This window comes from Pinus tabuliformis, chromosome 9, assembly GCF_031772625.1.
Source record: "Pinus tabuliformis cultivar Carrire ecotype Pingquan chromosome 9, CPIR1, whole genome shotgun sequence".
Taxonomy (NCBI): Eukaryota; Viridiplantae; Streptophyta; class Pinopsida; order Pinales; family Pinaceae; genus Pinus; species Pinus tabuliformis.
Genome location: NC_142307.1, coordinates 86,057,419 through 86,201,597, shown reverse-complemented (window position 1 = coordinate 86,201,597; position 144,179 = coordinate 86,057,419). Strand labels below are relative to the sequence as shown.

Sequence of the window (144,179 nt, the reverse complement as noted above, 5' to 3'; positions counted from 1 at the left end):
AAAATACCAAAGTCTGAAGTTCCTTGCACATACCTCCCACTCCTTTCACTGCAATCCAATGGTTCTCATGAGGTTGAGTCATGAACTGACTCAAAAAACTCACTGCATAAGCTAGATTTGGTCTCGTTGTAGTCAAATAGATAAGGCTACCAACTAACTATCTATACAATGTTGCATCTACATATTTCGAACCATCATTCACCTAAAGTTTGTTGTTCTATTGTAAAGGCATAAATGCAGCCTTGCAGTCATCCATTTTGAATTTAGTCAACAAACTCTTAGCATAGTTACCCTGGGACAAGAAAGTTTGGGTTTAATCTCTACAAACTTCTAGACCCAAACAGTAATGCATTTCTCCAAGGTCCTTCATCTCAAATTTATGTGATAACTGCTGCTTGATTTCTTCAATGAGATTGTCTACACTCCCTGCCATGATCAGATCATCTACATATAAAGAAATCAACACTATCTACCCCTCATCATTAAACACAGTATATAAATTAGGATCATTTTTGCTCCGTTTATAAACATGCATGAGGAAAAATGAATCAATTTTGTTGTACCAAGATCTAGGAGCCCGCTTTAAACCATATAAAGCTTTCTTTAATCTACATACTAAATTCTCTTCTCCCTTCTTAAAAAACCCCTCAAGCTGCACTAAGTATACTTCTTCTTTTAAATCACCATTTAAGAAAGCATATTTAACATCTAATTGATGTATTTTCCAATGATGCTTAGTGGCTAAAGCAATAATCAGCCTAATGGTATTTAATTTTGCAATAGGGGCAAATGTTTCCTCAAAATCAATACCTTCTTTCTGGGAATACCCCTTTGCAACCAACCTTGTTTTATGCTTATCAATAGACCCATCTTCTTTAAATTTAAACTTAAATAACCATCTGCAACCTATGGGTTGTTTATCATGAAGAAGCTTTACTAGATCCCAAGTATTATTATTATTTATAGATTCATATTACTCCTTCATTGCTTCCTTCCATTCAGAACTCTTACCAGTCATAAAAATTAGAAGCTTTTGCAATTTTTAACATACCAGTCATGAGCGCACAATCCCTATACCAAGCTGGTAAAGTCTGTTTCATCCTGCTAGATCTCCTGAGTGGTGGGGTGTCAGCTTTTCTTCTCTGTTATTCTCTTTGTGGACTAAACTTAATTTCCTCCTCTTTATCCTATTGCTGCTGCTACTGCTATTTTTGACTGATCCCTATTTCAACATCATCATCTGAAAGTAATGGTACATGCCATTCTTCATTATCTTGAACAGGATTTCCATCATCAACCTGTTCATGGAATACTACGTCTCTACTAACAAACACCCTGTGAGTAGAAGGATCAAACAATTTATAAGCCTTATACTCACTGCAGTATCCAATGAAAGTACATTTAATGGCCTTTGAATCTAACTTCTTCATGTTCTCTTTGGGAACACACGCAAAAGCTTTACAACTAAATACTCTCAGGTGACTTACTAAAGGCTTTAAGCCAAACAATGCTTCAAAAAGATTTAGTGGGACTCCTATGCTTCAAATACACTACAGTATTAACAACTTCTACCCAAAAACCATTAGTTATATTCTTACCTTTCAACATACTGCAAGCACACTCCACCAATGTTCTGTTTTTCCTCTCAACTACTCCATTCTGCCAAGGAGTATAAGGTGTTGTAAATTGTTGATGTATCCAATGCTCTTTACAGCATTTGTTGAAATCCCCTTTCTTGAATTCTCCTCCTTGATCTGATTGAAGAATCGTGATGAACTTTCCTGTCTGCTTCTCGATCTTTTTCTTGAAATACTTTAAATACTAAAAGGCATGACTCTTCTGTCTAAGAAAATACACCCATGTGAATATTGTACAATCATCAACAAAGATAGAAAATAGTAAGCCCCACCTAATGATCTTGTCTGCATAGGGCCACATAAATCAATGTGTACAAGTTCGAGTGTATCCCTCCGTTTCCTATCCTTAACAACAGGAAATTCATCTCTATGTTGTTTACCGCATGCACATACTCCACAATCAATATGCAACTTTTTCAAAACAGGAAGACCACTACCATACATTTGTTCTTCAACAGAAGAAGTTCACTAAAATTGATGTGCCCATGTCATTCATGCCACAATTTTTCAGCGGACTTATCTGATAACATCAATGCTTGTTGTGGCGTACTCTTCACATCCAGTTTGTAAGGTCCTCCTATATGAATACCTGTAGCAAAAGGCTTCATATGGTCCAACAAATCTTTAATAATACAATAATATTTAAAGAATTCTACCTTGAGATCTTGATCTGTAATTTTTGATACAGAAATCAGGTTCTTCTTAATACCAGGAACATACCACACATTAGATATTATCCTGATCTTTCCATCAGGCAAAGTAACAAGAACATCTCCATGTCCCTTGATCTCGTACCCTCTATTATCTCCAAGGTATACTTTTACTCCATTGTTGGATTCTCTAAAAATTTTGAACCATTGCTTTTTACCTGTCATATGTGAGGAGGCTCCAGAATCTACGAACCAAATATCTGATTCATCCTCCTCAGTGGCTAGTGTAGTCTCAACCATAAATAATCTGACATCCTGGTTCTAATCTGCATCAGCCAGATGACCTGCATGTCTTCTCTGCTTGTACCTCTCCCCATCTACCTTTTTCTTATGGAAAAATTTAGCAATATGGCCTATCTTACCAAAATAAAATTATTTAGGATCAGAGTCATGTTTATGCGATGTCATACCTTGTGGTGTCCTTTTTCATGATACATTGCCTTTCCTGTGATCAACCACTGCTTTCCCCTTTGGCTTGAATTTTGTCATCAATGCAAGATCTGGATTTTGAGGTTTGACAGACAACCTCCTTTCCTCTTCTTGTAGCAAGATCCCAGTGAACTCTTCAAATCCTAGAGGCTTTTCTCTTGCATTAAATCCTGTTATAAACATCTGATAATCATTCGTCATGTCATTCATGGTAATTGTCACTAGATCATCATTCGCCATTGTTTGACCGATATCGGTTAGTTTATCTTTAACCTCCTTTACCCCGGATATGAATGAAGAAACAGCCTCATTCTCTGACATCTTGATGGAGAGAATCTTCTTCCTGAGGTACAAGGTTCGACTCATGTTCTTGATCTCGTACATCTCTTTGAGAATCGTCCATATGTCATTCGTCGTTTTGCAATCCCTAATGTGAGGGATGATGCAATCTTTGACTGATAACTTGAGGAGAACCTTTGCCTTCATCTCCCTTTTATCCTAGTCTTTAATTGTTGTATTCGATCCACATGTTGTAGTAGTCAGCTTGACCTCATCACCAGTGGCAATGCCATAAGCATTTTATCCCTCAAGCAGTATCTAGAGCTTAAACTTCCAATTGGTGTAATTGGAACCATCAAGATTATTACTGTCATTGAGATAATCTTCAACAATTTGATTATTCATCTTAAATGAAAAAATATTCAATAATTTAAACAAACCCTAGATCTCCTTTACAAAAAAAAATGCCGACCCCAAATTCCTTTTTTTTTTTCAAAAATTCCCCTTTAATATCAGATAATAATCCCTTCAATCAAAAAAGAACTCCAATTTTTTTTTGATTAAAGCTTAGAGAGAAAAACTTTAATTAAAAAAAACTTAATTATCTGAGCGATGATTACTTCTGCACCACCGTGGGGAGGAGGAGAAACAACAAACCAAATGTTGAGAGCTTTGATATGAGGCAGCAAACTAGCATCAAGCTTTGATACAAGGTAGCAAACTGTAGAAATTTTGAATAATATGACACATATTCACAGAGATTATCCTGATTATACACTTATAAGCGGAACATGCATAATACATAACCTCCTCTACGTTGATCATCAATTTACAGAATCAGAAACATTCACAGGCACACATAGAAGCATCAATCAAACTCATAAACACAGTATGTATCCCGGGGAAAGCATCTCACTAAAAACCCCACACTATCTGTATATTATATTGATTGAATAATGTAACATTACAAAGTACAATGCTTATCACAAGCAATCCAGTACCAGCCCCACCTGTTACACACAATACAGCTCAGATCTGATCTCCAAATCTATTCCACTGCTTGTCTGCCTCTCCAGCTCAATACCTGCTCAAGAATCTATGAGAATGGCTTACTAAACTCGTATTTGACCTCAAAATAATCACTCACACTTTGTTGGACGTGAGCAAAGGCTACAATACTGGGAAAATACGTGAGCAAACTCATTGGCATCCTCAATCCCTTGATTGTGCAAGATCTGGTGCACAACTATAGTCACAACTGATAGCAATCTGATTCTCTACCACCTGTCCCTGTTGAACTGAACATGCACTGACATGCAACTGAGTTAACTGATGTATTCTATAGTTGCATTATGAGTTAATAACTTGTGAATTAATTAATAACTAATTCACCCAACTCATCTCTAGTCTATTGATCAGTTAGACTAAATACAACTAGTTTAACAAAGCTAAACTGAACACAACTCCATCAACTGCACCTCCAGTCCACTAAACTCAACTCACTTGAGTTCTAACTGAAGTCCTGCATGCAAATATTAGTCATCCCATAGGTAACCACGTATTTCCCTCTAGGATCTGCGTGTACCACATCCGTAGCTCATCCTGAAGTGCTCCAAGAGAATAAGACAAAGTTTATAGTCCAAATATTATTATGAGACAATAATATTTGACTTTTCTATTTTTGACAACCAGTCTAAAAATAGACTTTGATCACTCACACTGTGATCACTCACACTTTGATCAAAAATAGAAGTCCATCTATTTTTCCCAACTTGACCAATCATCCATAAACAGCAACCTGCAATCGATAGACATGATCCATATGTCTAAAAATAGACTTGTGCCAAAAATAGCCTGCGGGCCCACTTAGTGAAGGCGACTCTTTTCACTAAGCTCCATCATCTTGTTGCACTCTCAACAAGCATTTCTTGTTGCATACTTTTCAACACTCCCTCTCAACAAGAAAGGCTTCCTCTCAAACCCGATCCTGTAACTCTGGAATGTTCTCCATGCAACACATCTGGCCGATCCACTTGCTCTGTCATCAAAGTCTCTGACTACTATTGCCTCTGTCGACTGAAACTCTGCATCTCTGTGCTCTTCAGTATCTGACTCCTCTAGCCTCTGTCACTTTCATCTCTGACTGCATCCGTGCTGCTGCTGGTTGTATCTCCCACTATTGCATCCGCACTGCACCTCCCAACTGACCTCCCTGTTGGGATAGAAACATCCTCTGATGCTGAAGCTCTACCTGCTGCTGACAAGTGCTCCCTCTCTGACATCTGCGCTACTGCAACATCTCCATGCATCTCGCACCAGTGCACACCTCTCTGTGCCACCTAGCACTGTGCAAAACACTTGTGCCTCTCACATTGCTACAGCCTGCTAGCTATGCGATGTCCGGGGATTCCCTGCACTGTCGCTCAAACTGCGCTCCATCCGCATCTGTCTCTACCCAATCAGTCAGTTCCTGCTACTACACATTTGGGGCTCCCGTAGCAAGGTCTCATCCAAGAGGTTGGGTACCTCAAGGATCCTGCCCCTCCTCCTTGGGACAATCAATCCACATCACCCCACCTCCTACCTGGAGGTATGGCTGCATGCGATCCCTCAGCCCACCTAGATCGAAGTTTCCCCCTATTGGAGGTCTCTGCATGAGTAGATGTCTCTACACGATCTCCACTCAGCTTCTCCTGTTGTGGCTCCTCCACAACCTCCTGAAGCTACTGCACCAATCGTGGCTCCTCCACAATCGTCTGAGACTTCTTCTGGCTCTGCATGTTGAGAGGTAATATACGCTCCCTCTCAACCACCAAGTCTCCATCAGTTGCCTCGCTGCTCAAGGCTTTGCATGCATCTTGAACCTCAAGAGCATACAGGTTCTTGACCCATGAACCAATCTGCTTCACCTGTCTAGTGATGATGTGTCTAAGGAAAACCTTTCCCTTACTAAAGACCACATCATAGCCTCTGTCTTCCAACATCGCGATCGACACCAAGTTTCTCTTCAGTCCTGGTACATACTTGATATCGGTCAAGGTAAGGCGAGCTCCATGCTCCCTCTGAAAAATAACCGTGCCTACACCTGAGACACTATACTTCTCATCATTACCCATCCCTATGAGTATCTGGAGATCTTTCTCCTCCAAAGTACTGAACAAACTTTTGTCACCGGTCATGTGGAAAGAAGCTCCACTATCAAGAAACCAACCACTTCCCACCATGGATGAAACCATGCATGAGAAGAGTGTGAAGTCCAACTCAAACTGTGAATCAAGTGAGGCTGCCTCACCTTCAGATCCTTCCCCGGATCCCTTCTTGGACTTCTTCTTTGGGCAATTAGTAGCATAATGACCCAACTCATGACAACTAAAGCATCTCACCTTCGCCTTGTCAACCTTCTTCCCATCATTGGAAGAACTAGATTCGGAAAGAGAAACCTTCTCCTTCCCCTTCCTCACCTTACTCGCTAAGGCACAGTTCTCCTCATCCTGCATGGATGAAGAACCATATCTGGTGCTCTGTCTAATCTCCTCCTGCACAAGATCCGACCAAAGTCTCTCCCATCCTGGCAGTATCTCCCTTCCATTCACCGAGTCCTGGTAGCTATGCCAACTCTTAGGAAGGTCAAGGAGTGCTAGAATCACCATCCTCATTCGACAGTCACCCCACACTTCCCACTGAATGTTTTTGAGTTTATCTCTTGCTTTGGAATAAACGAATTCCACCAGCTCAAAACTCAACCGCTTCCGATCTAGAATTCGTGAGAACACAATATTTCTCGTACAGAGATTGACTGTATAGGCATTCATCAGATATCTCACCTACCAAAGGAAGGATGAATCCAGAGGCTACCTGGCCTGATTACAGACTCTGCTTGAAGAAATAGAATGTAAACACTTCCTGAATAGTAGATCTGATGATCAATCCTCGCTTGATATCCTGTAAAAATCTCTTCTACAAATCAAGCAGCTCTGATACCATGTAGAAATTTTGAATAATATGACACATATTCACAGAGATTATCCTGATTATACACTTATAAGCGGAACATGCATAATACATAACCTCCTCTACGTTGATCATCAATTTACAGAAGCAGAAACATTCACAGGCACACATAGAAGCATCAATCAAACTCATAAACACAGTATGTATCCCGGGGAAAGCATCTCGCTAAAAACCCCACACTATCTGTATATTATATTGATTGAATCATGTAACATTACAAAGTAAAATTATTATCACAAGAAATCCAGTACCAACTCCACCTGTTACACACAATACAGCTCAGATCTGATCTCCAAATCTATTCCACTGCTTGCCTGCCTCTCCAGCTCAATACCTGCTCAAGAATCTATGAGAATGGCTTACCAAACTCGTATTTGACCTCAAAATAATCACTCCACTTTGTTGGACGTGAGTAAAGGCTACAATACTGGGAAAATACGTGAGAAAACTCATTGGCATCCTCAATCCCTTGATTGTGCAAGATCTGGTGCACAACTATAGTCACAACTGATAGCAATCTGATTCTCTACCACCTGTCCCTGTTGAAATGAACATGCACTGACATGCAACTGAGTTAACTGATGTATTCTATAGTTGCATTATGAGTTAATAACTTGTGAATTAATTAATAACTATTTCACCCAACTCATCTCTAGTCTATTGATCAGTTAGACTAAATACAACTAGTTTAACAAAGCTAAACTGAACACAACTCCATCAACTACACCTCCAGTCCACTAAACTCAACTCACTTGAGTTCTAACTAAAGTCCTGCATGCAAATATTAGTCATCCCATAGGTAACCATGTATTTCCCTCTAGGATCTGCATGTACCACATCCGTAGCTCATCCTGAAGTGCTCCAAGAGAATAAGACAAAGTTTATAGTCCAAATATTATTATGAGACAATAATATTTGACTTTTCTATTTTTGACAGCCAGTCTAAAAATAGACTTTAATCACTCACACTGTGATCACTCACACTTTGATCAAAAATAGAAGTCCATCTATTTTTCCCAACTTGACCAATCATCCATAAACAGCAACCTGCAATCCATAGACATGATCCATATGTCTAAAAATAGACATAGTCTAAAAATAGACTTACGCCAAAAATAGCCTGCGGGCCCACTTAGTGAAGGCGACTCTTTTCACTAAGCTCCATCATCTTGTTGCACTCTCAACAAGCATTTCTTGTTGCACACTTTTCAACACAAACCAACATCGAGCTTTGATACAAGGCAGTAAACGAACATCACCTCGCGGAGGCAGCAAACAAACACCACTTTTGTAAGCAATCTTTATTCAATATGTCCAGTGATTAATGGCACCATGCTTCTTCATACTATCGACAAATTATCGAGCCCATCGTTGGTCTAGAGAAGCGACCTCAGCCACTCTGCGCGCGCTCCAGACAGACCAAATATTTGATTCATTCGTTGTCTTGCACTTCCTTGCTGACTTTGCTGGTAGCCTCCTCAACAAGCAACCTTTCAAACTGTTGGACAGGCAACGACCTCTTGTCACGAAACCCCTCCATGCGGCCTCTGTGGAAAGTCCTACCTCATTTCTGCGATTTTAATTGCTTTAGCGATCTTGCCTTCTAAAAAATTAGCTGCAGATCTTCACTCCAGCCTCCTTGCGACATTTAGCTCTCATGCTACAAATCTTTACTCCAGATCTCCATGCTCAAGTTTGAATCCTCACGTACACTCTACTCCTTCAGCCAAACAGTGGGTGATTCCTCCACACGGCCTCCTGAATGAGGATCACGCTGCTCCAAACTCTAGCATGCTTTGAAAGGAGAAAACAAATGCACAACTTCAACCACCACATAGCCCTCATAGCCGAATTTCTCTTCTCATCCACTCAGCGCTTTTATACACCACGAGATCACGAAGATCTTCGCCGAAAAACAAAACTTATCTGCGACGATCTATCCACCACTCGCACCGATTTTCTAAATGTGTGATGAGGAGAATGATCACAGGGTGGTCATCGTACTTTTCCACACAAGACTCGCGACGATTTCACTACAATCGCTCCCTTCACTCAACCTATACGATTAGCAGTCCTGCAACTCCGATACCATGTCAAGAGTTGCACACAGAAGACGTGAAATGACAAACCAACAGAAGAGGAGCTCACACGTGCATATCACTAGGAGCTCCTACAAGCGAAACACGCTTCACATTAATCTCCAATAATAAATAGATACAATTTGTTAGGGACAAGAAATCATATCCCTGAATAAATGAAACTAAATGACTAAAAAAAGTAGAATGCATAGCTACGTAACAAGAATAACCTATTCTCCATTAATTCTAACAACCATTTTTTAGTAGTCTAGTTCCACCATTCTCGCATTTAGAAGGATCATGTATTCCTATATATATATAATGTCTAAATGTATTTGGTGCCCTGTGTAATCTCTAATTCTCTTCAAATTTCTAATAAATTCATTCCATTTTACCATATATATTTTTAAATTATATACCATATACATAAAATCTTATTATTCACAAAATATTTGTGATTACCAAAAACAAAATATGATTTTAACTCGAAATTAAAATAAAATATTATTTTACTTAAATTTAAAATAAAATATCTTTTTAATTAAAATACATTATATATAATGAGTTATATATATATATTATAGATACATTATACATCAATAATGTATTATAATATACATTTATCTTTTTTAATTAGTGGGCAAATTTTATATGTATAATTTATTTTAAATTAAAATTAAATTATTTACTAGCAATTGTCCTAAAAGGTACAAAGAGAGGCCGATAGGATTATTAAATTGGAATTGTTGAATTTTTCTAGAAGAGATATTGGTTCAAGCCTAATGTATGAGCAATTTGAGCTCGCTAAAGGCTTTTTAATTGTTTTTTTATTATGGTAAAATTATATTGATAATTCATTGGTTTTACTTTCTTGAAGGAATTTGAAGAGCAGGTATAGAATTGTTTTGTGGGATTTGATCCCAAAATCATTGATTTGTAAATACATAATCATTGAAAGGTTAATCGGTTGAAACCCTGCACAAATGTTTGATATAGGGAAATACGTTGAAAAGGTTGAAAGGCTTAGCCCTACTTGGGACAAGTATAATCCTTACTCCACTCCAAATAAGAGTTGCAGTATACGGATTAGGATACTATGCAGGAAAGCATGCCTTATGAATAGAAAAGGCAAAAGATAACAGTGTTTTAATTGCCATATGCAAGGCCTTCACAGATTGCCCCATGACAGCATAAAAGGAACTAACAATATAAAACATGCATCCATAACAACAAAGGTAAAAGAGCAACAAACATGGATTCATCCAAAAAATTGCAACAGGGAAATAGCCAAACAATATATATCTTCTTCCATTAATCATAGAATTTAATAATAGTATGGTGACATTTAAATGGGGGTTATAGTGGTGGGTATTGCTAAATTCTGTCACCACACTATTAGTATTGCTAATTGCAATGGGGGTTATAACTCCGAAATCACACTATTAGTATTGCAAATTGCAATGGGTTATATTTCTGAAATTATTGTATAATAAATTTTAAAAAATAATAATAATAAAAAAATCAAAAATATATTATTTTTATGTTTTATTTAAAAAAATCACGAAAAAAAACTAAAAAGAATGAAATTGATATTTGACTTAAAAACTCTAAACACTCCTATGGAGATGACTAGTTGTTAATTAAACTCACATTTGAAATTCAAGAGAGTGTTGAGCTTGGCTTCCGCGGGCAATGCTATCCTCTGCTTCTTGATGCCAATTTCGCCAAATTTCTTGGTTTATTTGATACTCTGTCTATTCTTTGACGACATATTTGAAACGAGGGCAATGCCCATCTTCTTGATGCTCATCGAGATTCTCGGTTCGAATCCAATAGAAAACTGGGGAGCAGGAGTGAGCCGAGAAGTTGAGTGGTGTGAAGCTAGCATGTATTCTCGTGAGACCTTTTTATACTTTAAAAATTTACAACAATAATAAACTAAACTGACATATTATTTTGTTTACACCTCATAAAATAGTTACATAATAAACTGTGACATTGAATTCATCTCGATCCATAGTGATATTTACCAAATCAATGTAAAACCACAATTGCCACAAACTTTTTGTTTTTAGTAAATGAACACTTGTGATTAATGTTTATTTAAGCAATGTATAAATATATTCTATTTACTTATCATAAAAGAGTTAATTACATAAATTAGTTATTTTTAAAATTATTATAAATTATTATAAACTGACATATTATTTCGTTTACACCTTATAAAATAGTTACATAATAAACTGTGACATTGAATTCATCTCGATCCATAATGATATTTACCAAATCAATGTAAAACGACAATTGGCACAAACTTTTTGTTTCTAGTAAATAAACACTTGTGATTAATGTTTATTTAAACAATGTATAAATATATTCTATTTACTTATCATAAAAGAATTAATTACATAAATTAGTTATTTTTAAAATTATTATAAATTATTATAAATATTTAAAATAGTTTTTAGATTATATATATGAATTCAATACTAAAAAAATCAAATTATTTAAATAATATTTATCACAATTAAAACAAATCTCTAACCGATTTCAACATATAAAAAAAAAATTGCAAACATATGAGAGTTACTTGCATATGAGACTACGAAAAACAAATTCTAAAAACATAACATATGAGACTTACTTGCATATGAGACTACGAAAAACACATTAACAGAAAAAGGAAATTCAAAAAACATTTAATGTGATGATCAATGTCCACTTCAATTTCCTTTTCTGGTCCCACTGATCTTCGGCACGAAAGGAAAATATAATAAGTTCAAGTTAAACAATAAAACTGCGATATAGATTCCCAAACAACATAATCTAATTCCTCCCTAATACACACATATATGATCTTGGCTTAGAGCAAGGTTTTCTTCTTTAAAATAGGATCGCTATCTTGCAGATAGACATTTAAGTAAATATCTCCATGACCACCATGAACGCCATTTCTTTTATAACGATGAGTTGCAGGTTTGTGAGATCGATTATATGCAGCTGAAATTTACAAGGTTTATAGTGGATCTATTATATGCAGCTGAAAGTTACAAGGTTTATAGTGGAGATTAAATTCTAAATTTAAGTGTGATGGCTAATCCATTGATTGTTAAAATTATAAATTGGTGATCAAATCTTGGGATCGTTGTGATGATTAGATCTTCAGATTTAAAAATGGCAGATCTAATTTTTAACAAAACTAAAGAATCATTGTGATGATTAGATCTTCAGATCTAAAAATGGCAGATCTAATTTTTAACAAAACTAAAGAAACCACTCAAAGCCAAATGTCTAAAGTCTATAGAAATAAGAAATAGCTTAAGCTGCAGAGCAGCACAGTAATTAACATGCCATGAACAATACAAACCATACTGCAAACCCCAAGTCTGTAAAAACTATAACCTTTATTTAGGAGTACCACATACAGTAGTCTCTATGACACTACAGGACCATACATTGGGTCTGATGAAATATACATATCATATAATATACTGGACTTATCAGACACTAGTTGGAGAGACTCGTACTGTTGAATAAACTAAATCAGGTGTGGCAGGTACATGTACCACACTGGGAGTTGGGCCCGCACTTGCAATCATTTTCCAGAGATACATATGCACCCTATATGTTTACATTGAATTCAAATATATGGAAAAAATTTCGCTCTAAAACCATGAAATAAAATTAATACCAACTACTCTGAACAAAACGGTACCCCATCTCATAGCTTGTCTTCACAATACCATCCATCTGGAATCATTTCTTATTGTGAAACAAAACAATCCAAACATGAAACAAACTTATGTTGGAATGTTAATTCCAACTGCAGGCTGCAGGCAGACGTGGGCAGCGACGGATGCTGACTCAGCAAGCACAACGACGGGAGCACAAAACCATTCAGCAAACCTGCCTGAAATTTCTCGGACCACTTTCTGGAAAAGGCATTTTCCGGCTAATTGAACCCGATGCAATAAAATTTGGGCACGCGTCCCACCCGATACGTCAGCATACGTAATATCTCGGGACATAAAGTTCAGTCAAGTGATGGCTCCCGATATCTCCGTCCATCGTCCGATCTGCTTCTTCATCCTCCGCCGTCCATCAACCAAACCTGCATACGGGCCAAGAATTAAATGCTTTACGTGGAGTGAAAACTAAGTTTGGTTGACCGCCACTCCTGTCTGCAAAAGGTTTAAATGCATAGTTAGGTGGTTCGTAAGTGTTTGGTAAAAACATTGAATATTAACCACACGGAGGTATGGGCACATATATTATATGTGTTATGTTTTATAAAAGCGTTGACCATATATATTATAAAACCCCACGATTGTAAATAATGTTTTGTGGTAAGTTTTTTATAACGAGCCAAGTGAAATATGTTTTTTGTTGTAATATTATATATATTCGCACATGGGATAAAAAAATGTGAGGCAGCAAAGAACAGAGGTGGAGTGAAAGAAAACGAAGTATTTTTTGCACAACAGTGCAAGTTAAGAAAATGGGGGAGCGCATGTATATTTTGAGTTGACTGGTGGTGAAGCTCGCAGCAGGGAAAAACCAAGAAGTTTGCACAGCAGTGCAATGTGTGAAATGAGCTCGCGGCAGCAGGAAAGAACAGGGGAAGCAACATTGAATTATTATTATGTATTGATCATTTGAAGAAGGAGGAGCAGCGAAGAACTATGTATTTTTGCACAGCAGTGCATAAATGAAAAGCTAAGTGGAGCGCATAATATTTCTGAGGAATCATATGTAATTTTTTTTTGTTTTACAACTGTGTGTAAAAACAGTGTTACACCAGTAAATGTAAAAGGGGTTTTATAGCAGTAAACCCAGCTCAGTAAATTCTCAGGTGGAGACAGAGTTTTTTTGAATGTATTTTTGGGCGAATCCCTCTCAGCAAAGAGGATGAATATGTATTTGGCATTTTGTTTTAATGAATAGAAATGTTTTTTGTGGTGGTGTAATACTCTGTTCTTCAGTCATTTTTTTTAAAAGCTTCCCTGTGCAAAAAGATCCTAGAGTAAAGGTTGAAACAGAGCATTGCCTCTGTGTGTTGAGTTTCAGTTTTATTTGTGTGTTTTTGGGATTTTATCAGAAAAATCCCCAACAGTGGTATCAGAGCTAATCCAGGCTCTTTAAAAGTGTCAAAGAAGCTGAAGGAAAGATTCTTGTTGCAGCAGCAGTAAAACTTCTCCAGCAGAGAGAAGACTCAGCAAAAGAACCCAGGTATTCCTCAATGTTTTTTTTTGTAGCTGTTGGAAACAATCAGTGATTTTAGATACACAGTCAAGTGTTTTGAAAAGTGCAAGAATGGCAAGGTCAAAGAAAAAGGTCTCCAAACCTTCTAAGGTTGTGTCTCCCTCTTCTACTAAAATAGAAAACAATCTATTTGAAAGCATTCTATTTGAGGCTTCAAGGTTTAATGGAAATTTTGATATGTGGGAAATAAAAATGAGGGTTGTCTTACAGTCTCAAGGGATTGAGATCTGGGAATCAGTGATTGATGATAGCAAGATGGATAAAGAATCCATGGAGTATGATGCACAAGCAACAAAGACTATCTTGGATGGACTGCCTGATTCTGTGAAGAAGAATCTAGGGAAATATTCATCAGCAAAGGATATATGGGACAGACTGCATGACCTTCATGCAAAGAGAGCACTGACCATGACAATCAGTGAAGAAGAAAATTCTGAACCCATCATAGAAGTTGAAAATGAGGAGGTTGACCTCATCAAACTTCAAGTGAAAGAAAGGGATGAAGAGCTTGCCAAGCTTAAGAAGGAACTTGATGAAAGCAAGATGAAGCATCATGAAGAAGTCATGTCCATGACAAATCAGCTGAATAAAGCAAAGAAGTAGGAAGACGCCTTGTCAAGTCAACTTGAACAAAGGCACAAAAGAGTGAACAAGCTTGTAGAAGAGATTGGACAGTACAAGGTAGAGGTCTCCTCCCTTAAGTCTAAACTACAAGAAGCCAGGAAGCAGGCACAAGAAGCTGAAAAGAAAATGGAGAGCAGTCAAGAAGAAATCTCCAAAATGAAGTCAGATATTATCTCCCTTAAAATAGCAGCAGCTGAAGCTACTCGTAGCAAAGAAGAAACTGATGAACAACTTGTAAAGAAAAATAATGAGTGTGAAAGATTGGAAGAAGAGATTGCTCTCCTCAGGAAAAAGGTTGAAGGAATGAACAAAATCATGAAGGGCTCTCAAGCCTTGGATGACATGCTCAGCTATCATAGATCTCCATCTGATAAATCAGGACTTGGGTATGTAGGTGAACCCTCAAACAAGAATGAAGATGCTTGAAGCAAAGGAGATGTGAAGAAGGCAGAAAGAGATTGTGATGCTCCTAGTTCCAGCAAAGGCAAGGAGAAATATCATGGATACAATAGAAGAAATCCTACTCCAAGTAGAAAACCAGCTCCAAGAATAAATGTAGCTAATGTCAAAGAGGCAAGATGCAATGGTTATCATCAAAGGATCTCAAGGCAGCAAGGCTTCAGAAGTGCATCAAGAAAACCTCCATCTCCCAGGTACCAAAGTTCATTTTTTGGTTATTGTTATGCTTGCTCAAACTTTGGTCATATGGCAAAAGACTGTAGAGCATTTCATAGAGATAGATGTTGTAGTCTCCAACAATCTCCAAGAAACAATTTTACAAGAAGAAATCGTGAATTTTTATTCATGAATAATGTAGAATGTTTTAAGTGTCATAACATTGGGCATATGGCACGTGACTGTAACTTAATATAGGCCTTTACACAAGCGAGACCCATGCAAAAGAAGAAAGTTACACAAGTATGGAGAAGGAAGGAAATACAGCCTGAAAGTCCCTTGAGCTTTTCAGCTGATCTAAGTTTCTTTTGAGAAAACTTTGCTGAAAGAAGACAATGTATACAGTTAAGGGGAGCTTGTAATTTTTTATCATAATTGTTGAACTGTTTTAACAGTCATTCTTTGATGAAGATATTCTTATAGGGGAGAGATATGAAATTAAATATGCCATAAAAGCAGAGAAGAAAAGTCTGCAGGGCATGGAGATTGAGTGGAGGATGTATTGCAGCGCAACAGAGCGAAAATGAAATCTTTTTGTTAATCCCTCTGAAATGTAATATGCAGCGATGATGAAAACTGTAATGTTTTTGCTTTGTTTTTTGTCACATATGCAATGCAATGTGCACAGAAGTGCGGAGAAGAAAAAGGGGCAGCGTTGAAATGTGAAGTGCAGCAGCGCGATAAAAAAAATGCAAAGCAAGGAGACCCGCACAACAGTGCGAAGGCAGAACATAAAATAGGGACAGCGTGGAAACTTTTGTGTGTGGAGCACATGGATTAGAATGCACAGCAGCTTGGAAATTTTTTTTGTGGAGCACATGCATTGAAATGCATAGCAATGGAATTTTTTATGTAATGTGAGAGAATATACTCAAAGCAGAGTGAGTGTAATACGCAGCAGATGGAAATGTTTTGTATTGGCAATGAAAACGCAAAGCAGTGAGAAGAAAATGAGAAGAGGGAAAAACGCAACAAAGCGTAAATGCCTAGTGTTTGAGAATGCAATGAATTTTTTCACACAGCAGTGAAAAGGGTAATGTAAGTTTTGTTTTTGTTGTTGGAGAATATGTAGTAAAAACACAAAGCAGTGTAAATATGAAAAATGCAGCAGCATGAAGTTTTTTTTGTTGAAGAAATGAAATGTAATGGGCAGCAGCACATGTAAAAGAAATTTTTCTTTACAGCAATAAATGTAAGTGCAGTGAGTGTTGTTTGCATCTGAAATGCAAGTGAGACACAACAGAAGTACGATTGTAATCAATGAAGGGGAGCACGCAGCAGTGTGAAGAAAAGTTTTCCCATTGTGAAGAAGGGAAGCACGCATAAGTGCACAAGTAAAGAATTCTCACACAACAGTGTGAATGTGAGAAAGGAAAGGCGCAGCAACGCATATGTAAGAATTTTTTTTATTAATGCACAGCAGTGCAGGTGTAGACGCAGTAGCGTGCAGCAAACACAGCAGTGTGGGATAGACGCAGCAAAGAAGATGGCACAACAGTGCAGCAGAGAATATGCAACAACATAAAAGAACAATGTAATGGGTATGCACAACAGCGCAATGAATGTTTTGTTTTGGAACTGCACTTGAAGCAGTCATTTGTTGAATCCCTCTGTTAAAGAGGAAGGTGCTATTCAGCACAATGTCATGGTGAATCCCTCAGTCAAGAGGAAGATGTTTTTCAGCATAATGTGGTAAATCCCTCTGTCAAGAGGAAGATGTTTTTTAGCATACACTGGTGAATCCCTCTATCATGAGGAAGGTGTTCTTCAGCACAGTCTCAGGTGAATCCCTCTATTAAGAGGAAGACAATTTTGTTGTTTGTGGAACTGCATCAGAAGCAGTTGGTGAATCCCTCTATGCGAGGAAGGTTGGTGAATCCCTCTATGTGAGGAAGATATTTTTGTAACAGCAGTTGGTGAATCCCTCTATGTGAGGAAGTGTTTGGGTATGATTGAATGCCCAGCAGTTGAGTGTTTGGGTATAACTAAATGCCCAGCAGTTGAAATTAAAGGGGAGTGTTGGAATGTTAATTCCAACTGCAGGCTGCAGGCGGACGTGGGAAGCGACGGATGCCAACTCAGCAAGCACAACGACGGGAGCACAAAACTGTTCAGCAAACCTGCCTGAAATTTCTCGGACCACTTTCTGGCAAAGGCATTTTCCGACTAATTGAACCCGATGCAATAAAATTTGGGCACGCGTCCCACCCCATACGTCAGCATACGTAATATATTGGGACGTAAAGTTCAGTCAAGTGATGGCTCCCGATATCTCCGTCCACCGTCCAATCTGCTTCTTCATCCTCCGTCGTCCATCAACCAAACCTGCATACGGGCCAAGAATTAAATGCTTTGCGTGGAGTGAAAACTAAGTTTGGTTGACCGCCACTCCTGTCTGCAAAAGGTTTAAATGCATAGTTAGGTGGTTCGTAAGTGTTTGGTAAAAACATTGAATATTAACCACACGGAGGTATGGGCACATATATTATATGTGTTATGTTTTATAAAAGCGTTGACCATATATATTATAAAACCCACGATTGTAAATAATGTTTTGTGGTAAGTTTTTTATAACGAGCCAAGTGAAATATGTTTGTTGTTGTAATATTATATATATTCGCACATGGGATAAAAAAATGTGAGGCAGCAAAGAACAGAGGTGCAGCGAAAGAAAACGAAGTATTTTTGCACAGCAGTGCAAGTTAAGAAAATGGGGGAGCGCATGTATATTTTGAGTTGACTGGTGGTGAAGCTCGCAGCAGCGAAAAACCAAGAAGTTTGCACAGCAGTGCAATGTGTGAAATGAGCTCGCGGCAGCAGGAAAGAACAGGGGAAGCAACATTGAATTATTATTATGTATTGATCATTTGAAGAAGGAGGAGGAGCGAAGAACTATGTATTTTTGCACAACAGTGCATAAATGAAAAACTAAGTGGAGCGCATAATATTTCTGAGGAAGCATATGTAAATTTTTTTTGTTTTACAGCTGTGTGTAAAAACAGTGTTACACCAGTAAATGTAAAAGGGGTTTTACTGCAGTAAACCCAGCTCAGTAAATTCTCAGGTGGAGACAGAGTTTTGTTGAATGTATTTTTGGGTGAATCCCTCTCAGCAAAGAGGATGAATATGTATTTGGCATTTTGTTTTAATGAATAGAAATGTTTTTTGTGGTGGTGTAATACTCTGTTCTTCAGTCATTTTTTTTAAAAGCTTCCCTGTGCAAAAAGATCCTAGAGTAAAGGTTGAAACAGAGCATTGCCTCTGTGTGTTGAGTTTCAGTTTTATTTGTGTGTTTTTGGGATTTTATCAGAAAAATCCCCAACAGTGGTATCAGAGCTAATCCAGGCTCTTTAAAAGTGTCAAAGAAGCTGAAGGAAAGATTCTTGTTGCAGCAGCAGTAAAACTTATCCAGCAGAGAGAAGACTCAGCAAAAGAACCCAGGTATTCCTCAAAGTTTTTTTTTGTAGCTGTTGGAAGCAATCAGTTATTTTAGATACACATTCAAGTGTTTTGAAAAGTGCAAGAATGGCAAGGTCAAAGAAAAAGGTCTCCAAACCTTCTAAGGTTGTGTCTCCCTCTTCTACTAAAATAGAAAACAATCTATTTGAAAGCATTCTATTTGAGGCTTCAAGGTTTAATGGAAATTCTGATATGTGGGAAATAAAAATGAGGGCTGTCTTACAGTCTCAAGGGATTGAGATCTGGGAATCAGTGATTGATGATATCAAGATGGATAAAGAATCCATGGAGTATGATGCACAAGCAGCAAAGACTATCTTGGATGGACTGCCTGATTCTGTGAAGAAGAATCTAGGGAAGTATTCATCAGCAAAGGATATATGGGATGGACTGCATGACCTTCATGCAAAGAGAGCACTGACCATGACAATCAATGAAGAAGAAAATTCTGAACCCATCATAGAAGTTGAAAATGAGGAGGTTGACCTCATCAAACTTCAAGTGAAAGAAAGGGATGAAGAGCTTGCCAAGCTTAAGAAGGAACTTGATGAAAGCAAGATGAAGCATCATGAAGAAGTCATGTCCATGACAAATCAGCTGAATAAAGCAAAGAAGCAGGAAGACGCCTTGTCAAGTCAACTTGAACAAAGGCACAAAAGAGTGAACAAGCTTGTAGAAGAGATTGGACAGTACAAGGTAGAGGTCTCCTCCCTTAAGTCTAAACTACAAGAAGCCAGGAAGCAGGCACAAGAAGCTGAAAAGAAAATGGAGAGCAGTCAAGTAGAAATCTCCAAAATGAAGTCAGATATTATCTCCCTTAAAATAGCAGCAGCTGAAGCTACTCGTAGCAAAGAAGAAACTGATGAACAACTTGTAAAGAAAAATAATGAGTGTGAAAGATTGGAAGAAGAGATTGTTCTCCTCAGGAAAAAGGTTGAAGGAATGAACAAAATCATGAAGAGCACTCAAGCCTTGGATGACATGCTCAGTTATCATAGATCTCCATCTGATAAATCAGGACTTGGGTATGTAGGTGAACCCTCAAACAAGAATGAAGATGCTTTAAGCAAAGGAGATGTGAAGAAGGCAGAAAGAGATTGTGATGCTCCTAGTTCCAGCAAAGGCAAGGAGAAAGATCATGGATACAATAGAAGAAATCCTACTCCAAGTAGAAAACCAGCTCCAAGAATAAATGTAGCTAATGTCAAAGAGGCAAGATGCAATGGTTATCATCAAAGGATCTCAAGGCAGCAAGGCTTCAGAAGTGCATCAAGAAAACCTCCATCTCCCAGGTACCAAAGTTCATTTTTTGGTTATTGTTATGCTTGCTCAAACTTTGGTCATATAGCAAAAGACTGTTTTTTCTTGATTTCTATTTTGATCATTTCAACAACAAAATTTATATATGTAAGTATTGAATATATTTTATATTAAAAGCGTAATTTAAATAATTAAAAATTATGAAGTTATAATTTAAGCAAAAATTATATCACCAGATGCAAAAGCCCGAAATGTAAAATAGTTATATTTAACCTATACAACGAACTAGTAAGGCTGATTATTCCCAAGAACTATATTAAGCTTGATTATTCGCAAGAAAACCCGAAAATTAAGTTTTAAGAAAAAGAAACCATGGTCGATAACCATCAGAAATTCTTCAAAACGGGCCAAGATAATCGAAAAGTGTTAGCATTCTTAAAATGAAGCTCTAAACAACGTTAATAAAAATATGGAAATTTAGCTAATGTAAAGTTGCATAGTACTTTAATGGTTCAATTTTTTTTTGTTATCCTGTACATTAATGGGACAAATTTTCGATGGAAAGCCCAGAATAACTTAATCCAAAATTGCCACACATTAAATACCTTCTTTGTAGGAATACCTTATTGTTTAAGTAATGACTACCAGACACTGAAGATGAAGAGGCAGCACCGTCAGCTGAGTAAAAATATAGGAAAAATATTATGCAGGGTAAAAATAAATATTAAAAGTCATGTGAAAGGCTATTTAAAAATAAAACCGTCATAAAAAATTTCTCTGGGTAGGGTTACCCGTCAAATTTAACCCTGCTCGCAGCCTTCCTATCTTGGAAATCCGATTTGTGGGATGGGAAGTGCAGAGCATCTTCTGAACTCGATAAAGCCGAGCGCGCACGTCATGTTTAGGCCCACAAGCTTGACTTGGATGAACCAGGACAGGAATCTATCATTATTGGTGTGGGTTCCACTGTAGATTTTCCATGGCGTGCTTACAATAACTTTGAATTGTGTGTAATACACGGAAAGGAACTGGATTCCTATTCCTTAAGTAAGTCGGCAAAACAAAATACTGGTCTTAATACTCAAACCCTAGGAGAATAAATATCAATGGGCCAAGAAAAAAGGGCTCAAAACCCATTATAGTATCGAACATGCATTACCCTCACACCTTGTAAGGATTTCCAGCAAGAAATCATTACCCAAAAACCCTCGCAAGATCACCAAGAGGAGAGACACCTTCACCGCTATGCTCTTCTTTGGCGTTGAATCGTTGTTCTGCGTAAATTCTGCAGAACTCGCTTCTGCTTCTTTGCTTTGCAATCAAAAACACTTGTCCAGGTATATATGCCCATATAATAGTGCATGCCTCCAGCATACTACGTCGAAAACCTAACCAAAGTCGGTGACTCGTGGTTTCATGTCTCTAGGTTTAAATAAGCGCGTTGTCAAACGATCCTGGAATTTTAAGAATGCATTGAACCCATACAAGAAATTGTAGGGGTTGTATGAGCTGTGCACATGCAGGTTCATTAGTGTTTGCGTTTAAAATCTTTGCTTTTTCTGAGATTTTTTTTTAAACCTTGTTTTTTTATGAGTTTTTTCGTGCTTTCTTGATTTTCTATATATAAAAACTTTTCTTGTGAGCTTTTGTGCTTTCTTGACTTTCCTTGCTTTTTCGATTTTCTGTTCTTTCTTTTCTGGTTCAAATCAACGGTTGAAAGTGTCTCACCTGATCCAACGGATCAAGGTAAAAGTGTTGACGAAAAAGTTGATGCATAGGAAGGCCTTTCGGCCTAAAAATGTCAATTAATATTAATGATGATATCAAAATTTTAATATTTAATACATAGTTAAGACATATCAGATTATGTGGGAGGGAATTTTATATAACAAAAGAATGGGAATTTCATTATAAAGGAGATTAACATATCAAAGTCAAAATTTTAATATTTAATACATAGTTAAGACATATCAAATTATGTGGGAGGGAATTTTATATAACAAAACAATGGGAATTTCTTTATAAAGGAGATTAACACATCAAAGTTATAAAGTTAAAGTTAAAATAAGATTTAAAATAAAAATAAAATTAATTAGATTATTAATAATTAATAATTATATGAAAGTTAGGGGTGATTAAAATATATAATTACTTAGTTGATTGAATCTTTAAGAAGATGGAGGACTTGGCTGATATAGGGTTAGGTTTCTCTCCTATATGCTTGGCATCACCACTTTTCTCACACTAGCCAAATGTCCCAAATACAAGCAATGGAGAGAAGATGAAGTCATCCACACCCTTCAGGGTGATGATCGAAGAGAGACACTGGTTCATTATCCCTTAAATAGGCCCAACCTTTATTATTTTATGCAAACATTTCAACCATCATTATTTTGCACATTTTCACCATGGTAAGCACTTCCTCTACTTTGTTAAATTATTTGGAGATAAACCCTATGGAAGTTAGGGTTTGTGATTATTCATGAAAATCTCAAATGAGTGATCTTGAAATTTTAGCTGCAATTATTTTTCTTGGAATATTGAGACTATGAATTTTTTCTCTAATTGAGGAGAAATCCAAATATACATCTAGACAAGATTTCAAATTCTATTTCATCATAATTTTGGAGATATACCATATGGAGGTTGGGGTTTGTGAATGTTATTTAAATAAGTTTTGAATAATGGATTTTGAAATTTTTGTAATAACCTTTTTTTGGGACACTTTAGACTTTTTGTGCTATACAACAAACCCCCATTTCATAAAAATTTTACACAAAATCTTAATATGATGTGGGTCCCTTTTAAATAAACTTAGTTAGATGTGTGAATAAAATGGCATTTACCTCATCACAAGAAAAGTCCTTATTAAAAGGCCCTATGTAAATGAATAATTTTATAAAGCCTTTTCAAGAAGAGACTCAAAATTGAAATAGTAGGTAATCCATGTAAGTTTTAACCTTTTACAAAAATTACTTGCAAAAAAATTCTTAAAATAAAAAAATATACAATGGCAAGAACATAAAACAATATACACATTTTTTTTGCTAGAAACCAAAACTAGGAAAACCAAATTTGTTTTTTCTTATATTCATTTCAATTTAAGGTTACAGTACATTATATACATGTCGAACCATTCATAAACATCAATCCGTTAACCATGGATTAGAACATAATTGCAGTTCTTTTTAACCAGATCTACAAAATAATATGGGAAAAAACCATCATGCCCAAAACCATGCACAAAAACCATGTACAAAACCATGGGTAGGTTTTCCCACCATCCTTGGTTCAACACCCCATCCTTGGGTCTACCCAACAATTATTGGGTGTGCATAAACAAGGCTCCAGATGGAGACCCCATGTAAGGGGGCTCGGACCCTACTACAACTCCCCCATTGCACCAAGTACTAGTTGTAGAAAGAATATCACATCCAAAAATACACTCCTTATGGCCATTGAACTAAAAGAAAACTATTCTAGCAAGAAAAAGCACATTCCTAGAGGCAATCCAATCCCTAGCACACACAAAGAAAAAAATGAGATATTCTTAAAAACCACATCATGTAGATCCATATTAATCTCCCTAGCATACACAAAGAAAAACATGAGATATTCTTAAAAACCACATCATGTAGATCCATACTAATCTAGTTTAAGGACAAGGACTCAATGGAAAGTCTCAAAACCACCATTCCCCAACATGAGGGGTTCCCAATAACATAAAAGACACTTATATCACAAGGCACACTGTTACAATATTATAAGCTAAGGCCAAAGATTATAGGATAAGCTAAGGCTCCAATGGGACATCTTCAAAATAACTACTCTCTAACTAAAAAAACTGACTGCCAAATATGAGGAAATGGCCATAAACTAAAACAAAGATCTAGTAACCTTACAAGCCCTCTTTTTCAAATAATGAAGTGGAGGATCAAAATGACCTTCCCCACTCCCAACAAAGATAATGAGAAACTGACATGAACTAACACACAATTTGAAATCTCTCCCCAAAGCATGAATCCCAATCAAAACATGGAGATGACAATCAAACAGTCATCCAAGTAGCAGCAACAAATAACAAAACAATGTAAGTAACTAAAAGATCCCATGAAACATAGAGCTCTAAACCTGAAAAGGAGCTCCCAAGTACCATAAACTCACTGAATGCAACATTGGTTGTTATCAAAAGTGCAATAAAAGTAAAAGTAACAAACACTTCATGGTGACGGTTGTGGAGCAAGTGGCTCGCTCCTGCATGTGGGACAGGAGATTTTGTGAGTAAACCACTGGAGAATGCAATGCGAATGATAAACATGATTGCATCTCAATTGTTTGGCGCTCTCACCGCTTGCAAAATCGTCGTGACAAATTGGGCACATCAGGTCATCTCCTTTTGCACTGTCGTTGTGCCCAATTATAACGTCCGGCAACCTATCCACGACTTCTGCAGGACTAATAATATCAACAAACTCCTCTCTAGAATAAATCATGGCAATACTGATCAATTCATGTTCAAAATTGAAATGATATGTATTCTCCTCTAGATGTTGCATGATCTGACGTCGACTGAACCTGGAATTCCATATAATTTGGGTGGAGAACTGGACTACCCCATTGTCCGGGTTGCGAAAATCCAGAATGTATCGAATTATAATCAAATTTTCAGCCAATCTAAATGTTGTGACATAGTCGTCATTCACGTTTTCATTACCTAATATAATTCTCTGACGCCGTACGATCTCTCCTGGCCATCGATTACCTAATTCACGTACGTTAATATTCTCTGCTAAATTCTCTAATTCCCGAGGGCCCACCTGAATTGACTGATAAAATGAAGCTCTAGTCAGATTCCTCACAGTAACACTGGACACCAAGTGCTGCAGAACGTTTTCCTCCTCAATTCTGTTGGTTAGGGTTGTTGTCATGTCCTCCGTTGAATTTTGTAAAGCATTGGAAACAATACCCGCGTTTAGCTCGGCTTCCACGTACCTCATAATACTGAGAACAAATTCTGTGTCCTGTACCATATATATTCTGTGTTGTTGCGCGTACATTTGGGCATCTCCGACCCTTTCATACGCTTCTTCCATTATTTCTAAATAACCAAATTCAAATCTCCCTCTAAAATTTCTCGCATTCAATGAAAAATATCAAGATCCAACCTTCGGCGTTGAGAAATCTTGATTTAAGGTGGCCTTATATACGCTATTTTAAGGTGGTTCCAAAGCCGACATTGATCTTCTACCATAAATACACTGACAAGTTTTTATTATTCATTTAAAATGGATTTGAAAATTGTGCCGCGGCAGAATTCATGGGCTTTTACTCTTTTCCAAAGATATGAGAAGATATTTTTTTGAAAATTTAAAAGCAATTTATTATTCATTTGAAATGGATTTGAATATTGTGTAAATGGAGTATTCATGAACTTTTACTCTTTTTCAAAAATATGGGAAGATATTTTTAGTCTTTTTCAAAGATATGGACGGATTTTTTTTTGAAATATTATTTTTCAAAGATATGGGCTGATTTTTTTGAAATTTTAACATTAATAAAATTTATTTTTGTTTAAAAGAAATTATACATTATTTAAATTTTAAAATTTAAATGAATTATTTTAAAAAGTTATAATATTTTATTGTGTATGGGTACAAAAAAAAAAGTGATGGGGTATATTGATCTGAAAGTTAGTTATGATTGTGATCCCAAGTGATTGTTTAAACTTTAGATGTTTTGAGTTTTCTCAAAAACTTAAACAATTTGACAAACAAACAAACGAAAAATTATAATATTTTGTTAATTTAATTGTTAAATTATTTTTTTTTAGGAAAAATAGATAGAATTTTTATCATATATTTTTAAAAAGTGATATAACAATTCATTCATTTTAAAATGTGTTTCTCAATTGTATTAAAAATTTGATATTTTTTTATTATTTATTTATTCTGAAAGTGATTTTAGAGATTTATATAGAAATAGAGATGAAGTTTAAAAGAAAGCTTTATATTTTAATTTTAATGGTTAATTTCATTTTATTTTTTCAATATAGGATTCATTAATAAAATGTCCTAAAAAATTAATTTAACTTATTAATAAAACATCTTACAAGGAAAATCAAATGAGGATGATATTGGAGCCAAGCAAAATGATCTTCTTACCCAAATTTCTTGTCAATTGCAGAAAAACCATTCAACACTCACACATGTTCACTATGTAGCTTTCACACTCATTCTCTCATAATAAATTGAAGAAACCAACTTCCTCACACTCTCATTCTCTCATATAAATTGAAGAAACCAACTTCCTCTAAGAAACTCCTCCACCTAGGAAGGTCAATCATGGGTTTGATCACTATAGCTTGTTAGAAATTTTCATAAAAAAAGCTATATACCTTTAAAGACAATTTTTGAATGTTTTCTACTATATACTATTATAATTTTATTTTTATAAATAAAATTACAAATATATATATATATCATATTTTGTAAATAAGTTGTTTTTACAATCCAATGTGAAAAAATTGTACCAAGCATATTTACTTGAAGCACCCCAAGAGTGAACCAATGACATTTTAATAACAAATTTGCTTTAACTAGAACCTCCATCAATTAAATTAACCCTTGCAAACTATTACAAATATACTATATATAAATATATTTAATAATTTGTAAGATCCCAAAAAATACAATTATTTAAACATTTATATCAATAATTTGATAATGTCTTTCTTTTCTCTTGAATTTTTCTTATAAACTCATTTTGTGACTATACATTTAAATGCTAGATTAATGTAAAATAAACAGACATTTTGATATAATATTACATATGGTATATAGATTAAAAAACTCATATTTGTAAATGATGAAACAAATTTATCATAATAATTTTTTTTTTAATTTATTACTAAAAAAATATAAAAATATTTAAATTCATTAACATCATAAAAATTTTAATTATAAAAAAATTAAAGTATTAAGTGAAAGTAATATCCATGAACTATTGGGAGGGCGGATGTTACTAGGAGGACGGAGCTCTGGAGACGACTGCTAGGGTTCTGCACCACGCTCAGACGGCGCAGACTGATCTGCGCAGACAATCATCAAGGACCTGACCATACGACCAGGCATCTCTCAACTGCGTTGTAAGAGGTCGCAGGGCAAATGGGCGACCCCCGGGGGGGCTTCGGCAACCTCCCCCAAAGCACACAAATCGCAGCACCAAAACGAGAGAACAATACTCTTTGGATCGATCAATGAGAATGTCATCAATCAAGAAATCCCGCGCCAGAATGAGCGCAAGGGAAAAGAAAACCTGGAAACTAAGGTGGATGGAGAAAATGGGAGGCATAACCAACCAGACGGAACCCCGAAGGTCTCTTCGACCACCTGCAAACCAATAGCAACAGATCGACCCAGAATCGAACTGCCGGGGGAAAAAATAGAAGCAAGAATCCAATATATGATGGATCATGCGCTCATTGGAAAATTCATAGGGTTTTGGCCGACGGAAAAAGCCCTGCACAGTTGGATCGCAGCGAAATGGAAGCCTAAGGGCGATGTGACTCTGCAGCTAGGCCCAAAAGGATTCTTCACAGCGATCTTCTTTTGCCTGGAAGACAAATACAGAATCCTGGTTGAGGGACCTTACTTCTTCAACTCAGCTGGCCTATACTTACGGGACTGGGCTCCCAGATTCAACCCGGATCAGGAGGATCTCACATGGGCTCCAGTCTGGATAAGACTATACTCACTGCCAGATGAATACTGGGATGAGGATATTCTGAGAAACATTGGAAATGGTTTGGGGGAATACATAAAGGTTGCTGAAGAAACGAAACTGCGAAGATATACATCTTACGCCCGCATCTGCGTCTTCATGCGCCTAGACAAAGCCCTGCCAGAATCGGTAAGTCTCTCTCACCGTGACTATGAATGGATCCAACCTTTAGACTATGAACATGTCCCGTTTCGCTGCCGTAAATGCCATGCCATAGGGCATCTTTTTAGAGATTGCCCCCTAAATGTTCAAGCTAAAGCCCCCTCCCCCACCGACTCTCAGACCCATGATGGCTTCACCAAAGCCCCTACCCGCAAGCGAGCTCATAAAAAACCATCAACAGGGAAGAAACCCAAACAGAACAACGCCTCTGACCATGCAGTCAGAAACAGCTTTGAAATCCTGGCTCATGCCACGGACGAGCATACCACATCCTCTCCCCCAAACACTGATCTCCCCTCCTCCTCTTCCCAGCCACCTCCCTCAGCCCCTTCCTACCAAAGATGCCCCAGACCACAATACGGAAAGCAAAGAAAAGCAGCGGGAAAAAGACAATGAAATGGAGGTTGATGGATCCTCAGGCCCCTTCCAGGGTCCAGACATACCCACGGAAGAAGATAACCAGGTGCAACGAATGGAGGAAGAACCGGAAAGTATAGATCTAAATGGATTAGACATACTCGAACTAGAAGCAGCATGCAAGAAGAAAGCGTATGAAAGCATCCCAGAGCTACAGCTTGACAAACTGGAAATGGTCATCTCCAGAGCCTACCATCAAAGTCAGCTTGGCATCCAGCCAGGAAGTCAATGGGATTTAAGCCAAACCCCAAAAGACTCCAAAAAAAGGGGAAGAAGAACTGACCTCCAAAGAACAATAGCGGTCGGGAAGATCCTGGTAGACTCCGGTAGGTATGCTAAGCTTACGAAGTACTACAAGCCCTCCACCAATAGTGACTCATGAAGCTCATTTCATGGAACCTAAGGGGGCTCAACAGCCCAGGAAAACTCAGAATGCTAAAAAATATGGTGAAAATGGAAAAGCCGCAAATATGCTTTCTCCAAGAGACAAAATGTAACAGTACAACTCTAGAAATGATCCTCTCTAAAGCCTGGCCAGGATGTCAATCAGTTGCTGTAGATGCATCCGGCGCATCTGGGGGATTAGCCATTGCGTGGAACTCTCAAGCACTCACTCTGTCGGACTTTCATGCTTCACACAATCTAATTCAGGCTACTTTCCACATAGTTGGCACAAATATTCATGGGAATCTCTCGAATGTATACTTCCCTCAGGAAGCCAGGGAAAAAGTTGCTCTCCTCCATACCCTAGAAGCTCTTAACTCCAATAGAAGGCACCCACTCTGGATTGCTGGAGGGGATTATAACATGATAACAAAATTAGAGGAGAAGATTGGTGGCAGAAACAGGTTGGAACAGGAAAACACCCACTTCAAAAACTTTATTCAGAACGCATCCCTGATAGACGTACAGTTTTGCAATGGCACTTTTACGTGGAGCAATCGCAGAGCAGGCAAACATCAAATAGCCTCCAAGCTGGACCGCTTTCTAATCTCAGACAACTCGGTCCACCTAGGGGGAGATTTCTCGGCGGCCATTCTTCCACACTCTGGATCTGATCACTGGCCGGTTGCCCTTCAATGGCAACGTCCAGGCAACAACATAAGAAGACCTTTTCGCTTTGAGGAGTTTTGGTTCACCCATCCCTCACTCAAAGACTTCGTCCACTCTACGTGGATATCCTTCAGCCCTCCAGAAGGATCCAAGATGTTCCAGTTTCAACAGAAACTCAAACATCTAAAGCTTAGCCTCAAGAGATGGAATAGAGAGACCTTCGGAAACATCTTCAAGGCGCAAAATGATCTTCAAAAAGCCCTGGAGGATCTGCAGAGAGAAATAAGTACAGGAGGCCACACAGAGAGAACCCTTGAACAGGAGCAGCGCATCCACAATCAGCTTGAGGAAAGAAGAAAGCAGGAGGAGATATACTGGAAGCAGAAATCCAGAATCAGATGGTTGAAAGAGGGAGAAAGAAACACCAAATTCTTCCATAGAACCACAGTGCAACGCAGAATGGGCAACAATATCCCTTACATTCAAAAATCAGGAGGAGAAAGGGTGGAACAACACGAGGAAATTGAGAAGGAACTCCTCAAACACTTTAAGCAGGTCCATCAAGAGCCTGACATCAACAGACATCCTGCAATTGAAAGAATCACTCACAATGTACCAAAATTAATCACAGCGGAGCACAATGAACTCCTCCTCAGCCCAATTCAAATTCAGGAAGTGGACACAGCAATGGCTCAGCTTAAAGAAGGAAAAGCTCCCGGCCCGGATGGATTTACCACTACTTTCTTTCACAAGTTCTGGGAACTAATAAAGTTGGAAGTCTGGGATGTGGTGGAGGAGTCGCGAGTTTCTCACTGGCTGCTTCCCTCGCTCAACTCCACCTTCATAGCCCTAATCCCAAAAGAGGAGGACTCGCTCAAACCGGACAAATTCAGGCCAATTGCACTTTGCAATGTAATATACAAAGTCATCTCTAAAGTCATTGCAAACAGGCTAAAGCCCCTCTTGCCAATGCTCATCTCTCCGGAACAGTCAGGATATGTGGAAGGAAGACAGATTTTGGACGGCATCATCCACACGCATGAGATCACACACACTCTCAAGCATTCAAGGCAGGCAGGTATGCTCCTAAAACTTGATCTTTCCAAGGCTTTTGACAAACTCAGCTGGGATTATATACAGCAAATGCTAACTGCTTTCGGATTCAGCCCCACCTGGATTCGATGGATTATGAGCCTTATCTCCTCCACCAGCTTCTCCATTCTAGTGAATGGGATCCCCTCTCGCCCCTTCTCCCCCTCCCGTGGTATCAGGCAAGGTGACCCTCTTTCCCCCTTCCTCTTTGTATTAATGGCTGAGGGCCTGGGACGTCACATTAAAAACGCCCTCCACTCACACCAGCTTAAAGGTATCTCCATCCACCAATTGCCTGCCATTTCCCATCAGCAATTTGTTGATGACACTATGCTCTTTGGTTATCCCTCTGTTCAAGAAGCCTCCAAATTTAAAGCAGTGCTAAATGATTTTACCGAAGCTTCTGGAACTAGCATCAACTGTTCCAAATCGCAGATCTTCTTCTTCAATACCCCCCCGGTCGTCAAGTCTGCCATAGTCCGCATTCTGGGGTTCCCCATAGCCACCCTTCCTTCTAAGTATCTCGGAGCTCCCCTCACTGACTCTGCCATCAAACATTCCTCTTGGCGCAATTTAATTGAAAAGCTTGAATCACGTCTCAACCAATGGACTCACAGAGCTTTGAATTTAGTCAGCCGCGTTGTACTCATAAAAGCCGTTCTTCAAGCAATGCCGCTGTACCTTTTCTCCATCCTGGCAGCGCCAAAGTGGGTCCTAAAAAGACTAAGGAATATTCAGAGAGGTTTCCTTTGGGGAAGCAATGCAACTAATCACAAATGGGCTCTGGTAAAATGGAGCACAGTATGCAAACCGAAGGAAAAAGGAGGAATTGGTCTAAGAGATCCGGAGCACAGCAATGCCATCATGGGAGCCAAGATCTGGTGGCAGTGGCTTACCAATCCAGGTAAGCCATGGGTCACATTATGGACAGCAAAGTATGCCAATCATCGACCCCAGGAAGAGCTCATTAGATTAAAGCCCAGCGATAAAGGATCGCTAATTTGGAATGCAGCCAAAGAACATTATCAAATGATCCAGCAGCATAGTTTCTGGGAGGTAAGAAATGGCTATAATACTAGATTCTGGACAGACGCATGGAATCAAATGCCTACTCTCAGCAATGTTCTGAACCTGCCCCTAAACATCATTGAGGAGGAGACACAGCAAGTTAAGATCAGGCAATACTGGACCCAGGAAACTGAGAAGGGCTTCAGAATCTGGAAACCGGGTAACCAAATCCTCACAAATGAAAACCACCAAATTTCCATAGCGTTGGAAATGGAACTCAGCAAAAGGAAAATCAGGTGTGACGAAAGGGGAGATATCCTAAGGTGGGGGTATCAACCAAAAGGAGCTTTCACCACGTCCGAGGCATACAAAATCATCTGCAATGACTCTGCTCCCCAGGATCCAATCTGGAGCCAAATATGGAACTCTGGCTCCTGGCCCAAAATCTGTCACTTTCTCTGGTTGGTAGGGCATCAGAGAATCCTAACTTGGGACAAGCTCAGAAGAAGAAACTTTCATGGTCCATCCATCTGTTTCAACTGCAATGCCCATGAGGAAACGCTCCAACATCTGCTGGACTCTTGCCCCCTAGCCAATCAGCTATGGGAAAAGGCAAGCTTTCGATGTCAAAGAAGATGCAGACTTGAAAATGAAATCACGAATTCCATGCGTCAGTGGCAACAGGACCCGTACAAGAGCAAAATCCTCAATCATCTATGGAGATTGATTCCCGGGCTAATTCTATGGAGCATATGGAAGGAGCGAAATAAGCGCATTTTTAAAAATCAGCGCTCTTCGCTGGACAATATTTGGAACATGCTGTGCAAAAATATTCAAGAGACTCTGATGCTAAGACCCTGGAAGGAGGAGGACTGGCCTACACTAGCCAACGAGAAAACTATCATGGATAATTGGCAAATACGTTGCATTGAAAGCTCACACCAGCAGGACCACTCTGAAACCAGCACTGAAAATCAGGTCGCATGGAAGCCCCCGCCAAAGCACACATTCAAACTCAACTTTGATGGTGCCTCAAAAGGGAATCCCGGTCTAGCAGGCTTTGGCGGAATAATTAGGAATCATGAAGGTGCTCCCCTGATACTATATTTCGGAAACATCGGTTGGGACACCAACAACTCAGCTGAATTAGAAGGGTTATGGCAGGGACTTCAACTTGCTGGGGGACTCAACTTCCACCCTCTGGAAGTGGAAGGAGATTCTCAAATCCTCATCAACATGGCCAAAAAAATCCTAAATGGATCTCAGGCTAAAAAATAGCCACCAGCTGGAGGCTTGAAGCAAGACTGGAAGCCATAGAACATGAGCTTCACAGCAATAGAGCCATCACCTTCACTCACACAAGACGGGAGGGCAACAGGGTTGCGGACTTCATGGCCAATGTGGGGGTGGGGAATAATCACTCTCTAATCACAGGGCAGCTGAATACTATATTAACTCATGTTGAAGCTCAAGAATGTTCTCGACTGGTCCAAAAAGATGCAACTCCCCCGGATGCGGGTGATATGTGAGACGGGACAGGCGTGGGTGGCTGGACACATGCCGACCTTCGGCCATCACGTGGCACCCATGGCAAACACCAGGAAAGGACGCAGGCGGTTTAAGGCAAAGCGGCATGGGATAGTAAATGCCTGGAGAGGTTATTCGGCCCAGAGGATGGCAACAGTTATGGCGGATGTGATCCCGAGCAGGGTAGGTGAGGACGATGGGGATAAAACAGGGTATGAACAGGGAATGTTGGTGGTTATGCAGACGACTGGCCTCTCTGTCTTCGTAGAGATACCTTCTCAGATGGACGGGCTCATCACTCGTTCGACTCTGGTAGCAGAGAGTCTGGTTTATCCCGCGGCTTGTTGGAATTCTTGTCCCTCAATGGTGAGACCTCGACAGCGTATGCTTAGCCGTCGAGGCACTTCCAGAGGGGGAGTCTCACGCAGGCATGAAGGGGACAATGTTGGCCATTGCTGCCACTGCAATCTTGCTAGCTCTACTGGAGCTAACCCCCTACACTCCAGTCAATTCTTGGATGCAGGGGCTTCGGGCTCGGCTACCTTGCCAGCCTTTGGCTCCACCATCTTCAATTTCACCAGCTCCACAAATAATCCACGGATCAACGCGCATGTCTCTATCCTGTTTATTGAAAATGCACAAGACGATGACGACTCCATGGATGAACAAAGGCAACGGATGAATGTCAACCCAGGGCAAGCCGCGCAGGCTCCGGAAGCTGATAAGGAGCAGGAGGCAAAGGGACCGGCTTCAGACCCGGAAAATGCTAAGCAAACTCAGAACGTTCAAAAGACGGAAACTGGGGAAGAGGCAGCGACATTTCCTACTGATGCTGAAAGAGAAGCCTATGGGTGGTGCCGAATTGAGGAAGAGCAAATGGACGAATGAAGACGCCCGCACTCAAGGTTCTTTTGGCTTTTCGCCTGGTCTACTGGTCTTATTTGCTATTTGTCTTTGGTTCAGTTATGGTCTCTTTCGCTTTCTGTTTTGTCATCTCTGTATTGGAATTTTTGTTAATGGATTGGGTAAGAACAGTCTCCCCTGCGAGGGAGGAAATGGATGGTGCCCCTGTGGGGGCTTGCTCTGGTGGTCAATCTCCTTTTTGTCTGATGCCCCTGCGTGGGCTTGCTCCTATGGTCAGCCTCAGTTTTTAGTCTGTTGCCCATGCGTGGGCTTGCTACTGTGGTCAGTTTCGGTCTTAGTCTGGTGCCCCTGCGTGGGCGAGCTCTTGCTTTTGTGTTTGGTGCATTATCGGCTCTCGGGTGTCATGCCCAGAGCCTGTTTCTCACTGGTTTCACCATGATGTATTTTCGACCTCTGTACATATTTTAATAGATTAGTTTTTTACCGAGAAAAAAAAAATATCCATGAACTATTAAACTGTAGCTCATATGAACTCAACAACATTTGTAATTCAAACATGTGGTGTGAAACTATAACTATACATGGACTCATCAACCTTTGTTGTTCAAACATGTGCCTGTATAAACAATTATATATGTTCAAAAGCCATAAAAAGAAAAAAAGAAAAATTAAAAAAATTAAACACAAGATCCATGAAATTTGTACGCAAGGATCAAGTCATGTACAAAAATAATTAATAATGCATAATCATGCCAACGGTTAATAGTACACTCTCATGCCAATGACTAGATGATCCCTTTGTAATAGGGCTAGGCTAATAGCCATAAAGTTTAATTTACAATTTTAAATATTAAACATTATCATTAAATTATTAATAATTTAAAATTTTGAACTAAAAATCATATTATTGTAAGTATATCTTTTTATGCTTTCTACACATTACAATGAAGGCTTGGAATCATATACTTAATATCTAACATTGCATAATCTAATGGAATTTATGGCATCACAATACATATTCATAACAAAAATAAAAAAAATAAAGATAATTATCTCTTTTAACTAATCCCTAAAAAATACTTTAAATGATTGTTCAAAAGTGACGCCCAAGCTACATGTTCCGCAAATAGTATAATCATCAATCTTGCAAGCTAAATGATTCTCACTATCCCATCTAAGCAGAAAACACACCTAGTCTATATATGTGAACATAATTACATAATAATATCAAAATTGCCAACAACATATTATTTAGAGGACATTACTCGGTAGATGTCTTGCCAAACCCATTAAAAAATAATTGCCTATGAGTTAGACAACCTCCATTGATGTGATCCCACAAGCCATTTAGGAAAGAGCTATAAAAAAAAATAGATATTTTTTTTTTTCACAGAATTACAGTAAAGTTACTGCTATGAATTGCAGGTTTAACTGGCCATCTTCCACCATTAAATTTCCATTTTATCTTCCACCATTAAATAAACTTAACCAGTTATATTTATCTCGTATTTCACTCTATTTATCCTCATTGCTCACATTGTTTTAGCATTAATAGTTTTAAATATACCAGTCATATTTGTTAATGCTAAAACAATATGGACGATGAGGATAAATATAATTGGTTAAATTTATTTAATGGTTAAAGATAAAATATAAAGATATTGCAGTATCAAACACCAAAATATCTATAAAACCGATCAGACAAGCAGCTCATAGCAATAGTTAAGTGTTTAAATTTATCCTTTAAATATGTATATATTTTTCTCATGGTTCCTTTGCACACAAGTTTGTTCATTTAAAATCCAATTGAAATAATTCATAAAACTGCGTAGCCTATAGGGTTATCAATATTCACAGGAATGGTCCCTGTCAATTTGTTACCTAACCTAGCACGTTACTACATAACGGAGAGATCAAAATAGTTGATTATAAACATTTGAACTACTATGAAGATTCCTTCAAGTAAATTTTGTTAATGCATTGAAATTGTTTCATGGATATACATTAATTTATTGATGAATGCCCTGCGACTTGAAAGACTCATAGCATATAGCCAAAGACAAAAAATAAAAATAACAAGCAACCCTTTAACTCTGAGATATAAGTTTACAGAACATCAAAATTCCAAACCCGAAGGACAATTACAATGGTCCTCTACTACTACCACACAACTATCACTACAAGAGTATGCAACTACCACTGCTTTACAACATTGATTGTACATATGGCTTCTATCCCACATCCACTACATTTATACAAAAATTAAGTTAGTTATTATCCCTTCATGTTGAAAGAGCTATGACATTGGTGCCCCTTTGAAGATGAACACGTCATCGTGTTGGTGCCCCCTCTAAGCAAGCTATGGCGGTGAGGCAATCTGAGGTGAGGCCGTGACGATGATATGGTAAACATGCGTAATTATCTCCAATACTCGTTGTTGATGCCTCTAAAATCGTTGCACCAACATTGGGGGATAACCATCGATTCCGGACCTTAGAGCAGCTCCTTTTCCATTTGGTATGGTGGCTCCAACCCAACAGTATGGGACCACTTTCCCAATAAGGTGTGATTTGATGAATGGGTGTCTAAAATATATAACAAGATGATAGATGGTTTGATTTGTCAACTTATGAAAATATAAATATAGATCTATATATATAACCTGGGTAATACAATATCAATGTGATTTGTAATGATTTCTCGTAATCAAATGGTAATAAATTTCAATCACTTGACTACAAAAAGTTAAGCATGAATGATGATCACTTTAAACAAAGTGATATAAAACATATCGCGTATCATAATAACATCAATTGTCAGCATATGTGTGTGTTTAAGGATATCAATTCCAACTTACTCAAAAGTGATATAATGCAAAATCGTATGAACATTCACATATAATAACAATATCAAATCAAAAGACTCTTTAATTGCATAACATGAAACAAAAAGGCATTAATCAAAGTACCATATGTATTTGAATCGTCTTATGGAAGTAACAGTCTGGTTTGATCTTCTTAGTTCTGAAAACTTAAAAAAGATACAGAAATGCAAGTCCTCTTGAAATCCCTTTTACAACAAGTTTGAACCTTGATCCTTGTCTTCTACAAAAATAAATTCAGAAGTGCAGAAATGCTATCTTCTTAAATCTAATTTAATACAATTTCATGACCCTTTCTAAAATGACATGAAAGGGTTTTTATAGCAAAAATAAAAACAAATTGTTCTTAAAAAGTGCTTTGGGTGGTTGGAACAACCTTTCCCAAAATATGTGATTTCATGTTAAAAATAGAATTGTGATAGCTCTTGAAAAGATGCATTGCATCTATCATTCCTCATGCGGCTTTAACTGACAAATCTCGAGCATAGTTTGGATCTTTGGTGGATGACTCATCCTAGCATGCAACTGACCTGTGTACACTGCATTCGAGAGTTCTGGCATCATGCGATTGGCTGCATCACCAAGACATTTGATTTTCATTTGTTGGTTGTGTGGTTTAACTAAATAGAACCAATGTGTATCCCAATTGAGGCTTTTTAATTCTTTGAGTTTCTCATCTCTGGTATTCAAATCTTGCTTCCATTGTTTTTCCAACACTTTTGTTTTTGGAAGGTTTTCTGGGGAACACTCAAAAATCAAATTGGCGAGGTGTAAATTATCATTTATTAGCCTGATGATATTATTCATCACTTCCTTGGCCCTTGAAGTTGCTCTTTCTGCTTTGATCAGCTGTGATTCCCATTATGAAAATAATATCTCCTTATGAGATTCTTCAATACCAGGAAATTTAGCACCCTTTCCCTTTTCTGTGTTCTGCCAAGAGATATAACTTGTGATTTTGTCATCTACATCCTCGAATTCCAACGTAGGATTGACTACTTGATCTATCAGTGTGTTCTTGATACACAGTGGATAAATGAGAGATATATTTTCGCAGAGTTGGGTTAGCTATTGAGATAAGAAATTATTGATTTGTAAGGCTTCCTTTATAAGCTCTTCAACTTTGGGATTGTCCTTGAACTGCTCCATTGAGAGTTTTCGCTGCTTTATTTACTCGTCTTTAGATTTCATCTCTTCATGATGTGGTAGTTTTAGTTGTTCAAACTCCTGAGATAGTTGTTGTTGTCTTTCAAGAGCTTGTTGATCAATCCTCTAGTTTTCCACCCTTAACTGTTCTTGAAGTTGTTTAATCTTTTGATCTTTTTCCTTGAGCAATTGATTAACTTCGGTTGCTTTATCAATCGTGGCAACTGTATATGCTCTTGCAAACTGAGATAATTTGGTCAAGTCCTCAGAGGGATTAACTTTTGAGTCTCTCCAGATGACATTCATGGATCCATTTTGAGGAACTGCCACTGATGCTTGGTTTATCTTTCTCTTTTTCCTTTGCCTTTTGACTACAGCTCTGTGTTTAGGGCTATAAAACACATCCAAAGGTGGAATTTCCTTTATGCTCAGTGTAATATATGATGAAAGATACTCAAGGATTATCTCAATTTCTTTTAGAGCTGAGTCCATGCTGGATAGTTTTTCAATCACAGGATCATGAATCATGGGTTGTTGTCTTAAGGGGGATTGTGGTGTGATAACATTTTGGGTATCACTTTGACCTTTAATATGTTGATCAAATTGTTCCCATTCTTTGATCAATATCGGATCAATGTGAACATCTATGTCCAATGGCTCACTAGCCTTCTCGCTTGTCTCGATTGCACTATAAGTTTTTTCTATGTCCTGCTCTGTGCTTTTCTTTATTTGTTAGATGATCAGTGCAATATTTAATAAGTCTAGTAGTACTGTCTGAAGCCTTTGTGTCCTGTATTGGATGAATTGATCCATTTTCTCTAGTTCTAGCTTGATTTTTGCCACGTGGATCACTTGTGAGAACGTCTCTGCTGATCTATATAAATCATCGAATTCATCTTTCTCATGGATGAATTGTTTAACCTTTACTGGAGTACTAAAATTATAAGCAACTTTTTTCGAGTCATATTGTCTTTTGGGAATAACAGCTAGGTTCAAACCCCTTATTTTCTCAGCTTCGATTTGGACGTGTTTATAGTCATGCAATGAATAGATGCCGCAACGAAATGGAAAGGCATGCCATAACTGTTTCTTGGCGTCTTTGAGATTTTTTGTAAGCCCTTTTTCAACCGTCTGACAGACTATTTCCCTAGCCAATAGTTTATCCAGGACATATAGAGGAAGGACATGTGGGTAGGTGATGCTATAAAAAATCCTAATGTGTGTGAACAGTTCTTCCCAAAATCAACTCCCAATTGAAGTTAAATCAATACTAGCCTCCTTGGACAGCTGAGGAGCTGGTCTATTAAAAATGGCCTGATGAATGGGTAGGATAAAACTATGGAAATTTTTGTAGAAATGCTTCTTATATTTGGTTTTCCACAAGTATTTATGATAAATATGGACAGGGGTTGGGTCATGGATAGTCCATTTCCATCCCATGATGGGAAAATCAGAATTGAAATAAATGGTATCAACTATATAGGAACTCATATAAAATGGGGGAACAACTTGGGTGGTAACAAACCTATTTTTCCTATAATCAAGTATTTGGATGGCCAGTTTATCTCATAGGATATTAGCCTAATCTATCACAAAAGAGTTCAAAGCTGATTTTATTAATGGAACCATTTCAATGGAAAACTTAGCAGTATTAGAGCTTCCAAATAGTCTACACATCATTGCAGTAGCATAACAATATGGAGACGCTAGGGAGTCCACAAAATACATATCAGGTGATTCGTGCTTGTGCTTGTTAGGGAAGTTCCTCCATTGTTTGATGGGGTCCGACTCTATTTGATTTTCCTTCGAGAAAGCTTCAAGGAATGATTTATTGTAGTACTTTTGAGGCTTTGGTAAATGATACATTTTCTTCAATTCTTCAGGCTTGAAGGATCCAAACATTCTTCCGTCAGGTGTGAAGAGCGTCCTGTCCATTATATTGATGCTTTCAATTACCCATTTTACCATGTAATTATATGGCAAAATCTTTGGGCAGATTGCTATTCGATGAAGAAAAGAGTCGGCTAAATCACCAAGTGTGTTTTCTGACTCTATAGGTCCATTAACTGTTGCATGTCCCTCAGTTACCTTCAGCTTTTCATATATGCCTTCACATGAAATTTTCCCACAATCTTGACATGTCGTATCGGAGATCAACACAATTTTTTCTGGTCCTTCTGCCACTGCAGGGGGGAACTTTCGTCTTTCGATCTTTCTTTGACATTTTAGTTGGCTACATACTTCCAGATTCAAATTGCGAAAACGAAATAGAGGACAGTAATAGGCTAAAAATTTCAGAGTGGCTAAATGCTTGTAAAGATAATGTTGAAGGAAGTACAGACGAAAATCGGAACAGGAGCATTTGATGCGAAAGATTTCATATTATAACTTGATATTAACACGAAGGATGAAATCTTGAAGGACCGCAGTCATAACTGTTTTTTAATGTTTTGTCGTAACCAATGACGTGAAACTTTAATGCTCAATGAATAGATCGCATCGCAGATTTCCAAAGGTCTTATTAGAATGTGTTCCATAAACTTTCCGGTTTTGCAATGAGTGATTTCAATATATTATTTTAATATATAAAGTGCGTTCGCATATCACAAGTCGGGAGTTATAAGTGCCATGTTCTAATAGTCTTTCGAATTTCCGCGATTGCGATAAGTGATGACCTGGCATATAGAGTTGGATAATTCCTCATTTAACTCGCCTGAATCATGTTTTCCCTTTATTATTATTGAACCACTTTATTATATTTTAACATCGCATCGCGCGTCCCTGAGGTGAGTATCACTTGTTTCCACTGGGATTGCGATATGCGATCGATGTATATCGCATCACAAGTTTTTCGGGGCTAGCTTCCTTTGGTTTTTCGGCGATATGCGAAATGTGATAACCATATCGCATCGTAAAGTTTCAATGGTCCATTAAAACTTATTTATTATAATTGGAAATATGCGATATGCGATAGTTTTATCGCATCGCATGTTTGTCAATGAATTGTTATAAGAAGTTCTATGATTGAGGTTTTTGCGGTAACTTCACATCGCAACATGAATATTTGGATTGAATGTTCCTTAGCCTAAAGCGAATGCGATTTCCGATATTTGATTTTTTTTAGAGGGTTTTTTGAAGCACTTTTTATTTAAAAAGAAAGGAACAAAGAAATTTATCTTTATGTAAAGGTTTTATTGTTTCTCAAAAACTAAAGGAACCCTATTTCCTATTTAGCATCTTAGAATAAGATTAAGAAATTTTTTGAAATGGGTGGGTTGTTGTTGTTGACACCTAATCTTCATGATTGGGAATTTTATGTAAATAAATAAATTGGGAAGGTGAATAGTCATCGGGAGATGAACTGAACAATCACTCCCTATTGTATATAACAATGGGTTACCTATGGAATATACACGAATTATTTTTTCTGAGTTTTTTTCCAAACTGGAGTTACTCTTGGCCTGACATGGTATCAGAGCCAGTCCTAAAAATAGTCAACTCCCTTCATCTCTGCCACTGCCTCAGTGTTGAGCGCTGCTCTGCCTCTGTCGATGGCCTGACATGCCCAGAGATGCGTTGGTGCCTCATTTCGCTCTCACCCAACACCCATGGTTGTTAACGTAACTCCCTTCACCCAACGCTCTCACCGTTCTCTCACCCAACGCTCTCACCGTTCTGAGGGATTCCATGCGCAGCGAAAACGCCATCGACAAGATCGGTCAGGCAACTAGGAGTTCCTCTTCTTAACTTTGATTTTCAATTTGGGTTCCTTCGTTTCACAAGATTCAGGTTCAGTGGGCTTCTTCTTATGTTTGTCTGCAAATTCACGTTACTGTCTGCAAATTCAAATTCAATTTACTGTCTGGCATCCGCAGTTGAACGCTGCCTGACATGGTATCACAGTCGTTCTGTATTTATGTAAAACTCTTCACTGCCGTTAACCCTGAACGAATGCTTTAATGGTATTATGATTTTATTATGATATCGATTCGAGATACTTTCCCCAACTGAACTGCGAAGTCAGGAGGCTCTTGATGATGTCGTGCACCTCACTCTGTTTATGTGAAGTTGTCAAGGCTAAACGTTTGCACAAGTCAAATTCCTACTAATTTCTGCATCATATTAATCCCATTGTGATTATTTTCATATCTTATTATTTTGGTCAAGGTCTTTCAACTTTGATATTAACGATTAAAAGGTTGGAATATGTGCGAAAGCGGCTCAGTTTTTATAAGCACATATCAGAGCGCATTGTTGGTTTTGAAAAGCACAAATGAGAGGGCATTGTTAGTTTTTATAAGGAGTTTGTGAAGAAGGGACTTGTGTGGCTTGTTTACACATCGTTTGTTTCAGAGGATTATAGTTTTTGAGACTTGGAGATGCTGATGAAAGGGTTTAAAATCATCAGCCTTTGATTTGAATGCCTGTAGTATTGCGCAGTCTTGTTTAAAAAAAAAAAAAAAATCATTCAAAGCATTTGTGGAGGTGAATAGTAGTATTGCACAGTTTTTTTTTATCATTTGAATGGTAATGCTGCGTTGAAGCATTAAAGTGATATGTAATATTGAAGTGATATGTACATAATATTTCAATGAAATGTTGATGCTTCTATCAAATATTAGAGGGATTTGAAAAAAAATATATAGTGCATAAGGCTGTAACGTAAGGAAGTTTTTTTTTTATCAACAGAAGTTATTTATCAGCAGAAGTTTTTTTATCAGCAGAAGTATTTTTTTACAGAATGCATTCAATCATCTCTATGGTAGGAATAGTTCTCACTGGCAAGGAGAACTATCCTGAATGGTCCCGGATGATAAAACACACCCTCATCTTCAATGAGTTGTGGAAAGGAGTGTGTGTCGGAGAAGGAGACAATGACCCAGTGCAGCCTACATCAGACAAAGAGCTCGTCATTTGGGAAAACAAGAACAGCAAAGCCTATGCATTAATCGCAGCATCTGTAAATGAAGAAGTAAGTCGTCATATTTCATCATATTCAACTGCCTTTGAAGCTTTACAAAAGCTGAAAGAACTCTATGACTCACATTCTGCACTTGAAGTTGTTCAGCTCATGATTAAACTCTTCACTCTTGAAATGAAAAATAATGATCCTCTTGCTCTTGCATCTGAAGTAAAGTCTATAATGCATGATATTAAATCCACTAAGGTTGAGCTGGATATCCTTCTTATTGCTTTTCTCAAGGCACTCTATCCTACCTACTCCAATTATCATAAGTCTTTACAAGAAAATGGAAATCTTAAAGATATAACCTTTGACTCTCTTGTGAAAAAGTTTGCTGAAAGAGAGAAAGCCTTTGGAAAGAAGATAGCTCCTGAATCTTCTGAAGAGACTGTGTGCCTTGCTCATAAAGAAAAGCATCCTGCTCAAGATTCTACAAGAGGAAGAGGTGGACGAAGAGGAAGAGGAAGATACTTCAGAGGTAGGGGGGGCAGACATTCTCAAGGAGAAAAAGCAGATCTGCATTGCATTCGCTGCAAACGAAATGGATCACATGATGCTTCTACATGCAAGCTACCATGGGACAAAATTGAGCATTAAAGAAACCAACAGAAAGGTAAAATTGATGATACAGGCAAAGGTAAAGCACCTGAATCCGCTCACTATATTGAGGCATAATGTAACATTGGAGTAAATGAAGATTTGTTTAATGCTTCACTTGCTTCTTCGCAAAATGATTGGTTGCTTGATTCAGGAGCAACCTGTCATATGACTCATAGGAAAGATTTTTTTGAAGATTTCACTGACAATGTTGATGGAGCAGTATACTTTGCAGATCAGTCAAAAATCAAGCCATCAGGGCTTGGCACAATCAGGCTTAAACTGCCTGGTCTTCCAGACTTTCTTCTGGATCATGTTCTATATCTCCCACAGCTCAAGAGAAACTTGATGTCCTTGGTTCACATCCGCCAGCAAGGTCACTCCATTCATATGTTTGATGGAAAGCTTGAGGTAAGAAAAGCATCTGACCACTCACTTGTCATGAGGGGAATAGAAGAAGAAAGACTTCTCAAACTGCAAGGAACCTCTGCTCATGCACAACATTTCTCATATATTTCTCATCATGAAGAAGGTACACTTCCATCAAGTTTATTATGGCATGCTAGATTTGGACATTTAAACTATGATAGTCTCCACTTATTGAAGAAAAATGGTGTTGTTGGTTTGCCTACAATTCCTAGGAAACATAAGCAATGTGATGCTTGCATTCTAGGAAAGCATAGAAAACAGTCTTTTCATGATTCACATTCAAGAGCACATAGGAAGCTTGAACTCATTCATTCAGATTTATGTGGTCCAATGCCTGTTCCTTCTGCAAATGGAAATAAATATATCATGACTTTTATTGATGATTACACCAGAATGTGTTGGGTTTATTTATTGAAGAACAAATCTAATGCTTTTCAAACATTCAAGAATTTTCATAAATGGATTGAAAATGATGCACAAACTCATATTGGGTCTATTCGCACTGATAATGGAAAAGAATATACATCAAATGAATTTGAAAACTATCTTCGCCAACATGGGATCAAACATCAAACAATTGTGCCTTATAATCCCCAACAGAATGGTGTAGCAGAAAGAATGAATAGAACAATCTTGAATATGGTACGATCCATGTTTTTCTTCAAAAATGTAAAGATAATGTTTTGGGCTGATGCTGTTCTATGTGCTGCATATATAAAGAATAGATGTCCATCAAATGCTATAAGAAACAAGACTCCTTATGAATTGTGGTATGGACATGTTCCTTCGGTAAAACATCTCAGGACCTTTGGTTCCACCTGTTATGCTTTGATACCAAAGGTACATAGAAACAAACTTGGTGCTAGAAGTCATAAGTGTATCTTCCTGGGGTATTCAAACACCTCTAAAGCATACCGCCTCTATGATGAAGTAAATAAAAAGTTTGTTGTATCTAGAGATGTCATTTTTCTTGAATCATCCAAATATGACAATGTTCTTGAGCGGCAACTTGATCGCTTGGATAGATTCGCAAAAATGAAATCATTTCAAGAATTTGATAATCAGATTCCACATCTTGAAGGGGGGATTCCTATACTAGATCAACATGTGGAATCTTCTTCTGAAGAAAAATCTCCCCTGCATGAAACTCCAACAACGGATGATGCTTTAAGTGATGTAATTGATAGAATTGGGAGACTCAATCTTGATTCAGTCCCAACTCAATCAACAGAGCAGCCTGGACTATCTCAGAAAGGTCCCCCAAAGTGGCTGACAAAGACACTTGAAAGTGTTCATCCTGATGAAATTGGAAAAACAGGAACCAGAAATTCAAACCGACAAAATGGAGGTGATGTAGATGACTCTATTTCACCTGTTGATATGGATGTTACTTATGATTGTGAATTGAACTTGTCTACAGATTTTGAACCAACTTCCTTCAAAGAAGCTGCTTCTCATGACGAATGGAAAGAAGCGATGCAAAAGGAGTATGATGCTCTCATAAAGAATGGCACTTGGAAGCTGGTTGATCCTCCATTTGGAACCAAACCAATTGGCTGCAAGTGGGTCTACAAGAACAAGTACAAAGCTGATGGCTCGCTTGACAAGCACAAAGCCAGGCTTGTGGCAAAAGGTTTTGCACAAAAGGAAGGGGTCGATTATGAGGAAACTTTTCCCCCACAACAAAATGGGCCACCATCCGGACACTCTTTGCACTAGCAGCTCAGAACGGTTAGAAAGTCCATCAAATGGATGTAAAAACTGCATTCTTGAATGGAGATCTAAAAGAGAATGTTTTTATGTCCCAGCTTGAAGGATTTTTTGTGAAAGGACATGAACATAAAGTATGCAAACTTTTGAAGTCCTTGTATGGCCTCAAACAAGCACCGCGAGCTTGGTATGAAAAACTAACTGAGCATCTTCTGAAACTCAACTTCAATCATTTTGATCTTGATGATGCAACTTTGTTTGTCAAGAAAGTTGGCAAAAGAGTTGTGTATCTTGTGGTATATGTAGATGATCTTTTAATGACAGGGAACAATGAAAGCTACATTGCATCCATAAGGAAGGAATTGGGGAAAAGTTTTGAAATCACTGATTTGGGCTATGTTCATTACTATCTTGGCATTGAAGTAACCCAACATCCAAAAGCCATATTTCTTTCTCAAAAGAAATACATTGGAGATTTGTTAAACAGATTTGGCATGACAGAATGCAATCCTCTTTCTACTCCAATGGAACAAAACTTAAAGCTCACATCTATTGAAGGAAAGGAATTTGAGGATGCAACAAAGTATAGATAGCTTGTAGAAAGTCTCATCTACCTCACTACTACCCGACCAGACATTTCATTTACTGTTGGAATCCTCTCCAGGTTCATGCAAAATCCTTGTGAGGGACATTGGTCTGCTGCAAAAAGAGTTCTAAGGTACTTGAAGGGAACTCAAGACCTTGGAATCAAGTATACACAGGTGGACGACTTCAGCTTGATTGGATACTCTGATTCAGACTTCGATGGAGACAAAGAAACTAGGGTATCTACTTCAGGATATGCTATGAGTCTTGGATTAGGAGCTGTCTCCTGGAGATCACGCAAACAATCAGTTCCAGCAGATTCCACAACAGATGCAGAATACGTGGCAGCAGCTGAAGCAACGAAAGAAATTGTGTCAGGAAAATTCTTGAAGATTTGCAGGTAAAACAAGTACAATCAACTCCACTCATGATTGATAATACCTCTGCAATAAAGTTGGCCAAGAACCCAAAGTTCCATGATCGAACAAAGCATATCAATACTAAATATCATCTGATTCGACATCATGTTGAGGCCAAAAAAATCCATCTCCGTCATTGTTCCACAAATGAGAAAATTGCAGACATCTTCACCAAAGCACTTGGAAGGGAAAAGATTGAACGATTTAGAATGATGCTTGAACTCACCAACATCCCTTCAGATTAAGGGGGGGAATGTTGACACCTAATCTTCATGATTGGCAATTTTATGTAAATAAATAAATTGGGAAGGTGAACAATCATCGGGAGATGAACTGAACAATCACTCCCTATTGTATATAACAATGGGTTACCTATGGAATATACATGAATCAGTTTTTCTGAGTTTTCTGCCAAACTGGAGTTACTCCTGGCCTGACAGTTGTATAGCACAACACTCCCCCTTAATTACTATTGACAGCTTAACCTTGACACAACTTAGGTGTTGGTCATGTTATCACCCCAAGAAACTCTCCTAAGTTGTATCTCGGAGATGCTCGGGAACATTACAAACTCAAAAAAATGTTGGAGATGGATGAATGGAAGGAATGATGCTTGTCCAAGCCAGATAACCACTTCTATTATGCTTAACTCCAAACATGGGTGAACACCCCCAGACTATAAGGCTTTAGACCACAAATTACTCACAGTTTGAGTATTAAGTGAACACGGAGAATACTGATCACACCAACAGATGCACAAGACCATGTGATGGCCGGCTGCAACCAGTAAAGAGGTTTGCAAATCTATTTCCTAATGCATAGATAGGATGACAGCTCTCTGGCACTAAGTAAATAGAAACTTGCATAACACATTCAATGATACACACTAGACTTCAACACAGAGGTGGGATGACAGCCCCTCTAATGCTAAAAATCAAGAGCACGTGAACAAATGCATAACATGCACAACCTAGAATAGAGCAAAAATGGAAAGTGAGCAACTAACAGTAAAAGAAGCTTGTATTAGCTGAAAATGGAGACCAGACGCTGCAAGTATCATAGTAGTTACAGTCTCCAGAAGCTGAACCTTACATCAAAACAACAACCATCCACCCTCATCACATCTGTGTTCTAGGTATATATAGAGTTTGTTTACAAAAATTCTCTGCTATTCTACACGTGGAGGGGTCATAATGGACCACCAACCGTTTTAACTATCTAATATGGGTCTCTGCTACAATTGTTGCTTCAGTGAATTAATTTGACATTCTCTGGTGCTCTATTGTCCTTCCTGAATAGGTGGAGTGTTTTATAAAAGAATGCTCCATAACTACAGAATGAATTCAACTGCTCGACGCATGTCCTTCTCGTCCTTTGGCCATAATGCTCTTGAATGTAGTTGTTGAAGAGTAAATGCACCAAACACTGATAGATGGCCGCTTATGTCCTTTAGATGCACGGGATAGGACAAAGACACAAAAATTGCATGGGGAATGAATGGAGGGCAAGGAATAAATGTTAGTCGTTGGATCACATGGATGGACGGTGGAGATCTATCGGCGGGAGACATTGGGAGGAAGTGGGGCGGAGTGATTATGAGCTGTCAAATCTCGTAGATGGACGGAGGAGATCGGTTTACAGGAGGCATTGGGCGGAAACGGAAATGGACGATCGTGAGCCGTCGGATCACGAGCAGACAAATCCAACGGCTTTCGGGCGGAAGAATAGCATGGGTGATAACGAGCAGGGACGGTACGATGGGTGGTAAACGGTATTGCCCGCACCACTTTTCGGAGGCGAGCGGTAATCGTACAGGGGCACGCAATCATAATCAGGTGATGAGATGTGGCGGATGGGACAGGGGTAAAACCACTTTTCCAGCGGGTTAATGCACGGTCAGCTTATGGGCACGGGAGGTGCAAATGTCATCGGATCGCACGGTAAACGATCAGACGGTGGGGAAATAAATGGGGTTTAGCACGCGGGAAAAGGCTGTGGTGGTGGGGAAAAGCACACAGTCAGGTGATTGCAGTTACATGACGATTCAAACTTAGCACTCAAGGGCCGAAAGAACATGGACTTTCACAACGTTTTAGAGGTAAAATGGAGGAAAACAGAGATAGCGGGGCTATGTAAGTATACGAAAAATGAAGGAGGAGAAGGAAATCGACCACTGCGAGCTCCCTTTTTCTGTATAAACACATGGCCAAGATAGTATTTGGTCCTCCAAATGCTGAAGAATGTAGCAGCACTAACACTGGCTCCTTCTGGAGATGAGATCCTCCCTCTGAGGTCTCAAGAACCTGTAGATCAATGCCTTTCCGATGAAAACAAATTAGCAAAATTCCTAGTGTTCCATTGGGCATGGAGTCTGACTGAGCCTACACTAAGACTGATAAAATCAAATATTTACAATTTTAAGGCCAAAAGACCTTAAATCACATAAATTTTCAGAAAACGCCCATTAACTGGGCCATCAAAAAGTGCCTGTCCTCCCATACTTTTCAGTATGAAGGTGTTGTTCCCTTGAATCTGAGAAATGATAAAAGGCCCTGTCCAAAAAGCATCAAACTTCCCATGATTTCCTTTCTTTTTCTTTAGTGCATCCCACTTCAGAACCAAGTCTCCAACCTGAAAATTATCTACTTTTGTCCCTTTGTCAAAAGCTTCCTTGATATTTTTCTAATGTACTGCAGCCTTTTCAACCAGCTGTTCTCTAATATGATATACCTCTGCTAAATCAGTGATCCTTTTTTCCATGTCTTCTTCCTCGTTCTGTTCTTGTTGCAGGAACTTTGCCACAGGGAGAGTCAATTGAATTGGGAACATGACCTCAGTGCCATATACCAGCCTAAATGGATAATTCCTTGTGGATTTCTTAATGGTCACTCTGTCAACCCACAATGCATATTTGAGCTTAGAATCCCAATTCTTTTTATTGTCTTCTAACAGCTTTTTGATTATCCTTATCAGGCTTTTGTTAGAGGATTCTGCTAGACCATTGCCTTGAGGGTAATATGAGGTGGAATGAACCAGCTTAATGCCCATTGAATCACACATTTCCACCAATTCTTTTGCCCTGAAGGCTGCTGCATTGTCTGTGACTAGTTTATGTGGACAACCAAATCTGGTAAAGATATTCTCTGTCAAAAACTTCATGACCACATTATGATCAGCCTTTCTGGTAGGGATTGCTTCAATCCACTTGGTAAAATAATCAGTGGCTACTAATATCCATCTGTGCTAGCCACTGGAATGTGGATTGATTTCTCCAATGAAATCCAAACCCCACTGCTGAAAAGGTCCTTTTGCATGTATTGGTTTTAAGGGCAGGGACTTCAATTGTTGTTTCCCTTCAAATCTTTGGCACCTGTCACAAGATTTAACAAATAAAAAGACATTAGAAAACAAGGTGGGCCAATAATACCCAGCTCTGAGGATCTTATGGGTAGTGGTTTTCCAATAATGGTGTCCTCCACACATGCTGGAATGAAACTGCTGCATAACTTTCATTGATTGTTCTTTGTCCAGACACCTCAAAAGCATTCCAGATGGATCCCTCCAATAGAGAAATTTTTTATTAATGCAATATTTAGCTGCTCTAAGCTTAATAGTTCTGGCTTGACTTTGAGTAAAGCTTGAAGGGATTTCTAGCTTCAGCAAGAATTTAACTATTGCAAAATACCAATCACAAGAAGCTAGATTTTTTGCCACCGACTGCTTTCTCTTTGGTTCAACTACTACCTCTTCTTCTGTTTGACCACTTTCTGCATCGGTGCTTATGAGATTTATGTCCAAAGTTCTATAATTTTCTTCAGCTAACAATCGGGCAAGACCCTGTCCTCTGAAAAGTTTGGTGGGCTTCAGTTCTATATTAAATTCAATTAACTTTGCAATCCACTTAGCCCTTCTTCCCTCAATATCAGGTTGTGTTAAGACATCTTTTATTGAAGCAGAGGATACATATGCAATTATCTTGGAATGCAGAATATAAAATCTAAAAGCTTTCAAAGATTTGATAAGATAATATGCTTGTTTCTCTATAATGTCATACCTCAGTTCAGCATCCCTTAATTTTTTGCTAAAAAATGCCACCGGATGCTCTGAGGCTTCTTCATCTGCTTGCAATAACACTGTTGCAAGGGTGTCATTAGAGGAAAAAGAAAATATATCGAACTCCTTGCTGTAATCCAGACTTATTAAAGTGGGAGCCTCCATAATAGCTTTCTTGATGGACTCGAAAGATCTTCTTGCTAAATCAGTCCATTTGATTTCCGACCCCTTATTCAACATGTAGGTAATATGCTTCACCAATTCGACAAAATTTGGTATAAACCTCCTCACAAAATTAATCTTGCCCAGAAAGGACTGGATGTCCTTCTTTGATCTAGGGACATACAGGGTCTGTATTGCTTTTACTCTTTCTAGGTCAATTCAGACACCTACAACAGAAACAACATGTCCTAACAACTTGCCTTCTTCTAAAGCAATTTGTGATTTTTTAGGATTGACTGAAATCCCAAACCTTCTGCACTTCAGGAAAACTTTTTTCAAATGCTACAAATGGTTTTGATGGCTGCTAGAGTATATTGTTATATCGTCAAGGTAAATAAGGACAAACCTGTCCTTCTCCCCCACAAATTCTATATCCATAGCTCTCTAAAAGGCGGCTCCATCATTCATCAATCCAAAATGCATCTTAGCATACATAAAAGTGCCCCAAGGAGTAGTGAATGCAGTCTTCTCTTGATCAGCTGGATGCACAACAATCTGGTTATAGCCTGAAAATCCATCCAGGAAAGACATTACTTTGGCTCCTGAGACCTTCTGCAACAAATGCTCCATCTTGGGTAGGGGATAATTGTCTTTCTTTGAGCATTTTTTCAAGTTTCTGAAATCAACACGAAGTCTGATTTCTCCAATTTTCTTCCTCACCACCACTAAGTTTGCTACCCATTTTGAATATCTGAGAGGGACTATGATTTTGGCAGCCAACATCTTTTTTATTTTTTTTCAATCAGAGGAAGGAGCAAAGGGTTTATTGGTCTCAGCTTCTGCTTGAAAGGGATGGTGTCTTTCTCTAAAGGGATTTTATGTTGAATAATCTTTTTATCATAGGTTTTCAGGTCACTATATTCCCAGGCAAACACATTGGCAAATTGCTTCATTAAATTGTAGTATTTAGCATTTTGGGAAACAGACAGATCAGTGGACAGATTTATGTATCTAGGTTAACCAGGACTCCCTATATTATGCTTACAGACTGCAAATTGATCTTCTTTTTGGGCAGCCTTGTAAGGCACATCATTCTGGTCAAACAACCTTTCTAGCGGAATTAAACCCTTCGGGATATGATTGCTGGGAAGCTGGACAATGCTAGCTTTGCCAATTTTATTTCTAAGCTGGGATTGAGGAATTTCCTCCAAGTCTTCATTTTCTTGGTCAAGTTGCATTTCAGAAAATTCATCAATGACTTGCAAGAACCTATTTACTTCATCATCATCCTCAAAAACTTTCCAATGGCGGACATTATCAGGCAAGGATGGTCTATATTTCATTTGGACTTCATAAACTAGTCTGTGAGGCATGCGAGGGATAAACATGTTAGCAGACACAGCAAGGGAATCAGCAAGGTGATTTTTGGCTCTAGGGATATATGAAATACAGAAATTATAAAAGGAATCTTTGAGTCTCCATACTTCATCTCCGTATGCTTTCAGCCTTGGATGCTTTACTTGAAATGTTCTGTTTACTTACTGAATGATCAAATCAACATCTCCAAACACCTTTATGTTCCTGATTTCTTTGTCTTTTGTTGCATTAAGGCCCAATGGCAGAGCTGCATACTCTGCTATATTGTTTGTGACTTGAAAAGCTAGCTTGAAAGACAGATGTGTGCTTTCTTTCTCTCGAGATACCAGCATCACCCCTGCTCCTGCAGTCTCCCTAGAACATGCTCCATCAAAGAACATCTCCCAAACCTGACTTCCTTGTTCTTCCTCAACCTGATTTGTTGGTTTCCTAAGCTGCATTAAGGCCTTCTGAGATTCTTCCATTTGGAGAATACATGCTCCAAAATCGGTGTCCACAGCGTAAATGGGATGATTAGAAGGATTTCTTTTCATCACTGATGATGTATGCAAGTTGTGCTTCTCTGTGCAATCCCCAGCTTTCTCCTCCAAAAAATGGGATAGTGGCATAAGATAGATGATTCTGTAATGTTCCACCTAGTCTCTTAATCCACCCTCTAGACAACAACATGCCAAACTTAGGAGGGACATCTGCTACCACAATATCCATCATCATACTCTTCATGGGCAGCTGAGTTAGGGTAATGGCTAGATCTTTAATCAACCCCAGACATTTCACCTTTCTTGAATCAAATGATAATAAATCATGATATGGTCTGGTGATGTCAAGGCATAACTCTTCCATGACAACTTTAGGCATCAAATTGTGGTTGGCCCCCGTGTCTAGCAGGCAATTGTGGAGGATTTTGTCATGAATGGTCAAGGAGACATAAAATGATGGAGAATTATTATCAGCAGGTTCAATCATAGGGCTAAGCACAACTGCAGGCTTGTCGTCTTGCAAATTGATAGAGTCAGTGGAGGTTTGTGTGGTTTCCAGCTCAAGAGCTTCAAGGATAGGCTTTCTAAACACTTCACTCTTTACCAACTCTACCAGAGGCACAGATATTTTTAACTTCTGGACTTCTGACTCAAAGCTGAAAGAGGAAGGTAACTTATCAGAACCTCTTACCTCTTGAACTAGTGTTTTTAGGATGATTGGATCAGCTGTTGGTCCTCTCTGTCTGATATCCTTTGCCTCTATTTGGACAACAGCTCTTTGGGTAGGATTCTGCTTGACATTTTTTGCATTTGACCTCAGATTATATCTTTGTTGCTCCTCAGTTTGTAGAATTGCCTCTCTGTCCCACTCTTGACTGTCTTGTTCTTGCAGCAATGATTCTTCATATGCAGCCAATGTCAAAAATGCAGCACTGCCTTTATCTTCCATGCAGTGAATTTCATCCTCATCTTCAAACTGTTCCTCCTCCATGACTACATTCTGGAAAGGAGCTTTAGCCTTTTGTTCTTCATTTGTTTCTTTACCCCTCTAAATGATTTGCAACTGCTCATTTACTCTTTTGAATGGATTCAGATTTCTAGGAGCAAAAGTGCTTTGTTGCCTTGTCTTCCCAGAGTTCTGCTTAATCTTCAGCTTATATATCTCTGTAGCCAATGACTCTATCATTCTATTCATTTTATCTAATTTAGGCTCTGAAGATGAGGTAGAGGAAGAAGAAGCCTCACCTCTCTGCCTCCTTCTATTAGCATGTGTTTTGAGCTTTTCTACAGCCATAATATTAGATTCTACTTCTAGGGCTGCATCTTGCATATCCGCTAGAGTAGCACATCTTCTTTCTCTCAATAACAGGTAGAGATCAGAGTCAAAAGCGTTGGCATAGGTGAGTTTGGCAGAAGTGGGGGTAGGCTTTACCTCGGCTGGTATCTTACTATACATACGGTTAAATCTTTTATTAAAATTAGACAATGATTCCCCATTTTCCCTCTTTAGGTTTCCAAACTCTGTATGGTAACAGAGCAAGTCCTTATTATCTCCCCAATGTTTCAAAAACGCTTCATCTAGGGCTTCAATATCAGCAATATATCCAGGGGCCAATTCTCTGAACCACTTTCTGGCCTCTCCATCAAGGCTCTGTACAAAAAATCTCATCCACACATCATTTCCACTTATATCTAAGTTATCAGCATAACTATAAAAAGCCTCAAGGTGTTCTTCACCTGTTACTCCCTCTGTGCCAGTGAACTTAGGCATATATTTTTGATATTCTCCTGCAGGAATAGCATTCAAAGGAACAGGCAAGACCAGGGTTCCATAACTAGCAGCAACAATTATTTCCATCTTCGTACGTGCTTACTGTCCTGCCATGACTGGGGTATGTGGAAGGATACTGACAGATTGAACGGTGGGAAACAATGGAACATATGACAAAGACACATGGATATGATGGACTGTATGGGAAACTTTCTTTGGACCGAGATCCAAAGGGTAACTAATTGAACAAGGAGCTTTATGAATCTCCGAAGGTGACTCTTCACTAACAATGTTAGGCTCTAGATCTTCAAATTGTATATTCTCAACTATAATCTTGTCTTGCAGAGACACATAAGATTTCTTGGGCTTACCTGATCCTAATGCCCCTTTCTGTGATGTTTTCTTCGGTTTAACAATATTCTCAGGGTCAGGCACTGGAACAGCTGGTGATTTCTGAGGATTTCTTCGAGTGTGTCTCACAAACTGAGCCAGGACTATAATGTGGAGTCACCAAAGGTTGGTCTTCCTCCAGTGGAGTCGCCAGATAGATGATTACAACCAGAAATGTGTCCAGACTTTGTCTATCATCAAAATCTGGAACTGTGTCATTCTCCCAGGGAAGCTGAGCTTCAATCTCCTCTCCCCGGCAACGACGCCAATTAATGTTATCACCCCAATAAACTCTCCTAGGTTGTATCTTGGAGATGCTCGTGAACATTACAAAGTCAACAAAATGTTGGAGATGGATGAATGGAAGGAATGATGCTTGTCCAAGTCAGATAACCACTTCTACTATGCTTAACTCCAGACATGGGTGAACACCCCCAGAATATAAGGCTTTAGACCACCAATTACTCATAGTTTGAGGATTAAGTGAACATGGAGAATACTGACCACACCAACAGATGCACAAGACCATGTGATGGCCGACTGTAACCAATAAAGAGGTCTGCAAATCTATTTCCTAATGCATAGACAGGATGACAACTCTCTGGCACTAAATAAACAGAAACCTGCATAAAACATTCAACGATACACACTAGACTTCAACACAGAGGTGGGATGACAGCCCCTCTAATGCTAAAAATCAAGAGCACATGAACAAATGCATAACAGGCACAGCCTAGAATAGAGTAGAAATGGAAAGTGAGCAATTAACAACAAAAGAAGCTTGTATTAGCTGAAAATGAAGACCAGACGCTGCAAGTATCACAGTAGTTACAGTCTCCAGAAGTTGAACCTTACATCAAAACAACAACCATCCACCCTCATCACATTTGTGTTCTTGGTATATATAGAGTTTGTTTAAAAAAATGCTCTTCTATTCTACGCGTGGAGGGGTCATAATGGACCACCAACCATTTTAACTATCTAATATGGGTCCCTGCTACAATCTGATGCTTCAGTGAATTAATTTGACATTCTCTGGTGCTCTGTTGTCCTTCCTGAACAGGTGGAGTGTTGTATAAAAGAATGCTCGATAACTTCTAAATGAATTCAACTGCTCGAGGCATGTCCTTCTCATCCTTTGGCCATAATGCTCTTGAATGCAGTTGTTGAAGAGTAAATGTGCCAAACATTGATAGATGGCCACTTTTGTCCTTCAGATGCACGGGACAGGCCAAAGACACAAAAATTGCATGGGCAATGAATGGAGGGCAGGGAATAAATGTTAGCCGTTGGATCACATGGATGGATGGTGGAGATCTATCGGCAAGAGACATTGGGAGGAAGTAGGGCGGAGTGATTATGAGCCGTCGGATCTCGCAGATGGACGACGGAGATCGGTTTATAGGAGGCATTGGGCAGAAACAGGAATGGATGACCGTGAGTCGTCGGATCGTGGGCAGACAGATCCGACGGCTGTCAGGCGGAAGAGTAGTGCGGGCGATAACGGGCAAGGATGGTACGATGGGCAGTAAGTGGTATTGCCCACAACGCTTTTCGGAGGTGAGCGGTAATCATATAGGGGCACGCGATCACAATTAGGTGATGAAATGTGGCAGACGGGACAGGGGTAAAACCACTTTTCTCGCGGGTTAATGTGCGGGCAGCTTATGGGCACGAGAGGTGCGAATGCCATTGGATCGCGTGGCAAACGATCGGACGGTGGGGAAATAAACCGGGTTTAGCATGCGGGAAAAGGCTGTGGTGGCGGGGAAAAGCACATGGTTAGGTGATTGCGGTTACATGACGATTCAAACTTAACGCTCGGGGGCCGAAAGAACATGGAATTTCACAGCGTTTTAGAGGTAAAATGGAGGAAAACAGAGATAGCGGGGCTATGGAAGTATACGAAACATGAAGGAGGAGAAGGAAATCGATCGCTGCGAGCTCCCTTTTTCTGCATAAACACATGGCCAAGCTAGTATTTGGTCCTCCAAATGCTAAAGAATGTAGCAATGCTAACAGGTCTAAGTCTCAACTAGGGTTAATATGACTCAAAAACTATGACTTGACATCAGGTCTTTCGCTGGATTTCTTTCCCCTTTTCTTCTAGATCTTGTATCTTGTGAACTGTTTCATATTTTCCTTTTTGTTGTAGGCTCCAAATTTCAGTTTCTTCATTTGATGTTGCAGCTCTTCCAAAACATAAAAAACCATTTCAGGGTGTCCATGGATGTTCTTTAATTCTTCAAAAATATGTTTGTATGTTGATTGTTTCCACTTGTCATCTTCTATAGTTTTTTCTTAGTTATCAATTTTCTGTTTATCAATTTGTTGCAACATAAGTTGATAATAGAATTTTATCTCTTCAAGACTCCAATACATGAAAATTTGATTTACTTTTTTAGTTTCAACATCTTTCATGCTATTTTCAATATTCCTTACTACAACTTCAATTAAGACTTCATCCATACTTGTGTTTCAAGCCATGCTTCAAGGAACTTTAATTTTTCTTCAATTTTTTTTGTTTCATGTCAACTTATTCTAACATCTACAAACATAAAATCATTGTTAAGTTTATATGAAAAACATCTTCAAAACCATATTATCTCTATTCATTCTACTCTAGAATGAGAACTTTCTTCTCTTCTTCCTTCTTTGACTATTTTGATGCCTCATAATTTTGATTCTCCACCTCTGCTTCTGAAGGTTTTCTTCCACTTGGTTTCCAAACACAAATGGGCTTCTCTCGCCAGATAAAAACATATCAATAAGACATTTTTGTTGCATCACCTGCAACCACTCATCACTAGTTAATTATTCTTCATCAAATTTCACATCAACAATTTCAGTTGTTGGATCCACTAAATCATTTGCTTCTCCATTAGTAGCATTTTCTATGCCAAAACCAACACCTTCTCATAACACACCATCAACATTATGGTCCACTTTTAAGTGACATTCACCAAAATCTTCATCTTTATGTGAACTAGTTACTAGAAATCCACCTTCATTTTCATATTCAAACATTGCTACAACAAGTTGCACAACATTAGTGTCTTCGACTTTATTGCTCCTCATTGCACCAAATTCTGCTTCCAAGATCTTCATGCTTCCTTGGAAGTTGTAGCTTTTGCTACCTTACACAAAAACTTCTACACATACTTCATCATATAGTTTATTAGAATGGTACTCAATTAATTCTTTAGCTCGAAGAAAATTTAGCTTTTTGATAACCCAAAAATCAAAATATTTACTAGTAAACATAGGAGCTAGTAGAATATGAAAGCTACGCCAATCGCCATTGATCTATTCTCTGTCTTCTGCTAGACTTCTCAATTTCTCGGCTCTCGCTGCACTTTTCTAAACATGACAAGGATCGTTTCCTTTTCTTTTGGATTCATTTTCTTAATTGTTGCAGTCGCCTTTTGCAACCCATGATTGTTGCCTTTCCTCTATTTTATAGTTGCTTTCCTTATTGCATGAAGATATCTTCCATATTGCCACAAAAAAATATGGTTTTCAATACGTGCCTCATAAAGCACAATCTTAACCCAAAACACTATCATACTTGAACAAACACCAAAAAAAATTGCAAGCTTGAACAAACACCAAAAACAATTACAAGAAAATAATTTTGTGCAAAACCCATAACTCTCTTCCAATAAAATCCTTTACCTTTTTCTTTTAAATCTCTTTTAAAAAATCACTTCTAATTTTTATCCATTAATTAAAAAAAAAAAACTTTTCTTTATATATAACCCTCCAAGAAAATTCTCATGATTAATTTAAATAAACACACTCCTTATTGACCCGTTTATCTTATATACTTAAAATCAGTTTAACAAAAGGGTTTTTTTTTTAATCCATTAATTAAAAAAAAAAACTTTTCTCTATATAACCCTCAAAAACAATTCTCCTTGTTAATTTAAATTAACACCCGTTTATCTTATATACTTAAAATCAGTTTAACAAAGGACTTTTTTTTATCCATTAATCTAAAAAAAAATCCATATATATAACCCTCCAAAAATATTCTCCCTGTTAATCTAAATAAACACACTCCTTATTCACCCCTTTATCTTATATACTTAAAATAAGTTTAACAAAGGGTTGTCCTGAATTTAAATAATTCATGAGTTCAAAATACGCACTTGACTTTGAATTCCCTTTAATATATGTCAAATGAAAAACCATGAAACTGAACTTTAAGCCCTGACTTTCTGGTGTTCTTTTTTATCTTATTGGGAAACTTTTTTATGTTTCTGGTGATCCGGCTGCATTAGCACGACGAGCGTGGAATTGGGTGAACTGTAGTGCAATTCGTTTGCTTTAGACCGCGACTCTAGTGCTCACAACGGTGGCTACAACACCTTCTCCCTATCACGACGGATTAGCGGCTACAGCACCTTACTATACAGTTATTTCTTGACTAGTGACAGTCTAAACAACTGGTCGGGAGGGTTGTGGCCTCTTCCTTCAAAACATATTCCAGCAAGCTAATTGAGTCACCACAGGCTCCAACGACGGTCTTTTCCAACAATTCAAACAGGAGCGTAATCTCTTGAGAACTCATAAATAAGAACAGTAACACAAACTCCAATAGATCGAACAACAACACAGTCACAGTTGATCTCAGAAGTGTCCATTCCATATCATAAAACAAAACACCATCCTCCGGAAAAACTCTACAGATATTAAAATCCTAGGCCCGCTCATAGCTTTAATAGAGCGTATCAACATGCACTTAACGAATTTGAATTTTTCATTTAGAAAGATACCACTGAGGAGATTGGATACCCTGATAACAACTAGTCAAATTAAAGTGACCACACAACGAAGGAATCCACACTTAAACGATCCAAAATAAAAACATCAGTTGATATTCAAGTCGTCTCTGTATCGAGAACAAGATCTGTTGGCTTTAACGACTTCACTGCAACTCACGCGATCTCAGATTTTAGGACTCATGCTCACACACAAGGGGTTTTAGTCCAACCACCTAATACTCTAGCAACTACACATAGCTCGGTGATGATAAGGCTCCCTTGGAATAGCGCCTCTAGAATTTGAACAATCCACCTTACACAAGACAGGAATATGTGAACCCCTTAGCCACACAGTTTTCACAAGATTGCCACACTGTTGGATTTAATGGAGAAAGTTAAATTATGATTATTGTTATGATGATGATAGGATTGAGACTTTAATATTAAATTTCAGATTTTATTATCTAGGGAGTGGTTAAAACTACTATGATTGTGTGAAATCTTATATGTACTAACTTGTTCTCTTGATTGATTATAGTGTCTGTGCAATGCTTGGGTACTCTCCAGATATCTTACCTTAATAGTCATTTAACTAATAAACTAAATTTTTATCATGGTATTAGAACTTGAGAGTTGTCGATCCTGTAAGCCAAGTGAGAGCCCAACTGAGACTAAAGTGTACCATGTTTTAGGTACATAAGTGCGCCGATTCCACTGTGGAACTATGCACATTTTTTTATGTCTGTCGGTCGTCGCAGATTTCAAGTGTACAGTCGTGAAGACCTTCGCGAGTACGTGGTGGTAAGACGCACTGATCTTGATTGCGTGTTGTTTTAAAAGCCCGCATGCTTTGACAAAACGGCTAAGAGCCTCTTGGTATCGTTGTGGATTGCCGTGTGGAGGGTGCTAGCAGAAGTGCTGAGATTGGCACGGAGGAACATCTGGGTAGACCCGCCGTGGAAGAACATTTGTGAAGGATTGACGTGGTGAAAACTGCGTGGAGGAGGCCACGTGGTTAAGGCCGACAGACCTGCCTGAAGTCTGCGTGTAGGAGGCCTAGAAAGCAATCCATTTGACCGCCGAGGCTTTGGCATGGATCACTGTGGGATTAGCCTGTGTAGGAGGTCGGAACTGCCGAAGAAACCTAACTCTGCGTGGAAGGAGCAGAGCATGTTCTGTTTTCTTTTTTAGCAGCTCAATCTACCTCTGCGATCGACATCAAAATTGTGGCACCATTCATTAGATGGGAATGGATTGAGGCTTTAATGAGGAATGTTTATTGACTGTGGGATCAACTTTGGTTGATTTGGGCAGCGTCTTGTTCTGGAGCTCCTCTTTAGCGAGTCCGCCGGAAACCATGAGATCGACATACTGCCTGACCTTTTTCAGTATGAAAGGTTTCCCTTTGGACAGAAAGGCTTCTTTGAGTCGCACACCGACGGGACCATTGTCCCTCACGGTGATGTTGATAGGGAGTCCGCCGGAAACCATGAGATCGACATACTGCCTGACCTTTTTCAGTATGAAAGGTTTCCCTTTTGACAGAAAGGCTTCTTGGAGTCGCACACCGACGGGACCATTTGTCCGTCACGGTGATGTTGATGTCGGGATCTTCACCCACCCCGACATTCTCATCGGCGAATCTTATTACCACTATTGTTATTGTATTCCATATTGTGATCTGAGGTCGAGGAGTCGCTAAGTCTCATCATTGGAGCTCGTCTTCATGAGTTTTTTTTTTTTTTTTTTTGCTTGCGAACTTGTGTTTGTAGGAAAGTCCGTTGTGAGTTTTGCTGCTGGTGCAAATTTGACAGTGTAAAGCGTTGATTTGAGGAGGCGCAACGTTGACTCGAGGAGAGTGGCAGATGTGGGTCTGTGTGTGTTGAGACTGAGTGTGAACCCTGGGTTCGTGGTGGCACAGCCGGAGAGTGGTGGGTTGAACTATGGTCCCCCTGCTGTGGGCTGTTGTGGTAAACCCGAAATACATTGACTGGTGTGAAATCAAATCACTTATCCAACCCTCAGATTTGAATTCGGTGGAGCGTGGAAGTCAATCGTTGGAGTTGTCACGCGATCTTAATTTTGTTGGCACAAAATTGTTGTCATTGTTTCCATATGAGGTGTGTGTGGATTCTCTCAGAGGAATTTGGAGTGAAATAAATGGTGTTATCAATATGGATCTTTTAGATGATGTCTTTATTTGGCGACGGCATTAGTATGAGTAGTATGTTCGAATCAGAAGAAATTTTAGAAAAACATCATAGTTATGACTTCAAGAATCAAGAGGGACACTCTGTTGTGCAAGATTCACAAGCTGGTTTTCAAAAGGGATGTGAAGAGGAACAAAGTATTGAAGATCAATAGGACGAGTCACATGAAGCTGATTGCAAAGACGTGCCAGAAGAAGACAAAGCTGGAGAAAATTTAAAGTTAAATTGTGAGGATCTCATTAATATTTCTGGGTGTGTAGACATGAACGATGAAGACATCATAGCTGACTTTCAGATGGTTGACACCAAAAATAGTGAGAGGGAAAATTCTCCTATCCAGCCTGTCATAATCTTGAGAAGGGCGAGAATAAGAATTCAAGCTTTCCATCACTAGGGAAGAAATGAGGTGAAGAGATATCACTACCTCATGGCGAGGAAAGCAAAGATGAAGCCTCGACTCAAGATGAACAAGTATGGGCTCTGCTGCAAGAAGACAAAAATGAAAACCTTTGTTACCAAGTTGTTTCATGTTTTAATTGTAAGCCTAGCTGAGACTCAGACCAGCAAGCATATGTTATTGTTTAGTACCCTTTCTCCATTAAGCGGGAGTGTTGGAATTAATGGAGAAAGCTAAACTTAGATTATTGTTATGATGATGATAGGATTGAGACTCTAATCTTAGATCTGAGATCCTACTATCTAAGGAATGGTTGAAACCACCCTGATTGTGTGAAAGCCTATATGTATTAGGTTGTTCTCCTGATTGAACAGGGTGTGCATAGTGTGAAGTGCTTGGGCACTCTCCAGGTATCTCACCTGGAGAGCCATTTAACTAATAAACTCAGTTTTTATCACACATTAAGCATAATTTACTTCCGCACTTCAAACCAGAGTCTCACTGTTGGCTTCTTCCTCTAAGACTATACCAAGCTCTTATACCAATTGAAAGAGTCAGAGAACATAGCGAAAGACACAAAGAAAAACACAGCTACCACTATTAAACTAAACAAAAACTAGACATAAATTAACATAAAACTGAAATGTCAAAGAAACTATAGCTGCTTACAACACTAACTGTGTATATCACTTCTATCCTAGATGAACTACATTTATACAAAAATTAAGTTAGTTATTGTCCCTTCATGTTGAAAGAGCTATGATGGTGGCATCCTTGAAATCTGAAAGAGCTATGACAGTGGCGCCCCTTTAAAGTTGAACAAGTCATGGCGGTGGCACCTTGTTGAATCTAAGAAAGTTGTTGCGGTGAGGCGATGATGGTGCGTTGGTAAAGGGGTTTAATTATCTCCAACATGACCGTCGGGTCTGATAGGTTTCATATGCATAACTAAATCAAAGAAAAAATAATCTCTAAAAATTCTGCATCTACTCCATAAGATGAAGTATGTGACTTACTAGAACCACAATCCTATCAATTGACGAATGTCAAGGGAAAGAATTCTAACTATGGAGGTCTTGCACTATGCCCCAAATTTAGTTTGCAAACCAAAGAAAACATTATTGTTAAAACAAAAGTTACTTCCAAAACTAAACAGGAAAACAATGACACTTTTTTTTGCTTAGAGAGCAAACAATAACATTGGGAAAACTCATAAAGAACCCAAACTTCTACAAATATTGTAAAACTTCATTCCATTCACTAAGCATATGATCTCCCACCTTGATTGTCTGCAAAATACCAAAATATGCAAAAGCATTGTAAATGATACACTTTATAATCTAGAGTTTACACATCCTATGTAGTTCTTTGACAAATAAAGAGCTTGATTGTCTACAAAATCCAAAAAAATGCAAAAGCATTGTTAGATGATACACTTTAGACTCTAGAGTTTACACATCCTATGTAGTTCTTCGACAAATAAAGAGCAACAAAGAGAGTAGAAATGAAACTATATTTCCAATTTGCATTTTCTTGAAGTCTGGAATCTGAGACAACATTCAAGGGATGGCCCATTAACTGGTTGTTTTTTACAATTTTGTAAATTTGGTCAATGTGTCAAAAAGAGATTTCATTCCTTTCAAAGACCGCGAAAAATACAAATTAAGATAAATTCTTTACAATGTCTACAACGGCAGAAAGTTAGAATACTTACAATTTTTCTAATTGTTTCAACTTCAATATTGAAAAATGAAGGTCTCCGTATAAATAATTTAAAGAGATATCTCTGCAACAACATTAAAGATGAAATCTAGTCCGACCATTCTATGAAATATAAACCTTGAGAATGATGACTAGCATATTTGACTAGAGGGATGTTTGAGGTGCACAACATCTTGGCTTGGCATCACATATCTCCTCAAAATACTCCGTTGTTTTCAACATAACACTTGACTTTTATTTATAATAAAGTAATAGATTTAGCTTGAACCAGACTCCAAGTGTTGGGATATGGTGAGAAATGCTTGAACCAACTTGTAGTTGACTAGTAATCTTTGTTTGGACATATAAATGCTTGAAAAGAAACTTCGCTAGATGGGTGCAGTGAATATTTCTTGTAGGGCATTTTTAAGGGTTCTTCATGTGCTATGTTATATGGACATGGCCTGCTTTAAGCACGCTAGCCTTGCAAGGTTAGGGAGAAGAACTCAAAAGATTTTCAATGTGAAGCAGTCTCTATTCTCATCAAGAATTTGGCTTGAGATACCAGTTATGACCTGCTTTAAGCATGCTAGTCTTGCAAGATTAGGAGAACTCACAAGATTTTTAATGCAAAGAAATATCTAATCTCACCAGGAATTTGGGCGGGAGATACCATTTCATAAGGTCACTCCATACAAAACACTTAATCAACTATGAACAACAATAGATGGCATTAAAACTATCATTTTATATGCAATGAACAAGAAGTGGTTAAAAGTAATATATAGTGAACCTCTAGATTCACATACATTGACTCTAAGATTTTTATATTTCCAATTAGTGGGGAAATTTTTATTCTTACACAAGACAAACCAGAACAAATACAAACATATGAAGTTTCAAGCAAGCATAGAATCAAAACTCAAATAATGACATACCGCCTAACACCAACATTCTTATTGATTCCCAATATAACATATTGGAAGTATACACTATGTTTTACATGAATTCCAATGGAAAAGTGAGATACCAACTTTTTTTTCAAGAAGAAAAAATGACAAGTTCCATTATGAATAAAAGTAGTTACATTGTTCCTAAGATTTGTAAACTTAATTTGTTGCTTAATGCTTCTGAAATCAGAACACTAAATGTCTTACAGTTAAGATTCAATCACAATTTATTTCATGCTCAAAATTGTTGGAATTCAGAGGCACAACAAACCAATAAAACACACAGCAGAAAATCAAACACATATGACACAGTATTTAACGTGGTTCACCCAACCAATCTGGGCTACGTCCACCAAACATAGGCATCAGGAGTTTATTAATCAAATTAGGAGATTACATCATGAAATCCTCACACTCTCTTAGCAAACATCCGAATGGTTGCCTGTTATATAGCCTAGAGAATCTAACAGCCTCATTAATTCCCTCACATCAAATATAGGAGGCATTAACTCCCTCCCAACAACCTGGAGTTAATCTAGGACCTGAATTCCTATTGTTGTCATCAGTTGAGATTTTTCCTATTTCATCCCAAAAAGAAAATCTCAACAATCTCCACCTTGACAACAATTCGCCTGATGCCCTGTTATTATTATTTTATCTTTTCTGCAAGCCAAGAGAAGCCAAACACCAGCGTAGCTTCTCCAACAAAACTGGTTTCGTGAACATGTCTGCACAGTTCTCCTTTGTATGCACCTTTTCAAGAGAAACTCCCCTTTCAGTGATAACCTGTCTTACAAAATGATATTTGATTGGAATATGCTTTGATTTACTATGATAGGCCGGATTCTTAGCCAAATGTATTGCACTTTCACTGTCACAAAGTAACCTGATGTTGTCCTGTAACCTACCAAACTCACCAAGCAAACCTTTCAACCAAACCGCCTCTTTGCAAGCATGCGAAGCAGCAATGTATTCTGCTTCAGTAGTGGATAAAGCAACAATATTATGTAGCTTTGACATCCAGCTGATAGCTCCACCTGCAAGAGTAAAGACGTACCCTGAAGTTGATCTTCTCTTATCCAAATCACCTGCAAAATCGGAATCAACATATCCGCAAACAAATTAACTACTCTTATTGTAAGAAATACAATAACTACTTGTGCCTCTCAAGTACCGAAGCACCCATTTCACTACTGACCAGTGTTCTTTACCCGGATTTGCCATGTACCTACTGACAACCCCAACTGCATGAGAAATATCTGGTTGCGTACACACCATCGCATACATCAAACATCCTACTACATTGGCATAAGGAATTCGAGACATATAATCCTTTTCTTCATCTGTATTAGGACATAAACTCGAAGAAAGCTTAAAATGGGAAGCTAAAGGGACTGACACAGGCTTCACATTATTCATACCAAACCTCAAAAGTATTTTCTCAACATACTTCTATTGTGATAGCCACAGCTTACCATTACTCCTGTCTCTGAAAATCTCCATGCCCAAAATCTGTCTTGCCACTCCTAGATTTTTCCTATCAAACGTTGATCCAGATTTAAGCAGGAACGAAACAAATTACAGAGATAACCATATACACAAAGATGCAGCGGAAATAATACTTCATTTCATTAATGGAAAATACTGACATATGCTTACAAACAGAAATGGCAATAAACTAGCTAGGGCGATGGTAGCTTATCTCTGAGAAGAGATGTGATGGCTACATGCCTCTGAACTGTTCTGAACTGTATTACAATGAGGCTCGAAGGCCTATTTATTGTTGAGAAACAATGGAAAACCCTTCACATACCGAAACCTAACCCTAGAAGATGAAACGCCAAATTGTGGGCCCCGTTTGGGTAAATTGGTACATCAATTTCCCGGGGTCGTAACTTTGGCATACGATCTCCGTTTGACGCGTACGATAGCTCGTTAGAAAGATCTATCCAAGTACTACCACTTTGGGAGGCAACATAGTGCTCGGTTGCCCCAGAATTCCAAAAAAACGTCGTTTAGGGCCTCAAAACGGCTCCGGAAGTTCAGGACCCGAAAAACTGCTAAAAATAGTAAACTGTGCTACAATTAAGGAAACTGAAAATGCTGAGAAAGACAATGGTGGGGGTCCAGGTGGACCTGGCAGGTGGCCACCAATATCCACCTGGATCATTCCTCCCCCCTTAGGAAGCAATGGTCCCCATTGCGTTGAGCTCCTCCATGAGATGAGGAAACCTCTGCTGAACTTGTTCCCTGGTGAGCCACTTGCCCTGCTGAAGGAGTTGGCCTGCTTTGACAACTCGATACAGTTGGATATTTGTTGGCGAGTGTTCTTGATCTGTGTGTCCATGATCCGATCAGTTGCAGCTTGTTCCATGCAATCTGGATTTAATTCTGTGGGTTTGAGCTGTTCTGCAATGTCGGATGTGTCTAGCAATGGTGGAAAGTATGGCCGAAGGCGGTCCACATTGAACACTGGGTGCAGGCCAAGGAATGGGGGAATGCTGAGCTCAAATGCATTGTCTCCCATAGCCTTAGTAATGGTGTAAGGACCATATCGAAGTGGTCTCAATTTCCGATAGGCTCCAGTAAGGCGTTCCTTTTGCAAATGCAACCAGACTTTGTCGCCCACCTGAAACTTGTGTGGCACCCGTGTTGATCATGTCGCTGCTTGTACTTGGCATTTGATTTCTCAAGAATGTCATGGACCTGCTGGCGAATATGTTGGATGCGCTCAATGAAGCTGGTGGCCTTATCTGTTTCGGACTGGACATGAGCTGAATTCATGTGAGTAGCTGCAAGTGGCATGGCCACATCAATGGGGCATAGTGGCTGGAATCCTAAACCCACCTGAAAAGGGCTATGGCCAGTGGAGCTGTGAAGAGCTCGGTTGTAGCTGTGCTGAACATAGGGGAGGCTCTCGTCCCATGTGCGTGGATGCTTTGAGTTATACATGCGCAGAATGTGCACAATCATCCTGTTGACAACCTCTGTCTGGCCATCAGTTTGAGGATGGAAGGCTGTGGACTTCGTGAGTTTGGTGTCCAGCATTGACCAGAGACTGGACCAAAATGTGCTGAGAAACCGACTGTCCCGATCTGAGATGATAGACTGTGGGATCCCAAAGTGCACCCACACTCGTTCAAAGAAGAGTTTAGCAGTGGCTTCTGCTGTGATATTCTTCTTGCAGGCCATCATAATGGCCATCTTTGAGAACCTGTCGACGACCACAAAAACACAGTCATTTCCATGCTTAGTGGAAGGAAGGCCTGACATGTAATCCATGGAGATGGATTCCCAAGGTCGACTAGGGGTAGGCAACGGGGTATAGAGGCCTTGCTTCTTAATGGTCGGTTTGGCAATGGCACAGGCAGTACATGATCGGATGTACTTCCCAACATCCTGTCGAAGATTCGGCCAATAGAAATAGTTTTGCAGTACTGCCACTGTTTTCTCGACCCCGAAATGCCCAGCAGCCCGACTGTAGTGTGCTTCCCAAATCATCTTGGCACGCTCGCTTGAAGGAACACAAAGGTGACCGAGGTGGCATAATAGGGCATCCTGGAGGTGAAAATCTGCAACCTGCCGACCCTCCAAGAGTGTCTGGTATGTGTGGCCGAATTCTGGGTCGCTTTTGTAGAGAAGTGGCCAATCAGAAGTCTCGTGCCCGCAAGAGTTGAGCACGGTGGTTAGCGCCATGATCGGTGGTCGACTGAGGCAATCTGCAACATTATTGGTGCTGCCCTTTTTATACTTGATATTCAAGTGAAACTGTTGCAGGTATGTAGACCACTTCTGATGGCGATCATTCTGCAATTTCCCTTGGGTCTGTATGAACTGCAGAGGTCGGTGGTCTGTGTGGATGACCGTTTCCTTCCCCAAAATGTAATGCTTCCATTGTCGGCAGGCCTGTACAATGGAATACATCTCTTTATCATAAGTGGGGTACTTCCGGACTGTGTCTGAAAGTGTTTCACTGTGATATGCCACTGGATGTCCATGTTGAGTAAGGACTGCCCCAATAGCATAGTCAGAGGCATCTGTCTCGACCTCAAATGGTTGTTGTAAATCTGGTAACGCGAGCACTGGTGCCGTGCAGAGGCGATCCTTCAACTCCCTGAATGCCTTCTGTTGAGATTCAGACCAAAAGAATTTTGCTTTCGCCCCGCCCTTGGTGACTTGACTCAAGGGCCAAGAAATATGAGAAAATCCCAACACAAACCTGCGGTAGAAGTTGGCAAGACCTAGAAAGCTGCGGAGCTCTGTTAGAGTGGTTGGAGAGGGCCAATCCCGAATGACTTGGACCTTGGCTGGATCGACATGCACCCCCTGTTCATCAATGATGTATCCCAGATACTGGACCTCGGTCATGCCAAAAGTGCATTTCTCCAAATTGGCACATAGCTTGTGTTGCCGCAGTGTTTGGAGAACCTGTCGGATGTGGTGGAGGTGCTCTTCCCAACTCTGGCTGAAGATCAGAATGTCATCCAAGTATACTACTACAAAGGAGTTGGTGAATGGCCGCAAGATGTCATCCATTAGCCTCATAAAGGTTGCAGGAGCATTCGTCAATCCGAAAGGCATGACCAACCATTCGAAGAGGCCCTCCTTGGATTTGAAGGCAGTCTTCCACACATCTGAGGGTTCAATTGGTACCTGGTGATATCCTGACTTCAGATCGATCTTGCTGAAATATTTCGCCCCCTTTAGTTGGTCTAGGAGGTCATCAATCCGCGGGATCGGGTACCTATTACGGACAGTGATCTTGTTCAGCGCCCGATAGTCAATACAGAGTCTCCACGTCCCATCCTTCTTCTGTACCAACACTATCGGGCTCCCACAGGGCGAAGAACTCGGACGGATGTGACCTTTCTGTAGGAGCTCCTGAATCTGCCTCTTGATTTCATTGTTCTCCAGAACGGAGCGCCGATAAATTGGTCCATTGGGTAGCGGCGCACCTGGGGTCAGATCGATGGAGTGCTTGACTTGACAGTGCAGAGGAACCCCTGCCGGGGAGGTGAAGATGTCTTTGTACTCCTCCACAATCTTGTCCATTTGTAGCTGCCGTGCAGAGGGACCTCGTTTGGAGGCCGCGGCCACTGTCTTCTTCTTCCCTTGAGGGCGTATCATCAGGAAAACAAATTTCCTGGTTTTGGAAATGATCTTACTGCATTGTTTTGCAGTAATCAAAGAGATGGCGGCAGGTGGTGGTACCTCTGGTATCCTGAACAACTTATTTCCCAATGTAATAATAACAGCACGGGGCCTTGATTCATACACAGCATGTCGCTTCCACAAGTATGGTTGTCCTAGTAATACATCACAAACTTCAAGGGGAGCAATGTCACACAATACCTCATCCGTGAAGGGCTTGATGTTGTATGGAAGGCGACACTGCTGGCTCACGCGAAGATCTCGCCCTTGGTAAAGCCACCCAATGGTGTATGGTTGTGGATGTGCTGTGGTCGGTAAGCCCAACCGCTTCACGACCTCTGCCGAAATGAGGTTCTTTTGACTCCCGCTATCAACAATGAACTGTATCGGGGAGCCCTTGACCCACATCTGGGAGTGGAAGAGACGCTCCTCCTCCTCTGGATCTTCGGGTTCATTTTTCTGGATCTTTGCGGTAGCAACAGTGGCGCTGGGATCCGCATCAATGATCTGCTTCCCTTTTTCATACCCCTTATCGGGTTCTGACTCAGAGTCGGAACATGCATCTGATTCTGAAACCTTTAGCTCAGCCACCAGTGACTGTTTGGCCCGACACTCACTTGTGTTGTGAGTGGAGCTCTTATGGAACTCGCACCATTTTCCAGTGTCCTTTCTCGGCTTCGCGGCGTTGCTCTTTGCTTGCAGCTTCAGCTGGTTGTCTTGGGCTGTCCCGCCTTGGCTTTGTCCTTTGTTCTGTGGTTTAGGGGCACCTTTCCCCTGCTTTGGATTCGCAGATCCAAAGTCTCGCTTCTTTTGTTTAAACTTCTGCTCGACTTTGACGGCATACCGGTATGCTGCGCCGAGCGAGGGGATGTTTAGGAACTGTATTTCTTCCTGGATGTACTTGTGCAGGCAGCCACGGTATTTGAGTATCAAATGTTGCTCCGAATCCTTGATACCCAACTTTGTGCGAAGGGTATGGAAAAGATTGGTGAACTCCGGCACATCTTGGTCCCTTCCCTGCCGCAGCGTGGTCCACTTTATGTATTCATCCTCATAGCTTCCGACAGGGTAGTACTGCTCCTTGATGGCATCCCGGAACGAATCCCAGGTGGGTGCGGCTGAAAATAGTGAGCCAGTACTTTCATCCTTCTGCTCGCAGTAGGTTTCCCACCAGTCCTTGACGTGGGGGGCTGCTTTGAGAAGAGCAAAAACAATCTTTTCCCGACTCGAAAATTCATGAACAGAAAAATAACCCTCTAGCAGATTTAACCATTTATCTACGGCATCGGCGTCTATCTGACCCTCGAATATGGGGATTTCAAAATTAACTTGTACCTTAAAGGGTGTGGCGTTTCCAGAGGAGCTGCTGGAAGCCGATGCGCCGCTTCTGGGTAGCCGCTGAAGGATCTGCGCAAAGCTGTCCATCATCGCGTTCCGTTGTCGCTCGAGCGCTTCTTCGAGCAAGATTTTGATGGGATCTCCTGCCCCCTCGTCTTTCTTCTCGTCCGCCATGGGAGGCCGTCGGGATTTGCGAGGCTGGTCTTGCAAAGGTTCAACCAGTTCAAGCCCTAACTCCTTATATCCCGACCTTGTTGGGGACATGCAAAGAAAAACAGAGAAAAAGCAGACCGCTCTGATACCACTGATCCAGATTTAAACAGGAACGCAACAAATTACAGAGATAACCATATACACAAAGATGCAGCGGAAATAATACTTCATTTCATTAATGGAAAATACTGACATATGCTTACAAACAGAAATGGCAATAAACTAGCTAGGGCGATGGTAGCTTATCTCTGAGAAGAGATGTGATGGCTACATGCCTCTGAACTGTTCTGAACTGTATTACAATGAGGCTCGAAGGCCTATTTATTGTTGAGAAACAATGGAAAACCCTTCACATACCGAAACCTAACCCTAGAAGATGAAACGCCAAATTGTGGGCCCCGTTTGGGTAAATTGGTACATCAATTTCCCGGGGTCGTAACTTTGGCATACGATCTCCGTTTGACGCGTACGATAGCTCGTTAGAAAGATCTATCCGAGTACTACCACTTTGGGAGGCAACATAGGGCTCGATCGCCCCAGAATTCCAAAAAAACGTCGTTTAGGGCCTCAAAACGGCTCCGGAAGTTCAGGACCCGAAAAACTGCTAAAAATAGTAAACTGTGCTACAATTAAGGAAACTGAAAATGCTGAGAAAGACAATGGTGGGGGTCCAGGTGGACCTGGCAGGTGGCCACCAATATCCACCTGGATCATTCCTCCCCCCTTAGGAAGCAATGGTCCCCATTGCGTTGAGCTCCTCCATGAGATGAGGAAACCTCTGCTGAACTTGTTCCCTGGTGAGCCACTTGCCCTGCTGAAGGAGTTGGCCTGCTTTGACAACTCGATACAGTTGGATATGTTGTTGGCGAGTGTTCTTGATCTGTGTGTCCATGATCCGATCAGTTGCAGCTTGTTCCATGCAATCTGGATTTAATTCTGTGGGTTTGAGCTGTTCTGCAATGTCGGATGTGTCTAGCAATGGTGGAAAGTATGGCCGAAGGCGGTCCACATTGAACACTGGGTGCAGGCCAAGGAATGGGGGAATGCTGAGCTCAAATGCATTGTCTCCCATAGCCTTAGTAATGGTGTAAGGACCATATCGAAGTGGTCTCAATTTCCGATAGGCTCCAGTAAGGCGTTCCTTTTGCAAATGCAACCAGACTTTGTCGCCCACCTGAAACTTGTGTGGCACCCGGTGTTGATCATGTCGCTGCTTGTACTTGGCATTTGATTTCTCAAGAATGTCATGGACCTGCTGGCGAATATGTTGGATGCGCTCAATGAAGCTGGTGGCCTTATCTGTTTCGGACTGGACATGAGCTGAATTCATGTGAGTAGCTGCAAGTGGCATGGCCACATCAATGGGGCATAGTGGCTGGAATCCTAAACCCACCTGAAAAGGGCTATGGCCAGTGGAGCTGTGAAGAGCTCGGTTGTAGCTGTGCTGAACATAGGGGAGGCTCTCGTCCCATGTGCGTGGATGCTTTGAGTTATACATGCGCAGAATGTGCACAATCATCCTGTTGACAACCTCTGTCTGGCCATCAGTTTGAGGATGGAAGGCTGTGGACTTCGTGAGTTTGGTGTCCAGCATTGACCAGAGACTGGACCAAAATGTGCTGAGAAACCGACTGTCCCGATCTGAGATGATAGACTGTGGGATCCCAAAGTGCACCCACACTCGTTCAAAGAAGAGTTTAGCAGTGGCTTCTGCTGTGATATTCTTCTTGCAGGCCATCATAATGGCCATCTTTGAGAACCTGTCGACGACCACAAAAACACAGTCATTTCCATGCTTAGTGGAAGGAAGGCCTGACATGTAATCCATGGAGATGGATTCCCAAGGTCGACTAGGGGTAGGCAACGGGGTATAGAGGCCTTGCTTCTTAATGGTCGGTTTGGCAATGGCACAGGCAGTACATGATCGGATGTACTTCCCAACATCCTGTCGAAGATTCGGCCAATAGAAATAGTTTTGCAGTACTGCCACTGTTTTCTCGACCCCGAAATGCCCAGCAGCCCGACTGTAGTGTGCTTCCCAAATCATCTTGGCACGCTCGCTTGAAGGAACACAAAGGTGACCGAGGTGGCATAATAGGGCATCCTGGAGGTGAAAATCTGCAACCTGCCGACCCTCCAAGAGTGTCTGGTATGTGTGGCCGAATTCTGGGTCGCTTTTGTAGAGAAGTGGCCAATCAGAAGTCTCGTGCCCGCAAGAGTTGAGCACGGTGGTTAGCGCCATGATCGGTGGTCGACTGAGGCAATCTGCAACATTATTGGTGCTGCCCTTTTTATACTTGATATTCAAGTGAAACTGTTGCAGGTCTGTATGAATTGCAGAGGTCGGTGGTCTGTGTGGATGACCGTTTCCTTCCCCAAAATGTAATGCTTCCATTGTCGGCAGGCCTGTACAATGGAATACATCTCTTTATCATAAGTGGGGTACTTCCGGACTGTGTCTGAAAGTGTTTCACTGTGATATGCCACTGGATGTCCATGTTGAGTAAGGACTGCCCCAATAGCATAGTCAGAGGCATCTGTCTCGACCTCAAATGGTTGTTGTAAATCTGGTAACGCGAGCACTGGTGCCGTGCAGAGGCGATCCTTCAACTCCCTGAATGCCTTCTGTTGAGATTCAGACCAAAAGAATTTTGCTTTCGCCCCGCCCTTGGTGACTTGACTCAAGGGCCAAGAAATATGAGAAAATCCCAACACAAACCTGCGGTAGAAGTTGGCAAGACCTAGAAAGCTGCGGAGCTCTGTTAGAGTGGTTGGAGAGGGCCAATCCCGAATGACTTGGACCTTGGCTGGATCGACATGCACCCCCTGTTCATCAATGATGTATCCCAGATACTGGACCTCGGTCATGCCAAAAGTGCATTTCTCCAAATTGGCACATAGCTTGTGTTGCCGCAGTGTTTGGAGAACCTGTCGGATGTGGTGGAGGTGCTCTTCCCAACTCTGGCTGAAGATCAGAATGTCATCCAAGTATACTACTACAAAGGAGTTGGTGAATGGCCGCAAGATGTCATCCATTAGCCTCATAAAGGTTGCAGGAGCATTCGTCAATCCGAAAGGCATGACCAACCATTCGAAGAGGCCCTCCTTGGATTTGAAGGCAGTCTTCCACACATCTGAGGGTTCAATTGGTACCTGGTGATATCCTGACTTCAGATCGATCTTGCTGAAATATTTCGCCCCCTTTAGTTGGTCTAGGAGGTCATCAATCCGCGGGATCGGGTACCTATTACGGACAGTGATCTTGTTCAGCGCCCGATAGTCAATACAGAGTCTCCACGTCCCATCCTTCTTCTGTACCAACACTATCGGGCTCCCACAGGGCGAAGAACTCGGACGGATGTGACCTTTCTGTAGGAGCTCCTGAATCTGCCTCTTGATTTCATTGTTCTCCAGAACGGAGCGCCGATAAATTGGTCCATTGGGTAGCGGCGCACCTGGGGTCAGATCAATGGAGTGCTTGACTTGACAGTGCAGAGGAACCCCTGCCGGGGAGGTGAAGATGTCTTTGTACTCCTCCACAATCTTGTCCATTTGTAGCTGCCGTGCAGAGGGACCTCGTTTGGAGGCCGCGGCCACTGTCTTCTTCTTCCCTTGAGGGCGTATCATCAGGAAAACAAATTTCCTGGTTTTGGAAATGATCTTACTGCATTGTTTTGCAGTAATCAAAGAGATGGCGGCAGGTGGTGGTACCTCTGGTATCCTGAACAACTTATTTCCCAATGTAATAATAACAGCACGGGGCCTTGATTCATACACAGCATGTCGCTTCCACAAGTATGGTTGTCCTAGTAATACATCACAAACTTCAAGGGGAGCAATGTCACACAATACCTCATCCGTGAAGGGCTTGATGTTGTATGGAAGGCGACACTGCTGGCTCACGCGAAGATCTCGCCCTTGGTAAAGCCACCCAATGGTGTATGGTTGTGGATGTGCTGTGGTCGGTAAGCCCAACCGCTTCACGACCTCTGCCGAAATGAGGTTCTTTTGACTCCCGCTATCAACAATGAACTGTATCGGGGAGCCCTTGACCCACATCTGGGAGTGGAAGAGACGCTCCTCCTCCTCTGGATCTTCGGGTTCATTTTTCTGGATCTTTGCGGTAGCAACAGTGGCGCTGGGATCCGCATCAATGATCTGCTTCCCTTTTTCATACCCCTTATCGGGTTCTGACTCAGAGTCGGAACATGCATCTGATTCTGAAACCTTTAGCTCAGCCACCAGTGACTGTTTGGCCCGACACTCACTTGTGTTGTGAGTGGAGCTCTTATGGAACTCGCACCATTTTCCAGTGTCCTTTCTCGGCTTCGCGGCGTTGCTCTTTGCTTGCAGCTTCAGCTGGTTGTCTTGGGCTGTCCCGCCTTGGCTTTGTCCTTTGTTCTGTGGTTTAGGGGCACCTTTCCCCTGCTTTGGATTCGCAGATCCAAAGTCTCGCTTCTTTTGTTTAAACTTCTGCTCGACTTTGACGGCATACCGGTATGCTGCGCCGAGCGAGGGGATGTTTAGGAACTGTATTTCTTCCTGGATGTACTTGTGCAGGCAGCCACGGTATTTGAGTATCAAATGTTGCTCCGAATCCTTGATACCCAACTTTGTGCGAAGGGTATGGAAAAGATTGGTGAACTCCGGCACATCTTGGTCCCTTCCCTGCCGCAGCGTGGTCCACTTTATGTATTCATCCTCATAGCTTCCGACAGGGTAGTACTGCTCCTTGATGGCATCCCGGAACGAATCCCAGGTGGGTGCGGCTGAAAATAGTGAGCCAGTACTTTCATCCTTCTGCTCGCAGTAGGTTTCCCACCAGTCCTTGACGTGGGGGGCTGCTTTGAGAAGAGCAAAAACAATCTTTTCCCGACTCGAAAATTCATGAACAGAAAAATAACCCTCTAGCAGATTTAACCATTTATCTACGGCATCGGCGTCTATCTGACCCTCGAATATGGGGATTTCAAAATTAACTTGTACCTTAAAGGGTGTGGCGTTTCCAGAGGAGCTGCTGGAAGCCGATGCGCCGCTTCTGGGTAGCCGCTGAAGGATCTGTGCAAAGCTGTCCATCATCGCGTTCCGTTGTCGCTCGAGCGCTTCTTCGAGCAAGATTTTGATGGGATCTCCTGCCCCCTCGTCTTTCTTCTCGTCCGCCATGGGAGGCCGTCGGGATTTGCGAGGCTGGTCTTGCAAAGGTTCAACCAGTTCAAGCCCTAACTCCTTATATCCCGACCTTGTTGGGGACATGCAAAGAAAAACAGAGAAAAAGCAGACCGCTCTGATACCACTGATCCAGATTTAAGCAGGAACGCAACAAATTACAGAGATAACCATATACACAAAGATGCAGCGGAAATAATACTTCATTTCATTAATGGAAAACACTGACATATGCTTACAAACAGAAATGGCAATAAACTAGCTAGGGCGATGGTAGCTTATCTCTGAGAAGAGATGTGATGGCTACATGCCTCTGAACTGTTCTGAACTATATTACAATGAGGCTCGAAGGCCTATTTATTGTTGAGAAACAATGGAAAACCCTTCACATACCGAAACCTAACCCTAGAAGATGAAACGCCAAATTGTGGGCCCCGTTTGGGTAAATTGGTACATCAATTTCCCGGGGTCGTAACTTTGGCATACGATCTTCGTTTGACGCGTACGATAGCTCGTTAGAAAGATCTATCCGAGTACTACCACTTTGGGAGGTAACATAGGGCTCGGTCGCCCCAGAATTCCAAAAAAACGTCGTTTAGGGCCTCAAAACGGCTCCGGAAGTTCAGGACCCGAAAAACTGCTAAAAATAGTAAACTGTGCTACAATTAAGGAAACTGAAAATGCTGAGAATGACAATGGTGGGGGTCCAGGTGGACCTGGCAGGTGGCCACCAATATCCACCTGGATCAAACGTCCTTGCCATTTGAGTCTTCAACCTGTTGATTTCTTCAATGCTTTTGCTTGCTAAAAGCATATCATCAACATATAACACTAAGATAATGAACATGCCATTATTTAACGGCTTAAAATAAACACAATGATCATATTCACTTCTTACATATTTCTGACTCAACATGAAAGAATCAAACTTCTTATACCACTGTCGAGGCGACTGCTTCAGGCCATATAATGACTTCTTGAGCCTGCAGACAAATTTCACATTGCGATGCTAAACAAACCCTTCCGATTGTTCCATATATATTTCCTCATCTAAATCACCATGTAGAAATGCAGTCTTAACATCTAACTGCTGCAAGTCCAAATCAAACAAAGCCACTAATGCTAACACAATTCTAATTGAAACAATTTTAACCACTGGTGAAAATATCTCATGAAAGTCTATGCCAGCTTTCTGAGAAAACCCTTTTGCAACCAGCCGAGCTTTGTACCTGTCTTTCGTATCATTCACACCGCGTTTCAGCTTGAAAACCCATTTGCATCCCACAGTTTTCCTGCCTTTGGGAAGTTCAACCAGATCCCACGTACCATTCTTACCTAAGGCCATCATTTCTTCCTTCATGGCTACTTTCCATTTGTCACTATTTGAACCTTCTACAGCTTCCTGATAACACAAAGGTTCATCATCATTAGCGATCAAAGCAACTGAAGTAACATGATCATCATACCTTCTCGGACGACGTTTGATTCTTGTAGATCTCCTTAAGAATGTTTCTGGTGCTTCCACAATTGGCTGTCTATCATCTGTAGAAACTTCTTCATGATCGCCATCTGAGACCTATTCATGTCCTCCATTTGAACCCTGTTCATAATTTGATTTTGAAACCTGTTCATGACTAGAATCTAAACTATGGTCGTTATGACTATCATTAGAAATGCTGTCAAACTGAATATGCTGGAAATCAGATACATCATCCTGTTTCAATCTTCTATCTACATCTAACTGTACAAGAGAGGATTCATTAAACTTTACATCTCTGTTGATGATGATTTTGCGGGTAGTAGGATCCCACAATCTAAATCCCTTTGTTCCATCACCATACCCAACAAAGATATACCTTTTAGACTTTGGATCTAATTTAGTTCGCTAATGTTTAGGCACTAGAGCATATGCATCACAACCAAACACTCTGAGTTTAGAATAGTCACAAGGGTGTCCTGTCCATACCTCTTGCGGAACCTTGCAGCCTATTGCCGTTGATGGAGATCGGTTTATCACATAACAAGCTGTTGCCACTGCTTCTGTCCACAACTCCTTTTGCAACCCAGCGTTACTGAGCATACACCTTGCTCTCTCTAGAAGAGTCCTGTTCATGCGTTCAGCAACTCCATTCTGCTGAGGAGTATAAACCGTGGTCTTATGTCTTTCGATCCCTGCATCCTTGCAATAGCTGTCAAACTCCTTGGAGGAAAACTCACCACCATTGTCAGTTCTTAAACATTTTATAGTTCTACCAGTGTTGTTTTCTACCAATGCTCTAAACTGCTTGAAAACTGAAAAAACATCAGACTTCCGTTTCAACATGTAGACCCACACTTTCCGAGAAAAGTCATCAATAAATGACACAAAATATGACGAGCCACCATATGACGCTGTAGGGGTTGGACCCCAAACATCTGAATGGATATAATCAAGTATGCCTTTACTAGTATGTTTGCCTGTTTTAAACTTTTGTTTATTTTGTTTACCAAACAGACAATGTTTACAGAAATCCAATTTTCCAGATCTTAGATTAGGAAGTAACTTTCGGTCAGCCAAAATTTTCAATCCTCTTTCACTCATATGCCCCAATCTTTGATGCCATAAGTGAATGGAACTACTGTCATGTTCAGACACAGACACATGATCTGACCCAGTTCTACCTTCTAACTGAAATAGATTTCCTACTTTCTTAGCTTTCATAACTAGTAAGATGCCTTTGTAAATTTTCATAACTCCACCTTGAATTACAGTTTTATATCCATTCGTATCCAGTGCTCCTAATGAAATTAGATTTTTTCTTAGATCTGGTACATGCCTCACATCAGTTAATATTTTTGTTGTCCCATCAAACATTTGCAGTTGTATGCTCCAAATTCCCACAATATTACATGTTACATCATTACCCATGTACACAACACCATCATCAATTGATCTATATGTTTTAAACCAATCTTTATGTATACACATGTGGTTAGATGCCCCGGAATCTAACAACCAATGTTGATCATGTTTTGAAATATTAACTGACAATACTTCATCACTCATACCTGAATCAGATACTGAACCTGTATCTGTGGTGTTGGCTTCCTTCTTTTCTGTCGAAGAGCCTTCGTTAGCAGCCTGCTTTCGCTTCCAGCAATCCTTTTTCAGATGTCCAGCCTTGCCACAATGCCAACACTTCACCTTGGGCTTCTTTCCTTTGGATTTTGAACGAGAGTCGCTATGCTTTCCCCCGGAGTGTCTCTCTCGTGAGCGACCTCTGGCCATCATTACCTCTGATGTAGAGGTGTCTGCATTTGACCTCTTCCTCATCTCCTCAGCCAACAAGGCTCCAACAACATCGTCAAACTCAAGGATTTCTGATGTACTAAAGCTTATGGAAGTAACAAAATGATCCCAGGATTCAAGCAAAGAACATAATAGAGTTATTGCCTTATCCTCTGAATCAAATTTCACATCTAGACTGTTTAATTGCACCAACAAGGTATTAAAAACATTCAGGTGATCAGCAATTGAGGTACCTTATTTCATCCGCAAACTGTAAAGCTTCCGTTTCAGGAGAATCCGATTTGTCAAAGATTTCGTCATATAGAGCTTCTCAAGCTTCGACCACAAGCCTGCGGCGGTTTTCTCTGACACAATGTTGAACAGAACATCGTCTGCCAGACATAACCGAATTGCGCTTAGAGCTCTATCGTCCATCTCATCCCATTCATCCTCCGTCATGGAAGGAGGTCTTTTGTTTTTCCCCAACAGTGCTTTCGCCACACCTTGTTGAACCAGCAGATCGTGCATCTTCACCTTCCAGATCTCAAAATTATTCTTGCCATTAAATTTCTCAATTTCAAAACGGGCACTTTGAGTTTTCGCCATTTGATATCAGCAAAAAAACACAGTAATCTCCAAATATCCAACCAGCAATGCCTATGCCTTTGTTTTTACATAACAAAGAACAAAACTGCCTATGCCTTTACAAAAAAAAACTGCTCTTTGCACTTAAAAAACAAAACACTTTCCTTGCACTTGTGCAAATTCCACCCTATAAAACAAAATACATACACTTCTTGTGTTTTCTTTGCACCAATAAACCAATATTTTATTTACGGTTTTGTTATTCACTGTTTCGCAGAGAATTGCAAGGGCCGCCCACTAAAGTACTCAGAGTTCGAATTTATGAATGCTGTCACTGCGTTTTTAAAGAAGTGAATGCTGGCTCTGCGTTTTTTTTTTTAAAAACGACTCAACTATTTTTACGCTGCCATTCCCTACTACAGAGACTATTCAATTTAATTTCACTTTAAACTGCGCTTTAAACATTCCCACTGCGTTTTAAATCAATGGAGCTATCGATAGAATGGTATACACAATAGAACTTGAATTCTCTAACTGGCATTGCATTGTATCAAAGCGTGGTTATGAAGGTTGCAAGGGACAGACAACAGTTGTTGTCGAGACTGCTGTAAGAGGATAGAGGCACTGACAAAAAACCGAGGAGAGGCCACTAAACGCACGCCCTTTCGGACCAGAGTGGTATTTCAATGTCGTGTTAACTGTGGGAGGACAGAGACTCTGCAGGTAACCAAAAAATGCCACGGGCGCTGATTTGATTTTCGCAGCTAAACATACGGCATATACGCACGGGGAACAAGTGGTTGTATACCAACAACTAAAAAAAAAACGCGCAGTAGTCATATGAATGACATTCGGGCCGACAGCAATATTTGGAAACATCAGGCCGTATTATTTAACATATCGTTCAGGCTCCAACGAACCAGCGCTTCACCCACGCTCCAAAAAAGGTTTACGCCAGGTAATGTGTCATTCCTCCATGCAACAGCACGCTGGTTTGGCGCCTCTCCTTCACGCATCAGCACGCAGGTATAGAACTTGCCTCAGCGATAATCCAGCAAACGCACCACCAACAGCTCCACGCGCACAAGTTTTACAGCGCTCCACCTCCAAACCAACTCCGTGCTACAGCAGTGCCACTCATCCAACAACCTCTGATACCAATTGTTGGAATTCAGAGGCACAACAAACCAATAAAACACACAGCAGAAAATCAAATACATATGACACAGTATTTAACGTGGTTCACCCAACCAATCTGGGCTACGTCCACCAAACATAGGCATCAGGAGTTTATTAATCAAATTAGGAGATTACGTCATGAAATCCTCACACTCTCTTTGCAAACATCCGAATGGTTCCCTGTTATATAGCCTAGAGAATCTAACAGTCTCATTAATTCCCTCACATCAAATATAGGAGGCATTAACTCCCTCCCAACAACCTGGAGTTAATCTAGGACCTGAATTCCTATTGTTGTCACCAGCTGAGATTTTTCCTATTTCATCCCAAACAGAAATTTTCAACAAAAGTTACAAAGAAAAATTTGTTGCTTTGTTCATCATACTTTTGTAAAGGAGCCAAAGATTAGCCCATGGGAATAGAGGACCTAGAAAAAGGAAACAAAACCACCAAATACAATACTTGCACAAAACAAAGGCCAAAAGAGACAAAAAAAAGGCATTACAAAATACCAACTTACAATGCAACCACAATGAAAGAAACATTATCACAGGTGACACCCTCTAGCAGTGATCATTGGAAGCAACATCAATCCAGTTGTACAAAATTTTATCACTATTAGAAAACAACTTCTTAACTTTCAAGAGAGTTGCTCCTACATAACCCAAAAAAGAGGCTTGTGAATAAAACATTGAACAATCCTAGTTGCTCAACTGCATTACCCAATACATAAATAAAACTGAAAAACATAATGCATTATGTTTCATAGCAATGCAACAATAGGTAATAAGATTTGCTTGATGGGTTTATCTTGGTCTTTTAAATATAAGTACCCAAATATATGAAGAAGAGTAATGGGTCACTAATGATTTACTTACTAGGTTGGAAAACACAATGCATTATGTTCCATAGAAAAACAATAATAAATAATGGCATTTGCTTGGTGGTTTTATGAGAGTATAAGAGCTCAAGCATTGATTAAGAAGTGCATGGTGTCATTAATGGATTTTTTTTATCATTATTAGAAACAACACATAAAAGGTGTTTTAGTCCAATTTGATCCTCTTTAAAAACCTTGTAACTTCTACCATGCATGAACCTTTATCATGTTACTGCTAGCTTTTTTATATCTTTCAAAATTCATTTTTGCTATCCTAACCTACCCCTTATATTTAATATCTACCTTAATCTTGTAAAATTATTGATTAGAATTACACCTGTTTTGAAACATTGGATTACAACAATGATAAAAACTAATCACATTTGAATCATTTAAAGGATACTAATGCTTAGAAAATAATGGAAAATATTAATTGTATAAAAAGCCATATTAAATGTATTAAATAATATCACATATCAATAGAAATGTATATGCATATTATTATATAATTGTTTCATTATATAATAATATTATCAACTACATCTTATATATCAACAAATATGTTTAATATTAGTCTAAACAATGATCAATTGAGTAACACTACTAAATATCATCATAATACATATCAATAACTAATGTCTCCTATAGAAATGGGAAAGAATTTATAAAAAAAAAAACTATAAAATGAGGTAAATATTTAATAAAATTCATTTAGTGCACGTCTTTCTTTAAAATTAAATAATATATATATATATATATATATATATATTTATTTATTTATTTATTGATTGATTGATTGTAACACATATTATATATGAATACAATTTTACAAAGTTTAATTTAGGTTAAATCACAATATAAAACCTATGAGTGAATATTTAAAAGACGCTAGATAAAGCTCATAAGTTAAAATTCTCACTATTTTTCACCAATATGACTTTTCAATGTGGATCTAAATAATCTTTCATCTTCGGATTTCATTAAAGAGAATTTTCCTAAATTTAACCCCTCACTTGATAAGAATTATATTGGTGCATATTATAAATTTCAAAACTTATTTATTTGGAATTTTATTAAAATTTATAAAATATTGTTTTAATACATCAAAATGTAAAGTTTTAAAGACATCTTAAATACACATTAAAAAAACCCTACTTTATAAGGAACATCAATGATGCAAATTATGTTGGATTAAAACATGAATTATTAAAACCTTATAAAATATTATTTAATAAATCTACATGATACCCCACTTCATATTCACGTGTGACGTATCATAGGGTCAGAACAAGGGATTAAAGGACACAACTTTCCAAATCGACGTAAATTCCAACTCTCTATCAAATTTAAAATGATTCATTTGATCTCACCTTTTTACTCAGAATTTCTCTCTCCTCACATTTGGATGGGATTAATATTTCGTTTATAAAAAACATCTATCATAAAGTTTAAAACCACATATATCAAAATTTATTAAATTCTTAATGAAATATTATTTACTAGGTTTGCATGAAATTCACTCATTAAAATCTTATTACATCTTGTACACAAGATGGTTTGTTTCATGCATCCATATAAAGCCATTAGATCTCAGCAAGGTATTAATGAACTCATAGTTTCAACTCCATCCATCCATCACAAGTGATATCGACAGTTCTGTTAGCCTCTTGCTGCAGCAGGTGAATCATCTTTCATGATCGACAGTTTTACATGCCAAATATGTCGTGCTATGCATGCTGCAATGCTCCATATTTGCTACAGATGACCAAAAAGTATCCATAAGAGTAGGCTGGTCTAAGGGCCACTGCTGTGTTCCAATTTTGATAAAGCAATCCATTTTTGGGTTGAGGCAGTTTTTTCAGTTGGAGGTACTCAGGTTGGAGTTCACTAACATCTTTTTCTCATCACCCTTATTATCTAACTCCCTATTAGTTTTCCCCTCCCCCTATTAAAATCATGTATATAAATCCCCCTATGTAAATACCCCTCCCTGGCACTATAGCCATAATTATACTAAGTCCGGGAAATCTCAGTCCATCTGGGACTGTTTTTAGCCCATCCCAGTCATTGAGGAACTAGTTTGACATCTGGTCAGCTAGTAGCCTCTCCCTTAACCCTAAAAACCCCCAAAAAACCCACATTCCGCTCCTAACCCAAACATCCCACGCATAAAAATTAACCCGCGCCTTTATTTAACCCCGCAAACCCGTTTTCCTAAGTCCATAACCCGCCGCGCATTTTGAATTTGGAATATTCCTGTGAATATTCCCGCCCGTTAACCCCATGTCCCGTCGCGTCCGCCGCCAGCCGTCTGATCCACAGCCTCGCAGATCTACGGCTGGCAGACATCCTTATGCCCGACGCGCCCGACCTTTAACGTCCGGGAGTTCGGCGGTTTTGCGGCCGTACTCCCGCCACACGTCAGGCGCCGGGCTGTGGCAGAGCCCTTCCCTCCGAAACCGCCATCCCCCATAAGCGGTGCGCCACATACCGCTTACCACCCGGTGACGTCACCAGCCCATGTCACCCTTGCACAGTCAACAGCCCAAGTCACCCCCTTGTACAGTTACCAGCCTGCGTGGCCTCCTGCCATGTCACTGCCACGTGTCCCGCCACCGTACCTGCCACGTCATCGTCCGTAAGAGATGACGTCATGCTGACGTCATCCCGCCACGTCACCATGCTGACGTCACCCACCGTACAATGCTGATGTCATCAGCCCTTTTTTGACGCAGAGGCGCGAAATTCGCACTTCGGAGCCCCGAAATCGAATTCTGAGGCAGTTTCTGATGAGCGATTTGCGCCATCGCAGGATTTTTTGGGCCAGAATGGAGAATCTTCAGGGAATCTTTAAGGAATCTTCGCCCCATGCGGCCCCACGAAGCCCGAAAAGGCACAAAAATGATCCGTTTTCTTCACAAAGCATACCGAAATTATCAGAAGACAATTCCAGATGATACAGAGGCCGAACAACGGCCATTTACTAGTGATTAGACACGCAGCACAACAGATCAGCAGTCCAGATTTTTTCAGAGAGTATCAGTGGAAGAAAGGACGCCAAAAAGAGTCAGTCATAATTTTTTAGGGGCTCGAGGCACCTGAACATTGATGAAGCCCCCAGAAAATCAAATTGATAAGCATCAGCCCATCCTTGCTTTCAAATCACCGTCAAGACATTTAAGGCACCAGGATAGCAAGGAAGCCTAAACCCATACCCATTTATTGCAGAAAGCACTGCAGCAAGCCACCGAGGACAACATCATTCATTCAGTTTTGACACTTCGGCCCTGAGCACGGCCCGAGACATTCTTTGCATTTATTTTTAGATAGGATTAGGTCAAGTAGTCATTTTTATGACCTAATTAGGTCAAGATGTAATAAAGGAACTCTGTAGAGAGTTTTGCCCTATATATACCACCCTCTGTATAGTTCTAAGGGTTGGTCAATTGATATTTTTCGCTAGAGACTCGCTGTGTATACCTGAATTTTTCTGTAATCAAAGATTGCTTAAAGCTTGGAGAGCGAACTGTCTGTTGTTGATGAATGTGTTGAAGAGTTGCAGATGGAATTCCTGCGCTACGGCCTGAAGCAATAAGTGCCTCTTATCTTTGTTTATGTGTTTGCCATTATCTAAATAGCAGGAAAAAAGAATAGCCTAGAATTAGTTTAAATACTCTCTATGCTCAATTCCTGCTGTTTTTTGATGTTTTCTTCTGAATGAATTGGTCATGAACATTGAATTCCTTCTGGCTCATGTTTACCCCAGTTCACCTGTGCTGGCCAATTATCTAGGGATTCTTAACTGCTCCTAGATAGCACCCTGTTGTTTCCTCTACTAATCTGTTGGAGAGATTCTTAACTACCTCTCTTTCTTTAGCATTCTTTCCATCCCTTGAAACCTGAAAGTTGCTTCTGCTTCAGTTATCTTGCTCCATTTTCCCCTCACTGTTATTAAGGAAAGACAGCAGTAGTTCCCCCTCCTCAACTCCACGCCAAATGGTTTGAAACATTCAGACTATACTCAGCCTCTCTACCTGAAAGTGTCAGTTTTCCCACTAAAACTCAATCAAAACCCCTGTGCATCATAACTAGCCTAAAATCACCCCCTTCAACAAAGCTAAATCATAAAGAGAGAGCCCTCTCTGACTGCAGGAAGGCTAGGGCTTGCAGTCCAAAGTTGGTTTGTGGTTACCTCGGCCGTATCCCTTTAGGAGTCAAAAGGGACAACCTGAGTGATAACATAATGGCGACTCCAGTGGGGAAGTGAATCATGTGTCTATTAGTGTAAATCCTCAATTTTGACCAGTTCGTCTCGTTTTCTGGAGAAAGTGTTCCTTTTCTTCAGAGTTTTTCATGTTCAGCTCTGATCTGTGACGGTGGACAGAGATCAGGCAATTTAAGGTTATATCATCCACCTGGCGACTCCACACCATCCTCATAATAAAGTCTCCACTGGAGAAATGAACCCGAAGGAATTATATAAGCAGATCAGGTTCTTGATTTGGATGACCATCCAAGAGACCATGTTCTTTCTCTTGCACCAAATTTTGCTGTGCATATTGTACTTTAAAAGCGATTTTATGTCAGATTTTTGTGTTTTTCCTTTAGAAGAGATTGTTGAAAAGCCTCCTTGCACGTCAGAGCAGCAGCTTTCACATGTTGTTGAAGATCATCATACAGTCAAGGAGGAACCAAAAATAGAGTCCAGTTTTCTAGTTCATGTACATACTCCCGTGCCTCGTAAAGTTCCTGAAAGATATAAGCTGCTCATTTTGCCTCTTGTGCTTGCTCCCCTGCCGGCAAATCATCCTGAAAGTCTCCCTAGATTTGATGGAGAGAATGGCACTACTGCCCAGAAACATATCCAGGCTTTTGAAGGCTATCTTAATACATTTTAAGTGGAAGATGAAGATGTCAGCCTTAGACTATTTGCCCTTTCTTTGCAAAGCGAAGCTAGGACTTGGTTTAAAGCGTTGCCTGAGGTGAGCATCTCTAAGTTTCAGCAGTGTGCTAAGCTTTTCCTTGGTAGATGGATGATCAGAGGTAATCTCTTCTTGCTGATCGAAGAATATAATCATTTAGAAAGGCATTCGGATGAATCTGTTCATCAGTTTTCAGATAGATTCAATCAAGTTTATCAAGCCATGCCTCTAAATATAAGACCTCCCCTTGATCTATCTCTATTGCAATATCATAGAGCATTTGACAGAGAAATGGAATTCCGTTTGAGAGAAAGATGCCTGTCCACCTTGAAACAGATGCAGGACATAGCTGTGGACGTGGAAGCAAATCTAAGAAGAAGGGAGGAACAACGCAAAGCAGAGCAAGAAGAAAGATTTCATAGTGTGCTACAAAAGACAGAGGAAATGATGCAGCTGATCACAATGAAAGTAGAAAGTTCAGAGCACCATAACGGATCTGTTTCACAACAGGAAAGTAGTGACATTCACGAACAAACCTGCCACAAAACAGATGACATATTCATCCAGCCATACATGATGGAGCAAGCTCCTGATATACTGTGTGAATATAATAGCTCCTCTTCTTTCAACTGTCTGCCCAAGGATGATCTGTATGATGAGGATTATGAGCCTAATGACCAAATCAACCTTGCAGAGGAATCAGATCCTATTTTGGTAGGAAGCAGTGTTCAGGCTCAGCAACCTGAACCTAATGATCAGCGTGCCCATCTTAGCTATGAAGAAAAGGAGGAAAACGCAGAGTGGGCCGATTTCAGTGAAGGGACTTTACCCTTTTGTTTTGAATCTTTCAAATTTATCAAGGATAACTATCATGCTATATATGATCAAGCGTCACCACTTGTTGCTATTGACCGTCTGGAGAGTAATCAAGATACTGTTCCAAAGGTATTGCCTCTATTTTTGCAGCCCCAAAGAGCCATTGAATATCAGATTGAGGACGACCTAGAAGCATAAGCATATGACCAGACGATCCAAGTGGATCCCCTGCCTCTTTGTTCTCAGCCATCTGAATTATTCAAAGACGAAGAAGACCAGCAGCCCACACAGATGAGTTCAGCCCTATTCGCACCGGATTGTAATAAATTACAAGCACCTCTGCAAGTACCGAATGACCTATCCACTGGCAGGCAGAATAATGAAAGAGATCAGTGCACGACACCACCAACAGGCTGCGAGGCTCAGTATCGAGTTGTCAATGATCTCCCGACTCCAAGGCATGGTAGTGATCTTGAACCTTTGTACAGTTCTTTAATTCAGCCAAAAAATTGTATATATATGTTGCAGGACAGTTTTGTACAGTATTTAAACATCGCAAAGGAGGTCAGTAGCTTCCTGATCGTCTCAAAGATTGACAAAGCCAAAACAAATTGCAAAATCTCAGTTGATGTCACTAGCAAGCATAAGCAGCAAAGCCCACTCATGTTATTATTACTTAAGTGGTTGCATTGGTTATTTCACTTCACCTAACAGCAAAGTAAGTGCTGGTTAGGGTAGGTAGGTAGGTAGGTAGGATTAATAAGGCAGCCAGCCAAGAGAAATTTGCAGAACACAGTAACAGTTGAATACAAGGCAGTCTGACCTGCTGTTCTTGACTTTTCACAAGGAAAAGCCATCCCCAAGTGGAGCCACTGTTAGCCTCCTGCTGCAGCAGGTGAATCATTTTTCATGATCGACAGTTTTAAATGCCAAATATGTCGTGCTATGCATGCTGCAATGCTCCATATTTGCTACAGATGGCTAAAAAGCATCCATAAGAGTAGGCTGGTCTAAGGGCCACTGCTGTGTTCCAATTTTGATAAAGCAATCCATTTTTGGGTTGAGGCAGTTTTTTCAGTTGGAGGTACTCAAGCTGGAGTTTACTAACATTTTTTTCTCATCACCTTAATTATCTAACTCCTTATTAGTTTTTCCCTCCCCCTATTAAAATCATGTATATAAATCCCCCTATGTAAATACCCCTCCCTGGCACTATAGCCATAATTATACTAAGTCCGGGAAATCTCAGTCCATCTGGGACTGTTTTTAGCCCCTCCGAGTCATTGAGGAACTAGTTTGACATCTGGTCAGCTAGTAGCCTCTCCCTTAACCCTAAAAACCCCCAAAAAACCCACATTCCGCCCCTAACCCAAGCATCCCGCGCATAAACATTAACCCGCGCCTTTATTTAACCCCGAAAACCTGTTTTCCTATGTCCATAACCCGCCGCGCATTTTGAATTTGGAATATTCCTATGAATATTCCCGCCCTTTAACCCCATGTCCCGTCGCGTCCGCCGCCAGCCGTCTGATCCGCAGCCTCGCAGATCTACAGCTGGCGGGCATCCTTATCCCCGACGCACCCGGCCTTTAACGTCCGGGAGTTCGGCGGTTTTGCCGCCATACTCCCGCCACGCGTTAGGCGCTGGGCTGTGGCAGAGCCCTTACCTCCGAGACCGCCATCCCCCATAAGCGGTGTGCCACATACCGCTTACCGCCCGTTGACGTCACCAGCCCACGTCACCCCTGCACAGTCAATAACCCACGTCACCCCCTTGTACAGTCACCCAATGAGTCACCCGCCTGCGTGGCCTCCTGCTACGTCACTGCCACGTGTCTCGCAACCGTACCTGCCACATCATCGTCCGTACGAGATGACGTCATGCTGACGTCATCCCGCCACGTCGCCATGCTAACGTCACCTGCCCTACAATGTTGATGTCATCAGCCCTTTTTTGACGCAGAGGTGCGAAAGTCGCACTTCGGAGCCCCGGAATCGAATTCTGAGGCAGTTTTTGATGAGCGATTTGCGCCATCGCAAGATTTTTTTGGCCAGAATGGAGAATTTTCAGGGAATCTTTAAGGAATATTCGCCCCATGCGGCCCCAGGAAGCCCGAAAAGGCGCAAAAATGATCCGTTTTCTTCACAGAGCATACCGAAATGATCAGAAGACAATTCCAGATGATACAGAGGCCGAACAACGGCCATTTACTAGTGATTAGAGACGCAGCACAACAGATCAGCAGCCCAAATTTTTTCAGAGAGTATCAGTGGAAGAAAGGACGTCAGAAAGAGTCAGTCATAATTTTTAGGGGCTCGAGGCACCTGAACATTGATGAAGCCCCCAAAAAATCAAATTGATAAGCATCAGCCCATCCTTGCTTTCAAATCACCGTCAAGACATTTAAGGCACCAGGACAGCAAGGAAGCCTAAACCCATACCCATTTATTGCATAAAGCACTGCAGTAAGCCACCGAGGACATCATCATTAATTCAGTTTTGACACTTCGGCCCTGAGCACGGCCCGAGACATTCTTTGCATTTATTTTTAGATAGGATTAGGTCAAGTAGTCATTTTTATGACCTAATTAGGTCAAGATGTAATAAAGGAACTCTGTAGAGAGTTTTGCCCTATATATACCACCCTCTATATAGTTCTAAGGGTTGGTCAATTGATATTTTTCGCTAGAGACTCGCTGTGTATACCTGAATTTTTCTGTAATCAAAGATTGCTTAAAGCTTGGAGAGCGAACTGTCTGTTGTTGATGAATGTGTTGAAGAGTTGGAGATGGAATTCCTGCGCTGCGGCCTGAAGCAATAAGTGACTCTTATCTTTGTTTATGTGTTTGCCATTATCTAAATAGCAGGAAAAAAGAATAGCCTAGAATTAGTTTAAATACTCTCTATGCTCAATTCCTGCTGTTTTTTGATGTTTTCTTCTGAATGAATTGGTCATGAACATTGAATTCCTTCTGGCTCATGTTTACCCCAGTTCACCTGTGCTAGCCAATTATCTAAGGATTCTTAACTGCTCCTAGATAGCGCCCTATTGTTTCCTCTGCTAATCTGTTGGAGAGATTCTTAACTGCCTCTCTTTCTTTAGCATTCTTGCCATCCCTTGAAACCTGAAAGTTGCTTCTGCTTCAGTTATCTTGCTCCATTTTCCCCTCACCGTTATTAAGGAAAGACAGAAACAGTTCCCCCTCCTCGACTCCACACCCAATGGTTTGAAACATTCAGACTATACTCAGCCTCTCTACCTGAAAGTGTCAGTTTTCCCACCAAAACTCAATCAAAACCCCTGTGCATCATAACTAGCCTAAAATCACCCCCTTCAACAAAGCTAAATCATAAAGAGAGAGCCCTCTCTGACTGCAGGCAGGCTAGGGCCTGCAGTCCAAAGTTGGTTTGTGGTTACCTCGGCCGTATCCCTTTAGGTGTCAAAAGGGACAACCTGAGTGATAACAAGTTCAATCACATTGGATTTCATCTCCCAACATCAAACCCCTTACTTTTCATATTCCAATATGAAAAGATTTTATATCTCATATATAGTTTTGAAAAAAATATCTTATCTTATAAATATTTTCATTAGACCCCATTTCGAAAGGCACATGAGTAATATGATCTTGTTGTAGGAATTTACAGGGTAAGTTCCTCAGAAAGAACACCAAAAGGACACCGCTCACAACCAGATCTCAAATCAATACACCAGTATTTTTGACGTGGTTAAAACCCTCAAAGTGCAAGGAGGGAAACAGTCCACGGCCTGTCCCAACGTGGGTACTACAGGCAATTTATTAATCAAAGAATGAAAATTTACATAAGCTTCTCTCATGCACGGATTACCCGAACAATGACCCTCCATGCGCTTTAAATAGAACTCATGGACCAATCGGGTGTCAAGCCACGGATCAAGTGTCGGTAATACCGAGGTGAGAGTGAACCGTCGGATCACTACATATCGTGACCGTCGGATTGTAAGTTACAAAATGTACAACGGTAAAGAAACACACTTTACCTAACTCTAACCTAACTCTATACTAGACCAAGTTGAACTTAACTATATCCTATGTGTCGGAATATCCTAACATTCCCCCTTAAGAACAACTTGGGATAGGATTGAAGGATTTACAAATATGACACAATAGGAGAAGGAAGGAGGCACTAGAGCCTATCCCCCCTTAGTGACAACTTCCTGAACTCCAAGCATATATCGAAGTTTAGTGAACTTCACCTCTGTGAGAGCCTTTGTGAAGATGTCTGCAACCTGATCATCTGTTGGACAATATTGCACTTCAAGAACATGGTCATGAATGAGCTTTCTGATGAAGTGCATGTGTAGTTCAATGTGTTTGCTGCGCTGATGTTGGACTGGATCTTTGCATAGCTGAATGGCACTTTGATTATCACACCAAAGTGTGGTTGGATGCCGCTGCTCAAAGCCAAACTCTGATAGGATCTGACGAAGCCACAAGGCTTCCTTACTAGCTTGCACGGCACCACGATACTTTGCTTCTGCTGACGAAAGAGAAATGGCAGCCTGTTTCTGACAAGCCTATGTAATAGGTCCTGAACCAAGAGTGAAGACATAACCGGCAGTAGACTTCCGATCATCAGGGTCACCAGCCCAATCAGAATCAGTGAAACCAAATAACAGAGGAGCTGCTTTGGCACTGTAATGAATCCCAAACTGTACTGTACCTCGAACATAACGAAGTATACTTTTAGCTGCTTTCCAATGACTTTCACGGGGGTTTTGCATAAAACGAGCAACAAGGCCAACAACAAAGGAAAGATCAGGACGAGTATGGGTTAAATACAAGAGTTTTCCGACAAGTTGACGGTATAAGGTAGCATCAAATTCAGGAGAAGTACAAGAGACTGAAAGTTTGACTCTAGACTGAAAGGGAGAAGTGGCTGGCTTACAGTCTTCCATGTGAAAATGACGAAGAATATCACAAGCATACTTGGACTGGGAAAGGAAAATACCCTCCTGGGATTGCATGACTTGAAGACCGAGAAAATAGTGTAAGTGTCCTAAGTCTGTCATTTCAAATTTCTTTTTAAGGCTGGACTTCACATGGTTTATAAGGTTGGGATTACTACCAGTAAGAATAAGATCATCAACATAAAGAACAAGGATGATAAGAGAGTTGCCCACTTTCTTGGTGTAGACAGTATTGTCAGAATGACACCTAGAAAAGCCAGATTCTAAAAGAAAGCTATCCATTTTGGCATACCAAGCCCGAGGAGCTTGCTTGAGGCCATAAAGGGATTTCTTAAGTCGACAAACAAGGCTGGAGTCTGTTTGTATGAAGCCAATGGGTTGTTCCATATAGATTTCTTCCTGCAAGTCCCCATGCAAGAAGGCAGATTTAACATCCATCTGATGGACTTCCCATTTTAAAGAGGCAGCAAGGGAAAGAACAAGGCGGATAGAGTTCATTTTGGTAACAGGGGAGAAGGTTTCAATGTAGTCAATGCCTTCAACCTGTGAAAAGCCCTTAGCAACGAGACGAGCTTTATGTTTATCAACTTTCCCATCTGGTCCATACTTGGTTCTGTAAACCCATTTACATCTAACAAGTTTGCGTCCCTTTGGTAGAGGAACAAGATCCCATGTATCATTTGTCATCAATGAATGATATTCTTCATTCATAGCTACTTCCCAATGTGGATGGCCTGAAGCTTCTGCAAAAGTGTCAGGATCATGATTTACTAGAGCTTGAGCCAGTAAAGAAGAGGCTCTTTCAAACTGAGAACGTGTACGTCGCTGATTTGTAGGATCACCGGCAAGATCACCTGCTGCATCCCGAGTAGCACGGACCCATCGTGGAAGTTGAGGATCCTGAGAAGGTGGGGGAGGATTATCATCCTCACTTTCATCATCTGAAGAAGAAATGTTTTCAAAAGTAGAAGAGATAGAAAGAGGTGGCACATCCGCCGGACTAGGCTCGCAGGCCGATTTATTTTCATCAAACTTTACATCTCTTCTAATGATAACATTTTTGGACTTAAATGGAATAAGTCTATAACCTTTTACATCTTCAGAATATCCAACAAAAGTACATTTCTCACTCTTAGGTTCTAAAGCTTTATGCTTTTCATCTGGAATATGGGCCCATGCTTCACTTCCAAACACACGAAAGTGACTTACATCTGGTTTAATGGAACTCCAAGCTTCTTCTGGAGTGATATTCTCTAGAACCTTAGTAGCAGTGCGATTGATTATATAATTTGCACAATTAATTGCTTCGGCCCAAAAACTAAGACTGAGTCCTTTAGATTGCAGCATACAATTAGCCATTTCCTTTAAGGTGCGATTTTTCCTTTCAACTACAACATTTTGTTGTGGAGTGTATGGAACAGTATGTTGCATTTGAATTCCATTTTTGGTGCAAAAGTTGATGAATGTGTTTTTAACATATTCTCCACCATTATGTTAGGCCCCTATACTACTAGTGTAACCCCTCATTGTTATTAGTATAACCCACTTATTATATTGATGTACCCATGTAGTGCCCATATTGTTACTATTATGCCACATAGAAGCCCACCATTGTTATTGTTGTGCCCTACAATATTATTGTTATGTAGGCTTTGATTGTATTGGGACCACTTAGACTCCTATATATAGAAAGGAGGTATTTTCATTTGTATCATCCAAGAATTATTCATTTATGTAATGTAAAGGAGGTTTCCCCCTCGAAGAGGCTGAATTCTAAGGCGTGGATCTCTCCTTTCTATCTTTTTGTGAGCTGGTTCCATAACATTTGGTATGAGAGCTTTGGATTCTAGGGTTTCGCTGCTACAAACAGGTCATTGTGGAATTTTCGCTATAACTTTTTTTCTATGACGTTTCAGAAGTCGCAAAAAAAAACCCATTTGAGAAGAATTGGCGCTGAACCTCGGGTCCGCATTTCAGATCTTTTTGCGCAATATTTTCGGAGATATGATCTGCGGAAGTTTGTCTTTTTGCAGACTCCTGAATTACACTCAAAACAGGTGACCTGGGGAAAATCATCATAACTTTCTTTCTGAGCATCGGATTGAAATTTTGTAAGAAGGTACAGAAAGAGGACGGACTGTAGTTTCTGTTTATATATTTTTCAGAGTCAAAGGTTGAAACAGTGACACGTGACACTTCATACAAGTTCGCTCTACTGAACTAGTCTATAATCAGGTCACTGCGGGAGATTGTGCATAATGTTTTCTTGGAGAATCCAATTTGGATCAGACTTGTGGCATTGGAAAGACGACACAGAGGGCTACTACACATCACAAGTTCAGAACTTAAAGATCCGAAAGTACAGAGTTACAATTGTTTCAAGGTAGAGCTCATAAAATCAAGAAAAAGCAAGATGAGGAAGTTTGATGGCAAGGATCCGGTAAATTGGATACTTCAGATGGAGCAATATTTTGATATACATGGTGTACAATTGTTACAAAAGGTATGTATTGCATCTTCATATTTAGAACCAGATCAATTTTTATGGTACAAAGGGCTTTGTTCTCGTAAAAAACTTGTTACGTGGTCAATTTTCACGGAGGAAATGATAGCACATTATGAGGATATAAAGAGCAACACCTTCTTTAGAGCAACACCACAACAATTGGAAAGAGTAAAAGGGATTTGTGACATAATGGAAAGCAAAATTATGGAAACCAGGAAGCATACCCCTCACAACTATAAAGATGGAAGTGTTGTTTCTCCCAGCCTTCCACAACCTACGAGGGTTACACCACAACAATTGGAAGAAAAAAGAGAAAAAGGGCTTTGTTACAATTGTGATAGCAAATGCACTAAAGGTCATAGGTGTGCTGAGAAGAAATTATTTTACATAGAATATGAAGAGGAGGAAGAAAAGGATCAAGAAACATCAAAAGAAGAGGATATACGTCAGGACACCACCCCAGAGAAAGAAGAAATGAATCAGACCATATCTTGTAAAGCATTGGCAAGAATTACCACTCCTCAAACTCTCAAGATAGAAGGACATATCAAGAAGAAAAAGGTGCAAGAAGTGAAAGATCACATCGAGAAAGAAGAAATGAATCCAACCATATCTTGTAATTCAATGGATAAAATTACCACTCCTCAAACTATCAAGAGAGAAGGACACATCAAGAAGAAAAATGTTCAAGAAGTGAAAGATCACATCGAGCATCAAGAAATGAATCTGACCATATCTTGTAAAGGACTGGAAGAAATTACCACTCCTCAAAAGATAGAAGGACATATCAAGAAGAAAAAGGTTCAAGTAGAGAAAGATCATATCGAGCATCAACAACAAGTTCTCCAACTTTTAAAGGATAACGCCACTTCGGTGCAAAATCAAATGAAACAACAGGTAGATCAACATCGTAGTGAAAAATATTTTGATGTGAGTGATTGGGTATTTTTACTGCTACATCTCAAGCAAGCTATTTATGAGAAGGAAATGTTGGCAATACTACATGCACTTAAAAAATGGCGACCTTACCGAATGGGAAGACGCTTCAAGGATGAGGATGTGGAAGCATTGTTTTGTGCTATTTATATTATCCAACCAAATTGGATAAACGAAGCAACGGATGAATGGAAGAAGAACGAAGAATTATGGCCACTTATTCAAAAGTTGCAAAAGATCCCAATTCAAGCAATATTGCCAGAAATTGAAGAGGAAGGAAAAATCATATTGGAACCTGGAGCAGTCACAGAAACAAGAACCCGACAGCTACGAAATCGATCAATTTCAGAGTATCTCATCAAGTGGAAGAACTTACCCGCTGAATATTCCACATGGGAGGACAAGAATTTTATATAGAAGCATCAAGAACTACTCAAGCGTTGAGGACAACGCTTTTTGAAGGAGAGGGGCATGTTAGGCCCCTATACTACTAGTGTAACCCCTCATTGTTATTAGTATAACCCACTTATTATATTGATGTACCCATGTAGTGCCCATATTGTTACTATTATGCCACATAGAAGCCCATCATTGTTACTGTTGTGCCCTACAATATTATTGTTATGTAGGCTTTGATTGTATTGGGACCACTTAGACTCCTATATATAGAAAGGAGGTATTTTCATTTGTATCATCCAAGAATTATTCATTTATGTAATGTAAAGGAGGTTGCCCCCTCGAAGAGGCTGAATTCTAAGGCGTGGATCTCTCTTTTCTATCTTTTTGTGAGCTGGTTTCATAACACATTATCAGTTCTTAGCTTAAGAATTTGATGTCCAGATTGTTTTTCAACAAAGGCTTTGAAGGCCAAAAAGGTGTTAAATACTTCGCTCTTGAGTTTTAAGAAGTATACCCAAGTGCGTCTGGAGAAATCATCAATGAAAGTTAAGAAGTACTTGCAGCCAGAGAATGAAGCAACACACCAGTATTTTTGATGTGGTTAAAACCCTCAAAGTGCAAGGAGGGAAACAGTCCACGGCCTGTCCCAACGTGGGTACTACAGGCAATTTATTAATCAAAGAATGAAAATTTACATAAGCTTCTCTCATGCACGGATTACCCGAACAATGACCCTCCATGCGCTTTAAATAGAACTCATGGACCAATCGAGTGTCAAGCCACGGATCAAGTGTCGGTAATACCGAGGTGAGAGTGAACCGTCGGATCACTACATATCGTGACTGTCGGATTGTAAGTTACAAAATGTACAACGGTAAAGAAACACACTTTACCTAACTCTAACCTAACTCTATACTAGACCAAGTTGAACTTAACTATATCCTATGTGTCGGAATATCCTAACACTTGTTAGGTCAAAAGAAAATGCTAAATCATGATTATGTCTCAAACGTGACGTCTATTTCTGTATAAATTTATTTGTAGATCTGAAATTGCGCAAAATTTACCCAATCACAAGACTCAAATATGCATCTACTCTACTACTCCACGAAATTCAATTCACAATTTAGAACACATATCATAGACATGCATCAAGAAATAACACACATACACAAAGATTTATCTAGGGGAAAGAAATTGCTCAAAACCCCTTTGTATATGTATTGAATTAATCAAAGAATGGATATGAATACATATGCTTGCTCAAGCCTGAGCACAACATGCAAGTATAGAGTATCTCCCTCTACCTAACTTACTAAATATGGCCAACGCTTAGCCATTTTTCAAGGCATCCAAGCTCCTATTTCCTTGCATTGTTCCTTGAGGAATTAGGCCCCTATTAATTAGGAATTTCCTCAATTGGATTGCGCAATTCTTTTAGGTGGATCCTCTGGCTGCATGCACCACCTGTACACATTGGAATATTCTACAACTGATAGTACACTACCTTGGAACCTCCGCCTCAACTAGGTAACTAGAATTATCTGCACGCATTAATTATTTTGGGTTGATTGATCAGTTAAATGGATGATCAATGAGTGTGAATGAAGTCGCACTACAAAACTTGACCTTCCACTAGTTCCTCTAACAGTTAGAACTAGTTTAACTCGAAATAACTCAATTTAACTGATTTAGATTGCTAGAAATTAGCAATCAATCATTCATAATTGAACTCAAGTCTTCCAGATCAAATTAGCTAACTTAACTCGGTGACACAAGCCATGTCACTCAATTTAACTCATCCAAGTTTTTTGCTGAAATGGAAATTCAAATTTTCTCTAGTTTAACCAAGGCAAATCAAACTGATATTTTCTTACTGCATTTTCAACAATTTCAGTACCTTAATTACCTAGTTTGTTTGCTTCCCCTATAAATATGAATAAATTTGACATGTTCAAAGATTTAATTTCTTATTTATTCTTGTAATAAGTTTATTGAACAACATTGAAATTCCTTACATGAATTCATTTTACTATATTCTTTTCTAAAATTGAAAAAATAAAATTCATTCAAATGAAATAGTATTCCAGATTTTAGGGTTGTCACCTATAGGTTAATTTGAAAAAACTTACCAATGTTTATTGGAGATTATATATATATATCTATATATATATATATATATATATATATATATATATATATATATATATATATATATATATATATATATATATATATATATATATATATATATATATATATATATATATATATATATATATATATCTTTGTAATATAATATAGATAAATGAATATTCTAGGGAGATATACTTGGAAGTAATGTTTCCATGTGTATTACAGGTTATCATTTTGAGTCCCAAGGTGTTTATCTAGAAGTTTTTGTTTCCTATGTCTATGAGTTGTAGTTGTGTCATGTATGAGTCATAGATCCACTTTCTTAGGATCTAGATTTGTTGAAGTTAGTGATCTATTTACTATATATGTAACCATTGTGATCAATCAAAAATTTAAGTGACTTGTGTGTAACAAATTGTTCTCTATCTCATTTTTTGAGTTGGTATCAAAATTGGTTCAACCTTGAATCTCTCACGAGATGGGTTGAGATCATGTAATTTTAGACATGATACTCTTATGTACATATACTATAGTAGGAGACTGCAATATTTTTTTTTTTTTTTCATTTTAGAGTCTGTGTGTTTAGAACCCATTGTTTTGGTTTTGCTACATTAATGGAAAGAGTCATTAAACAAAGAGGAAATATTGCTTCCTGTGTGAATAAAAGATAACCCACACTTATCTCTATGTGGTTGTGACGCTGCAATGTAAAGGAGAAATAGTTGTTGTGCAAATAATGCAAGGGAGAATCTCGTTCCATGTCAACCTGCCTGAATCTAATCTTTCTAGAGAAGAAAGTTGTGGAGAGAGACAGTAAAAGAAAAGTGCTCTTAGTTGTTGATCTGCATGTTCTTGATACAATTTACAACACATTAAGCATGATTTGTTGCACTACCTATCTAAATATTACCTTATCTAACATTGGGGATCCTAGAGCATGTTGATGGGCCATTTCCTTATAATAGATCTAGGGAGTCTATGTTTTATGATAAAAATTATGGTTATAAAAACCTTAGATCTATAATGTCAATGTCGAGATCTGTTACAATCTGTGTGTGATGGAATGGATCCTCCTTTAACAATGAGGGACCAACCTGGCATGAAAATCACAATGGGTTGCAATAGAAGAAGCATTATAATCATTGGATTTTGATTGCTCTGCACAAGCGATACATTTGGAAATCCTATGCCTCTACTAAGAATTTATTTTGCATTATTTGCAGTCCCTTTGATTTCAATAGTAGTTTTCTAATTTAAAGTATTGATTTCTTTTAGTATTTTTTATTGTGTTGTAATGGCAGTGATATCAGTACTCCTTCTCCAAATCACACATGGAAGAAAGACATCTGATTATTCAATGTTATGGTTTTTGCATCTATGATATTTTACAAATGATGAAGAACCTTTCAATGAACAGAGTAACATAACTAACTCAGTAGTTCTGGAAACCCCACGAACAAAATATTTATTTAATTATGACTATGGGTTGTTATAAGTCTGAAGCCCCAGTGACAGGATTTTTTGTGTGTCTAGGAAAATGGGTTGATGATACTTAACATAAGCCGGAAGCCCTCATTTCATGAACATTAGTCCTTATGTTTGTGTATTTAAGAGGCCAAGTTGTTTGGTTGACTTCTAAATACATTTGGTATCCATACTTCTTTCCTATAAACTTACGAATAGTTGAAATTTAAGTATCCGAATGAATGATAGTTAGAGGCGATTATATTTTAAATGGAGGTCAAATGGTATCTCGAACTTGTGATGGTGAACAAAGAGTGGTGTCTACAAGATTCCAAATAAGGTGTAAGTGCTAATGAACACCCACAAGATAAAATATCAGTGTTGTAATTTGTGATTTGACATGTAATAATTAAGGGAGGGACTTGGAAGTAATTTTTCCATGTGAATTGCAAGTTTTCATTATGAGTCCCGAGGCGTTAATCTAGGAGTTGTTGTTTTTTATGTTTATGAGTTGTAGTTTTGTCATGTCCAAGTCATGGATCCACTTTCTTAGGACGAGTGATCTATATAATATATATGTAACCATTGTGATCAATCAAAAAATTAAGTGATTTGTGTGTAACAAAATATTTTGTATCTCATTTTTCTTAGTGATATTGACAAAGCAAGAAAAATATATTTACTGCAAATTTGTTTATAAATCATTATCTGATTTATATAAAAACTAATTCTTTTATGATGCAAGGGAAATAATAAGAAATTTTTTAAAACATGATGGGTGGAAGGATTTGGTCGGAAGAAATTACAAAGAAATAATATACTTTGTATATTTAAGAAGAAGAGTAATTAACTTTAATATTAGGGTTTTTTTTACAGAAGGTTATGGAAATAAAATGGGAAACTAACTCTCATGAAGATAAAAAAGGTTGTAAATTACCAAAGCTATGGAGGAGCTTTGGAGGAGAAAGGAAACTTATGTTGAAACAATTCCAAAACACATGTTGTGTGAATCAAATTCTATGACTAAGTAACTTATTCATGCAATTTTCATATATAGTATTCTCTTTCATCAATTATTATGCTATTTTTATATTTTTATATTCTAGTAATATAGAATGATTTAAATAAGTTTACATGATTATATGATAAAGCATTCTAAGATTACTTGATTTTTTTCTTCCTTATAGATATATACTATCTGAAGCATATGAGTCATGATATAGAACTAATTGATTGCAGGTTGAATTTACTAATGCGTGCCATTGATAATTCAATTACAGCTTTCATGGGAGATATAATTACATACTAGTGATAAGTGTTTATTTAATTTTTTTGTGTGTTCATATTATTATATCTTGGTGCTTGTTAATGATTTGATAGTTGACACAATCATCATTATTTTGCTGCAGTTATTACTTGAATTATTTATATTCAGATATATACTATGTAAGGCTTTTAATTCAAGGTATTCACTTATCTTGTTGTACGTCTAAATATATTCCTACATGATATTGATTTATTTGATTACACTTAATATGGTAAACATAATTTATTACCAATTATATGTGTGTTATTTTAAACTTATTATTATCTTTAATTTTTTTCTTATTTATGTTATGGTCTTTTTGTTATTTTATTGGAATACTATTTATCTTTATTGCATTCTTTGAGTTTAAATTAGATTCATGGATTGTATATTTTACATAAGTTTCTTTCGCTTTAAAGGTTAATCACTCATTTAAAAGAAAAAAAATATACCTTTATGGATATTGTAGCTATATTTATTTGCTATTATAGAAAATCTATATAAATAATATTATATACAAGGAATAACCCTTGTGGTTGGAGAAGGTCGGTCTCAGAGCTAATGCGGGAGTATCATTAGATCCTCATTGGATGCCTTAGGGATGTTTCTTGTCACCAAGAACAATGTGAGAACCAATAGAAGGCCAAAAATGAAGAAATATGACCAAGAAGGACAAACACACGGTAAGTTTTCTCTGACGCCAAATGTAATGGATGGGAGCCATGGTTGCAAATATGCACATTTACAATGTGAACAACAAAATTTCAGAGTATTTTGTGTATAAGCTAGAATTGCCTATTCTTCAATCAATTTCCCTACCACACTCAGGGCCTCACCAAGTCCTCCTCTCTCCATCATCTATGTAGTACTCTATCACCGATTAAAGTAACTTAGATCATTCCTATTTAAAGTAAATCATACTTGACAAACCAACCTTCTCTTTAATGTCTGACAGCTAGCACAAAGTCAGGTTGATGATGATTTCCAATGAAAAAGGCTCAAAGTTTGTTGCATTGGACAAAAATAGTTCCATATTAATCTACAGTGTTTGAGAGTGATCTTAATATACAATTTGTTGAACTGATTTTAACATGAAGGAAAATCTAGCAAAGCTAGGTGTCTGAGAAGTAATATTTTTTCGCTGATCATACTGCTTCACAAAAATAACTAGTATGGAAAATGAATGTGTTTCAATATTCTAATGGTGGTAATGTTGAAAAGTACATCCAAACTACTAGATGGGGAAGTCTGACGTCAAGTGGCTGTTTTCAAGGTTATTAGTGGGTTAACATACAACCCTTCTTGTTTTGAATAATAATATCAAGTGATAAACAATTTTAAGATAAAAGGGGGTTTTATTAGTCGAGTAGGAACTATAGATTCCGTGGTCAAACACCCTTTACCATGTATTATCTTATGAAATCTTTCTGAATTTAATAAAAGTTTTCTTAAAATGTTTATTAATTTCATTTTTCCTAAAATTAAAAATTATATTTCTAATTTTTAAAATTCTTAATTTTAATTTTTGATTGGCTCAATGAATATTAATGTGACATAATGTCCCTGGTGGAACGGGATTTAATTTCAATATTTTTCATACATCAAGAAATTATTTTAAAATAACATAAAAAACAAATTATTTATTGGTTGTTGTAAGGGAGTTGACACTATCGGCCATCATTGTCATGATTGATTTGGAGTGGACAATTATCATTGCATTCTATGGCTTGTGATAGTCCCCAATTTCTAAACTAACTCATAACTCAGCTCCAGGTTGTTTAAATCTTAATACACATTCCTTCTTTTTAACCTCTTTCTACCAACTCATCTTGAGGGCGCTTGGTTTCACTTGAATTTCCAATTATTGCCAGATACTCCACACAAGGCACTTAATAATATCAGACTTACTTATGATATCTAGACAAATTTGAATGCTATTTGTTTCACTATAGCCTGAATATATTTCATATCGATCTAGTACCTCCGAGATCCAAATTGTATTGTACCTTCATTGTGCCTAGATATATGTTGTGAGGACGATGTTCTTTTAATAGTTGAGTTATATCTAATATTTGAGACACAGATGGCACATGTAAAACCTCTTATTTCTTATATTTTGCATAACGAGCATATTTTACATAAAATATGGTATATCTTTCCTCTGTATAATTACAATGGGGCCCACAGGATGTTTGATCCGTTCTGGAGTAATTTGATGGTTCAGAATAAATAGCAAGTTCTCAGTTTAACACAAAACTAGATGTATGAACTTGTTTGAAGGCCATAGCAGGCTAGATTTTCCTGAGGATGAATTGGTTTCGATTCGCTGGAGACTGGGATTTGAATTGATCCATATGTTCTACACTAAATTGTGCCAAATTTCTTATGAATGTTAGTTGTGTGGGATATTTGGTGCTCCCTTCAACAACATAAACTATGTTTGATCTTCATGGTATTTGCTTGAATTGACAACAACTTAGTTACTTCATTTGGCAAAGATTGTTGGCCTTGATTATGTGTTTGTTTCAGACTTATAGCTTTCGCCACACCTTGAAACTTGGACAAGTTTTCACCTTATTCACTCTTGTCTCAAACCAATATGGTATCTACTACACCTTGTATGCCAATTGACTTCTCATTTTGATTCTTTCAGGCTATATTGTACACAAGATATTGACTTACAACTATATAATTCCCTTTCCTGAGGCGTCGAACCTTAATCAAAACATAAGTATTCATAAAATATGATATACCTTGTCTCTTTACACTTGATATGTGACCCATAGGATGTTTGATCCACTCTGGGGTAATCCAATGGTCCTATGATTGCTGCTACAACACCCTCCAAAAATTTTACTACATTTAAATTTTGGAGCCTACTTCACTATCATATCTAGTGTCACCTTAGTTGTTAAGTGTCGTTTCAAGTCATTATATATGTTTCAAGTTTTCTTGATCATCCTAATGTGTCATCGCATTGATTAGAACATTTATTTCATCTCATGGTAATAACACCTTTGTTGTTGTAAAATGACACTTTTGGTCGCAGTCACACATACTCTATTTGTTGTCTTTGGGGAATGTACATAAAGTGTCGTTTTGATGTCTATTTGCCATTGTTCAGGTTTTTCTAAGTTTTTTTTATGATTTTGTATGTGTCACAATGATCTAATGTCTAAACTCATTATGTTTGTGCCTCTTTCTATCCTCCATACTTAGACAAATTTTGGTTGCAAATTGAACTTGTCGAGGATAGGAGTGCAAAAGCACAATCCCAAGCCTCGAGCGGGAATCATTCGTTTCTCAGAAGTGAAACCTGTGCCCCCAAGGGCACATAGAACACTTCTTAATCATGTTTCCCCTTCCTTGTTCAAAAATGAGCCCTTTAGAAACCAGGTCTTCCTTTGAGTGTGTTGTAGCCAGTTCTTATCAAGTGAAAATAATGCGGGTCTTTCAAGTGAAATTCATGGAATGATGGCACTAAATTCCTAAATGGTTTGTTTCCTTGCCAATAAAGACAATATTTTTGGAGTTTGAGATATTATATAACAAAAAATTAATAATTTTGTTTTCAAGAAATTTTATTTTTCCAAAAAAAATAAAAAAATTATAAGCATTTCTATGCTTCTCTATGTTCTCGACCTATTAAGGATTCTAGGTTAGGATCTCTTTTTATAATAATTTATATGCTTCTCTATGTTCTCGACATATTAAGGATTCTAGGCTAGGATTTCTTTTATAAGCATTTCTATGCTTCTTTATGTTCTTGACCTATTAAGGGTTCTAGGTCAGGATTTCTTTTTATAAGCATTTCTACGCTTCTTTATGTTCTCGACCTATTAGGGATTCTAGGTTAGGATATCTTTGTATAAGCATTTCTATGCTTCTCTATGTTCTCAACCTATTAAGGTTATTGTGATTTCTTCATGTAGAAAGGCTACACTTCTCGATGTGATTGACCTATTAAGGATTCTAGGTCAGGTTATTGAGCTTTCTTCATGTAGTAAGGATTCTAGGTCAGGATTTCTTTTTATAAGCATTTTTCTCCAAGGCTATGCTTCTTTATGTTCTCAACCTATTAAGGATTCTAGGTCATGTTATTGATCTTTCTTCATGTCGTAAGGATTCTAGGTTCAGAACCAATCTCCAAGTCACAAATCTATTAAGGATTCTAAGTTTGGATTTATTTTTATAAGCATTTCTACGCTTCTCTACATTCTCCTTTCTTCATTAAGCAAGGATTCTAGGTTCAAAACCAATCTCCAAGTCACAAAAATTTTCTTCATGTAGTAAGGATTCTAGGTTCAGAACCAATATCCAAGTCACAAACCTATTAAGGATTCTAGGTCACTATTTCTTCATGATTTATTTTTATAAGAATTTCTACGCTTCTCTATGTTATCCAAGTCACAAGCCTATTTTTATGATAATTTCTACTTCTCCAAGTCACAAACCTATTAAGGATTCTAGGTCGGGATTTCTTTTTATAAAAATTTCTATGATTCTCTATGTTCTCGACCTATTAAAGTTATTGAGCTTTCTTCATGTAGAAATGTTTCTAGGTTCAAACCTACTAAGGATTCTAGGTCAAGATTTCTTTTTATAATCATTTCTAAGCTTCTCTATTTTCTCAACCTATTAAACCTAGTTTTATAAGAATTTCTACTTCTCCAAGTCATAAACCTATGAAGGATTCTAGGTCGGGATTTTTTTTATAATCATTTCAACGCTTCTCTATGTTCTCGACCTATCAAGGTTATTGAGCTTTCTTCATGTAGAAAGGATTCTAGGTTCAAACCTATTAAGGATTCTAGGTCAGGATTTCTTTTTATAAGCATTTCTATGCTTCTCTATGTTCTCGACCTATTAAGGTTTTTGAGCTTTCTTCATGTAGAAATGATTCTAGGTTCTCAGTTTAGAAGTATTCAAGGTTCAGGCCCAATCTCCAAGTCACAAACCAGGTATGTTCTCGACCCCAAGGTTCACGTTCAATCTCCAAGTCACAAACCAAGTATGTTCTTGACCTATTAAGGTTATCAATCTTTCTTATAGGTCAGGATTTATTTTTATAAGCATTTCTATGCTTCTCTATGTTCTTGACCTATTAAGGATATTGACCTATTAAGGTTATTGAGATTTCTTCATGTAGAAAGGATTCAAGTTTCTCAGTTTAGACGGATTCAAGGTTTAGGTCCAATCTCAAAGTCACAAACCAAGTATGTTGTCGACCTCAAGGTTCAGGTCCAATCTCCAAGTTACAGATTCAAGGTACAGGCCTGATCTCCAAGTCACAAACCAAGTATGTTCTCGACCTCAAGGTTCAAGCCCAATATCCAAGTCACAAACCAAGTATGTTCTCGACCTCAAGGTTCAAGCCCAATCTCCAAGTCACAAACCAAGTATGTTCTTGACCTATTAAGGTTATTGAGCTTTCTTCATGTAGAAAGGATTCTAGGTTCTCAGTTTATAAGGATAGAAACCAAGTATGTTCTTGACCTATTAAGGTTATTGAGATGTATTCATGTATAAATGATTCTTGGTTCTCAGTTTATAAGGATATGTTCAAGCCTAATCTCCAAGTTGTGTTTCTAGGTTCTCAATTTAGAAGGATAGAAGCCAAGTATGTTCTCGGCCTATTATGGTTATTGAGCTTTCTTCATATAGAAAGGATTCTAGGTTTTCAGTTTGTTAAGATTTCTTCATGTAGAAAGGATTCTAGGTTCTTAGTTTAGAAGGATAGGTTCAGGCCCAAGAAGGATATTTTTTTCATGTAAAAAGTATTCTAGGTTCTCAGTTTGGAAGGATAGGTTCAGGCCCAATCTCCAAGTTGGTGGGCCCCAGTATTGCAGCAATAATGCTGCAACTCCTGGGACTCCCTTCTTTACTTTTATCAACCCGGTAGTTCGTAACAAACTTGGAAGCGACGGTGATGTATGCACAAGTACTAGCTCTTATCGCCGCTGTCACTTGATCAACTGGCACAAGTCCGCTAGGAGCTTAAGCCAACTTCTATGAGCTCTTAGAAGAAGCTTTTTAACTGATGGATGAAAGCTAACTCAAAGGAGGCTAGTCTACTTGCAGAAAGAAACTGAAAGCAGAAAGGAAATGCAAACCCTAACAAACCCTAGTTTTACCGACTAACCCTACTGGTGCAAGAAAAATGATGAAAGCTATAGAAAGGAATGCCATTGACTCTTAGAAAGGTAAAATTCATGTGACTAAGCTATTTCTGAATTGAAATCTGAAAAGAAACATCTTTTTGTATTTTTGAGTAAGTTGACAAAATTATTGTGCATGTGCTTTAACTGTTTTTGACTATGCAAAGGTGGATCGGTGAAAGGAAATGCTTGCAGGAGGTTTGGAAGGTTAGAAGAGGTCCTAAGGGGTCCCTATCACCCTTCCAAAGAGTTTCACAGTGATCAGATCTCAAGAAACCGCTTTCGTGAGCTTCTAGAGGAAGTCTGCAGGGGTTCTACAGGATGTTCTGAAAAGAGGATTTTGGAGGGTTGATGGAGGAGAATCGGTGGGAAAGTGGAAATGGAGGTTGGATAAGGATGTTAAGGGGTCGAGGACCTGGTGAATGAGGCTAAGGAGCGATTGGATTCATTCGAAGATGGAGGGAGCAATGATTCACAGGAATGTAGAAATTAGGGCAAAGGGAGAAAACATAGCAAATGAGAGGCAAGAATCTAAGTTGGAGGATGAAGCAGGTTGCATGGATGGGGTAAAGGTAGGAGAGGAGGTTTCACAGGCACTCTGCACGTGATTTTTCAAAACTAACCAACAACTATGAAAACCAAAGATCTAGTTGCTTTAACCTAATCTGACCTAAATAACAACAAAGAAAATGAACAACAGTTTATTTGCAACGAAATAATGTGAAATAGCTATGCAAACTAAGCAATCATGAACCTGAGCATGTAACCACAACTGGTATCAACTTCTGCGAATGAGAATCTAACACTAATAATTGCATGATGAAGCAAAGACAGTGTTTTTGTGGCAGCAAGGACACCTTGGTCTCAACTCATGGTCCCAAGGAGGGAGAGGTGAGATCAGGGGTTGCTTGGTAGCCATTTTTGAATATCTTTTCTATTACCACCCTATTAAATCAACTTAAAACATGAGCAACTATTTCTATTAGCAAAAATGAACTAAATGACCAAACAAGATTGTATTCTAAATAACAGATTTTATTCTAAGAATGCAGCAAAAACACATAAAAGTAAACAAAGGAGGTACTGGGCACTTGGGTTGGGCCCAACCCTAAGAGCTACAGCCTCCTAAGAGAGATTAGAGCTGGCGCACAGCTGGATTCATCTTTATTGAGAAAGAAATAAAGTTACATCAAAACTGTCCACAAGGGAAAGCTTGAAAGTGTGCTGAAATGCAGAGCTAATCTAATGCCTAAAAAAATGACTAAAAGAATGACTAAAATTGAACTACAAACTAGCTAACTTCTGCCTGCAAAGTGACTAACTGAAATGAGGCCCTAAGCCTTCTTATTTATACAAATTGAGGACCCCAACAACCCTCCTAAACTTTAGGAGCTCGACTGCCAAAACTTGTAGTTAACAACAACTTTACTAGCTCTTGCTCAGTTGCCCTTGTGATAATCGATTTGGTGGCCCTTGAACTCCGAGCTGATGGTGGAGAATTTGAGGTAAGGGCCCATAAATGAAGGGGACACCTTCCTACAAATCCTCTCCCTTGTTCTTCCACGAATTTGGCTGCCAAGTACTCATTAAAACCATTGATTTTGTCTCAAAATTTACCAAAAAACTGCACAAAGCACCCATTAGACTTGTTGGCATAATGACTAACCCAATTCACTCTATTAGCATAAATATAATAAAAAACATGCAATAAACTAATGAGAATGGTGTATTAAGTCGAATTAGGAGGATAAATGAACCCATATAATTATCCATTTTTGGGGCTCATCACAAGTCACAACATTCTTCATTTAGAAAGGATTCTAGATTCTTAGTAAGTCACAACTTCTTCATGTAGAAAGGATTCTAGGTTCTCAATAAGTCACAACTTTCTTCATGTAGAAAGGATTCTAGTTTTTGAGTTTAGAAGGATAGGTTCAAGCCTAATCTCTAAGTCACAAACCAAGTACAAAGGATTCTAGGTTTTTAGTAAGTCACAACTTTCTTCATGTAGAAAGGATTCTATGTTCTTACATTAGAAGGATAGGTTTAGACCCAAACTCCAAGTCACAAACCAAGTACAAAGGATTCTACGTTCTCATTAAGTCATAACTTTCTTCATGTAGAAAGGATTCTAGGTTCTCAATTTAGAAGGATAGGTTCAGGCCCAATCTCCAAGTCACAAACCAAGTATAGAATCTCCACGTATTTCTTCATGTAGAAAGGATTCTAGGTTCTAAACTTATGTAGAAAGGATTCTAGGTTCTCAGTTTAGAAGGATAGGTTCAGGCCCAATCTCCAAGTCACAAACCAAGTATAGAATCTCCAAGTCTTTCTTCATGTAGAAAGGATTCTAGGTTCTCAGTTTAGAAGGATAGGTTCAGGGAAAATCTCCAAGTCACAAACAAAGTATAGAATCTCCATGTCACAATAGGGAAAATTTTAGGGGCTAATATTCGTAGATGGGATAATTTTCCATGCTCTTTCCAAAAAAAAAGATTCTCCATTTCCCATATTTTCCTAAAAATGATTCGCCCAAATTTTAAAAGAAAAAAACATTTTATCTTAAAAATCGCTAATATTTTATAGAGACTACATGAAATCATTAGAAGTTTGAATTATTTTACTAAAATATCACCAAGTTTTTTATATTTTGCATATTATGGATTAGTAAGATTCGTGAAGGCTTATAATATTCAAGATAAATTTCCATCCTTAAAATTTTCCCTGAGTCACAAAAAATTCTAGGTTTTCTAAATCTCTAAGTCTTTCTTCATGTAGAAAGGATTCTAGGTTCTCAGTTTAGAAAACCAAGTATAGAATCTCCAAGTCACAAACAATTCTAGTTTCTCAGTTTAGAAGGATAGGTTCATGCCCAATCTTCGAGTCACAAACCAAGTATAGAATCTAAATAGGTTCAGACCAAATCTCTAAGTCACAAACAAAGTATAAAATCTCCAAGTCACAAACAATTCTAGGTTTTGAGTTTAGAAGGATAGGCTGAGGCCCAATCTCCAAGTCACAAACCAAATATAGAATCTCCAAGTATCCAAGTCACAAACCAATTATAGAATCCCCAAGTCACAAGGTTCAAGCCCAGTCTCCAAATCACAAACCAAGTACAGAATCTCCAAGTCACAAACCAAGTACAGAAACCAAATATAAAATTCAATCACAAACCAAGTACAGAACTCAATCAATGAATCTCCAAGTCACATATGAAAGGAAACCAAGTATAGAATCTCCGAGTCACAAACCAAGTATAGAAGTTAAGCAATGTCAAGGTTGGATGCCATATGAAAGGTGACCAAGTATCAAGTATAGAAGTCAATCAAAGTCAAGGTTGGAGGCCATATGAAAGGCAACCAAGTATAGAAGTCAATCAAGGTTGTATCTCCAAGTCACATATGAAAGGCAACCACATATAAAATCTCCAAGTCACAAACCAAGTATAGAGTCAATTAAAGGCTACCAAGTATAGAATCTCCAAGTCACAAACCAAGTATAGAAGTCAATCAAAGGTGACCAAGTATAGAATCTCCAAGTTACAAACCAAGTATAGAAGTCAATCAAAGGTGACCAAGTATGGAATCTCCAAGTCACAAACCAAGTATAGAAATCAATCAAGGTTGGAGGCCATATGAAAGGCAACCAAGTATAGAAGTCAATCAAGGTTGGATCTCCAAGTCCCAAACCAAGTATAGAAGTCAATCAAGGTTGGATGCCATATAAAAGGCGACCAAGGTTGGATATCCAAGTCACAAACCAAGTATAGAAGTCAATCAAGGTTGGAGGTTGTTGGATCTCCAAGTCACAAACCAAGTATAGAAGTCAATCAAGGTTGGAGGCCATATAAAAGAAAGTATCCAAGTATAGAAGTCAATCAACGTTGGAGGTCATTCGATCTCCAAGTCACAAACCAAGTATAGAATTCAATCAAGGTTGGAGGCCATATAAAATGCGACCAATTATAGAAGTCAATCAAGGTTGGATCTCCAAGTCAAAAACCAAGTATCCAAGTCACAAACCAAGTATAGATCTCCAAGTCACAAACCAAGTATAGATCTCCAAGTCACCAACCAAGTATAGATCTCCAAGTCACAAACCAAGTATCCAAGTATCAAGGTTGGAGGCCATATGAAAGGAGACCAACTATAAACCAAGTATCCAAGTCACAAACCAAGTATAGATCTCCAAGTCACAAGCCAAGTATCCAAGTATCAAGGTTGGAGGCCATATGAAAGGCATCAAGGTTGGCGGCCATATGAAAGGCGACCAAGTATAGAAGTCAATAGAAGTCAATCAAGGTTGGAGGCCATATGGAAGGCCACCAAGTAGGTTGGAGGCCATATGAGAGGCAATCAAGTATAGAACACCCAAGTATAGAATTCAATCAAGGTTGGGGGCCATATGAAAGGTGACCAAGTATAGAAGTCAATAAAACCAAGTATAGAAGTCAATAAATGTTGGAGGCCATATGAAAGGTGACCAAGTATAGAAGTCAATCAAGGTTCGATATCCAAGTCACAAACTATGTATAGAAGTAAATCAATGTTGGAGGCCATATGAAAGGTAATCAAACCAAGTATAGAAGTCAATCAAGGTTGGAGGCCATATGAAAGGTGACCAAGTATAGAATTCAATCAAGGTTGGATCTCCAAGTCACAAACCATGGAGGCCATATGAAATATGACCAAGTATAGAAGTTAATCAAGGTTGGCCAGTCAAGGTTGGAGGACATATGAAAGGTGACCAAGTATAGAAGTCAATCAAGGTTGGATCTCCAAGTCACAAATCAAGTATAGAAGTCAATCAAGGTTGGAGGCCATATGAAAGGTGGCCAAGTATAGAAGTCAAACAAAGTATAGAAGTCATTCACGGTCGGAGGCCATATGAAAGGTAAGCAAGTATAGAAGTGAATCAAGGTTGGATTCCATATGAAAATCAAGGTTGGTCAATCAAGGTTGGAGGCCATATGAAAGGTGACCAAGTATAGAAGTCAATCAAGGTTGGATCTCCAAGTCACAAATCAAGTATAGAAGTCAATCAAGGTTAGAGGCCATATGAAAGGTGACCAAGTATAGAAGTCAATGAAGGTTGGAGGCCATACGAAAGGTGAACAAGTCTAGAAGTCAATCAGGCCATATGACCAAGTATAGAAGTCAACCAAGTATGACCAAGTATAGAATTCAATCAAGGTTGAAGGCCATATGAAAGGTGATCATGGTTGGAGGCCATAACCTTGAGGCCATATGACCAAGTATATAAGTCAATCAAGGTTGGAGGCCATGAAGTCAATCAAGGTTGGAGGCCATATGAAGTAAATCAAGGTAGGAGGCCATATTAAAGGTGACCAAGTATAGAAGTCAATCAAGGTTGGATCTCCAAGTCACAAGTCAATCAAGGTTGTAGGCCATATGAAAGGTCAACCATATGAAATATTGGAGGCCATATGAAAGGTGACCAAGTATAGAATTCAATAGTCAATCAAGGTTGGATATCCAAGTCACAAGCCTCCATATTAAAGGTGACCAAGTATAAAAGCCAATCAAGCCTCCATATGAAAGGTGACCAAGTATAAAAGTCAATCAAGCCTCCATATGAAAGGTGACCAAGTATATAAGTCAATCAAGGTAATCAATCAAGGTCGGATCTCCAAGTCACAAGTCAATCAAGGTTGGATATCCAAGTCACAATTCAATCAAGTTTGGAGGCCATATGAAAGGTGACCAAGGTTGGAGGCCATATGAAAGGTGACCAAGTATAGAAGTCAATCAAGGTTGAAGTCACAAACCAAGTATAGACCAAGTATATAAGTCAATTAAGGTTGAAGTCACAAACCAAAGGTGACCAAGTATAGAAGGCAATCACTTCAACCAAGTATAGACTAAGTATAGAAGTCAATCACTTAAACCAAGTATAGACCAAGTATAGAAGTCAATCAAGGTTGAAGTCACAAACCAAAGGTGACCAAGTATAGAAGTCAATTAGGGTTGAAGTCACAAATAAGTCAATCAAGGTTGGAGGCCATATGAAAGGTGACCAAGGATAGAAGTCACTCAAGGTTGAAGTCACAAACCAAGTATAGACCAAGTATAGAAGTCAGTCAAGGTTGAAGTCACAAACCAAATGTGACCCAAGTATAGAATTCAATCAAGGTTGTAGTCACAAACCATGTATAGACCAAGTATAGAAGTCAATCAAGGTTGAAGTCACAAACCAAGTATATAAGTCAAATGGACCTCCAAGTCACAAACCAAGTATAGAAGTCAATCAAGGTTGAAGTCACAAACTAAAGGTGACCAAGTATAGGAGTCAATCAAGGTTGAAGTCACAAACCAATTATATACTTCAAGGTTGAAGTCACAAAACAAAGGTGAACAAGTAAACCAAGTATAGGAGTCAAATGGATCTCCAAGTCACAAACCAAGTATAGAAGTCAATCAAGGTTGAAGTCACAAACCAAGTATAAACCAAGTAAAGAAGTAAATCAAGGTTGAAGTCACAAATCAAAGGTAGTATAGACCAATTATAGAAGTACTAAACCAAGTACAGAATACAATCAAGGTTGAAGTCACAAACGAAAGGTGACCAAGTATAGAAATCAATCAAGGTTGAAGTCACAAACCAAGTATATAATTCAAGGTTGAAGTCACAAACCAAAGGTAGTATAGACCAAGTATAGTACTTAAAGGTGACCAAGTATAGAATTCAATCAAGGTTGAAGTCACAAACCAAGTATATACTTCAAGGTTTAAGTCACAAACCAAAGGTAATCAAGGTTGAAGTCACAAGCCAAAGGTAGTATAGACCAAGTATAGAAGTACTAGACCAAGTATAGAAGTCAATAAAGGTTGAAGTCACAAACCAAAGGTGACCTTCAAGGTTGAAGTCACAAACAAAAGGTAATCAATGTTGAAGTCACAAACAAAAGGTAGTATAGACCAAGTATATAAGTACTAGACCAAGTATAGAAGTCAATCAAGGTTGAATTCACAAACCAAAGGTGACCAAGTATAGAAGTCAATCGAGGTTGAAGTCACAAACCAAGTAAGGTTGAAGTCACAAACCAGGTATAGAAGTCAATCAAGGTTGAAGTCACAAACCAATCGAGGTTGAAGTCACAAACCAATCAACGTTGAAGTCACAAACCAAGTATATAAGTCAAATGGATCTCCAAGTCACAAACCAAGTATAGAAGTCAAGTCACAAACCAAGTATAGACCAAGTATAGAAGTCAAACCAATCAAGGCTGAAGTCACAAACCAAGTATAGAAGTCAAATGGATCACAAAACAATCAAGGTTGAAGTAAAAAACCAAGTATAGAAGTCAAATGGATCTCCAAGTCACAGACCAAGTATAGAAGTCAAATGGATCTCCAAGTCACAAACCAAGTATAGAAGTCAAGTCACAAAGCAAGTATAGAAATGGATCTCCAAGTCACAAACCATATAGAATTCAAGTCAAAAACCAAGTATAGAAGTCAATCAAGGTTGAAGTCAAGTCACAAACCAAGTATATAAATGGATCTCCAAGTCACAAACCATATAAAAGTCAATCCATAAACCAAGTATAGAAGTCAATCAAGGTTGAAGTCACAAACCAAGTCCAAGTATATAAGTCAATCGAGGTTGAAGTCACAAAGTATAGAAGTCAAACAGATCTCCAAGTCACAAACCAAGTATAGAAGTCAAGTCACAAACCAAGTATAGAAATGGATCTCCAAGTCACAAACCATATAGAAGTCAAGTCACAAACCAAGTATAGAAGTCAATCAAGGTTGAAGTCAAGTCACAAACCAAGTATAGAAATGGATCTCCAAGTCACAAACCATATAGAAGTCAATTCACAAACCAAGTATAGAAGTCAAGTCACAAACCAAGTATAGAAATGGATCTCCAAGTCACAAACCATATAGAAGTCAAGTCACAAACCAAGTATAGAAATGGATCTCCGAGTCACAAACCATATATAGAAATGGATCTCCAAGTCACAAACCAAGTATAGAAGTCAGAAATGGATCTCCAAGTCACAAACCAAGTATAGAAGTTAGTCAAGGTTGAATTCACAAACCATGTCAAGGTTGAAGTCACAAACCAATTCCAAGGTTGAAGTCACAAACCAAGTCCAAGTATAGAAGTCAATCAAGGTTGAAGTCACAAACCAAGTCACAAACCAAGTCCAAGGTTGAAATCACAAACCAAGTCAAGGTTTAAGTCACAAACCAAGTCTAAGGTTGAAATTGCAAACCAAGTCGAAGTATAGAATTCAATCAAGGTTGAAGTCACAAACCAAGTATAGAAGTCAATCAAGGTTGAAGTCACAAACCAAGTTCATGTATAGAAGTCAATCAAGATTGAAGTCACAAACCAAGTATAGAAGTCAATCAAGGTTGAAGTCACAAACCAAGTCCAAGTATAGAATTCAATCAAGGTTGAAGTCACAAACCATGAATAAAAGTCAGTCAAGGTGGAAGTCACAAACCAAGTCCAAGTATAGAACTCAATCAAGATTGAAGTCGCAAACCAAGTATAGAAGTCAACCAAGTCCAAGTATAGAATTCAATCAATATTGATGTCACAAACCAAGTATAGAAGTCAATCAAGGTTGAAGTCACAAACCAAGTCCAAGTATAGAAGTAAAACAAGATTGAAGTCACAAACCAAGTAAGTCAATCAAGGTTGAAGTCACAAATCACAAACCAATTCAATCAAGGTTGAAGTCACAAATCACAAACAAAGTCCAAGTATAGAAGTCAAAGTAAGTCAATCAAGGTTGAAGTCACAAATCACAAACCAAGTCCAAGTATAGAAGTCAAAGTAATTCAATCAAGGTTGAAGTCACAAATCACAAACCAAGTAAGTCAATCAAGGTTGAAGTCACAAATCACAAACCAAATCAAGGTTGAAGTCACAAATCACAAACCAAGTAAGTCAATCAAGGTTGAAGTCACAAATCACAAACCAAGTAAGTCAATCAAGGTTGAAGTCACAAATCACAAACGAAGTCCAAGTAAACCAAGTAAGTCAATCAAGGTTGAAGTCACAAATCACAAACCAAGGTTGAAGTCACAAATCACAAACCAAGTAAGTCAATCATGGCTGAAGTCACAAATCACAAACAAAGTCCAAGTATAGAATTCAATCAAGATTGAAGTCACAAACCTAGAATTCAAATGGATTCCAACCAAATGGATCCCTAGAAGTCAAATGGATCTCCAACCCAATGGATCCCTAGAAGTCAAATGGATCTCCAACCAAATGGATCCCTAGAAGTCAAATGGATCTCCAACCTAGTATAGAAGTCAAATGGATCCCTAGAAGTCAAATGGATCTCCAACTTAGTATAGAGGTCAAATGGATCTCCAGTATAGAAGTCAAATGGATCTCAAACCGGATCTCCAACCAAGTATAGAAGTCAAAGTCAAATGGATCTCAAACAGGATCTCCAACCAAGTATAGAAGTCAAAGTCAAATGGATCTCAAACCAGATCTCCAACCAAGTATAGAAGTCAAAGTCAAATGGATCTCAAACCGGATCTCCAACCAAGTATAGAAGTCAAATGGATCTCCAAACCAAGCATTTAAGTTAAATGGATCTCCAAGTCACAGTATAGAAGTCAAATCGGATCTCCAACCAAGTATAGAAGTCAAACCGGATCTCCAACCAACTATAGAAGTCAAATGGATCTCCAAACCAAGCATTGAATTCAAATGGAAGCATTGAAGTCAAATGGATCTCCAAGTCACCAACCAAGTATAGAAGTCAAATGGATCTCCAAACCAAGCATTGAAGTCAAATGGAAGCATTGAAGAAGTCAAATGGATCTCCAAACCAAGCATTGAAGTCAAATGGATCTCCAAACCAAGCATTGAAGTCAAATGCTTTATAGAAGTCAAATGTATCTCCAAGTCACCAACCAAGCATAGAAGTCAAATGGATCTCCAAACCAAGCATTGAAGTCAAATGGATCTCCAAGTCACCAACCAAGTATAGAAGTCAAATGGATCTCCAAACCAAGCATTGAAGTCAAATGGAAGCATTGAAGAAGTCAAATGGAAGCATTGAAGTCAAATGGATCCCCAAACCAAGCATTGAAGTCAAATGGAAGCACTGAAGTCAAATGGATCTCCAAGTCACCTCCAAACCAAGCATTGAAGTCAAATGGATCTCCAAGTGACCAACCAAGTATAGAAGTCAAATGGATCTCCAAACCAAGCATTGAAATCAAATGGATCTCCAAGTCACCTCCAAACCAAGCATGGAAGTTAAATAGATCCCCAAGTCACCAACCAAGTATAGAAGTCAAATGGATCTCCAAACCAAGCATTGAAATCAAATGGATCTCCAAAGTCACCAACCAAGTATAGAAGTCAAATGGATCTCCAAACCAAGCATTGAAATCAAATGGATCTCCAAGTCACCTCCAAACCAAGCAACCAAGTATAGAAGTCAAATGGATCTCCAAACCAAGCATTGAAATAAAATGGATCTCCAAAGTCACCAACCAAGTATACAAGTCAAATGGATCTCCAAACCAAGCATTGAAATCAAATGGATCTCCAAGTCACCTCCAAACCAAGCATTGAATTGAAATCAAATGGATCTCCAAGTCACTCTCCAAGTCACCTCCAAAAAAGCATTGAAGTCAAATGGATCTCCAAGTCATCTCCAAGTCACCTCCAAATGGATCTCCAAGTCACCAACCAAGTATAGAATTCAAATGGATCTCCAAACCAAGCATTGAAATGAAATGGATCTCCAAGTCACAACATAGAATTCAATGGCCATATGAAAGGTGATGTCACCAACCAAGTATAGAAGTCAAATGGATCTCCAAGTCACAGTATCACCAACCAAGTATAGAAGTCAAATGGATCTCCAAACCAAACATTGAAATCAAATGGATCTCCAAACTAAGCATTCAAATCAAATGGATCTCCAAGTCACAATATAGAATTCAATGGCCATATGAAAGGTGACGGGAGGAACCCAATGGCCATATGAAAGGTGACGTCACCAACCAAGTCACAGTATAGAATTCAATGACATGACCATATGAAAGGTGACGTCACCAACCAAGTATAGAAGTCAAATGGATCTCCAAACCAAGCATTGAAATCAAATGGATCTCCAAGTCACAATATAGAATTCAATGGCCATATGAAAGGTGACGGGAGGAACCCACTCTCAAATGGATCTCCAAGTCATAGTATAGAATTCATATGAAGGTGACAGGAGGAACCCACTCTGAAATGGATCTCCAAGTCACAGTATAGAATTCAATGGCCATATGAAAGGTGACGGGAGGAACCCACAAAGAGTGGATCAATGGATCTCCAAGTCACAGTATAGAATTCAATGGCCATATGAAAGGTGACGGGAGGAACCCACAAAAAGTGGATCTCAAACCGGATCGGGAACCCACTCTCAAATGGATCTGGATCTCCAAGTCACAGTATAGAATTCAATGGCCATATGAAAGGTGACGGGAGGAACCCACAAAGAGTGGATCTCAAACCGGATCTCCAACCAAGTATAGAAGTCAAATGGATCTCCAAGTCACAAACCAAGTATAGAAGTCAATGGGCCATATGAAGGGTGACGGGAGGAACCCACAGTCAAATGGATCTCCAAGTCACAAACCAAGTATAGAAGTCAATGGGCCATACGAAGGGTGACGGGAGGAACTGAACCCACAAAGAGTCGTCACCTCTACTCAACATGTAAACATGTAACATCATCCCTCAACAATATAGACATTGGAAAAAAATTATAGTGAACAATGTTGGAACTACTACACCTACATGCAGACTCTTAGTTAGAGCATGTGACTGCATGCAAGATTCCTTTTGCATGTTGGAACTACTACACACTTACATGCGGACTCTTAGTTAGAGCATGGGATTGCATGCAAGATTCCTTTTGCATGATTTACTCCTTGATTTGCTCCTTCTTTAACTACGCAACTCACTAGTTATCTCCGGAACTTGTTGTAGGTGTTGAGTCTTCTCATTGATCACCACTATAGTGCATTACCTTGGGATTTTCACCCAGTGATGCTATATCATGAGCATTGTCACATATTTTCGAATGTATCATTCTTTTCTTCTTTCGATTTTCTTTTAGTGTTTTTGCTCTGCAAAGCTGTGCGTTCAACCTTTACTAGCTATATTCATCTGTGCAGGTTTTCTAACACATTTACAAACAATGTGGGATATATTTGAGCCAACAAAGAAATAGAACAGAAAGCTTGCGTTGAAGGAGTTATTTAAGTTGTATATTGGAAACTTTGGCTCACTTCATAATTCTTAGTTTTGATATTGAATGTGCTAGTCGAAAAGGGTATTTTCCAGAGTCGAATCATGATCTTTTTATGCATATTTCCAACTTACTTATATTGCAAGAGAAATTACCCATTTATACGAAATGTAATAACATTAAAGTCGTGTTCTCAAATTGTTGATATTGATGTAAATTCATTTGATAATGGAACAGAGGTGTTGCTTGCATGAAGGAATTTTATTCATGAAGTTGATCATGATCTCATCATTAGGTATAATATATGCAAGATTGACTTACAATATCTCATAGAGAGGGAAGAAGCACAGGAAATACTGGATTAGAAATAGTTGTGTTCGTGTGAAGGACACCTCTTTCTCATCAAGGCAATATGGTACACAAGAGAGTAAGGAATCAACAATTGAAAGTAGAGTTCAATTCAATTTATTTCAAGTGATGCAGAGAGATTTCAAACTAAGTTCATATTCATTAAATTCGATTTCAACACACTTTATTGGTGAGCAGAAATAAAATGTGCATAATCTTATCTTTTTGGATTTTCACAATGGGAATCTAGCCATAAGACAACGACTTGTTGTATATTGTCTGAAGGATTCTTATTCTTTGCAACGGCTTTTGGATAAACTGATGTTTATATACAATTATGTAAATATGTCTATTATTACAAATGTTCCTTTCTTTATTTTTTCTTTCGAGTGGTCAAATGATCAAGGTTTAATTTAAGATTGAAATGGGTTTCCACGTCCACCTATAAATGAAAAATATGTTTGGCAAGAGCTGCTGAATAGCGGACCCATCCAGTGATTTTGAAAACCACCAGTGATCATGGGTTCCCCGTTATTCCGCTTATGGTTTTACCATAATTTTCTGCCAAAACAAAAATATGAGGTGTTACAACAGAATGTTTTGAAGTCTTGTTCATGTGCTAATCTAGTGGGGCTCATGGTTTATACTTCGTCGATGGCAGCAACTCATCTGCTGAATGAAGAAAGGGAGTATGATGATGGTTATACTAGCGTAGTTACTAATACACATTAGGCTGGAGGACCGAGCCACAAAGTTCCATGGGTATATACGGAGTCATATTTTGCACAAAGGTTGTACACAATCTGCCCCACCAATACGACTAGCAACACAATTGTTCAGGACATTTGTAGCCCAAATATATTCGACATAAAATATTGCATATATGTGGTGGAGAGGCATTTAAATTATGGAGACTTTTTCCTTTTAATCAATGTTCCATAGTGTTTATGCTCCAAATCAATGGAATTTCTGGAGGACAAATAACCTGAAGTTTATATGGCAAAAATACCCCAGGAAGTGGTTTTCCCAAACCACTTACTTTTAGATCTACGACCTAGATCAACTCCAACAACACTCCTCTATTCCGGAAACCATCAGAAGTTTTCCCGAGAAAAATATACGGTTTTCAAAGAGTCATGTGGTCTCGTCAGCATGAATGTGAAGTTGACTGGGGACCCATATAGGGTTGATCCATGTTTATAATTTATTTGTATATGTTTATATATGGGAGTTTAGAAATTCCAAAAATTATGGTAATGTGTCTATATATATATATAGAGGTGGGGTTTTGTTTCCTAAAAGGAAAAACAAATATTATACATATTATTATATATATAACATTTAATGTCTTTATTTATTTTAAGTCAAAACAACAAAAAAAAATAGTTTTCATAATTGTATCAATAATATGTTTTGGAAATTGTTTGAGAGAGTTAGGCTCATACATGAACTCAAATCTTATTCCTGGTGAACTAGAAGGTTGTGCAATATTTCGTAGGAAAGATTAATTTCCTGTGAAAATTTGTCTCTGATAATGCTCAGATAGTTAAGCCATTACAGGAGATGATTAAGAAATATGCAACTTACAAATGGGACAAGAGGGAAAAGAATGCTTTCGCTCAAATTAAACAGGTTATCATTAATGCACCTGCAGTATTCATTCTTGATTATGGAAACTATTTATTTCTTAATACCTTTGCTTCGGATTCGTTTATTGCATCCATACTAACTCAAAAATATATTGAAGGAAATGAATGGCCTATATCTTTCATGAGTGTTGGCTTTGAAGCGTTAGAACTAAACTATCATGTCGTCAATAAATGAGCATAAGTTGTATATAAGGCAGTGAAATACTTCAAGTCCTATATTTTAAAAGCTCACAACATCATTTTTGTGCCTCATCTAGTATTAAGAACACTTTTTGTGCAGCAAGAGTTGGGTGAGAAGAGGGAAAATTGGATGATCTTCTTACAAGAATATGATCTAGAGTTTAGACTAGTTCATACCATTAAGAGTCATGGCCTTTGTCAGCTAGCAGCTGAAGTAAGAGATTCTTCCAAGAAATATATTTCAGGGTGGGAGTAGGAAGTAAAGATTTATAATGTTGAACATGTTCCCCAGTCCACATCTATAATGCCATGGTATTCCGATATTCAGCAACTTCTAGAGCATGACACCTTGCCCACACATCTATCGAACAAACAAAAGAGAGAAATTTGTTTAAAATATCTATTATGTAGGCTTGTTCATGGAGCGTTTTTCGGAAAGAACCACAACTGTGTCTTACTAAGATGCCTTGAGCCATAAGATAGAGAGAAGGTACTTAGAGATATGCACAATGAACTGAAAAGTGGTCATTATGTGGGTGAAACAACTACACATAAGGTGATAAGGGTTGGTTAATATTGGCCCACTCTATTATAATATGCTCATGATTATGTCTACAAGTGTCCATCTTGTCAGATATATGTCAGTCGATATCAGAAGTCATTCATCCCACTGCTATCAATAGCAGTTGAGGAACCATTCCAACAATGGGGCCTAGATGTTATCAGAGAAATCTTCCCACACTTATCAAAGCAACATTAATATATTTTGACAACTATAGATTATTTTGCTCAAAGGGTAGAAGTATTTCCCTTGAGACAAGTAAATGACGAGGAAGTCATCCACTTCTTACAACAAAATATTATAACTAGGTTGGTATTCCAATGTCTCTTATATTTGATAATGCAACTTATTTTTCATGATTGAAAGCTTATGATTTTTCATTGGAAAGTGGGATTGTATTAAGCACACATCTAATTATTACCTGCAGGGAAATGGTTTGGATAAATCAACAAATAAAAATATTATTCGCATCATCAAGAAAATCATTTTCTCTGAGCAATAGAACTGGCACAATGGCTTGAAAAATGCATTATGTGATGGTTGTGTAAATCCTAAGCCTTCCCTTAAGACCTCACTGTACTTTGCAGTTTATGTTAAAGAATATATCTCGCCCCTGAACCTGTATCTCCCAGCTTTGAAACTCTCCCAGGAGTCCCAAGGTATACCTTTCCTTCTAGTTCAGAGTAGTATAAACATTTTACTTAAACTTGAGGAAGAAAGGCTCAAAGCCAAGGAGAGGTCTTTCATTCATCAAAACCATGTTAGTGTTGGTTTGATAAAAAATACACAGTGGCTTAGAGTTTCGATTTGGGTAGCCTATAACTGAAGTGAGATAAATCCCACGAAGAGAAAGGAAAACACACAAAGTTCCAACCTTTGTGTATTGGCCCTTTTTACCATTAAAGAGAAACTCGTTCATAATACCTTCAATCTAAAATATTTAGACAAGAAGATTGAACCCCTTCCCGTAAATGACTAATATTTGAAGCATTATTTTCAATAACAGCTACAAGATATGCTTCCTGTACAGTTTCTCCTTTTCTTCTCTTTTCATTAGTTTGAGTCATTTGTGTGTCATGTTAGTCATGTTCTATCTGTTTTGGTGTCTTGGTCATTGTACATAAATAAGACCTTGTGTAAAATTGCATGGCTCAAAAGGAATTTGTGGTGGAATAAAAGATAAAATGTGACAACCACAACACTTGGATTTATGGTTGTTCTTCTTCTTTGTTTTGGGAATATGCTATAGGTTGATCTAAGTCTAGATGGAAAATATGATACATCCAAAAGAAAAACCTTAAGGAAACCTATTATATATGCATCTATGCTAGTATCCAAAATACTCAACTTGGTATAAATCTACTTATGTGTTAGCACTTATCCAATCTGGTATATAAAGGATAAGGGGAACATATAAAGCGAGAAAACCTATATCAGAGATCTTAAAAATACTTCTTTGAAGGGGAAACCTCCCCTTGTCTCAAAAAGCTAGGGTCACTCTTCCACCCATTGAAAATAATAAATGTTGAAGCATAGTCCTATTAAATAAATACATAAATGGTGAAATAAGAGAAAGGCTTCCTGCGTAAGGACATCAAGCAAGTGACTTCGTTGGGGTACTATCTAGGCCTGTTGGCAGCAAAGCGACACATTAAGGGAATTTTGAGGTCTAAAATGGACCTCCTAAGAAAAATGTACAATAAAAATAATCTTGATAATAACTAATAGGATTCAAGATGATGATGTCAATGATGGGGGATGATTCACCATTTTTGTAGTAAAAAAGTAAAAATAATAAAAAATAATAAAATAATAAAACTACTTTTTCAACTCGTATTTTCAACTTAACTCCCTAAGGTTTTAATCAAATTTCGAGCGGTATTACTCGTTAGATGCAAAATTTAATTCCTCATCCAAGGAGTACCCATGTTGCATACTTTTGATGAGCCCTTCTACACGAAAAATGAGAAATACATGAAAAAATGTGATTGCAATCACGTTTTTCATGTACTTCTCATTTTTCATGTAGTAGGGTCCATAGAAATTATGCGACATGGGTACTCCGTGGATAAGGAACCAAATTATGCATCCAACGAGTGTTTTTGCTCGAAATTTGAGTAAACCCATAGGCAGATAAGTTGAAAAATAGTTTTTTCTTTTTTTCCTCTAAAATTTGATGATGTAATTTAATCTTATTTTATGATTTCTACTATTATTTTATAATTTCCTTAGGATGCCAATTTTAGACCTCAAAAGTCCCCTAATATTTGTGCTCCTAAAGTGACTTCGTCTGGGTACTATTCAGGCTTACTAGCAGTGGAGCAACACCAGATATGAAAAGTCATACTTTGAATATCATAAACTCACTGCACATATTACCCTTTCGCGGATTCAAATTTTTTTGATACAGCATCTCTTTTTTGTGTTGAACCAAGTAAAGAAAGTAAGGTACTATGTATATAACCAGGTTGAAAGGGGAAAGCCAAGGTAATATAATTGGTGAATCAATACTTCCTGAAGGGATGATCCTTTAACTAAAATCTAATCCTAGATAGAGAAGTTGAAGCTCACATAGTGTGTCGCCAAATGTAATCATTGTTACAACACCCTCCAAAAATTTTACTACATTCAAATTTTTGAACCTACTTCACCATCGTATCTACTGTCACTTTGGTTATCAAGTGTCATTTCAGGTCATTCTATATTTTTCAAGTGTTCTTTATCATACTTATGTGTCGTCGCATTGATTAGAACATCTTTAGTGCATGTCATGGTCATAAAACCTTTGTTGTTGTAAAATGACACTTTTGGTCGCAGTCACACATACTTTTTTATGGTCTGTGGGGAATGTACTTAAAGTGGCACTTTGATGTTTATTTATCATTGTTCAAGCTTATTTAAGTTTTTTTTATGAGTTGGTATGTGTTGCACATGATTCATTGTCTAAACTCACTGTGTTCGCCCCTCATTCTATCCTCTATACTTAGACAAATTTTGGTTGCAAAGTGTATAAATTGCTTGTAGATTCAAACTACTAATTCTAATTTACTAAAATAATAGAATTGAATCTACTCTAATCATCAGCATAAACATTTAAACAATCAGTAAATCATGAACAATACAAGAGAAAGAATTCAATCAACACATAACACAATGATTTCCCTGGGAAAGCCACAGCTAAAAACCCTTGATATCTATATATTGCATTAGTCAAAAAATATTAGAAGATTACAATGGTTTTCACAAGCCGAGCAACCTTTGCACTATCTCTATCTGTCTCACTACTTCCTAGACTAGCCTTGGCCAATACTTAACCAATTTTTGGCTTTCCCAACTCCATATTTCCTTTCACTCTTTCCTTGGGAATTTAATTACTGAAATTCCTCAATAGGAATTATGTAATTCTCATAGGCTATCCTTTAACTGCATGCACCACCTCTATCATTTGGATGATTATACCATTGATATTACACTTCTCTTGAACTCCAATATCAATTTGGTAACTATTATCACAAAAAAATTGATCATCTAGCCTAATTTACTAGATGGATCGAAGTACACCATGTAAAACCAATTTTACCATAGTAAAATTGCTTTCATTTTGAGAAATTACATAATAAACCACCTTTGTTAAGTAATTTATAGTTAAACCCATAAAGAATAATTAAGTAAATCACTATTTATTTGATTTTCTTCTAGTAATAATTAATTTAATCATTGTTTTATTATTATTCCTTGTCATATTTGACACAATCATGAAAAATAAATAGATAAAGCATTAATTATCTTATTTTTCTCCAAGAATAATTAATTAATCACTAATGAATTATTATTCTTTGTCAAATTTGATTAAATCCCTTAGGAATAATTAAATAAATCCTTATTTGTTTATTATTCCTTAACTAATTCCTTGAGATGATAAATAAATCATTTATTTATTTACTATTTCTAAATAAAAGTTTAAATACTTTTTCCCTCCTATACAAATATAATAAAATATTCCAAGTGGCTATTCGAAGAGTGAGATCAATAATATTTTTTTATTGCTCATTATTTGATGATAACTCAATATTTTGTTATAAATAGAAGGGTTTTCCATTCATTATTCACTTTTGATTATTTTCATTGTTGCACTCATTGTTGTATATATGATTATTTTCATTGTTGCACACCATATTTTTGTTGGGTCTATGCATTATAAAGGAGAGAGACTCTACATAAGCTGCAGACATTTGAGGATAGCCAAAAAGCCATCCCATAGAGGGGGACTGGTAACATTTACCTATTCTCTTCATAGGTGTTATTATAAAACTATTCTTTACATATCTAGTTTCCATTGGATGATTGGAGTTATTACTCTTTCTTTTTGTTGTTTAACTATGATTGTGGCATAGATCCGAACTTTGGCAGGTTTTGTTTCTATCAATTGCTATAGATCTAAAAAGCTTAGCAACCATTTATATAGTTAATATTGTTTGTCATACACAATCTTAAGTGGGTTCTTTTCGTACATTGTTGAGAAAAAAACACTACAACAAAATTGGCAACTCCACTGGGGAATAATTCTGATTCATAAACCTGGGTCTCTAATACAAAATTGGTGACTCCACTGGGTTTTATACTTCAGATCCAAAAACCTGGGTGATCTTTTGTTTTCAACTTAGGGTTTCTTCTTTTTTCAATTCCATTAATGTTTTCTAGTTTTTTAACCCTAGATATGATAAATTTCTGACTTCTGCAAACTTTCTGGCTGTTTCTGTAGGTCATAAGAACTAGCCACGACAAAGGCGACACTTTTTTTTTGAGATTTTCTAACTAGGATCCACAGAATGGAAATCATAGTTTTTAGCCCAAAAAGTGTGATTTGGGCTTCAAAATGCACCTTTCAGCCCAAAAAGTGCGATCCCTACAGAGAAATAGGTCAATACCTGCGATTTCTGGGTTTAGGGTTTTTTTTAGATTTGTTTCTAGGTTTTGCAGAGAGCTGTCTGTTGGGTTTTCTGACCTCTGTCTAATCCCTCTTAGGCCTTGATCCACTCTTATTTAATCATTGAAGTCGAATTTAGCCTCCTTTAGGGCTTCTAGTACGCTTCCACCTTTCTAGGAGGAGTTTAGCTGATTGAGTAGTCTGAGTTTTTGCAGCGCTTTCAACCATATTTTCCATATTTGTACCCTTTTGTTTCATATATGTTAAGATAGGTTTCTACCATCCGTAGTTTCACAGTTAAACTTGTTTGGTCATTTTCCTTAGGGTCCCATTGGTTGCCCTAGGCATTTCACCCATCTCTCTATATTTTTGCAGGGATCTTCCCCTCTGGTTTTTTTTGTTGCTGCACCACTTTCCAGCAGCTTAGTGTCAGTTTATCCTAGTCACACTGACATCCATATCTCTTGATTGTTTCAGTATATTTGCCATCGGTTTAACCACCACGTAGTATAGTGTTTGAAAACCCAGTTTGGGTGGGGTTTAGCTAATCATTTTGTTGTTCATTTTCTTTATTTCAGTTTATTTTCAGAAAGATTTTTTCTTTTTTTACAAACACGATATGGGCTTAATCAATTAATACACTTGCACACACAAGCACACCTTAAGCGAAGGGCACTTGGTTTACACCGCCAAGCCAAGACTTAACATAATAAATTTATCTCCCTGCATCGAGACAAAGATATATTATTGATCTCCATTCACCATTTCATATGTCCTACCATCATTACACCGCCAAGGTGTGTGCCGCGAAGACTATTAGGCCTTCACCCCTAGTTTTCGCTTGGGTGTATTACCCCTCCCCGTCGGGTTCGATTTCATAGCCCTCTGAGTCCCCATACTGACTCTTCTCCTGGTTCTTCTAATTCATCATCTGATTCTGAACCTCCTTCACCACATATCATCACCATGTCTGGACCCAAAATTGGTACAGGAACCCAACCTAGTGTTGGCTCTAGTTCTATCCCAGTGGTCACATCAAGCGAAACAGTCTCAAGAACCGTTCCGAGAGCCCCCATGCTCCCCTTTATGGTTAGGTTAAGTCTACTAGATTTTAACCAGTTGATGTACGAACCCATACACCATGATGCTGGTTGGCCCTCTATGCCGACTAAGCTTCCTTCAGACACCCTAAAGTTTGAGGGTAATGCTAGAGAAGATCCTACCAACCATGCTTGATCCTTCCACATGTGGTGTTCATCCAAATCCATAACTGATGACTCCATTTGTCTTTAGCTCTTCCAACGCATGCTCACTGGAGATGCTGTAAAGTGGTAGGTGGAACAGCCCTTCGCCTCTCATTTCATTTTCGCGATGCTTGCTAAAGTGTTCCTTTCATATTTTCAGCTACCTCTCTAGTATGACACTGGTACAGGGCTATTGACCACATTTTGTCAGTCCTCCGCCACTCGCCTTTCTTACCATGTTCAAGAGTGGCGTCAAAGGAGGAGCACATATCGTGCCCCACCTTTCAAAGATCATGTCTATCTATATTGGTTTCTTAGGAGCCTTTTATCTCCCATTGGAAAATATGTGACATCCCATTTTCCTTAGACTGAGAAAGAAGCTCTCCAAACCTCTCTGAGATATGATCTGATTTATGCACAATTCGGTTATGTCTGTACCGCCATTGCAGAAATCCCTCGTCCTGGAAGTGCCAATGCACTGGGGGCATCTCACACCACTGACGATGTCGTTGGATCCCTTTCACACTATTCACCATATACTCAACATAGTTATAGCAACTCGGAGAGGGGTACCCATTCCTCCAACACTTATGCCCTCATACTAGAAACATGTTTCCAGGGCCCCAATCCATCTACCAAATTTTTCCTCCTCCTTATGCATAGCCGAGCACTCCACCTCCTCAAGCATTAGTGTCACAGCCTCCCATGCATCCTTAGCCCTAGTAGCCATTTCCCCCTCAGGGTCAATTGTTTACACAACAGAGTGCTACCAATCCCCAAAATTCGAAGAAAAAGAATAAGGGGAAGGATAACAAGGGTAACCAGGGTAATCAAGGTAATCAACCTAATGAACCCCAAGGGAACTAGCCTAACACCAACAACCAACAATAGGGCAAAAACCCAAGCAAAACAAAGCTATTCGTATGAACAAGCCTTGTGCATGTTGTGGTGTACATGGCCATTATACACATGAGTGTCCTCTCTTACCGCAGATGTGCCAAATGTGGGAAGCTCAAGTAGCTTCTAAAGATGAACAATTGCCTCTAAATCCTAAGCCATCTCAACCAATAGTGCTCACAAATATTTTCCCTCAGCAAGGGTTTGTTGCTTATCAACCTCAACTAGGTCAAGCAACCCACCCCCCCAACCTTCTAGTCCTAGTGACTACCGGATCCTCATGATGGATTATGACGAGGTCAATACCTTTGATCAATAGCCAACTCCTTAACACTCTGATGTTACCATCTCAGCCAAGTCATTTGGATCCACCCACCCAGGACCTCCTCCATTTGTGGGTGCCTCTCCTATGTTTCCACTAGGAACTGTTCCTCTAGGCCTCAACCATTGAGGAGCTATTCCACTAGGACATTACCTTACAGGGCAGATACCTTTCTTATTCCCCCTCCAGAAATTATTTTATGGCCCTGTCATGGCTATGCTCATCCTTCCTAACATGACTTTGGGGATCCTAGTATGGTACATTGATCCCCTTGAAAACATTCCCCCTATTCAGCTAAGACCTTATCATGCTTTTACCCCATTCAACCAGTGCCCATGACCCTTGTTGCTACTTTCGTTCCATCGCAACCTCAACAAGAACTAGATCCTATTGCGAAAACATATGGCTAGGGGGGAAAGCTAAGAGGAAAGAACCTAAGGACAAGGCTTCCCAAGCTCCTCCAGTCCCTAAGCCCCCAAAGCCATCACCTTTGTGTTCTTTGGGTAAAGTTGGGCACGCACCCATAATTGTCTTGAACTTCCTCAACTTCAACCTTTGGTTCATGAAACATTCATTGAGTCAAATATCTGTGAATTCAATGTTAACTTACTGGGACCACCTAAGAAACTCAAAACGTTGCGCAAAAACCACACTTGTGCCTTGTTTGATCATCATGGTCACTACTCCCATTGTTGCCCTCATCTCAATGAATTTCATGATTTCTTTGGAGCGCTTCATGAATACGAGGCCACTCATAGTGGAACCCCTATTCCTCTACCCATGGATTCTGGTACCCATAGTCAACTAGGACAGTGGGACTCATGTCCCACCATCGTGATCCCTCCCCTCGATGTTGAGATGATAGACACCACATGCCATATCCTTTACCTATCATCATACTTGAGTTCCTAGCAGGCAAAACTTTCTAAGGTTTCTGCGTGTGCTTTTATCGAACATCTTTCAACTGAATCCCAGGTCTCAACATTTGTGGATCCTCCATCTACCTGCTCGTCATCTACCATTCTAGATGATGCGCATGTGAACCTTATTTCTTAGGTTGGTGCACCAAGTAATGTCACCACACCATGTAGTCAGTATTCCTCTCGTGCGCCCATCTGTCAGCCTAATGAGGACACCGTGGAAGCTATGTCTACCCATGATTACCCCTACCCTTAAGCAAGGGGGGAATTCTTCAGAGGATTTTGAAGGCCATTTCCTTCCTCATTCTCCCAATATGCTCTACCTCTAGAAATTTCTCTCATAGAACATCCCTTTGATTTGCATGTCTTTATTTCTGCAATAAAGTTAAGTAGATTGCATCATCTCATCAGTTGTATTTTTCACTTTTCAGATGGATCCATCATCCACAATATATATTAGTCATGGTGACGGTGGAAGTCGCTTCTCTCAGAATCTAGCCTTCGCAGCCTGGGCCACTTTTACCCCCTTGCATATGTTAGTCCTTTCAAACAGCGTGTGCATTGGATCTGCCACCAATAATTAGGCTGAATATGATGCAGTGATAGGTTTGTTAGTCGATTCCCTCGCTCATTGCATCCTCCATCTTCATGTTCGTTTAGATTCCTTGCTACTTGTCATGCAATTGAACAGTGTGTATCATGTGCATAATGAAGTCATATTTAGAAAATATATACGAGTGAAGCTATTGATACATGAATTTGAAACCATTACTTTCAGTCATGTGCCTATAGCCAAAAATCACTATGTAGATACCATTGCAAATAATATTCTAGATTGGTATTTATAACATGTATACCATAGAAAATAACCATAAACAAAACAAATGGTAAACCATCATCGTCATATAAAAATGCATAATAATATTATGTATCATGCAAGTGTTTGGAGCCCATAGCTCTAAATGCATCCAGTACGCCCATACAATACTGGGGAGCACATAGGCCCGTACATCTCCTTTGGAGGATCTCATTCCAAGTTGGGCTAAGATGCTTGAATCCCTTTTTTGAGCACTCGAAATGCAATGGCGCTCCACAAACTCCTCCTGCTAGGGGGCATCATTCCCACCTTTGCATACCAGATCAGTATCCCATGCTTGGGAGCATGATGTTTTTCCCTTGGCCTGTAGAATTTTCACATGAGATCAACTTGATATATGCAATGTCTTAAAGCATAATACTTGATATACTTCTACTATAAGCTTTGCGGAAGCTTAAACATATATGAGCATCATCAAGCATGAACATATATAACTGAGAATGAGAAGTAATCAACCATAACACAGAAGATATATCACTAGGGAAAGCACCAGCCTAAAACCCCAACTTTGTATTATCATACAAGTGGAAATATTGTTAAAGTTACAAAAAGAATTAGCTCTCAAGCTATCCTGATCTCTCTGCGCCCAAACAATATAGCTCACAGACTCAATAGACATAGGATATATCTTCCTGAAGCCCTCCAAGCCTCCTATTTCCTTGCGCAGTTTTGATTGGGATCCAATGATATCACATGTGTGAATTGGCCTCATCACACTCAATGTAACCTCAAGGCCAACTGCACAATCCATAAGGAATAATATTCCTTCTGCATGCAAGGAATATTCACCAAGGAATATCCTAGAAACTAATAGTACATTGTCCCTCCATTTGATCTCAATTGGGTCTCTGACTGAACTGACATGCATGAGTTATCCATGAGTGAATCTTCAGTTATCTGAATTACAGTAGTTACATGCATGCAAGCATTAACTAACTGAACTCTCATTAATTTAACAAACTGTTAAATTAATCTAACTGGACTTGACTAAGTTAAACTAAGTCAATTAATTACAACTCAATATTACAACTCCTCTTATCTCTTTAACTGAAGGTTAAATTCCTCAATCAAAGGGGAAACTGTTGCAAGTCATCACATAGACTTTAGATTGAATTTCCTTAACTAATTAACTCAAGATGAATTAATTAATTAATTTCCAAACTACTGTTGATACCAAATTCGAATTTTACTTCCTATGTTTAGTCCAAGGACTGACTAAAATAGGAAGGGATCCCGAAATGCTATTTTTAGAAAAGCTATTCTTAGCACTTCACTTTTCACCCATTGTTGCTAAGACCTCCGAAGGCTGAACTGCTATTTATAGCTTGGCTATTTATAGCAGTGATATTTTTAGCATTTTTTATTTTTAGCATTTCTTGTTGCAAATCTCAACACTCCCTCTCAACAAGAAAGGGATTATCGCAACCTCAATCATGTCTCTATGGAACTCGAACTTGCATTTTGAAAATGCCTTTGTCAAAATATCTGCATCTTTCTCCTCAGTCGAAACATACTGCAACATCATGATCCTCTTGACCACACAGTCCCGTAGATGATGGTAATGGATATCTATATGCTTGGACCTGTCATGAAACACTGTATTCTCAGAGAGTTTTATGAAACTTTGATTATCATTGTATATTACCGTAGGATCCATCATCTGACCAAACAATCCCACTAGAATCTTCCACATCCAAATGGCCTCACATGTTGCCTGACTCACAACCATGTATTTAGCCTCTGCTGAGCTAAGTGCAACTGATCCTTATTTCCTACTAGACCAAGAAATTGCAGCTGAACCAAGGTTGAAGATTCCTCTAGAAGTGCTCTTCTTGTCTGATGGACTACCTACCCAATCTACATCCATGAAGCCTTGCAGCTTCACTCCCTCTATCTGTTTGTACCATAATCTGTACTTTTTAGTGCCTCTAAGATATCTCAGCACATGCTTCGGTGCCTTCCAAAACAACTTGGTAGGCTGAACCATAGCTTGACTCAGCTGGTTCACCACAAAGCATAAGTCAGGTCGTTTGTTCACAAGATACATGAGTGAACCCACTAGTTGCCGATAAACAGTATCAGCTACTACCTCACTTGAAGTAGCATTCTCCTTCCTCTAGTTCCCAGCTAGAGGAGTCTACATGGGCTTGCACTTCTCCATGTGAAAGCACCTGAGTATCTCATTGGCATACTTTCCTTGAGACACAAATACTTCCCCATATTTCTTCCACACTTCCATGCCTAGAAAGTAGTGCATGAGGCCCATGTCCTTCATCTCGAACTCTCTTGCAAGGTCCTCCTTGCAAGACTGTATCAGCTACTCATCACCTGTCAAAATCAAATCATCGACATAAAGTACAATAATCAAGTGCTTACCATCTACCATGATGTGGTATAGGTTCGCATCTACTTCACTCTTGGTGAAGCCCAACCTGGTGAAATAGTTGTCGATCTTGGTATACCAAGCATGGGGTGCTTGCTTTAGCCCATACATTGCTCGCTTGAGTCAGCATACATGTGACTCACGATCGAAGGTCTCAAATCCTTCAGGCTACTCAATGTATACCTCTTCCTCAATCTTCCCATTGAGGAACGCCATCTTCACATCCATCTGATGGATCTTCCAACCCATATGTGCTGATAGAGCTAGCATCGATCTTATGTATGAGTACCTTTCTATGGGAGCAAAGGTCTCATCGTAGTTCATTCCCTCAACCTGTGAGAAACCTTGGGCAACAAACCTTGCCTTGTGTTTCTCAACACTGCCGTCAGCTACCTGCTTTACCTTGTAAAGCCATCGGGAACTAACCACTGATTTGTCCGCAGGTCTAGGGACAACATCCCACACACTATTCCACATGATATAATCATACTCTTCTACCATTGCATCAACCCACACTGGTTGCTGCACTGCCTCCTGAAAAGAAGAAGGTTCGGATGCTACGGACTCCCCAACTAGGGCCATGTAGCCAGTGTATCTCTCGGGAGATATCCTCTGTTTGCGATGAGAGGATGGCTACCCCACATTCTCTCTCACATCCTGCATCAATCTGTTAGCTTCCCGTAAGCGTTTCCGCCCGTCTCTGGAAGACTCTCCAACAATGGTTGTCTCCACTACTAGATCCTCTGCATGTGGCTGATCCACATCATCAGGAGGCTCCTCCTCCTTTAGAACTAAAAGTTCCTCATCACCATGCAACTTGAGCTCCCTCTCAAGTGACATTCACATGGCTCCTAGCTTGTCGAACTTCAAATCCCTGCGCACTACGATCCTTTAACTGGTAGGTAGAAACACACAATAGTTGTGGGGTGTATTTGTTTACCCCACAAGTATACCCAACTCAGCTATTGGGTCTAGCTTCTTCCGAGCATCTTTGGTCACATGACAGAAAAATGGTGATCCAAAGATGTGGAAGTGACTCACATCTGGTTGCTTCCACGAAAAAGCCTCCATAGGTGTCTTCATCCCCAAAACACGATGGGGACTTCTGTTCTAAAGGTACACTGTTGTATTACATGCCTCAGTCCATAGATGAAGTGGTAGGCCTTGGTCATGCAACATCTCTCAAGCTGCTCCCCACAATAGATATGTTCTTCCTTTCGGCCACCCCATTCTGTTGTGGGTTATGAGGTGCCATCAGTTCCCTTTTAATTCCTTCTGTTGCACAGAAGTCTTTAAACTGCTGAGAGATATACTCTCCACCATTGTCACTATGCAAGGCTTTTACTTTCTTCCCAGATTCTTTCTCTGCCGAGGCTTTAAACTCACAAAACCTCAAGAAGGTCTGATCCTTCTTTTGCATAAAGTAGATCCAACATATACGAGAAAAATCATCAATGAAAATAACATAGTACCTTTGTTTAGAGGTGGAGGTTGTAGAGAATGGTCCACATACATTTGAGTGAGCTCACTGTAGGATTTCTGCAGCCCTACTACCCCAATCCTAAAAGGAAGCTTTCACATACTTACCCAGGTGCATCCTTTGCATGTGTCTGTTTGCTCCAGTTTTCCCTTTGGTAAGCCGGTAGAAATTCGCTGCATGATCTTTAAGGCCTCATGATGCAAGTGGCCCAGTCTCCTATGCCACAGCTCACCAACATCTTGGCTTTGCACCACCTCTGCTTTGGAACTCAGTGCAACACAATCATCTACCTTCAGCTTGTAGAGAATCTTTAATCGAATCCATATTCACTTGGTCTGTCCAGTGCCGATATGCTTCAGGAACACTTTTCCTTTACTAAAGACTACATCATAGCCTTTATCTTCTAGAATAGCAACAAACACAAGATTCTTTTTCAACCCTGGTACATATTTAACAGCAGATAGGGTGAGAGGAGCACCATGCTCCCTCTAAAACACAACTATACCTTCACCGGAGACACAATATTTTCCATCATCTCCCATCTCAATCTGCATCTGGGATCCTTCTCCTCCAGTTTAATGAAAATATTCTTGTCACCTGACATGTGGAAAGAAGCTCCACTATCCAGGTACCAAACACATCCCACCATGGATGAAACCACGGATGTGATAAGCAAGAAATCTAGCTGAAATTGTGAAGCTCATGCATCACCATCAGATCCCTTAGAGGAACCCTTCTTGGACTTCTTCAGTGGACAATGCATAGCATAATGACCCACTTCATGACAGTGAAAGCATCGCACCTTCGACTTGTCAACCTTCTTCCCACCATGAGAAGATTTGGATTGGGACACCTTCCCTTTACCTTTCTTAGATTTACTTTCTAAAGCTAGATTTTCTTCATCATCATGTTTTGATGAAGATCCATCCCTGGTGCTCCGCCTTATCTCCTCCTGCATCAGATCCGACCAAAGTCATTCCCAATCTGGAAGTTTCTCTCTTCCATTAACCGAGTCCTGGTAGCTATGCCAGCTCTTTGGAAGAATGAGAAGTGCTAGACTCACCATGTAATCATCAGTAGTCATGACCCCTACACTTGCAAGCTCATCCCTGCAGGTGGTGAGCTTGTTCATGAATGTAGAGATTGTGTTTCCCTTTCGCACTTGATCTTGTGAAGTTTGTCCTTCACTGCTAGATTCCTTTGATCATTGTTGTTCTGATAAAGATCTTTCAATGTTTTCCAAATCGAAAATGGAGTCTCCTTCCCATGGAGGCTCGAGACAATGTGATCTCGAACTCCCTCCAGGAGGATTCTCCCTGCTCTAGCCACACACTTTTTCCATTCCGCCAGTTGAGTAGCATCGGTCGGATTTTGGACTTCTTGATCAATGAAGTCCTTGAGAGCGTTATCTTCCAATACTGCCTCCATGTGATCCTTCCAGGCTATATAATTCGAACTGCCATCAAGTGAATATTCAAGTCTTAAGCCATTGAATGCCATTGGTGAAATAGATGTGATAAGAACTCAATTCAATATCTAGAAACAAAACTTCGTACTTCTCATGCTTGTATATTGTTCTGACTTGATCACCTTTCTTCTGATACCATGTAGAATTTTCACCTGTAGATCAACCTAATATATGCAATGTCCTAAAGCATAATACTTGATCTACTTCTACCATAAACTTTGCGGAAGCTTAAATAGATATGAGCATCATCAAGCATGAACAGATATAACTAAGAATGAGAAGTAATCAACCATAACATAGAAGATATATCACTGGGGAAAGCACCAACCTAAAACCACAACTCTGTATTATCATACAAGTGGAAATCTTGTTCAAGTTACAAAAAGAATTAGCTCTCAAGCTATCCTGATCTCTCTGCACCCAAACAATACAGCTCACAGACTCAATAGACATAGGATATATCTTCCTGAAGCCCTCCAAGCCTCCTATTTCCTTGCGCAGTTTTGATTGGGATCCAATGATATCACATGTGTGAATTGGCCTCATCACACTCACTGTAACCTCAAGTCCAACTGCACAATCCATAAGGAATAATATTCCTTCTGCATGCAAGGAATATTCGCCAAGGAATATCCTAGAAACTAATAGTACATTGTCCCTCCATTTGATCTCAATTGGGTCTCTGACTGAACTGACATGCATGAGTTATCCATGAGTGAATCTTCAGTTGTCTGAATTATAGTAGTTACATGCATGCAAGCATTAACTAACTGAACTCTCATTAATTTAACAAACTGTTAAATTAATCTAACTGGACTTGACTAAGTTAAACTAAGTCAACTAATTACAACTCAATATTACAACTCCTCTTATATCTTTAACTGAAGGTTAAATTCCTCAATCAAAGGAGAAACTGTTGCAAGTCATCACATAGACTTTAGATTGAATTTCCTTAACTAATTAACTCAAGATGAATTAATTAATTAATTTCCAAACTACTGTTGATACCAAATTCGAATTTTACTTCCTATGTTTAGTCCAAGGACTGACTAAAATAGGAAGGGATCCCGAAATGCTATTTTTAGAAAAGCTATTCTTAGCACTTCACTTTTCACCCATTGTTGCTAAGACCTCCAATGGCTGAACTGCTATTTATAGCTCGACTATTTATAGCAGTGCTATTTTTAGCATTTCTTGTTGCAAATCTCAACATGGCCATCTTCTCAATTAAGTGCCAGCCTAGATTCCATCGAATCTAGGTATGGTCAATTATCCTCCCATTGCATGGATAGTTTTTCATACCAACCTCTCTGGTGAGCCATATACACATTTCATATTATAGAAATTTGATACCATATCTTCAAATATTCTACTCTATGTCCACATAGTCCCCATGTTCGACTTCGTGGGAGAGGATGTTTCTAGACCTCGTCTAGTAGCTCATTCTCGTTTTCCTCTTCCCTTAATTTTTCACTAGGAACCATCATTCCAAGAAGCATTAAGGCCATCTTTAGACAAGTTGTTGGCATGTTGGGGCCTGAGCCAGGTTTGGATTTAATTAGCCAAACAAATCCCTAACTGTTGGCCCTTTCGGCAACAGTCCGAAGAGCGCGGACTGAGGTCTCACTTGAAGTAGTATGGGGGGGTGCTGGAACTAGGTTTCTCCACCCTTGAGATGTCTGAGGGGTTTGATTTGGTCCCACTACTCATCCCTACGTGCAAGTTGCTTCACGCACTTCCCTGGCCTTCGCGTAGCCCTAACCAGGTGTTGTGGGGCTTCCATGCTTCTGGAGCAGCACTCTGCACTATTTCCCTAAGTTGCACCTGAGATCTTACCTATCTTCCTTCACCAGTTAGATATCTTCGCATAAATAGAAGCCTTGTGTTATATTTATTTATACAACACACACATACAAGTTTGCGTAGCAAATAAACAGTGCACTTGTAATTTATACCCAATAATACATTAAATAGGAAAAGATACACAGAAATATGGTAAACGTCTCTTTATTAATTCTTCCAACGGTTCCAGACTCGACTTGCCTTGCGCACTTAGCTGTAGGGGTCCGCACACTCAATTGTGGACTACTAGGCCTCTACGCACTCAGCTGCAGAGCCTTCTCCTACTCTATGACCCCACAACACACTTTACACTTCGACTCAATCTCTTAGACTCATCATGTTTCTTTTCTTTCTATTAACTATGTGTTATATTCTACACTTAGAGCCTCACTCTATTTATACAATTCCATGGTCCACAGACCATGGGTAGGTCTACCAAGCCGCCATTACATTACAAAAGCAAGGGCGAACATCCCTGTGACCCTATTATGACTTTACGCTCCGTGCCCACAATTCGCGGAGCTTTTACAATGGACTTGGTCAAAACTTGGTCTTTTAAGCCCCAAAACATGCCTTGGGGGATTCCATGCCCAACAAGCCCCCAACACAAACTTCATGACTCACCCTCGAGTCACTTTATTAGTGTGGAGATCTTCGTGCGGAGTCCCTCTAACTTTGTTCGAACTGCTGCAAGGTCGGTAGCGCACTGAGCGGCTTCCTACTAGATCTCCTGTACGCGTTGTTCCGAGACCATGGTGTCAAAATTGCTTCCTTGAATTTGTTCCTTCATCCCTTGCATTTATGTGAGCTTACCTTCAATTGTTTTCGTGATGGTGAAGACCTCGTCGATCTAAGGCTGAACGCATGATTTTAGCACTGCTTCTTTGTGTCGTGCTGCGTTCACCTGTTCTTTTAGCACTTTGGCTTATTTCATTTGCACGAGCCTCTGGGTGAGGGCCACTATCTGTGCAGTTCCTTTGATGTTGTCATACTATTGCTGGAGTTCACACGCCTCTATCTCTAAGCACTGGATGTTGGGGTCCTCCTACAGATTCATGAGGACCTCAAATGACTCCTCCAACATTTTGGTGCAGTCCCTCACTGCACTGCCAATCTTATCCAGCCCTACTGTGATAACGTTATCGAGTTTTTCTCATACTTCCTGAGGGGTGGATGGTTGCACCTTTAACCATAGCTCTGCGACTTTCATTTCTTCTCGTGCCTCGCACATCCCCGCTACTAGCCTGTGGATGTGTGCCAATACTGGTGTGTTTGCTAGGATGACTAGCTAAGGGATGCTTTGACAGGATTCTTCCAGTACCTGTACTAGCTATCGATTCTGCGACACCACTTCACGCTGCAAGCTTAACTGCTCCATCTTGATCTTTTGCTCGCTTAGTACTTGCAGCGCGTGGCTCTCCCTATCCTGCAGTTATGCAGTAGCCCATCCTATAGAACATATAACGTCTCCCACAGGAGTGCGACGATGTTGATCCTGATGCCCTTCAGTGTGCTAATCGTAGGCCTGTCAGCCTCATTTGTTGTCACTAGTGCCCCTTCCGGCAACACTATTGTATTTTTAGTCTAAGTGCACAACATCTGCTCTGTTGCAGTTGTCCCTACTGCGAGGCTAGTCGAAAGGGTATTAGCCTGAGGTGTGTGCACCTGCAACTCTTGCAGCTGTGATTTGAGGGCCCCCAACACAATATGGTTCTCTTACGCAAAATTCTGGAGGGTCTCGGAGGTGACATCATGCATTGTCTCGCCAATGTCGTGCATATCACCTTCAGTAAGGATGATTGGGTCAATAGACAACTTTGATGCCTTGACCTTCTTGCGCGGCCCTGTCCGCTCGTTCGAGCGCTAGTGCTTCAATTGTGTTGACGTGGTTTGTGGGTTTGTGCCTCCCTCCTCTTCCTCTTCTTCCTTCCCATGTGAAGGCGACTTTTGTCCCTCACACACCTTCTCGGCTACCTCCTATGCTTATGTTGTCGCTGCATTCTTCCTTCTCTTTCCTGCCAATTGCGCCATGCGCAGTTTGGCCTCCTCTTTCTTCCTCTGTGCCGCTGACTTCTCCACTGTCGCGATGTCTAGGGCGTGCCACTCTGGCGGCCATGTTTCCAGTACATCAAAAATCACATCGTCCATAGCTACAAAGGGTAGCTCCCTCCATTTCTTAGCCGAGTCCTTACGCGCTCTAATGTATATGCTATGGAGGTTTGCTTTAAACTCTACAAACCTTTGCAGGCTATTGTAGATAGTGGGCAATAACCACGGCTTGTGGTTAATCCCCATCTTGAGATTCATTTCCATGAATGCCCAGAACATCTTGTTGTCGTGGATCCAGTTTGCATCCTTTGTGGCCCAGAGCGAAGCGTAATTTACTGCCTCTGACAGATCCCTATCAATTGTGGGGAACTGACTGTCCTCCAACAATTCTCTTGCCATGAGCAATATGGACAGCAGAAGCCATGCATAGTGGAACATTCTGCCTTGTTCCTGAGCCTCATGACAATTCTCCAAGAATTCCTTACACAGGAACTCACACCAGTTAAACTGGACGCCCTCCGCACATTGCTCAGCAAGTGCCACCATTGGCACAAGTACCTCGTCTACGAAAAAATTGCGCATAACCTTACACGTCAATATCTGGGTTACCACCTTAACTGCTTTGTTGTTGATGCTGGATCTAACGTAGCCCCTTTCCTTCTTATCCAGTTTATATTTCTTTTTCATGGCCTCTGTGATGGCCAAGTCACTACTCTTTCCCTCCGAGATATCTGCAGGGTCCTCTCCTTTGCATGGAAGCCAGGTAATGCAGTGAATCAAGTGGTCCATGATGGGGATGGGCTCCTCTAGCCACAAACACCCACCATGCACCAATCAAAGCAGTTGCTTGATGACGCAAATTATTATTGGGGCATGGTGGAAATGCGACACCCAAAGTAGGTTTAGTAACCCTGTCTTTTCCAATCTGCGTAACCCCTTTCGTGGCTCTAACGCCATGGTGTTTTGCTTAGGCTTCATGATTTGTGTGGTCTCTAGGTGAGGGAACTTCTTGTGGTCAGCGATATCCCAATCTTCAAATTTCAAGCTAGGCACCTGTCCCAGGTGCGTGCCCTAAAAAATGATGTCATCCGGGAGGAGTGGGGTCTGGAGAGAGCTCTTGTTCTTGTCAAGATCCTTGGGCCCTTTAGCCTTCCCCTTTCATAAGGGGATATAGGAGGAAAGCTTTATTGGAGGGTGTGCAGGCTCAATTATGTTATGAAACCAGCTCAAGAAAAGATAGAAAATATAGATCAACGCCTTAGAATTCAGCCTCTTCGAGGGGGCAACCTCCTTTACATTACATAAATGAACAATTCTTGGATGATACAAATGAAAAGACCTCCTTTCTATATATAAGAGTCTAAGGGGTCATAACATAATCAGAGCCAACATAACAATAATAATGTAAGGGCACAATAATAACAATAGTGGGCTTCTATGGGGCACAATAGTAACAATATGGGCACTACATGGGTACATCAATATAATAAGTGGGTTGTACTAATAACAATAAGGGGTTACACTAGTAGTATAGGGGCCTAACATGCCCCTCTCCTTCAAAAAGCGTTGTCCTCAACGCTTGAGTAGTTCTTGATGTTTCGGTATAAAATTCTTGTCCTCCCATGTGGAATCTTCAGCGGGTAAGTTCTTCCACTTGATGAGATACTCTGAAATTGATTGATTTTGTAGCTGTCGAGTTCTTGTTTCTGTGATTGCTCCAGGTTCCAATATGATTTTTCCTTCCTCTTCAATTTCTAGCAATATTGTTTGAATTGGGATCTTTTGCAACTTTTGAATTAGTGGCCATACTTCTTCATCCTTCTTCTATTCATCCCTTTCTTCGTTTATCCAATCTGGTTGGATAATAGAAATAGCACAAAACAATGCTTCCACATCCTCATCTTTGAAGAGTCTTCCCATTCGGTAAGGTCGCCAATTTTTAAGTGCATGTAGTATTGCCAAAATTTCCTTCTCATAAATAGCTTGCTTGAGATGTAGTAGTAAAAATACCCAATCACCTACATCAAAACATTTTTCGCTACAATGTTGATCTACCTGTTGTTTCATTTGATTTTGCACCAAAGT

General features: G+C 39.2%; 1 protein-coding gene across 1 annotated transcript; it reads left to right on the top strand.

The window, feature by feature from the left end:
- The first annotated feature begins 27,888 nt into the window (after positions 1-27,888).
- LOC149147219 (uncharacterized) lies at positions 27,889-28,761 on the top strand. Its single transcript, XM_089441754.1, has one exon. The coding sequence runs from the start codon at positions 27,889-27,891 to the stop codon at positions 28,759-28,761; it is 873 nt and encodes a 290-aa protein (XP_089297880.1).
- Positions 28,762-144,179: the final 115,418 nt, after the last annotated feature.

What these genes read in the sequence shown, in the direction of transcription:
- LOC149147219 (XM_089441754.1), top strand. Translation starts at nt 27,889, where the DNA reads ATGGATCATGCGCTCATTGGAAAATTCATAGGGTTTTGGCCGACGGAA.